This window comes from Odontesthes bonariensis, chromosome 10 (genome assembly GCF_027942865.1).
Source record: "Odontesthes bonariensis isolate fOdoBon6 chromosome 10, fOdoBon6.hap1, whole genome shotgun sequence".
Classification (NCBI taxonomy): Eukaryota; Metazoa; Chordata; class Actinopteri; order Atheriniformes; family Atherinopsidae; genus Odontesthes; species Odontesthes bonariensis.
Window position 1 is genome coordinate 4,306,948 of NC_134515.1, and position 122,877 is coordinate 4,429,824.

At 40.8% G+C, this 122,877-nt stretch overlaps 5 protein-coding genes across 7 annotated transcripts in view; 4 read left to right on the forward strand and 1 right to left on the reverse strand.

The window, feature by feature from the left end:
- Positions 1–2,256, forward strand: part of stk35 (serine/threonine kinase 35) — a 23,250-nt gene extending 20,994 nt beyond the window's left edge. Inside the window, exon 3 of the mRNA XM_075475986.1 lies at positions 1–2,256. This exon is cut by the window's left edge and continues 546 nt beyond it. The gene's annotated coding sequence lies outside the window, so the exon portion shown is untranslated.
- A 52,752-nt stretch (positions 2,257–55,008) lies between these two features.
- On the forward strand, positions 55,009–74,235 carry LOC142390515 (mitochondrial carrier homolog 1-like). 2 transcript variants are annotated; one of them, XM_075475990.1, is made up of 12 exons: positions 55,009–55,247; positions 57,809–57,893; positions 57,969–58,075; positions 61,304–61,366; positions 61,694–61,751; positions 63,426–63,477; positions 65,500–65,559; positions 65,640–65,733; positions 68,662–68,709; positions 68,788–68,855; positions 70,325–70,400; positions 71,544–74,235. In XM_075475990.1, the coding sequence occupies exons 1-12, from the start codon at positions 55,095–55,097 to the stop codon at positions 71,607–71,609; spliced, it is 930 nt and encodes a 309-aa protein (XP_075332105.1). In that variant the 5' UTR covers positions 55,009–55,094; the 3' UTR covers positions 71,610–74,235. The 2 variants fall into 2 exon arrangements, with proteins under 2 accessions (XP_075332105.1, XP_075332104.1); XM_075475989.1 differs by having other exon boundaries at positions 55,013–55,247; positions 61,301–61,366.
- Positions 71,620–90,451, forward strand: LOC142390514 (homeodomain-interacting protein kinase 3-like). Its single transcript, XM_075475988.1, has 9 exons — positions 71,620–71,813; positions 81,715–81,896; positions 82,946–83,137; positions 84,928–85,109; positions 85,195–85,318; positions 85,395–85,514; positions 86,038–86,130; positions 88,179–88,348; positions 88,421–90,451. Exons 3-9 carry the CDS (start codon positions 83,051–83,053, stop codon positions 88,680–88,682), a joined length of 1,038 nt encoding a protein of 345 aa, XP_075332103.1. The 5' UTR covers positions 71,620–71,813; positions 81,715–81,896; positions 82,946–83,050; the 3' UTR covers positions 88,683–90,451.
- Positions 90,452–91,377: 926 nt separating this feature from the next.
- Positions 91,378–94,775, reverse strand: LOC142390172 (transmembrane protein 272-like). Its single transcript, XM_075475547.1, has 4 exons — positions 94,614–94,775; positions 94,485–94,535; positions 93,003–93,197; positions 91,378–92,342 (listed from the first exon to the last, which is right to left on the reverse strand). Exons 1-4 carry the CDS (start codon positions 94,675–94,677, stop codon positions 92,050–92,052), a joined length of 603 nt encoding a protein of 200 aa, XP_075331662.1. The 5' UTR covers positions 94,678–94,775; the 3' UTR covers positions 91,378–92,049.
- Positions 94,776–97,814: 3,039 nt separating this feature from the next.
- renbp (renin binding protein) lies at positions 97,815–115,903 on the forward strand. Of its 2 annotated transcripts, none has more exons than XM_075475994.1 (11): positions 97,815–97,909; positions 98,703–98,807; positions 98,887–98,962; positions 99,042–99,117; positions 105,232–105,410; positions 106,858–107,085; positions 111,114–111,195; positions 113,080–113,255; positions 113,345–113,476; positions 114,376–114,463; positions 115,108–115,903. In XM_075475994.1, the coding sequence occupies exons 2-11, from the start codon at positions 98,707–98,709 to the stop codon at positions 115,179–115,181; spliced, it is 1,212 nt and encodes a 403-aa protein (XP_075332109.1). In that variant the 5' UTR covers positions 97,815–97,909; positions 98,703–98,706; the 3' UTR covers positions 115,182–115,903. The 2 variants fall into 2 exon arrangements, with proteins under 2 accessions (XP_075332109.1, XP_075332111.1); XM_075475996.1 differs by lacking the exon at positions 97,815–97,909 and adding an exon at positions 98,077–98,138.
- Positions 115,904–122,877: the final 6,974 nt, after the last annotated feature.

Below are 122,877 nucleotides of genomic sequence, written 5' to 3' on the forward strand. Positions count from 1 at the left end.
AACTCTTTGAATGATGTCAGATGGGAATGTTTTTCATTCGGTTCCGGCTCTGCGCCGCATTCTGACGGCAGAGGAAGACACGAATATGAACCCCGAAGCAGCGAAGCCTCCAGACTAAACCAAACCATGTCCAGCAGGGAATTCCCACCGGACAGACGGGCGTTAGTTCCTGTTGAATCCAAAGAGCGCCCGTTGGACCAGTGCGTCTGTCCTCCTCACAGAGGACATATTTGCTCAAACAACGCACGACCAAGAGACGAATTGTGATGATGTGATCAGCCGGCTTTCTGCTCTGCTGCATCGAATGTTTTACGTTGAGGTTTGAGCTTAAAAAGCATCTCTGAATACTTTCAATTAAATATCAAGTTGGTGGGGAAACTGCAATTATCTGTAATTAAGAGATGCTGAGGGTTGATCAGGGATTGTGAGGAGCGGTTAAAGCTCCGATTCGGGAGACTTTTTGACAGGAAATTTGAAGATTTAGCATCTGGAAATAATCCCCAAAGGCAAGACGGGGAGCCTCCTTCCTTCCCGTCTTCGAGGTGCTCCAGACGCTCCGCTGGGGCACGTTACGCTGCACTGGCTGCAGCTTATTGACTGTAAGGGCGCCCGGGGGGGGGGTAAGAAACTCCAGGAAGATGGAGGATGCAAAAGGCCTCGGCTCAGTGACTCAGCAGTAGTTTAGTGTGATCCTACCTCATGCTCGGCACTCTTAAACATCTTGCTCGACCGTCTCTTTAGCCTCTCGTAGTTTCTGATTCCAGGGCCACTTTTACCGAGTGGGATAGAATCTTACCTCAGACTCGACGTCTTATTTTAAAAACCAACTTTTCTGCTTCACCTTGTGGTGTTTTAGCTACAAGTAACGACTCCTTTTTACTTTCTGTAACGACATCGCAGCTTTTTTTTTTACCGCTTTATGGCCGCGTTGCAGAGCTCCAGTGAAGGTCAGGGAGGCGGCTTCACCCCCGCAGGTCTCCGTGCGTTCGAAATAAAGCAGATTGTAGTTTACGGTCAAGTTTTTACCTGATAAAACTCATAATCCTGCTAAAAGATGATCCTAAATGTCACAAACTGAAGCGTAAAGAGATAAAAGGACATATTTTGACTCTTTAAATCAACTCATTGTGACATCTAGAGGCACAAATTGCAAAAAACTTCCCCCAAAAACAGCTCTAAAGCCAGCATTTGGTTTGTCCCTTGTGAGCTACTGTAGTAGCGAACTACCGCGCCATTCTAACGTAATTTAAATGCAGCATTTCGACTGAAAACATAGTAATCCTGCTAAAAGATGATCTGAAATGTCACACACTGAAGCTTAAAGAGATAAAAGGACATATTTTGACTCTTTAAATCAACTCATTGTGACATCTAGAGGCACAAATTGCAAAAAACTTCCCCCAAAAACAGCTCTAAAGCCAGCATTTGGTTTGTCCCTTGTGAGCTACTGTAGTAGCGAACTACCGCGCCATTCTAATGTAAATTAAATGCAGCATTTCGACTGAAAACATAGTAATCCTGCTAAAAGATGATCCTACATGTCACACACTGAAGCTTAAAGAGATATAAATACTTATTTTGTCTCTTTAAATCAATAATTGAACTCTTTAAATCCACATTTGTGCTTCCAACACGCCTTCTCTCCCACACTTTTGGACCAGGAACTCTTTGACAGTCTTGTTTCGAACACACTGAGACCTGAGCGGCTGCAGTTGGACTAAACTTTATTCTTTTCTTTTCTTTTCAGTGTTGAAACTTTGAGTAAAAATACCAAATGTTAAAAATGTGAAGGTGTCTAATTCCTGGGATGAGACTTTTGGCTTCTTGCTAGCAGACTCGTGTGACTCGTCTTTACCTTTTTTAGGATGTTGAATCTCGTCTTCACTCGTGGTTCTTTTGAACCCGGTTTCCCCTCGTTGCCCCGCAGCCACTGTATTTTTATATTTGAGCCGGTTCTTGTAGCTCTCTTCAGACCGTTAATGATTCCACTTGAACACTCGACACTATGCAACAAAAGGTTCGCTGCCTCACTGTAAGCGCCGCACAGAGCCACGCCGTTCTCTATCTGTCACGTGTAATATGTCGAACTCTTCTTCTTTTAGTGCATATTTCCAATGTGTACAGCAGTGTGTTACGTACGATGAGACATGTTTTTGTTATTGAAGCTGACAGGAGCCATTAGATGTTTGGAAAAAAGCATCTTCTTCTTTTTGCTGTAAATATGTTTGACAACTTTTCTTGAAATAAATGATTGAAAAAAAAAAGAAAGATCTAACTGTGTGGTTTAATTATGCGTTTGTGATTCGAACCATCGAGGAATTCTTTGCTTTTACCACCTTTAAGTAAATTGAATATTTAAGGGGAAAAGCCTTCAGCCAGAGGCTTCCTCAGCACCATGAGCCGACGGTTTCACAAATGCTTCATAATGACTATTCACTGAATTACGTAAATACTGCAATTATATCATTTCTAGGGCTGGGCAACGATTAAAATGTTTAATCTAATTAATCGCATGATTTCCCTGATTAATCACGATTAATTGCATTTGTACGCAGAATCCAAAAATGAATCCAAAAGTAGTGTATAGCTTTTAGCATTTAGCTTTATTTTAAATGTGCTGCCATATGAATGAAAGTGCCATAACATTTGTTGTGCAAACACACTTTTAACATCAGCATCTTTCTGTAGTTTTTATGTAGAAGCCTCGCTCCACTGTCTGTTTCCTTGAATGACTTGCTGCTATCAGTTGTGTGTTTTGCCTTTAAGTGATATTTTAGACTGGAACTACTACGCTGAGAAGACAATTCAACTTGGCAGTGTTTACAGATGACTTTGGTTCTGTCGACTCCGCCGTCTGGAAGAACTTTAACATGAAAATGGCCGAGTAAAAGTTCCGTACCCTTCTCCATGTTTGGTGGATCCGCCGATTACTTTCTTTTCCTGTTCCACAGCAGACAGCAGCAGACTTTTACAAAATAAAAGCCTGTGAGCAACAGACTTTTACAAAATAAAAGCCTGTGAGCAACAGACTGTTACAAAATAAAAGCCTGTGAGCAACAGACTTTTACAAAATAAAAGCCTGTGAGCAACAGACTGTTACAAAATAAAAGCCTGTGAGCAACAGACTTTTACAAAATAAAAGCCTGTGAGCAACAGACTTTTACAAAATAAAAGCCTGTGAGCAACAGACTTTTACAATAATAAAAGCCTGTGAGCAACAGACTTTTACAAAATAAAAGCCTGTGAGCAACAGACTTTAACAAAATAAAAGCCTGTGAGCAGCAGACTTTTACAAAATAAAAGCCTGTGAGCACAATAAAATATTTATCGGCCTTAAATAATTAACGAGTTAACTCACCCAGCCCTAATAATTTGCCTTCAGGGATCAGTTAAATTAAGATTCTTTCTAACCCTTAAGAATCACTGAATAATAAGTTAATTTAAAGGTCTTTCCTTCCGTTGATGTTCTGTCTTCTTCAGTCAAACCTGCTTTATGTAACCTTTATGATCCGGGATCTGAGCCTCGATCTGCCAGAAGCTGCCAGAAGCTGCCAGAACCTGCCAGAAGCTGCCAGAAGCTGCCAGAAGCTTCCAGAACCTGCCAGAACCTTCCAGAAGCTGCCAGAAGCTGCCAGAAGCTGCCAGAAGCTGCCAGAAGCTTCCAGAACCTGCCAGAAGATGCCAGAAGATGCCAGAAGATGCCAGAAGATGCCAGAAGCTTCCAGAAGCTCTCATATTCCACCTGTTCTGATCAGGCACGTTAGCAGACACTTTTTAACCGGGGCACGTGCCCATCCCTATTAATTTATTAAATATTATCTTAAATACAAAAAGGTACAAAAAGATGCCACATGTAGCTTACAAAATGCCATGTCAATGTATATTATAAGTTATTTAAGTTATTTAATTTAGCATATAGCTCATAACAATAAAACAAATAATCCACAGTCAGGACTTCTTGTTGTGTTGCAAACACAAACCAGAGCAGGTTGCCTTTGGGTGAAATTAGCTGCATGACATGATGCCTCACTTCTAATTCTAGTTCAGCAAAACTAAAAAATCAAACACAGTCGTGGCTAATAGCAACATATTAGCAATAGGCTAACAGATAGCCTATAGTCTACGTCACTGATAGAAATCTGCATCCCTTTATCTTCTGCCCGTTTCTCCTCTTCTTCTCTTCTTCTCTTTCTAAACTGGGCACCTGATGGCTTCTTTGGTCTTTCACCATGATGATGATCCATGATGACTCCACATTATTACCTTTGCTTTTCCCATTAACGCCGTCCGTTCACCCGCCAATCAACCGGAGTCACGTGACGTAAACACATTCATGTGGATAACTGCTCAGATTTTTATTTTGTTTACTTTTTTCACATAACCCAGTTAATGACATGAAGGTTTATGGGTCTGTGTTCATTTTAGGAATGAAATACAGTTTATTTGGATTGGCAGCAGTTTGTGTTGTGTGGCCTGGGATCAGTCTAAGGTCATATTTATCAGCGGATAGTAGCCATAGACAGTAACATTGTAACAATGGAAGCGTAGCAGGCTGTATGAACCACTACACACTGATGGGTTGCTGTCATCGTGGTCATGGACATCAGGAAATGCTCACAGAGTCAGAAGAAACAAGGAGAACTGAGCATGAAGTGGAGGGAGGTGAGGGATTTGTTTTCTACCTATAGGTCACTGTTATTTCTTACACCATATAAACAGCGTCTGGTTCCATGGCAGATGAAAAACGTGAGACAATATCCTATTCTGCCTATTTACTAAACTATCTAAGGCATTATAAATGGGTAAAATGTGGGTAGGCTAGTTTAAACAGCAACCCAATCAGGGGGATAACTTATCAGACCATATCAGGTGCTCTTAATTTAAGGTTTTAACTTTATTTTGCAATTTTCCCTCTTGTAGAAGTATTTATTGACTGTGCTGCAGTAAGATTGAAACATGTTCAGTTCCTGGACTGAAATATTGTTCATTATTTTGTATCCGTTGATCTGTTGAAAGTTGTAACACTGAGCACATACTGTGTTTTTTAGTAATATTGCTTCTTGTAAGGCAATATCCTTTTTGCTGCACCTTTTTGTAATGTTGGTCAGTTTAGAAAGAAGGATAAAAAAAAACTGCAGAATATCTGTGAAGCAGGTGAGGCCGGTGGGAGTAAATGTGCATCTTTAATTATTTTTAATGCAAACTTCAGTTGCTCTGGAGTCGACATGTAAAAGCTCCCAAATGACAAGAGACAACTGTGTGTCCAAAACACACCGATTAAAGCACTTTGGTCTGAGATTTATGAGATTTTCTATCAATTTAAAATCTAAAGTTCTTGGCATATTTTTTCAAAACTAACATTTATGGCGTGTTTTTCTTTTAGAAATACGTGTACATATATATACACATGTAGATTTTTTAGTTTTAACGGGCAAAAAAGGCGACATTAGTCGGCTCAAAGGATTTGACGGTGAAGTTTACTCGAGCACTTTATGTTAAACTTCAGCTTTCGGCTGTTGGTTTGAGCATTTGAACCACCTGGTTAGGTTTAGGCATTACAAAATATTTGGTTAGGATGAGGAAAACGTCCCCACTCGCAGTAAAAAATACAAAATGTACAAACCAGATGCAGAAAAAGCCTTTTTTTTGTTTTGCTTCCAGCACCATTAAAAATGTGTGTTCCCTGGCTGCCTAATACCCCTTAACACAACCTGTCAACTGCAATTAGATAATCTGATATTCACCCACGAATGCTTCTGTTATCCTGTTATTCACTGGATACTTTAATGATATTTAATGATATTAAAGAAGCTGTTAATGTTGGAGCATCCTTTCCTTCCCGTCATCTTTAAATGCAACATAGACTTCTTTGTAGAATCCTAAAAAAAAAGATACTCCAACAGGAAAAGTCTCTCAGCCGAACCGGTTGTTATATACGTGGTGGTCAAAGCCGGGAGCCTGTCTGGTGTTTCTAGGCAGATAAAACAAAAACCCTGTGGATTAATCCAGAGAGGATTCAAGGGATTAGAGACAACTGTGGGAAACAACTTCCTCTACTTGTTGCCTGAATAAGCAGCGACGGGACTGACGCTGCAAAACAAACCGACTCATCGAATGACAGGACGGGTCCGTCAGTGGCTCAGGATCTGCCGTCCGAACCAGAAGTCAGTCAGCAAAGTCAAAGTCAAGTTTATTTGTAGCACATTTCATGTACAAAACAGTTCAAAGTGCTTCACATAAAATAAAAGCATTGCAGCAGGGAGTGGAAGAAGCAGTGATACGAAGGGAGAGAAAATAGGGCCAAGAGATTGTGAGGTCTGACTTTTTCCTGGAGAACGATTTTGTGCACTGGAAAAAATCAAGTCTTACCAAGTATATTTGTCTCATTTCTAGTCAAAATATCTCATTACACTTAATATAAAACACAACTGCCTAACAAGTACTATTTCAGCCAGATATAGGGACTTGTTTTAATACAATACATCTGGAATATCTTGTTAAATGAAAAAGTCTTGAAAACAAATTGTTTTGAGTCACATATCATATGAAACAAGCCAAAAAAAACAAGGTTTTTAAGCTAATTTCAAGATTACTTTTAACTTAAATGTCCTAAATATCACATCTTATTTCAAGAAATCTTGACAAGCCGATTTTCACTAGTTCCATTGGCAGATTGTTTTGCTTATTTCAAGCAAAAAACGTCTCGTTTATTTTTTAAACCCCAGCCAACTAGCCGGACTACCTTCATCAACACCAAAACGAGGCTGGAACTCTGCTCACAGGACGCAGCAGGGGGTAAGAAAATGTTCAGAAATGATGTTGCTGATATGGGATGTCATACAGCTTCATGTCAAAAGAGGCGAACTGTCCCTTTAAGGTCTGTCCTGTACATGTACTTTCTGCTCCTGTTTTTTTTTGCTTCTTCTTCTGTAGATTCCAGAAATAGTTGTGGCAGCAGCTCCAGAAAGGGAAAGTGGGATCCCCCCCGGCTGTAATAAGTGTGAAGAACTCCTCAGGGGGTCACAAAGCCCGGCCCCATCATGATTAGCCGGCCGGATTAATTGGAATGTGTAGATTAAAGATGGGCGGGGGCCCAGAGAAAGCCCAGCGGGGGGTCGCCGTGCACGCGCAGACGCAGCAGAGCACAATATGCCAGTGTTCTGAGGTCTTTCTGTTCAGCTGTTTGGGTACACGGTGTCCTGGAGCCGAGGAGCAGGGAGGGGGCAGTGAAATGGAGCTAAAAGGCGGAGGGAGGGTTTTATGAAACATGCTCAACTCGGGGAAGACGAAAACAGCTGTGACATGAGCACAAAGGAGCCAATTGGAGCGCGAGCATCCTCAAATCTCAGCCCAGACACCCGGTGTTGTTTTATTGATGTGACCGGAGATTCATTATTTAGATGTTGTGCAATTAGAGTTTTCTGTCACCTGCTTTCTACATTTTATCCACACACTGTACGAGCAAATAATCCTCCAGAAATAAGTAGAAAAAACAACAAATAAAAGACGTTTTTGCTTGAAATAAGCAAAAAATCTGCCAATGGAAACTAGTGAAAATCGGCTTGTCAAGATTTCTTGAAATAAGATGTGATATTTGGGACTTTTGATATAAAAGTGATCTTGAAATTAGCTTAAAAACCTTTTTTTTTTAAAAAAAAAAAAGCTTGTTTCATATGATATGTGACTCAAAACAATTTGTTTTCAAGACTTTTTCATTTAACAAGATATTCCAGATGTACTGTCTTAAAACAAGTCCCTATATCTGGCTGAAATAGCACTTGTTAGGTAGTTGTGTCTTATTCATGGTGGAATTATTCATCATTAAACTGTCTTAAATGGAACTAATTTGTGATATCTGTGCATATGTTTCATATGTATTACCTCTGATTCTGAGCTTGAAATGTGGGAGCTGCTGTGCTAAATATAGTTTTTTCTTTTCGATATTCAACTTATTTTATTTTTAGCTCTGTCTCACATGTTAGATTAGAAGTTTACATGATATAAAAATAGAGAAAAGAAAGAATAATCAACTTATCTGGTAAAAAAGGAGAAAGTCTTCCGTTTTCTGCATGTTAAGTAGCTAAAAAACAAAATATCACAGACATGTCATTAAATACTAGACTGGGCAACGATTAAAATTTTTAATCTGATTAATCACGATTAATCGCATTTGTACGCAAAACCCCAAAATGAATTCAAAAGTAACGTATAGCTTTTAGCAACAGACTTTTACAATAATAAAAATAGATAATAAAACAGGGGCGGTCCGTGAACGGCCCTGTGCTGCGTGTCGTTCCCCCTCTCTCTGCCCCCTGCTTCCTGTCTCTCTGAACTTTCCTATCCATTAAAGGCACAAAAGCCCCACAAAAATTGTTTTTTTAAATAAAAAAACAAACAAACAAACAAAAAAACACACGTTAATGCACAATAAAATATTAATTGGCGTTAAATAATCAACAAGTTAACGTCATAATAACGAGTTAACTCGCCCAGCACTGATTAAATACACATTTAAAAGATTTTCCCTGTTTTCTTCATGAGGGCTGCAGCATCTCAGGTAACTGAACATGGACCAACCCCACCAAACAGCCAGGAACCGGGTCGCTATCAACACGAAGCTCCACACAGCCTCTGAACTCTAACCTTCACGTAGCAGGTTGGGTTGCAGTGAGCGTGCATGTATGCGACCGGCCTGACGGGGGAACGTTTAGAGACGTGTGCAAACGGCATCCGCGTCTGTTGGTCTGAGTGAATGGAAACAGGTGTTATAAACTGTGGTGTTTGCTGCAGATCTGTGAGAGCAGCAGGATTAACTTCACATGTGCTGCAGTCTGAGGATCCGCCGGCTGTGTTCAGGCCTGCTGCCACAGAGCAGCTCCTTCCTGGTGATGACACGGGGCGACGGGGCGGGGCTTAACACATGCGCACACGCGGATTACATGCAGTTCACTGGTGTCAGCACACAAGGCTGCAAACACCCTGTCCTCAGGCCTCCGCTGGGTGTTGTTGGGCTGCAGGGACGCAGGTCAGTAACCCCTGAACACAAGCTCACCAGCTTCCGTATAATCTCAACGTGTGTTGAGCAGAACTGCTGCACGTGTGAAAAAGTCCTGCAGTTGTTTCCAGACATCTGTAGCTGCTGCAGAGAGTTTAATTTAATCTTTAAATTTGAATTTAACACTTATTCTTGTAAGGATTCCCTGTTTGATTCTGACCCGATAGACCAAATCCCACTTCTTCCACTCGGGTTCTACCCGTCCCTTTTCTTTCAGGGCTCCTTTACAACAAACTGACGTCAGAACGAGCAGAGAAAACAGGACAAAAAGATGACATCCAGCTGCTTATGATGTATAATCTGACCCTGGATGGATCTACGTGTTATTCTATATCGTAAAAACATAAACAAAATCCCGTTTGTGTGTGTTCAGGTCAGCGTTTACACCCAAAAACCTGCATTTCAGTCCAACGTAACTAGGGCTGGGCAATTTAACGCATTAATTATTTAACGTCAATAAATATTTTATCGTGCATTAACGCAGGTTTTATTTTTTTATTTAAAAAAAATTAGTAAAATTAAAAACAAAACATTTTTTGGGGTGGCTTTTGTGCTTTTAATGGATAGGAAAGTTCAGAGAGACAGGAAGCAGATGGCCGAGAGAGGGGGAACAACACGCAGCACAGGGCCGTCCGATGCGGGACTCGAACCGGGGCCAGCTGCAGCGAGGACCAATGTTCCCTCTAATGTTTCATGTGTCTGGGCTCCCTGAGCACACCGAGGACCACTGTGAGCAGCATCAGATGTGCACGCTGTGGCCACACACCTGTATCACACCTGTTCAAAACCTCGGATCATAGCAAGTTACATGGCTTATTAAAAGAATCAAATCACAGCAGCAATTTTCATTAGTTTACTTTTAATATAAGTGATTTGGCCCACTTAAAATGAAAAAGACAAAAAGTTTGTTGTTCATCAGATGTGTAGTATGTTATCTGTTATATGTGAGAGTCATGCTTGCAGCCTGCATGTTTTGCAGAGTAGACCTTTCTGACTCGGATAAAGAAAAAATCTCTCCCAGTTTCACCGCTTGTTCTTCTGTTTGCACTCAGACAGCCATTCCATCCTAAAAGAACCGCATTTCTTTTTTACTTTGGCTCGGTGAGTGGATGCCCGCTCGTTTCACCATAGCGTAAGTAAACCGTATCATTAGCTGAACACCTGTCACTCACTGCATTATATTGAAAAATGGTACAGAAAAACACATTATTGGTCTAATTAATTAGATTAGTTCTAGTATTAGATATTAATTAATACGTTCATGGTGAATTTTATTTTATGCGCTACATAGATTTTCTTGTGCGCTGAGAATGTGCGAGCAGCTCAGAGGGAACATTGGCGAGGACCATAGCCTCTTGAACATGGGGTGCCTGGTCTACCCACTACAACCACCCCTGTTTCATTATTTATTTTATTGTTGTAAAAGTCTGTTGCTCACAGGCTTTTATTTTGTAAAAGTCTGTTGCTGTCTGCTGTGGAACCGGAAAAGAAAGTAATCGGCGGATCCACCAAACATGGAGCAGGGTACGGAACTTTTACTCGGCCATTTTCATTTTAAAGTTCTTCCAGACGGCGGAGTCGACAGAACCAAAGTCATCTGCCCTGCCCTAAACGTAACACATCAGATGGAATGTTTGCTTGCTTTCATTAAACAGTAAGCTCCATGAACAGATAAAACAACACAAATAACATCATATTAAAGCATTAAAGGTTTCATTCGACCTGTTGAATCGACCCGAAAAAGAGTTGATGGGGTCTAAAAGTGTAAATCGAGCATTACACACCAAAAAAAAAGCTAGAGATACATACTCCAGATGTTCCAGATGGAGGATTGTGGGCTTGGTGTGTAAAGCTCCTTTAATGATAAAGGAGCAGAAGTCATCTAGTAATTCAACCGAGATGTTGGGGGGGGGGTTCCTTTGATTCTGCCTCTAATTCAGTTGCCGAAGCACCAGAAGCACCAAAGTCAGCGTTTCCTCGTTCACAGATATATTTCCCTTTATAACGAATGTGCGGCTCAGATATATTCTTAGGGAGTTGAGTCATTTTAAACCAGCATCAAGCATCCTGGAAGCATGTAAACGGTCTCAGGAATGGTTTAAACAGCTTATAGGAGCAGCTCTGTGGCCTCACAGTATGATGGTTCTGGGCTCAGTTCCTCTAATGATCTGAGCAGTCTGATGGGCACACGTCCCAACTCTGGAAAGGATCACCAATCAAAGCTTATTTCCAATTTTAACTCTGGGTTTTGAGGAAAATCAGGGTGCAAATGGAGGAGCTTTGATGGGATGATGATGAAATGATAGTTTTTAGGACCCTCTGGTGTCTTTGTGCATGTGCAGGTCTTTCTCTGGGGCTCTGAAAACATCCATTTCAGCTCCGGTTGTGCGACTGTTTTGCTGAACCATCCATCCAGCCCAGCATCCTCCCGTTGCTGCCTTCGCTCCTGCTATAATTAGCGTAGCCAAAATTAAGCTAAAGCCAGATTAGCTGGACTTTAAAAAGCCTGGTGCAACAGCAGCCAGTGGGGTGTGCTTTGTTATTTCTTACGTTGGGACACCCTCAGCCATGTTTGTCCAACTGTAACCAACTGCTGCCAGGAGCTAAAAACAAAAAGCTGAGCTCCCTGGAACCTGCTGCGACTTGCCTTTGAGCTCTGCGGGCTGAGGTGGGGACGCTGGCTGTTGGACTTGTTTCTAAAGCCGTTACTGATGCAGTGACAGAGAACATTATGTATTACCCGTCTGTCTGTCAGGGAGTGCTTTTGTCACGGGGGGGGGGGGGGGGGGTAATGTTAAATTTAGGGCTATTATCGCGTTAACACATCGATTATTTAACGCCGATAATTATTTTATCAAGCATTAACGCATGTTTTTTGTTTTGTTTTTTTATTTAAATTTTTTTGGGGGGGGGCTTTTGTGCCTTTAATGGATAGGAAAGTTCAGAGAGACAGGAAGCAGAGAGAGGGGGAACAACATGCAGCACAGGGCCGTCTGATGTGGGACTTGAGCCGGGGCCAGCTGCAGCGATGACTATAGCCTCTGTACATGGGGCGCCTGCTCAGCCCACTACGCCACAGACCGCCTGTTTTATTATTTATTTTATTTTGTAAAAGTCTGTTGCTCACAGGCTTTTATTTTGTAAAAGTCTGTTGCTCACAGGCTTTTATTTTGTAAAAGTCTGCTGCTGTCTGCTGTGGAACAGGAAAAGAAAGTAATAGGCGGATCCACCAAACATGGAGAAGGGTACGGAACTTTTACTCGGCCATTTTCATGTTAAAGTTCTTCCAGACGGCGGAGTCGACAGAACCAAAGTCATCTGTAAACACTGCCAAGTTGAATTGTCTTCTCAGCGTAGTAGTTCCAGTCTAAAATATCACTTAAAGGCAAAACACACAACTGATAGCAGCAAGTCATTCAAGGAAACAGACAGTGGAGCGAGGCTTCTACATAAAAACTACAGAAAGATGCTGATGTTAAAAGTGTGTTTGCACAACAAATGTTATGGCACTTTCATTCATATGGCAGCACATTTAACATAAAACTAAATGCTAAAAGCTATACGCTACTTTTGGATTCATTTTTGGATTTTGCGTACAAATGCGATTAATCGTGATTAATCAGGGAAATCATGTGATTAATTAGATTAAACATTTTAATCGTTACCCAGCCCTAGTTAAATTGTTTGACCCAAGCTGGGATTATCTGTTATTTTTTCATCGAGCACGGTGACATTTAGGGTCACACATTTTAAATAAAGGTGGCTTTGAAACTCTGGATTTTCAGTATCAGGAAGCTGTTTTACTTCTGACCAGGTTGTATCATCATGGCAATTTGTTCTGGAAACCCAACCGTCCCCCGGAGGAGGATAGGCCTCAAGATAAGAGATCAGAACAAAAATAAGAGTTTAACAGGCTGTTTGGCTTTGACTCAGAAGCATCTTTATTAGAAACATTTCAGCCAAAGGGAACGTTTCTACAGCCAAAAGCTTGTTCCTGCTGGCTTTTAAAGATTTGTTACTGACATTTATGACTTTATTAATAAAATTCATCACTAAAACATAACAGATCTCCTTCCCTTTTCCTCATATGTATGTAAGCAGGGGATTAAATTGGCCAAATTGCATCAATTTATATCTGTACATTCATGTTCTTATCCAGATGCATCTTATGTATGTATCTAAATTAATTAAAAACCATTACTAAGAACCGTTTTGTTCAGTATTTCAGAGCCTGGATAACAGAAAATGAACTCAGATGTTTACATTGAGCCCACAGACTGGTTTGAATCAAAGAGAAGTTTAGATGCAATCAGCTGGAGGCTCATTCTTTTAAATTGGCTGTGAATTGGATTATAATGGGCTTGCATTGGACTGTATCTGTATTTGCAGCTTTTCCTTGTTGCTCAGTTGTTATTTTGCTTTGTTTTTTGGCTCAGAATGTTTCCAACATCACAGGAGAATGAGAAGAGCAATAAGAAATGATCGTTCCTCGTCCATTTATAACATTTTATTGGAGCCGTTATATCCCGAATATCCACTGGAAAACTGTTTGGATGATCCCCCATAAATATTTAACTGTAAACAAGGTGAAGGAAGTGTCATTTAAAATTAAAGCACTATATGGTCAAATTTAAAAGAGACATAAATACTAATTGCAGTTTCTGTAATGGCCTTCCAGAAACTGTGACGCATCTATTTAGGCTTCGCCCCTTTCACACAGAGGTTTTGGATGGAGTTTAGCAGGTTTATTAATGACCATATTTGAAGGATTTTTTCCTTATGCTGGGAAAATGTTTTATTTTGTTTCTATAGATTCCCACGAAAGGATGCTAAATGTTTTTTTTTTTTAATAATAAACTTGCTTATTCTTTTTGCTAAATTTTATATTCATAAATGGAAATTTGCAAATAAAACACCATGTTTTCCCCATTTCATTAAAGATATAGAACTATATTTTAATTCAATAACAGACTCTACAAATGAAAAGGCTCTAAGGACAACATCTATATGTACATCTTTGCATGTTTTCATCTAACACCCCTGGTTGTTTTGTACATAACTGTCATGTTATATTGTATACTTCATTTGTTTGTGTGTTTGTTTTATACTTATTTCTGTTTAAATAAAGTATTTAAAAAAAAAAATGTATCCAACATGGCGTCGAGGCAGAAGCGCTCCAAAGTTTGGTTATATTTCACCAAAAAGGACAAAACTAGGGCTGCGTGTTGTTCCCCCTCTCTCTGCCGCCTGCTTCCTGTCTCTCTGAACTTTCTTATTAATCAAAGGCACAAAAGCCCCCCCCCCCCCCCCCAAAAAAAAGTTTTTTTTAAATAAAAGAAAAACAAAAAACTGCATTAATGCGCAATAAAATATTTATCGGTGTTAAATAATTAGCGAGTTAACGCGATAATAACGAGTTAACTCGCCCAGCCCTAGTAAAGACTGTCATCTGTCCTTTAACTGCAGATTTATTGTAACGAAAGCACCAATCTACATTGTTCTTGGCTTGTTCGGGAGAGAAAATGTTGCTGAAATTAGTCGTACCATCAAAGGACTGCTCGATCTTCACGAGCAAATCGTGGAAATCCATCAAAACTCTGCACAAAAACAAGAAGTAAACAATCAGAACAATGCAGGGAAAATGTGACATTTTGAGCAAAGGTTGATGAGTCATCTTTGGGAGCTGTTTGTTTCCATCCTCATTGATCCTCAAGTACTCCATTAGGTTCTGCCCTTTCAACCACGCTCTCTAATGTGGCAGAGCCGGCGATCTTTCTGCAGAAGCTGAAATAATGCGCTTACTGCTCTGTTTGGTGGAGTTAACGGATGGTTAATGAGCCTAATGGCTTCTCTCTTTCTGCTCGGGCCTCAGTTCCTCATAAAAGACGTATTGATCTGCGATGATGTCCTCAAAAAAGAGTGTGATTCACACCGACAGCATAAAGGTGTTTTAATGAGTCATTCTGTGAAGAGAGAGGCGAGCAACACTGCTTGTTTGTGTTTTTCTTCAGATTTTCATGTTCTGGAAGGTGCTTTTGTCACCTTTTGTATATATTTTTGTATATTTGCTTCATTTCATCTACAGGCAGGAACTAGATTTAGGTGGAATGAATGGGTTTTATGACCATTGAACCAACCAGACATAAAAGTTACCAGGGCTGTGTTCGAAACTGCATACTACATACTACATACTGCATACTACACACTGCATACTACATACTGCATACTACATACTACATACTGCATACTACATACTACATACTGCATACTACATACTACATACTGCATACTACATACTGCACACTGCATACTACATACTGCATACTACATACTGCATACTACATACTACATACTGCATACTACATACTGCATACTACATACTACATACTACATACTACATACTACATACTACATACTGCATACTACATACTACATACTACATACTACATACTACATACTGCATACTACATACTGCATACTACATACTGCATACTACATACTGCATACTACATACTACATACTGCATACTACATACTACATACTGCATACTACATACTACATACTGCATACTACACACTGCACACTGCATACTACATACTGCATACTACATACTGCATACTACATACTGCATACTACATACTACATACTGCATACTACATACTGCATACTACATACTACATACTACATACTACATACTACATACTACATACTGCATACTACATACTACATACTACATACTACATACTACATACTGCATACTACATACTACATACTGCATACTACATACTGCATACTACATACTGCATACTGCATACTACATACTGCATACTACATACTGCATACTGCATACTACATACTGCATACTACATACTGCATACTACATACTACATACTACATACTGCATACTACATACTGCATACTACATACTACATACTGCATACTACATACTACATACTGCATACTACATACTGCATACTGCATACTACATACTGCATACTACATACTGCATACTACATACATACATACTGCATACTACATACTGCATACTACATACTACATACTACATACTACATACTACATACTGCATACTACATACTACATACTGCATACTACATACTACATACTGCATACTACATACTGCATACTACATACTGCATACTGCATACTACATACTACATACTACATACTGCATACTACATACTACATACTGCATACTACATACTGCATACTACATACTACATACTGCATACTACATACTGCATACTACATACTACATACTACATACTACATACTACATACTGCATACTACATACTGCATACTGCATACTACATACTGCATACTACATACTGCATACTACATACTCATCGATTAGACAGTATGCAGAGCGTTTACCCACAATGCATTTCGCTCCTGCCCGAGCCGAAATCAGCCGGCCTGAAGCTGATTTCTCTTAAGCTCTAAACTCTGTAAACTTTAGCAACATTTGAAACATTTTCAGGAGAGAAAGTAGTCGTTTAGATCCCCAACGTGTTGAAAACCTGACAAAATGCCGGCTGTTTACAATTTTGTTCCCACGAATTCGGCGCTACTAAAGCTAGCCACAGTGAGCAACGCACTTCCGGTTATTTTCACAAAAATAAAATACCCGTTGCCTTTTATCATAGGGAAAGCCATTACCATACAATTGGTGCTTTTGTTTTGAAAACAGGAAGTGAACCTACCCTCGTTGTAGCTAGCTTGAAACTGCCGTTTTGACAGGAAATGACAATCTGCGACGTCACGTTACGTTGCATCTTGGGTAGTTTGAGTATGAGTAGTAACCTCATGATGCATACCCAACATTTCGGAGAACCTAGTATGCATCCGGGAACTTCTCGCTTACTCAAACTGGCATACTAACTCAAAAAGTTAGTATGAGTAGTAGGAGTAGTATGTGGTTTGGAACACATTGCAGCCACAGAACCTGCCTTTAGGAACAGGATGATGGAGGCAGCGGCGCTCAAAAATACCTTCTCCTGGGTCCCACATCGGAAGGCCCTTTGCTGCATGTTGTTCCCCCTCTCTCTGTCCCCTGCTTCCTGTCTCTCTACACTGTCCTATCTAATAAAGGCATAAAAATCCAAAAACCAAAAAAAACAAAACCTTCCCCTCACCCTCCAGGAAAGGAAGGCAGTAACGCCTCAAAGAAAAGATTACCATCCTACTGATACACAAGGGGAATCACACCAAAATAACTCCACCACTCGATAAGGACTATAACAACAAGGACTCCACAAGATGGAGGCCATAGACTGTCTGTGCAAACAGGAAAACTTATGGCTGCCTTTACTCTGGAGGAGCCCCAAAGAGAAGAATCACCAACTCAGACCTGTTTTTAAACAGCTTTAAGAAGGCTGTCAACAACTTTGTGAAGTATCTCAGCACCATTGAATGGAAACACTTTCCCAGAGTTTTGATCACAAAGTCCAAAAACAGAAACTGATCTCTTATAAAAGCCGTCGTAACAGCAGCGTTTCACATGTTACGCCCACATCTGTGGGAGGAATCTGTTTTCACTCAGTGGGGTTACATGGCACTGAAAGGATCGGATTATTGGCTAAATTACAACCAGACTGAGTTATTAAGTGCATGTAGACACCTTAATCTGACTAAGAACTGGATCGGATCGGATTCAGACCCCGAGATAACTGGGTTGAAAGTCACTCTAAACCTGCTTGTAGACGCTGAAGCTCGTGGTGAAGCAGACTTTGCGTTCTGCGCATGCTCCAGATGTTTTCCCGGGGTCGTGACCCGGAAGTCAAAGGAGACGATATTCCTGTTGTTGTCGCCGTCAGAAAGAAACAAACAACGCGATGGAGAATGCTCCGTCGGGCATCGAGTTTGTGCAACAAGCAGCTCATCACAGACCAAATGTAGAGGGACGTAGCTTCATCTGGCTCTGCGTTCTCCATCTTTCTCCAATGCCTGAGTTTGTTGTTGTTGTTGGTGGTGAAGAGGTCAACAGGAAGTGGCTCTATTAGCAACAGCTGGAATGGGTACAGCGCCACCTATCATACCGGGGTATGACATGCTTTGTGCCTCTGATCCCATTCATTCACCGCCATATATCCAAGGAGAATTACCCTCGCTCAAATAAGGAGCATAACCCAACTATAGCTGTAATCCAATTAATCTCATCATGTAGACCCACTGAGTCCGACTTCGGCTTTGTGACGTGGACGTTACCAACGTGCTGCTGATTTCGTCAGATGAGTCGAGCATAAACAACATAAAAAATTCAGCATTCAGATGGCATTTTAAAACAGGAACTTCCAAACAAAGCAGATTTGAGGATCACAGCAGTTATTTTTGTGACCAGGTAACACGGTTTTTCCTCCTGAACGAGCACACATAAGCAGGAAAACCCTCTCTTATCTCCCACTGTGTGCTGTCAGTGTGCACGAGCTCGTGCATGTGCTCGTGGCTCAGATACCTAAAGAAGGAACAGACCTCATTATTAATTTAGAATACAGCCATATCCCAAAGTGGCTTTTTTTTTATGGAGCAACGTTTCTCATCATGTTGGAGCGAATATCTTTTTTAGTTTTTTTCCAGATTATTGTTTTGTCCTTTGGTTAACATGTATTTCCACTTGTATTTCTGTGAAAAGGGATCAAATGAGCTGCAGATGGGGACTAAATGTAGTAAAATATTAACAAAGAGTTATATCAGATGATACTATTTCATTCAAAACAAGCTCAAATTAAATTGGTGTGAATCTGATACGTAGCGTTAGTTTGTTGACGAATCAATGGTAGATGATGACCAGAGGTGCGTAGTAATGAGTTACATTTACTTGAGTAAGTGTTTGAAATAATTATACTTCTAGGAGTAGTTTTAAATCTCTATACTTTTTACTTTTACTTGAGTAGATTTGTGCAGCAGAAACTGTCCTCTTACTCCGCTACATTAGGCTACAATGAGCTGGTTACTTTTCTTCTTACCTCTTTGGTATTCTACGCCTCATTATTTTTATCCCCCCGCGTACGCCTCATTTTAATGTTTTATTCTGACAGAGAGAGAGACTTCCGCCAAAGGCTCTACCACCTGACTGTGTTCCACCAATCAGACGCAGCCGTGCGGTCTGGTCACGTGACCGTACTCAATCTCAGCGGCGGGACGGGTTAGCTTTAGCATTAGCAGTCGTAGCAAACAAACAAAGAAACAGATGAAAAATGTCAGAACCAACGGTGGGAAATGAAGACGCAGACGAGGCCTCATACTGAAAGCATGTTTACCTTACAAAGAGTGAGAAACAGCAGCTACATTATGTGTCTTCTGTGGCAACCAAAACAAACGCACATTTCAGCAGAAACTCAACATCTAACTTGAGGAAACATGTAGCCGTAAGTTTCCTAAACTCGTTTTTTCCCCCCATGGATACGTGAATGTTTGTTTTTTAGGTTACATATGGGTTACATATGTTTTAAACATTTCCTAAGTCTCTTTTAGTTTTTATTGAAGTTCTTGAATTTAATGGATTATTCTAATTTAAGCTATTTTGTAATTAATTCATTCATTTTAATTTATTTTATCAACTGGATGAACTCTAATTTGCCTAAAGATGATTATTTAGTATTTTTGTCTGTCTGATTGAATGCTTGTGTTAACAAATAAATCAGACGTTACTCAACAGTTACTCAGTACTCGAGTAGTTTTTTCACCGAGCACTTTTTTACTCTTACTCAAGTAATTATTTGGATGACTACTTTTTACTTTTACTTTAGTCGTATTATTCTGAAGTAATGGTACTTTTACTTGAGTACAATTTTTGGCTACTCTACCCACCTCTGATGATGATGCAAAATCAGTTTAGAAACTCCCTATAAAGGCACCTCTACGTAGCAGATTTATTTCTGCCTTTTGAAGCTTTGATTTCGGCCTTTTTGATCTTCACAATCTTGTTTTTTCTGGAGCCAGAAGTGACCATATTTGGACAAACTTATCAGAAGGAATGAAACTAGCTTATTTACTGAGTTTGGTGTTTTTAAAAAAAGAATTCTATTGGAGGCAGAGACTCCACCTAGTGGTAGTCAGCGGTACTGCACATTGAGGCATTTCTGCATTGGCTTCAGTTTAGATATTAAAAGTCATCATGTCCCCACAGTCTCGATTTTTTTACAGTTTTTTCATGCTACAGGACACTTAAAATAACTTCAGAGATTAACAAAGTGTGACTGGCTGACAATTAGTAGTCAGAAATGGGCAGTTACATCTCATTAAAGGCCACAAAGTCCGCATTGTGTGTAAAAGCATTCTGACTTTGATTCAACCAGACTATAAAATCTCGAAAAGAAAAGTCAGTCCATTCATTTTCTGGCTGGAGCCTGTCCCGGCTGTCATTAAGCTGGAAAATAGCTATTTCACAGGAGTAAACTTCACACTTTAAGTGTAACAAAGATTAATCTGACTGAAAGAACAGGAAAGTAAATTAAAATCTAATATACTTAGCTCATTTATTATTCACAGGGACCATTATCCAGTGTTGTATAAAGTACTGAAATCTCACACTCAAGTAAAAGCATAGGTACCCCTCCAAAATATGACTTTGGTAAAAGTCCAAGTCACTGACTGGAATGTTACTTGAGTTAAAGTCTTAAAGTATCCGAAACGTCTTGTACTTAAGTATGAGAATTACTGTAAAAATAGATGTACTTAAAGGCCTACAGAAAGGTGATTTTTTGCACAAAACTGAAATAGCAGATCGATTCCTTATATACCATGGAATTTTTTTATGATTTTAAAATAATTTTAGGCCCCTGGATAGTCCTGATTAGGCCCAATAAACTATCACCACATTTGACTCGAATTTGGCAAACTGGAACGACAGGTGCGTGACGTCACGAGTGCCAGCTGCTGGAACAACCCCCAGTAGTTCTAGTAGCGAAGCCAGCAGTTTGCCAGACCTGGACAGCTTCTTCACGTCAAATTTTGATGTGTGCCGCGGGACGTCGCTTGGAAATATAAAACGTTGGGTTCAGTGCAGTTTTTATTGCGAGTAGATGTACGAAGTGCGTGTGTTGCCCTCAGCAGCAGCAGCTCACACCACCGGGGACAGAGGAAGCAGAGAGACCCGCGGTCGGACAGGAATCCACCTGGCGGAGAGTGGAAATCAGCCGGCAGAGCGATCATGTCCACGTCGGGGCTCTTGATGATCGCTCTGCCGGCTGATTTCAGGGCAACCATCCCGCGGTGTGTCCGCTCTCCGCCAGGTGGATTCCCCCTGAGTGTCCGCACCGCAGGGAGCTGAACACGGCGGGATGGCTCCGGCTGATTTCACCAGAGAGGAGGCAGGCGGACAGGGAGACACAGACACAAGTTCCGACCGCAGGTCTCTCTGCTTCCTTTGAAACTTTTCAGGTGAGAAAGTAGTCGTTTAGATCCCCAACATGGTGAAAACCTGACAAAATACCGGCTGTTTACAATTTTGTTCCGACGAATTCGGCGCTGCTAAAGCTAGCCGCAGTGAGCAACGCACTTCCGGTTATTTTGACAAAATAAAATACCCGTTGCCTTTTATCATAGGGAAAGCCATTACGTGCTGTTGTTTTGAAAACAGGAAGTGAACCTACCCTCGTTGTAGCTAGCTTGAAACTGCCGTTTTGACAGGAAATGACGGTATGCCGGGTTGCCGCCGTCCTGCAGGCTTCTGTCTCGGCTTGTATGGTGTCGCGGAGCAACTGATTTGTCACTCACAAAACAAGTTAAATTGTCGCTAGATTCAGCCAGATTGAGCCCGAAAGTCGCTAAGTCGCTAGATTATTTTTTTTGTCGCCAGAGATGGCCAAAAGTCGCTAAATCGAGCGACAAAGTCGCTAAATTGGCAACACGGCAGCCAGGAAAAACCATGGCACTTGTGACGTCGCACGGAAGCCCCGCCCCCAGTCTGGAATTCCAGGAAGGGTTTCCTAGCGGCAAATTCAAAATCGCAAATTTCATGCGTTTATGAAATGTTTTGGTGTAGAGTCCAATGATCATTATTGTTCCTCTGTGTATGTATTATCATTATGTATTGGGTGTAGTGTCAGCTTTCTGTAGACCTTTAAGTAATGTAATGAAAAGTATGAGTAAAAAGTAAACAAGGCAAATGCAGTTTGAATGACATTTTTTATATTTTGGTAAACTTTGAAGGTCAAATACACTTAAAATCTACACACAACCAAGTGCAGGCAACATTTAGACCAGGTTTAGACAGAAAATACAAACTTTGTGAACCTTTAAGTTTTTCTTTTCAAGTAAGGTCAGTGCTGAAAATGAGGCGTACATTACACCATTAAGAAAAAAATGAAACAAAAGAGGCTGCTGCTGTTATTGCCATCATTATAAACAAAATTTAAAGAAAAAATAGGAGAAAACTGAAGCTTATCTCCTATTTTTGAGTTGCCTGTGGTATGAAATGCGCTATATAAATAAAGATTGATTGATTGATTGATTGATTGATTGATTGATTGATCTGAAGAGGGAGTCCAGTTTGAAACCCCTTTTGTAAACCTTTCTAAAAAATAAGTAAAATAACTCAGTACAGAAAATGCGGCCAACATCACCAAGAAAAAAAGCTGTTACGATTACTGTACTTCACAAGCTATAGGAGGTGCACACACAACCGGCCATTATACAAAAGAAAAACAGAATTGGGAGGGAACTGCAGCTTATCTGGCATCTGAAGAGGAAGACCTTTTTTGCAAAACTACCTTAAAACCTAAAAAAGGGGAGTTTCTGTAAGATAGAATTTCCACGTCTTTGGGCAGGCATAACATGCATGGGGTCAAAACACTGTTGCGTTTTTTTCTCTCTCTCTCTCTCTTTTTTTGTAACGAGTAACTAAACCGAACAATGAAAATGTATCGGAGTAAAAGTATGCAATTAAGTTCGGAAATATAGTGAAGTAAAAGTGAAAGTTTTCAAAAAAATTTTAACTCGAGGAAAGTACAAAGTATTCCAAAAAATACTTAAGTACAGTAGTGAAGTATTTTTACTTTGTTACCATACAACACTGCCATTATCAGCGTCTTCCGTACCAGTTTGACTCACATTCAGCAGCTATCATGACCAAAAGATGTCAAATATTCTGCTAACGTAATTATATATTGAGGGTTTTTTTTTTTTGGGGGGGGGGGCAGCCTGGTCTTTTAGTGTCATATTTGATCTTTTTGTGGTTATTTAGCCACATTAGAAACACTTCTGGAGATCCACAAAGAGGACGTTTAAATGTAAAACAAGTGCAATATCTTCTCCATCTGGGAGTCAGAGTGGACGGCAGCTTAAAACTCCTTTAAATGTTCATATGTGAGTATTTATCTGAGACATATTTAAATATGTGAACCCTTTAATCAAAGCAAATAAACACAATAAGATGATATATTTGTCTAGTAAAGAACTGGTAGATAGAGGAGCAACATTGTTAGATAATATTTTGTTCTCTTGCCTGATTTTATTTTAATTAAATTAGTTTGATTTAAAGAAACGTGCTAAAAAGTAAAATAAACCAACAACTTGCTTCTTGGTCGAGGAGCTTAACCCGAAGTTTAAAGAGTTTAAACCCAAACAGACTCGCTGAGCTCCTGTCGCTCAGACCGGGCTGACCCACTTCTTCTATGGTGCTGCCGTGTTCCTGAGCGCACGTGGCAGCGACAGTTGCAGCGTGCACACACACATGCACGCACACGCAGAAAATCAAGCCAGAGATCAGAGTTTTAAAGGGGTAGTTTGGTGTTTTCAGAAGAGCAGCTGGTGTCTTAGAAAGTAGAAATTCAAGAATAAAGTTGAAATAATTTAAGAATAAAGTAAAAATTCAAGAATAAAGTTAAACAACACATGTTTACAGGGGCACAACGCATGTTTACAGGGGCACAACGCATGTTTACAGGGGCACAACGCATGTTTACAGGGGCACAACGCATGTTTACAGGGGCACAATGCATGTTTACAGGGGCACAACGCATGTTTACAGGGGCACAACGCATGTTTACAGGGGCACAAGGCATGTTTACAGGGGCACAATTCATGTTTACAGGGGCACAAGGCATGTTTACAGGGGCACAATGCATGTTTACAGGGGCACAATGCATGTTTACAGGGGCACAATGCATGTTTAAAGGGGCACAATGCATGTTTACAGGGGCACAACGCATGTTTACAGGGGCACAACGCATGTTTACAGGGGCACAACGCATGTTTACAGGGGCACAATGCATGTTTACAGGGGCACAACGCATGTTTACAGGGGCACAACGCATGTTTACAGGGGCACAAGGCATGTTTACAGAGGCACAAGGCATGTATACGGGGGCACAAGGCATGTTTACAGGGGCACAACAAATGTTTACAGGGGCACAATGCATGTTTACAGGGGCACAACGCATGTTTACAGGGGCACAACGCATGTTTACAGGGGCACAATGCATGTTTACAGGGGCACAATGCATGTTTACAGGGGCACAACGCATGTTTACAGGGGCACAATGCATGTTTACAGGGGCACAACGCATGTTTACAGGGGCACAATGCATGTTTACAGAGGCACAAGGCATGTATACAGGGGCACAAGGCATGTTTACAGGGGCACAATGCATGTTTACAGGGGCACAATGCATGTTTACAGGGGAACAACGCATGTTTACAGGGGCACAAGGCATGTTTACAGAGGCACAATGCATGTTTACAGGGGCACAAGGCATGTTTACAGGGGCACAATGCATGTTTACAGGGGCACAACGCATGTTCACAGGGGAACAACGCATGTTTACAGGGGCACAAGGCATGTTTACAGAGGCACAATGCATGTTTACAGGGGCACAAGGCATGTTTACAGGGGCACAATGCATGTTTACAGGGGCACAAGGCATGTTTACAGGGGCACAACGCATGTTTACAGGGGAACAACGCATGTTTACAGGGGCACAAGGCATGTTTACAGAGGCACAATGCATGTTTACAGGGGCACAACGCATGTTTACAGGGGCACAACGCATGTTTACAGGGGCACAATGCATGTTTACAGGGGAACAACGCATGTTTACAGGGGCACAAGGCATGTTTACAGAGGCACAATGCATGTTTACAGGGGCACAACGCATGTTTACAGGGGCACAACGCATGTTTACAGGGGCACAACGCATGTTTACAGGGGAACAACGCATGTTTACAGGGGCACAAGGCATGTTTACAGAGGCACAATGCATGTTTACAGGGGCACAACGCATGTTTACAGGGGCACAACGCATGTTTACAGGGGCACAATGCATGTTTACAGGGGAACAACGCATGTTTACAGGGGCACAAGGCATGTTTACAGAGGCACAATGCATGTTTACAGGGGCACAACGCATGTTTACAGGGGCACAACGCATGTTTACAGGGGCACAATGCATGTTTACAGGGGCACAACGCATGTTTACAGGGGCACAATGCATGTTTACAGGGGCACAACGTATGTTTACAGGGGCACAATGCATGTTTACAGGGGCACAATGCATGTTTACAGGGGCACAACGCGTGTTTACAGGGGCACAATGCATGTTTACAGGGGCACAACGCATGTTTACAGGGGCACAATGCATGTTTACAGGGGCACAACGCATGTTTACAGGGGAACAACGCATGTTTACAGGGGCACAAGGCATGTTTACAGAGGCACAATGCATGTTTACAGGGGCACAAGGCATGTTTACAGGGGCACAATGCATGTTTACAGGGGCACAACGCATGTTTACAGGGGCACAATGCATGTTTACAGGGGAACAACGCATGTTTACAGGGGCACAAGGCATGTATACAGGGGCACAAGGCATGTTTACAGGGGCACAAGGCATGTTTACAGGGGCACAATGCATGTTTACAGGGGCACAATGCGTGTTTACAGGGGCACAACGCGTGTTTACAGGGGAACAACGCGTGTTTACAGGGGCACAACGCGTGTTTACAGGGGCACAACGCGTGTTTACAGGGGCACAACGCATGTTTACAGGGGCACAACGCATGTTTACAGGGGCACAACGCGTGTTTACAGGGGCACAAGGCATGTTTACAGGGGCACAATGCATGTTTACAGGGGCACAAGGCATGTTTACAGGGGCACAACGCGTGTTTACAGGGGCACAAGGCATGTTTACAGGGGCACAACGCGTGTTTACAGGGGCACAATGCATGTTTACAGGGGCACAATGCATGTTTACAGGGGCACAATGCATGTTTACAGGGGCACAAGGCGTGTTTACAGGGGCACAAGGCGTGTTTACAGGGGCACAACGCAAGTTTACAGGGGCACAATGCATGTTTACAGGGGCACAAGGCATGTTTACAGGGGCACAATGCATGTTTACAGGGGCACAACGCATGTTTACAGGGGCACAATGCATGTTTACAGGGGCACAACGCATGTTTACAGGGGCACGAGGCATGTTTACAGGGGCACAATGCATGTTTACAGGGGCACAACGCATGTTTACAGGGGCACAACGCATGTTTACAGGGGCACAATGCATGTTTACAGGGGCACAACGCATGTTTACAGGGGCACAATGCATGTTTACAGGGGCACAACGCATGTTTACAGGGGCACGAGGCATGTTTACAGGGGCACAATGCATGTTTACAGGGGCACAACGCATGTTTACAGGGGCACGAGGCATGTTTACAGGGGCACGAGGCATGTTTACAGGGGCACAAGGCATGTTTACAGGGGCACAAGGCATGTTTACAGGGACATAACACATGTTTACAGGGGCACAACACATGTTTACAGGGGCACAAGGCATGTTTACAGGGGCCCCGGTAAAAAGTGTCGGGTGAAGTGCCTGGTTTATTCTAATTTAGGGTCCCCAGCCCATCCCAGGACTGAAAGGTGGTGCTATTTTTAATGGATTTAATGGACTTGTATTGTTTTAAAAGTGCTGTGTGTGCGATCGGGAGACTTTATCATCTCTGAATACGTCCAATTTTGCTGAGTAAGCTCTAAAACTCCTGACTGTTGGTGATGTTCCTGCGCGTTGGAGTCCCTCCGTTATAAAGTCGGTAAATCCATCCGCACCTGTGTGTGGGCCTCCCCTCCTCTGACCCGGGTCACGGCTTTATATCCGCCTCTCCTCACTTCCTGACCTCTCTGCTTCCCTCAGGCTGGAAGTGTGCTCAGGTATAGATAGCTCTGACTAATCCTAATCCGTTGGTCTTTAATCTGCAGTGAGAACAAACTCTGGATGAGGCTGCTTAATTCATTCTTTCCACAGAGGATGACTCAGCAGGAGGATGGAGTCAGCAAAAAGAGACGAGGCAGATCACTCAGCATTCCCTCAGTGTTTATCGACGGCTGCTTCTTTCAAGATAAAACGTTCACTTTGATTATTGAAACATTTAAAACAACAGGACATGGTGTATTATTCGCTGATCTCTTCCTGCCCTGAAGGCGTTTAACCGTTGAAATCGTTTTATGGGAAACGGATCAGGAATCCCTGAAAGAAGAGATCTCGTGTCTCATCGGGAACTTCCTGACTAAAGAAAGAAAGAAATTAGCTTTTTTACGCCTCCTGGAAAGCAGCAAAGAGGCTATTTGTGGATAATTTGAATATCAACACATCCCAGATGATCAAATGAGACATAAAGTCGTCCCGTTAATGTCATTTTTAGACCTAAAGATGTGACTTTGATGGAGAAAAAGAGTTTAAAATGTTTTAATCAAAACCTTTTTTTTTATCTCCTCTCAGACACATCTGTATTTTCATTAAATTCAGTTTGAATTTGCTCAGTAAAATAAAAGCAAAGCCATTGTTTTCACATTGTATGTAAATAAGAGAAAACTTTTTTTGAGGGGCAAGTATTTACTGTTCATTTAGAGTATTTTAAGATCTTTTAATATAAAGAAAATCAGGATTTTTTGGGGAGAAACTGCAATTTGTTTTATACAAAAAGAGAGATTTGTTTAAAATATGAGCAGCAAATAAATATATTTACACCTAAAGTAAAAAGATGCAGCAACAAAACAAAGGAAGTGCAGAAATCTGCTTGTATTTAAAGCGTTATATTAAAGATGAGGAACACTCAGGGTGGAGCCGCTGATGTCAAAGCTGGATCTGACGAGGACAACGGCTCAGATTTTTTGTTATTGTGTGTTCATTCTGGACAGTAGCACACAGTGTTCAGTACATGATGTCCCAGCACATTTACAGCTGTGCGTCCTCAGCCTGAGAACTGATGGCTCATGGGTATCTGAAGGCTCATGAAGCAGTTTGTGGGGAGCAGTGCTGCCCCCTGTGGGTCAGAACAGGAACTGCAGCTCAGACTGAAGCTCCTTTCTCCTCAAACACAGCCAGATGCATCTCTCAGCTCCTGTGTCAGGTCTTTGCTGGATGTTTTCCTCTTTCTTAAGGACATCACTTTCAGATCCTGTTCATCTGCTGTAGATAGTTCTTTAGGCCTGACACTTCTTCTTCTGTCCTCCACTTGTCCAGTTTCCTCAAATGTTTTAAGGACATACTGCACACCATGCTGAGATATGCCCAGTTTTCAGCTAACAGCTCTTTGGGAATCACCTTGTTGCTGCAGAAATCCTGTTTTCTGTCTGTCACACTGTGTTATCTTTGCTGTTTTTCACACATGCAGCTAAAGAAATGGGAACAAATCTTAATTCCAGTCTAAAACCCACAAAGAGCTTCTAGATTATTCATTTCTGGTGGCATAAAACAGTTTAATCATTTCATTTATATTAATTGTTCCATAATTAGTCATTATATTATATCTTATATTCCTTTTTTAAGCTTTAAAATTAATCTTATGTACTTTTCTTGATGTTGAATAACATATAATTCTTATTATTGTCTGTTTTTTTCCTACTTTTCTACTTTTAGACGTGATAACGTTCATTATTTTGGGATTAGGATTTTTTTAAACTGAATTTCTTATATTAATTTGACTCTTTTGGTAACTGAAAGCAGTTTTAAACGTAAATGTACAAAAAAGTTGAAACTATGAAGCTGTTTTTCACAGATGCAGCTAAAGAAATGGGAACAGATGATGTGTCTCTGTGACAGGCTGCTGGGAACAAAGTGCCTAAAGATCCAGTTTAAAACGGCTTCTTTGCTAAGTTGGACACAACACTGGTTCATCCCTTGAGTTAGGAGCCTTTTTCCTGCCTGAATGGTTCATAGCTCAGAGTTAAGTGGCTTAACAGAGAAAAAACATGTTCCTGTGGTCTGAAGATGAGGGGAAAAAGCAGAAAATGTCCAAAGAAAAAACCTTCAGAAAGTCTGGATCAGGACTTTTAAACAGAACTGTAATAAATTACTTAAAATAAATTGTAAAACATTAAACTGTTAAAAGTTAACCATGACTGAACTTGTAACTCGTCCATGCACCGCCTCGGGTTCTGTGTTTTATATGCTTGAGTTTTTATGTGAAACAGAAGTTTATTGTCTTCCTTTACTGCCTGCTGGGTCTGCGTTAGGGACACAGACCTGTGACAGAACTACTGATTTCACCTTTAAATCTTTTAAACAAAACAAAAGATGCAAAAACCCAATTACAGAACTTCATTTTCACTGATATTCTTTTCTTATTCCAGTTTTCTTTCTTTTTCTTACACTGGTGCACAGACACACTCATATCTATTCTGCTCTAAATCCAATTTAATAAATATTCCAAACTCGTGCAGTAAGTTTGGTTAACTTCTGTAGTTCAGCAGCATCATAGCAGTCTGCAGCTGTATAAAAATGAGGAAAACAGCAGCTTGTCGGGGTTTTAATCTGCACTGCTGAGACTCTAAACATCAAACTGACCCTTTATGCGTAGGCAGCACATTTCAAATAAAGCTAAATGCTAAAAGCTATACACTACTTTTGGATTCATTTTTGGATTCTGCGTACAAATGCGATTAATCGTGATTAATCAGGGAAATCATGTGATTAATTAGATTAAACATTTTAATCGTTGCCCAGCCCTATATTTAACAGATTATAATACAGTTGCAGTGTCCTTAATTTTCTGTGAAACTGCTGTTTGAACTGCGATAAAACCCCTCAGTGCTGTTTCATGTTCATGATGAAGTCTGAACGAGTCTATTAAGTCTTTAAAAAGCAGTGATGAAGCCATCTGTCAAAGCTGGTAAACAAGAGAGGAAGAAGTGTGCAGCTACGGCTGAACACTGCCCCCTGCTGGTGGAGGACAGACACCATCTGCTGGTTCAAGGTGTTCTTATTATTTATCTTCTTTGACTTCTTAAACTGAGCTTCAGGCCTTTAAATGGCTGATCTGAATTATAACAGGATCAACCTGTGTTCAGGTTTTCCCTCAGTCCTATTTATTTATTCATTTAATCAACATTTTTATGCATTGATTCTGAAAGAATTGAGTGAAATTATTCCTCTGTTTCTCCTCCTTTAGAAGTTTGAAATTAACTTTTTTTTTTACAGGAAAGTTGGTTTGAATCTTAAATATATAAAAATCCTTTTTGTATTAAGTTTCAGATGTTCAAATATAATAGAACTTCCAGATCAGATATTTGAATCCTGAATAAATTCACGTCAAAGCTCACATAGAACAGATAATATTGACACATTTGTCTAAAGGAATAAAATGTTATATGAATCTTGTTTGAACAAATCCATCTGGGGAAATCCCTGAAATATAGACGGGCTCAAACTGGATAAATCAGTGTATAACAGCCACTGACTGAGGTGGATGTTTTTGCCTCAGACTTTGAGAACAAACCTTTAAGTCTTGTTTAATTGAACACGTTTTTATTTTAATAATAACTATTTGACTTTGTGGCTCGACAGGATGAATATCCTCTTCATTGCAGATTTAAATGGGTCAGATGCAGCTGTGTCGCAGTGGAATAAAGAAACAAAACAGACAAACGTGCAGTCGATATCGACTGTTAAACCACGAATAAATACTAAATACTCATCCTGGTTCAACGCTGCTCAGAGCAAATCCAAACTGAACTGTTAAAAAGCTACAGGTGCTTCTGTTGGATAAAGTAGAGAAGAAGAAGAAGTTCTAACAGGGAAAAACAACAAGTGTGGATATTATATCACATCTGGGAAGATATGAAGTGAAGTCTGCTGTCAGACCAGAAACATCTGGCAGGTCACATGATTTTAATCTTTACCAGATCGGATGTGATTGGAAGAAAAAGTTGTTTACGTTCACTTTTTCTTGTTCTCATCTTCTAGCTTCAAATAGAAAACAGCAATGGAAATCATTCTGGTGATAAACATTCCTCTGAAAATGGTCGGGTACAAAACTACGGAAGCCCAGAGCGGACGTGGTACGTATTAACTTTTTTTTGGATCTTTTTCTGGAGGTTTACCGATGGTTTTCGAGGCCACTTTTATTCATTTTTCAATGAAAGGGGGTAAAAATGGGTAAAAACCTTTGCCAGAAACACATAAAACACATATAAACAGGGGCGGACTGGAGAGAAAAAGTGGCCTCGAAAACCATCGGTAAATTAACTGGTTATGTGGAGAAAACCAGCAGAATAAAGTTTATACGTACCATGTCCGCTCTGGGCTTCCGTACAATACTGGACTGAAAATGAGTGAAAAAGCAGCCAAAGAAAAGCTTTGAAAGACCCTAAAAAAAAACACTTTAAAAGAAAGTCAAATTACAAGAAAGCTCGAGACGTTTCTGAGCGTTTTTCTAAACGTCCTGACGCAACAGTCCGGTTTATTCCCTCCAAACCCGGGAATGGAAACATGCACTTTTTCTATTTAATATAGGCCTGGGCGAGTTAACTCGTTAATTATTTAATTAATAATTCATTAATTTTTCATTAACGCAGGTGTTATTATTTACTTTACTATTGTAAAAGTTGCTCACTTATTTGTCCAGTTGGCTGGAAGTTGCACACAGGCTTTTATTTTGTAAAAGTCTGTTGCTCACAGGCTTTTATTTTGTAAAAGTCTGTTGCTCACAGGCTTTTATTTTGTAAAAGTCTGTTGCTCACAGGCTTTTATTTTGTAAAAGTCTGCTGCTGTCTGCTGTGGAACCGGAAAAGAAAGTAATCGGCGGATCCACCAAACATGGAGAAGGGTACGGAACTTTTACTCGGCCATTTTCATTTTAAAGTTCTTCCAGACGGCGGAGTCGACAGAACCAAAGTCATCTGTAAACACTGCCAAGTTGAATTGTCTTCTCAGCGTAGTAGTTCCAGTCTAAAATATCACTTAAAGGCAAAACACACAACTGATAGCAGCAAGTCATTCAAGGAAACAGACAGTGGAGCGAGGCTTCTACATAAAAACTACAGAAAGATGCTGATGTTAAAAGTGTGTTTGCACAACAAATGTTATGGCACTTTCATTCATATGGCAGCACATTTAAAATAAAGCTAAATGCTAAAAGCTATACACTACTTTTGGATTCATTTTTGGATTTTGCGTACAAATGTGATTAATCGTGATTAATCAGGGAAATCATGTGATTAATTAGATTAAATTATTTTAATCGTCGCCCAGCCCTAATTTAATGACATTTCTAAAGTTTACCCTTTTTTTTGTGTTTGTTTCTACAAACCAGCTGATGATTCATAGGCGATAACAGCCAGGAGCCTGTTTACTGACGGTTTGAGGTGATGTCTTCACTCTGTCAGACGGGAATAGAACCTTATATCAGAACAGTTTTGCATCCAGATCTTTGTGGACATTATTTATTGAGTGCAGACCGCAGAGCAGAACAGGAAACCACATTTTATAGGCGTGCATAAATTGAACAGAGCCGTATCTTCCGGCTGTAATCCTTCATGTATTGGCCTTTATCTCCAAAGCACATAAAAATGATGCTTTAGGTTCGTCTGGAGAGAAAGTGAGCCCGTTTGATTTAGGACGTGGCTAATGTCTGCGGCTCCCTCGGACGGATCGGCCTCATCTTTGGGCCGGGGGACGGCAGGAAATGAATCTTACAGAAATTTGTGAGGTCCAACCGACGCTGTAAGCTCTGTTTGTGGTGATAATTCAAATTCTTTGTTTTAAATTGTGCTGTGGGTCATTTTTGTGAGGATATAATCACGTGTTTGTGTGATATGATTGTACAGTTTAGTTATCCTGCTGTGACTCGAGCTTAGGAACAGCAGCACAGGCCAACAGTTTAACCTTCCTCATGGGGATATTACACCGCCGGCTTTAACACGTCTGACATGCTGTGAAGACGCTTCTGTGCTCAGCAGGATTAAGGTTAAAGGGACAGTTTGCCTCTTTTGACATGAAGCTGTATGACATCCCATATCAGCAACATCATTTATGAACATCTTCTTACCCCCTGCTGCGTCCTGTGAGCAGAGTTCCAGCCTCGTTTTGGTGTTGATGAAAGTAGTTCCGGCTAGTTGGCTGGGGTTTAAAAAATAAAGCGTTTTGCTTCTCAAAACAATATGCGTTCAAAAGAGTAATACATTTGCATCACAAAATCGTTCTCCAGGAAAAAGTCAGACCTCACAATCTCTTGGCCCTATTTTCTCTCCCTTCGTATCACTGCCTGCTGTGCAGACCGAAGTGCAGACCGAGCAGCAAATTTTCATAGATTTTATGAAAACTAATCCTTGGTAATCCTTTTAATACCATAAAAGCTGTATTTTAAACAGGACCTTGATAAAAAATGGCATAACTTTCTTCAGCAGACCTGTCTTCTCCATTTTGGGACTCGCAGAGACCCAAAATTCAATGGGAAAAATCGATTGAAAAGCACTTAACGAGCCAAAAATGCCAAAAACTGGCCTATTTTGGAGGCCTCATAACTCAGCCTTACGACATCACAGAGACCTCATTCAAAGTTTATATGTGACAGGAGACTCTCAACTTCAACTGAACTAAACTTTTATTTTTTTTATAGGGCGGGCAGTAGATTGGCACCCATCAAAATTTCTTCTCGAAATGAATTCCTAGAAAATTTTCATGAAATTTTCATACGAGCAGCAAACACAGTAACAGGCGCGGCTGTCGGCAGGCGGCAGCAGGCAGTGATACGAAGGGAGAGAAAATAGGGCCAAGCGATTGTGAGGTCTGACTTTTTCCTGGAGAATGATTTTGTGATGCAAATGTATTACTCTGTTGAACGCATATTGTTTTGAGAAGCAAAACACTTTATTTTTTAAACCCCAGCCAACTAGCCGGACTACCTTCATCAACACCAAAACGAGGCTGGAACTCTGCTCACAGGACGCAGCAGGGGGTAAGAAGATGTTCATAAATGATGTTGCTGATATGGGATGTTATACAGCTTCATGTCAAAAGAGGCGAACTATCCCTTTAAACTGATCGATGCAGCACCACAAACCAAAACGTCCGATGAAACCTCACAACTCGACTGCAGGTCAGAGACGGGTTGCAAAAAGCTGCCGAATATATTCATCATCTGAAAAGTCCATTCCTCTCTCAGCTGGAAACGCAGCCGCGGGGTCGAGCTTCTCTATATCTGCGCCCCGTTGGACACCTGCACACAACCCAGCAATCACTGAGGAAATGAGGCTGGATGTGAAGCTCTGTCTGAGAATCCATTATGGTCTGTGTCTCTGTCAGCAGGTTCTCAGCTCCGTTCATGCAGAGACGGTTTGAACTGATCTGGACTCTGTCCTGATGTAGTTTTTGATTAAAAGAATGTCAAATTTTCCCAGTTGGAGTTTCAACTCGTGTCATGGTCTTTGTTTTTGGTTGCAGTTGATTTTTGTTTTTAATTTCGGTTGTTTTTTTCCCCCTTAAATGGGGAAAAAATACATCTGTGTTCAGAGAATATAAAGCCAGCAGAGCTCTTAGATCCAAGGACTCAGGTCAGCTGGTCCAGTCCAGAGTCCAGACTAAACATGGAGAAGCAGCATTTAGCTGTTATGCTGCAAACAAGTGGAACAAACTGCCAGTGGAGATTAAACTTTCACCAAATGGAGACATTTTTAAATCCAGGTTAAAGACATTTCTGTTCCCATGTGTCTATGCATGAAATCTGCACGATATCTTTGAACTTATCTGGAGTGTTGCTTGTTTTTAAATTCATTTTAATCATTTTATTTGTTTCTCTTTATGTTCTTTTATGTATATTTTGCCATGTTCAGGCACTAAATTGGACCCACAATGCAGATAAACAAACTCAGGAGAAGGGTAAAGGAGAAAAGGTTTAGTTTATTTTTGTCCAAATGAAAACAGGGGGAAGCAGGAACACCGGGGCTGTCCGCAGGAGCAGAAAAGGGGATTCCAAGTTCCAGGATTGATGATGCTGAATCCTCAAATAACTGAGCTGAGCAGGGCTGAACAGCGCTAGCGTCTTCAGGTGAGGCGTAGATATTTCCAGAGGTAGGAGAGCTGAACCGAGCTGAACCGAGCTGAACCGAGCTGAGCAGAGCAAAAACAGAGTTAGTGATTTTACCGGCATAGGGGCAAGACGTTTCACTCACAAGGACCTAAACGATCTGGCAACGAGTGGAGAAGTGAGCCAGTCCTTTATCCTGAGTCCTGATGGTTGATGGACTACAGGTGTGAGTGGCTCCAACTCCTCCCAGCTCCCCTAGAGACAGACAAGATAGCTACACAAGAGGGAGACACACTGGAATCCTGACATATTTAATGCTTCTTCCACTCCCTGCTGCAATGCTTTTATTTGATGTAAAGCACTTTGAACACATGAAATGTGCTACAAATAAATTTGATTTGATTTGATTTGATAAATCCATCCATTTTCATTCGCTTATCCGAGGCCGGGTCGCGGGGGCGAAAGGTCCAGGAGAGGAACTCTGGCATCCCTCCCCCCAGAGACACTCTCCAGCTCCTCCTGGGGGATCCCGAGGCGTTCCCAGGCTGGAAGGGATCAATAATACCTCTCAGAGCAGTGATACTCACTATGTTTTTCACAGGAGCCACATTGGCAGCAAAATCAAGGGAAGAGCCACTTTTACCACAACATACTAAAGTCCCCTTTTTGCAAATATGCATTTCTACATATAAAAAAGAAACAACACAGCCAATACATGTTCAATTAAGACCACATTTACCTTAATACTGGGATGAGCTGAAGCTGGCGTGCATGTCCTTGACTTTCTTCATGTTGTATTTGTAGTTTGTTGTTGTAATCATAGTGAGACATTCAGCATGAGCATGGTTTTTGTGCTGGTTTTTGCCCTTTTTTAATTAAAAACCGATCCATTGTGCCTGCATCTGGCGCTGGCTAAAGGAGCTAGCGTGCTCTGCGGTCAGGTGTGAGGTGGTTTAAGCGGGCTGCGTTGCCAGGTTTAACAGTTCCCCCTTTAGGAAACACCATTAAGCCTTAATTAATACTTAATAAATGTACTTAAAGCTGCCGTCGGCAGGTTTTCAAAATTCCGAGTCTAAAGTCGGAAAATTCGAACGGATACAACTTTCAGGTCCCTCCCCCTCTGTGGACGAGGTTGTGCACGTGAGTTCACACCAGTGTGCGCGCACACAAGCTGGGGGCAGACTCACGCTCAGCATGGAAGACGTGGTTGGTGACTGTTCTGCTCAGATAATAGATCAATAATAAACCTAACGTGATTGGTTAAAAACAGCCGGGAGCGCTCGATTTTTGCAGGCACGATTACAGGCTTCAGAGGGAGCTACAGAATTCGGGATTTTTTCTAAACAGCCTATTTAATATTCTCCTTTCAGAATCCCGTGACAGTTCAAGCTAATATGCCGACGGCAGCTTGAATACTACAAAAATGCAAAATTAATAAAAAATACTCCTCTCAGTCGGACTTTTTATTCCCTAATCTTAACCAGATGTTTAATTTTCTTTGTGCCAGAGGTATACTGTTAACAATTAATAAGAACCCTTAAATCAGGGGTGTCAAACTGATCCGGGAAAGGGCCGGTGTGGCTGCAGGTTAAGGCCTTCAGTGCAGACAGTTCAGTTGATTGAATGAAACAAGTCAGCTGTGCTGCTGCAGGGTTGGAACAAAAACCTGCAGCCACACCGGCCCTTTCCTGGATCAGTTTGACACCCCTGCCTGAAATGATGTGAGGGTGATACAATGAAAGAAGGTTTGCTCGGGTTTAGGCACTTTGTTCGGTACAATCCCTGATTGGTTCAGATTAACGTTCTCGTTCATGTTAAAGACCTTTTCCATCACGGTTAGAATAATAAACACACAATTTGTCACGCCCACGGGACTTTCCCCATGTTTTTGGTTTTATGTTTTAGGTTATTTTTGTTTTCAGTTCATGTCCTGCATTTAGTTTTGTGTTCTAGGTTGTTTCATGTCTTGGTTTTTGAGTTCACGTTTACTTAGGTTTTTCCATTGTTTTTTTGTCACTCACTCAGTTCGTTAGCTTCACTCACTTCACCTGTGTTTTCCCCATCAGCTGCACTCATTCACTAATCACTCCAAGTTCCCTATTTAGTTTCCAGTCTCCCCTTTCAGTTTGTGATATCCTTACCTACACACCTACCATGATTCATGATTCCCCCCTCATACCATGGCGCGACACCACGTATCAAGTTAAGTATTTATCCATGCCCTGTCAAGTCTTGTTTTGTGTTAACAACGTATTGTTTTTTGCTTAATAAATCCAGTTTGCTTTTTTACATCTGAGTCCGCGTCCGTGTCCTACCTCACCCACCCATTGTGACACAATTAAGGTTATCGAACATTTGAGCTGAAGTGTTGCTCGGACTTTAAATCAACCAAATCCAGAAATCTTTGGGTTTTTTTCACATGAAAAGAGACAAATATTTCAATTAATTTCAAAGTAAAATGCAGATAAGATCCTGCCAGGTAGTGTGAAGTGGATCTGCTGCTTAAATGACACAAAGACGAACCAAAACATAGCCTGGTTGCATATTTTTTTTAATAGAAAATATCAGACTATATTCCAGAGCTTTAATTCATTATTAGAATGGCAGATGAGGTTACACCTCTTAAATATTCTAAAAATGTCTTTGGTGAAGCAAAACATTGTTTAAAACGTTCAAGACCACTCATCCATCCACCGAAACCTCCTCGTTTGTATTTACCAGCAACCTTAAGACTAAAGCTCCTCTCAGACCGGCTCTGCTTCTCCTTTACGCAGCTGAACGAGGCCGATGGGTCATATGATCTGTTAAATCATGAATCAAATCAAACTTTTAAGATGATTAGCTGCTAAATGAGAGCCTCCTTGAGGCCTATTTTAGAACACGATGCAGATATCCTGCTTTTCAGCAGAAGAAGAAAGAACGTCCTGACACACTGGACTCGAACAGAAATGACGACCGACACGTCCGTCCAAGTGTTAATGAGTTTGTCACATCTCAAAGATGAGGCCATCTCAATTAGCTGACTTAAAACAGTTGTGGTTCTCCTCTCTTTCAGCGAGCCGGTTCTCATCAGCGGGATGTGAAAGGTTCATTTTAAGTAAACGTAGATGAAAGGTGGGCCGACAGTGACACGATGGAGCTTAGAGGACAGAGAGAAACGTTTAAGGCTGAAGGATAACTCTGTGACTGAGATCAAACTGAATATATTTATGTGGATGACGCCAGTCATTAAGATCGCAATCCTTTCACTGATGTTTCTTTTTTATTGAAGTGGTTCGACAGAGTTTTAATAACTGAGTCCAAGGTGAAACGAGTCACAGTTGGCTGGAAGGGTCTGCTATGTAGCGATGGAAGCTAAGCTAGCTGTTTGTAACAAGATATAAGACATAAATTAGGATTAAATAGTTGAGACGTTACAGATATTAAAAAGTATTTTGTCAAAGCACAAAATAGTTTACTGAATTTCTGAAAAATGAATCGCTATCAGACCCCCTAATACTAATGCAAACATTAAGTCAGGTACGACCTTGGAGCAACACTGTCATATTTCTTACTTTATTGACAATTTTCTGCAACAACATACACAATATATAATATTAACATGAAAATGTTCTGGTCACGTACATTCCTTAGTTACATACTTTTACATTATATTCTTGCTTGTTGATGCAGCAGGTTAAGCCTAGCCATATAGCTAACGTTTAGCTTAGCCTAGCTAGATTTAGCCTAGCCTTATGGTTAGCCTAGCCACCTACCCAAACTACTTAATCAATAACAGGTAGAAAGTTTAAGGCTTTCAAACCAAGTTGTGATTAAGTATTTGATTCACCTATATAAGACCAGAATTATCATTTTTAATTGTATAATTTTTCAAGAATATCTTGAATGACACAATATGTGCAAACTGTTCAGATCTCAAGCTTATCTTGTTGAAAATGACCGTTTATGTAACTCTCTTCACTTCCAGCCAAATAGATAAAATGATAAATTATACTAACTCTCTGCTTTATTATCAAAAGAGAGGAAAACTGTATGTAAACGTGTGTAAATGGAGACACTGTTCGGTGTTGTAACCTTTATTTATAGGCTTCTATACTTCTTTATTTCCATGTGTTCCATCATCTTTTTTTATTGCAAACAAGGCTCATGAAGTCGCAGTCAGTGGCACACCAAGAAAGTGTCCACTGACAGCTCAAATATGTATTTAGATGTGCGTTCAAGATTTGTTTTACAAATTTAAAAGCCCAGTTCTGCTTTCAGACGCCTCGATATGCTATCGTGGAGGGGTCCAGTAGAAAACAGGATATTTGGGCATGTAAACACCAGGTTTCTGAACCTTCCACACTAATTGTAGCTGAGATGATTAGTTATTAGATGATCATAAACCTGAGTACTTAACTGACATTATATGCTTTTATTAAACTCTTGCAGAATATTTCGGTTGGTAAGAGGAAATGCGAGACTTCTTGTGAAAAAAAAGAAATTCAAGACTAAACGCAGTAAGATTGAGATACAGTTTCACAGCTCCCCACAGTCTTTTGAGAATAATTTGGCTCCAGTTTCCGCCCCATGTGGTGGTGTCCAGCATGACTGCACTATAAACAGGGTTCATTATAGCTGCGTGTGCCTTTTATGTATGAGCAAAGTGAAGAAAATCAAAAGCAAAACAAAAACTTGAACCATCTTTTCCCACCTGTGTGTACTGTAAGAAGGCCCAGATAATTGTATTCCAGCTTCATTCATCGAAATACCTGCAAACAAAACAGAATACCTGTGGTGCAGCAGAACAAATCTTTAACGGGACTCTGAGGTCTGTGTTTACATGGCACCAGAAGAAGAAGTTACTGTGTTTGTCCGACCAAAAACAGACTTTTAACCCTTTTACCTGCTGGAGAAAACCAGAAGGCTGCAGCCTGAAAGTGTTCAGAGATGCAGGGAAACTGAAAATGAGAAAAATACTGAGTGTGACCCAAAGTTAATGAAGGTAGTAAAGTTAATCACCTAATTTGCATGTGATTATATCACAGATGACATCACTGCATGGCAGCATCTTGGATTTCCACCTCGCGTGAACACTGGATTTTCCCCTTTTTCTGAATTAGGTTCACAACTAAGAACAACAATATTTCATGTTATGATCTTGGTGTCGTCTGTAATAATTATAATATTGATTATTTTGGGTCTCAAACTCACATGCTCTGTTCATGTCTGATATATCGGCCTGTTTGGTTGCCAGGCAGAACCGTGATGAGACCATGTAAAAATATCTTAACATAACCAACCAGCGTGTCCAGCGGTGAAAAGTACGGCTGGGCGAGTCAACTCGTTATTATCACGTTAACTCGTTATTATTGCGTTAACTTGATATTATTGTGTTAACTCGTTATTATTGCTTTAACTCGTCATTATCACGTTAACTCGTTATTATCGCGTTAACTTGATATTATCACGTTAACTCGTTATTGTCGGGTTAACTCGTTATTATCGCGTTAATTTGTTATTATCACGTTAACTCGTTATTATTGTGTTAACTCGTTATTGTCGCGTTAACTCGTTATTATTAAGTTAACTCGTTATTATTAAGTTAAAGGCATGGTTGGTAATCCTGTTCAGAAACACATTTTGTAATACTGGGTGAAATGGTCCGTCTGTCCTGAGAGAAATCTATACAAGATGTATTTAGAAAAAGGGACGAAAATAATCAGACCTCTGTGGCAGCTGCAGGACTGAGAAAAAGCTGACCAATCCGAGATCAGCGTCCCGCTGATCTCGGATTGGAGCGCCTACAAAAACCAATCAGATGCCTCTGCTTTCTGCCTACGCCCCCCTCTGCCGGCTCCCTGCTCCATGTGCGCATGCGGTTGCACCGGCTTTGGATGACGCACTGACGGAATGGGGAGGGGGGGGTGGAGCTTAGAGGAGGGGACACTTTCGAATCTTGCTAGCTCTCTTGCTAGCTCTCTAGGATTACCTACCATAGCTTTAACTCGTTATTATTAAGTTAACTCGTTATTGTCGCGTTAACTCGTTATTGTCGCATTAACTCGTCATTATCACGTTAACTCGTTATTGTCGCGTTAACTCGTTATTATTAAGTTAACTCGTTATTATTAAGTTAACTCGTTATTATCGCGTTAACTCGTCATTATCGCGTTAACTCGTCATTATCGCGTTAATTTGTTATTATCACGTTAACTCGTTATTATTGTGTTAACTCGTCATTATCGCGTTAACTCGTCATTATTGTGTTAACTCGTCATTGTCGCGTTAACTCGTCATTGTCGCGTTAACTCGTCATTGTCGCGTTAACTCGTCATTGTCGCGTTAACTCGTTATTGTTGCGTTAACTCGTCATTATTGCGTTCTCGTTATTATCGCGTTAATTTGTTATTATCACGTTATTATCGTCTAAACTCGTTATTATGAAGTTAACTTGTTATAATCACGTTAACCTCATGAATTATTTAACGCTGATGAAAAAAAAATTTTATCGCGCGTTAGCGCAGGTTTTATTATTTCTTTTATTTTGTAAAAGTCTGCTGCTCACAGGCTTTTATTCTGTAAAAGTCTGCTGCTCACAGGCTTTTATTTTGTAAAAGTCTGTTGCTCACAGGCTTTTATTTTGTAAAAGTCTGTTGCTTTCTGCTGTGGAACAGGAAAAGAAAGTAATCGGCGGATCCACCAAACATGGAGAAGGGTACGGAACTTTTACTCGGCCATTTTCATGTTAAAGTTCTTCCAGACGGCGGAGTCGACAGAACCAAAGTCATCTGTAAACACTGCCAAGTTGAATTTGTCAGGTCCGTGGGGGTTTTCCCCATGTTTTTAGTTTTATGTTTTATCATGTTTTAGGTTGTGTCATGTCTTGGTTTTTGAGTTCATGTTTAGTTTTAGTTTTGCCATTGTTTTTCTCCTCACTTCTCATGCCAGGTCATTAGTTTCACCCACGTCACCTGTTTTCATTGTCCCCAGCTGCACTCATTTGCCAATCACTCCCAGTTTAGTATTTAGTTCCCAGTTTCCCCTTTCATTTTGTGAAATCCTTTTTCTGTTTTTCACCCCTCATGCCACTAAGATAAGTGCTTTTTTCATGCCATGTCAAGTCTTTGTTTTTTCTTGTCATAGTTGCGTTCATGTTTTTGTCCCCACAGTTTAGTGTTGTCACTGTTTATCTCGTTTGTGAATAAACCAAGTTTGCTTTTTATACCTCGGGAGTCCGTATCCATGTCCTGCCAACCCACCAATGACAGAATTGTCTTCTCAGCGTAGTAGTTCCAGTCTAAAATATCACCTAAAGGCAAAACACACAACTGATAGCAGCAAGTCATTCAAGGAAACAGACAGTGGAGCGAGGCTTCTACATAAAAACTACAGAAAGATGCTGATGTTAAAAGTGTGTTTGCACAACAAATGTTATGGCACTTTCATTCATATGGCAGCACATTTAAAATAAAGCTAAATGCTAAAAGCTATACACTACTTTTGGATTCATTTTTGGATTTTGCGTAAAAATGCGATTAATCGTGATTAATCAGGGAAATCAAGAGATTAATTAGATTAAACATTTTAATCGTTGCCCAGCCCTAGTGAAAAGTCATGGATTTGTTCCTTTTTTCCACCTTTAACGTCTTTGCTTTGGCATTTTTATTTGATTTATATTACATATATATTTATATTACATACATTATATTATTACATTGTGTTTGGGTGTCAGCTAAACTTACCGTCTTTATCTCTATGTCAAACGAAAGGCGACGTTCTGATGCCACAGCGCACGCGTTTCTGCCCTGTTTTTCAACGTTTGTGCGTCCAAGTGAAGCTTTTTCACCTCCTGCGACTCATCTCCTGAAACACTCGGACAGTAGGTGGCAGTTCCAGCTGCTTTATATCAATTTGTACTCCAGACTTTTTCATTTCACGCCCCGCAGGACAGATACCGCTGATGATTTATGCTTCAGATTTACCACAAATCCCACCAGAGAATCCAGAGGCTCTTTGTGTAAGACTGAATTTTCTTTTAGAATCATTTAATCTTAAAGAATTACCGACTTTAAAACTGGAGTCGGAGCCAGACAACAGGTGACAAATCATGCGAGTTTGTGGTAATTATCTTGTAAAATGATGCGCTTTTATCTGTTATCTGGCTTAATAATGATTAAATGAAGACATATATACCTGATGCAGGACAGGTTTACCGAACAGGAAAAGACATTCGAGTATTGATAACCCAACTCTGGCCAACGCCGTTTTGTGAAATCCAATCAGTGGCTTTTTAATGAACATTTTGCAAGACAAACGGCCAATAAAACCCAGGCTGTGGCAGAAAAAGACAACAGAAGAAGATGCTTTTGATTAAAGTGAGTGAAGGAAGTGAGAAACCATCATTTAAACTTTTCATTTGGGTTTTTACATTACTTGAATGAGGCGTAATGTGAATTTAACATCTTCTTTTCTCTAGTCATCCTGCTAAGATTTACTAAGCCGATTAAAATGTGACTTAAAGGGACACTATGTAATTTCTTCCCCCATCTAGTGGTGCAATTTTATTTTGCAAAGTTGAATGAATTTGCTCTGTAGCGCCTCACGTTTTTTTTTTTTTTTTTTTTTTTTTTTTTTTTTTTTATTTATTCAAATGTCACATAGACAAAACAATGACATACTCAGAAGTAAACAATTATAATTTTTAACTTTACATATTTACACCTCCACATATAGAAAAACAACTTGAAGGATCTTAAATGCCCAAGATAAAAAATAAATAAATAAAATAAAAAGGGGGATAATAAAAAATAAATGAATAAAATAAATAACTTCTAAACAGTTACAAGAGGTCAGGACAGGTTAAGATCTTCTATGAGTGTGTATAATTTATTTGCATGGTGATTATTTATATGTTTCAAACATTTTTGTAATGAGGATATATTATTTTTTAATGCAAGCCATGAAGGTGGGGATTTGGCATATCGACACTTGTGAATATAAAATTTTGTGATGATGATGAGGTTATTTATTAAGAACTCTGTTTTCTTATCTTTGAGGATTACGCCTACTTGGATATCTTGAAAAGACCAAAAATCTGTGCTCATGGAACTGGATGATAATAAGTCATGTAGAGATTTCCACAAATTTTGGACAGTCTCACATTCATAAAATAGGTGTTCTGTTGTTTCCAAATTTATTTTGCAGTTATAACAGTTTTCTACAACAAATTTAAATCTTCTTTTTAAAAATTCATTTGAGGGATAGATGTTGTTTATACTTTTGAAATGAACTTCTTTACATTTTGGAGGAACTGGGAATTTTAAGTATTTTGTCCGAATATTTGATTTTTCACATTTGTTATAATTTCTAAGAATGAATGAGCTTCTTGCTATACCTGGGTATAAGGTGTTTACTGAATACTGTCTTAAAAAATTATTATTACATTTATCACTTACTAGGTCCAAATCATCTAATTTTATTTTATGTAAATTTGGAGTTGGAATGATCAAGATATTGTTCTTTACGGATTGGATAAGGGCTTGTGGGATATTATGTATAACTTTCCTATAAGTCGCACTGGAACAACACAAGCTATATTTAGCATTAAAATAATTCAATTCAAGAATGTTTCCATTATCATCCATTATGTGTCTAACAGACCAAATTTGTTTAGTCATCCAGTCTTCCATAAACACAGACTTCCTTCCACTCAATATTACCCGATTATTCCACAATGGTACATTATGAGGGCTGAAATTATGCTTGAACATCAGTTTCCAATTTAACAAAAGCTGTTGATGAAATTTGGATAATTTTATGGGCAGTTTTGAAATTTCAAAATCACAGACTAAGAGAAAATCAATGCCTCCAACTTTCTTAAAAACAAGAGAAGGTAGCGAGAACCATATCTCATCATGATTTCTTAAAAAAGAACGAAGCCATTTGATCTTCAATATACCATTCATAATTTCAAAATCAATTGCTTTTAAGCCACCATCCTCATAATCCTTTATCAAATCTCCATTTTTGATGTAGTGATGCTTATTTTTCCATATGAAATTAAAGTTCATTCTATTGATTTCTTTTATAATTCTAGGTGGGATGGCGAGGGAGTATGCTGGATAAATCAATCTGGATAATGATTCAACCTTGGTTAACATGGTTCTACCGAATAGCGTTAAGTCTCTTTGTAGCCAATTATTTAAAGTTTTTTTGCACTTGTCAATAGTATTTTGAATATTCTTTTTTTCACTAACTTCTTCACATTTAGTTATCCAAATCCCTAGATATCTGGTCTCCTTTTTGACAGGCATATCATACAACGAAGAATCAGAACAGTCATGGATACTCATGAGTTCACATTTGTCCAGATTCAGGTGCAAACCTGAGGCCTGAGAAAAAAACTTTATTGTTTCTAAGGCTAATGGGATTTGATCCTTATTTCTTAAAAATATAGTTGTATCATCAGCAAGCTGACTTATAATCAATTTGTGGTTGTTTATGTCTAACCCTTCAATATTTGAATTTAAAACAGTAATAGCTAGTAGTTCAGTGGCTATAATGAATAAAAGAGGTGAAATGCTGCAACCCTGCCTGATGCCTCTTTCTACCCTGAATCTGGAACATGTACCTTCTGAGAGAGAAACACAGCTGTTAACATCAGTGTGTAACATTGTAATCATATCAAGAAATACTTTACCAAACCCAAAATGTTTAAGTGTGTTAATAATGAAAGCATGTTCAATTGAGTCAAATGCTTTGCGGAAGTCCAGGAACATCATAAAACCATCATCCTTAATTAGATGATTGTAATCAATAAGATCCAGAACCAGACGGATATTATTATGGATCGACCTTCCTTTGAGGAATCCTGATTGTGTTGGGCTAATTATTTTAGAGATACCGGTTTTTAATCTTGTAGCCAAAACTTTTGTAAATATCTTGTAGTCCGTATTTAATAGTGTTATAGGTCTAAGGTTGTTTAAATTTTTTTTATCTTTTCCAGGTTTTGGAATCAATTTTATTACCCCTTGTTTCATTGTTTCCATAAGCTCTTTTTGATTAATGCATTCAACTAAAGCTTGAGACAGTAAGAATTTGATATCTTCCCAAAAGTGTTTATAGAAGTTTGTTGTTATTCCATCCGGCCCTGGTGATCGATCAGAAGCCATGTTTTTAATAGCAAGATCAAATTCATTGATAGTCAAATTTTCGTCACAAATATCTTTAAAGTTATCATCAACTACCGGAATTAAATTCTTGATTTTGTCAAAAAAGGATGTGACATTTTGCTCTGAGTACGAGGATTTGTAAAGGTTACTATAAAACTTAAAAACTTCATTTGAAATGCGTTTAGGATCTGTGCATTCTTCTCCATTGATCAATAAACTACAGATTGAATTATGTTCTTGTCTGCGTTTTTCAAGGTTGCAAAAATAGGCTGTGTTTTTTTCCCCTTCTTCTATCCATCTGGCTCTGGACCTCACATAGGCACCCTTGGCTTTATTCAAGTACATCACATCCAATTGGCATTGCAGGTTATTAATTCTTTCTTTTTCTTCCTCAGTCCAATCTAACTTGCTATAAAGAGTCATAAGTTCTTTAACCACATTTGTTTCTTCTTCTCTCTTTTGTTGGTTTAGTTTTTTACTAAATGAGATTGAGAATTTTCTAATACTAAATTTGAGAAATTCCCATTTAGATATTGATGTGCTAATGTTGTCATCATTTTTAATATCCAAAATTAGTTTTTTAATAGAGTTACAGTATTCCAAATTCCTTAGCAATTGGGAATTAAATTTCCAATAATCTTTAAATTTATTACTTGGATCTTTGTTTTTTAGTCTCAGATTAATAGTACAATGGTCACTCAAAGGACAATTAGAGATCATCGTCTCTGTAACATGCTGTGAAATTGAATAAGATATCAACCAATAATCGATGCGTGATCTAATTTGACCATTGGGTTTGTACCAAGTAAATTGTTTGATATCTTTATTCAAGGTTCTCCAGATATCTATCAAATTGTTGCTGTTAGTAAAGTTTTCTATGATAGGGTTTTTACACTCTCTTAAAAGTCTTGAAGGCCATCTATCCATCCATTCATCAGGGGTTAGATTAAAATCACCTCCAACCACTATATGATCAGTAGGAAAATTTGTATTAAGTTCTCTTATGACTGTTGATATCTCATGTAACAAACATTTATTATTTTGATCACTATTGTACCCATAGATATTAACTAGAATAATGAGGATGTTATCAATATTCAAAACACAAGCAACCCAATGTCCATCCTTATCCACCTTGTTACACAGGATCTTACCAGGGCATCTGTTGAAACAAATGGCAACTCCAGCTGAACGGTTTGTGCCATGACTGAAAAGGATTTTGTCACCCCATTGTTGTGACCAAAACTTGACATCAGATTCATTAGAATGAGTTTCCTGGAGAAAGATGCAGTTTGCTTGTTGCCCCTTGCAGAACAAAAAAACAGCTTTACGCTTAATTGAGTCTTTAAGTCCCCTTGTATTGAAAGAAAAAAAAGAAATGTCAGTTTTCAACTGGAACACAGAACACATTAACAAAGTTTAAGAAAAGTTTAGGGAGGTGGAGTTGTAGCGCCTCACGTTTTCAAATGTGCGCTGCAACTTCTTGAACTACGGCAAGCGGAATGTGTCAAGATTCAAGAAGCTATAGCTTCAGACTCAAGGTCCATATAAACAAAAAGTAATCAAGACACACAGTACAAAGGATTACATAACACACATACAACAACACTATGAATACAGATGACAGATAACATGTCAGATAACATAACATCTCCTTTGGTGTGCAAGCAATGCAATTAGTCATATTCCGGGAGTTACCGGAAGTGACGTCGACGCAGCTTTAGCATTAGCCTGCGTTAGCAATAGGAGCATTAGCGGCGGTAAATAAACTCCCGGTAAACTTACAAACTTTCTAATGCCTCGTTTTGTGAGTTAAGAGCCTATGTGTACTACGGCAGAAGTTTGGTAACAATCAATGCATTATTAGTGGGATCATTTACGAGATAAAATCTATTTAGCATTTTTTTTTTTTTTTTAAACTTTATTAGTAAATCAACAAAATAACAGTTTACAAATGTGAGCATAACGCCAAAAAGAAGATATCCAGGGGGAGCATAGGAATAATAATAAAAAGAAGAAGATGATGCACTTACAAAAAGAAAGCTAATGAACACAAAGACATATGTGCCAAGGAATAAAATCTATTTAGCATTAGCGGCTGTAATAAGCCATTTGGCGGAAATGACGTCACAATGACGTCATTTCTGCTTGTAGGCCTGGTGGGGAAATCGCGATTCGAAGTGCTTTATGTCCCTCTCGGCACTTCGTCATTTTTCATAGACCGGAAGGACATGGCAGCCTCCATAGAGCTTACCTGCTCTATGTAGATACAGACAAGTTATTCTTCACTCAGGAGGATAAGTGAGATTTTTGACAGAGATCATTTTACACCAATGAGGACTAACTTATGAATGAATATGTTGATTTGAGCTAATAAATGTCTTAATTTATTACATAGTGTCCCTTTAAGAGAGTCGACTGCACATGAAATTAAAATGATATTCATGTCTGAAGATGTTTTTTTATTAATTACTGTGGAACTGGTGGGAAAATGAATGGGAAGAGTCCAGTTGTGCAGCATTTCGGGGCCTCATATCGTCTTCCAGAGGGCAGCAGAGTAAATAAGTGGTGGAAAGGAAGGTTAATATCTTTAATAAGCCTGCTGTGACAGTGAGGGCTGCAGATGTGTTGTTATTACCGTCCTCTGGAGAGCTGCTCTGAAAACTTTCCGCTATGATAGCAAAGAGTCTTGCAGTCTGACTGCAATACTGTTCGTTCTCAGCAACCTGAGGCAGCAAAGCTTTTTTCAGCATCTTAAAGGGACAGTTCGCCTCTTTTGACATGAAGCTGTATGACATCCCATATCAGCAAGATCATTTATGAACATCTTCTTACCCCCTGCTGCGTCCTGTGAGCAGAGTTCCAGCCTCGTTTTGGTGTTGATGAAGGTAGTCCGGCTAGTTGGCTGGGGTTTAAAAAATAAAGCGCTTTGCTTCTCAGAACAATATGCGTTCAACAGAGCTGTCATGAAGTGTTTTATCATGTTTTAGTTTCTCATGTTTTGGTGTTTAGTCTTTAGTTTTCTAGTCCATGTTTAGTTAAGTTTTGCCATTTGCTTTTCCCTCACTTCCCATGCCAGGTTTCATTCACTCATCATCAGTACTTAGGTTCCCTGTTTGTTCTCAGTCATTGTGAGATCCTTGCGCCTTGACCATTGATTCACGCCACGCCGAGTTAAGTTATATTAAGTGTTTTTTTGTTCCATGATCATGTTTTGTTTTCATAATTTCGTTCTTGTCACCCGGCTCAGCCACGCCTCATGCTAACCTTGTTCTGTTTTGTGATTAATAAATCAAGCCTTGTTTTTCTAAGTCCGCATTCGTGTCCTTACGCCTCGCAAACCAACGCAACACAACAAGAGTAATACATTTGCATCACAAAATGGTTCTCCAGGAAAAAGTCAGACCTCACAATCTCTTGGCCCTATTTTCTCTCCCTTCGTATCACTGCCTGCTGCCGCCTGCCGACAGCCGCGCCTGTTACGGTGTTTGCTGCTCGGTCTGCACTTCGGTCTGCACAGCAGGCAGTGATACGTGATATAAAATAAATGATAAAACAGGGGTGGTCTGTGGCGTAGTGGGCTGAGCAGGCTCCCCATGTACAGAGGCTACAGTCCTCGCTGCAGCTGGTTCGAGTCCCGCATCGGACGGCCCTTTGCTGCGTGTTGTTCCCCCTCTCTCTGCCCCCTGCTTCCTGTCTCTCTGAAATTCCCTATCCATTAAAGGCACAAAAGCCCCCAAAAAAGTTTTTTTGTAATCTTAATAAAAAAAATAAAACCTGCGTTAATGCGCGATAAAATATTTATCGGCGTTAAATAATTAACAAGATAATAACGAGTTAACTTGCCCCGCTCTAAAACTTATCATTTTAAAAAAGAAAGCATAATTTTTCTCTAATTATTCATCTTTTTCATTTACATTACAAAACGATTAATAAAGATCGGAAAAAGCAGGGATGTGAGCCAGATGAATATGTGAAATGTGAGTGTTTATTCGTCCTGGAAACTGGAAGCTGAGACTCGGAGGACGTTTTTTGGATTATTATAATGGATTTTGGGTGCGGCGCTACACTTTTGTACCTCTCAGTATCATCATTTATGGAGGACTTTAGTGTCAGACGGCAGAAAGATGCTCGAGCACCGGCTGCTGGTCTGTGAGCAGAGCAGATTGCATCTTAAAGCCTTGTTTCACCAGCTCTCAGACAGCAGCAGGATGAAGTAACTCTGCAGTCTGAGAGCTGGTGTGTGTCTGTGTGAATGGAAACAGTCAGCGGCAGCCGCCATGATGACGGTAAATCGGCTGACTCACACTGCACGCACATTAAATGAAGCTGTTGAGACAACAGGACTGTGATTGTGTGGCTTCTCCTTCTAACGCTCACATTGTTCATTCCAGACAAATCCACTGATAAACCTTTCTTTCTTCCAGTCAGGAAACCCCAGATCTGTGCTGCTCCATGTTCCAGTGTTGGTTTCTCAGTCTCTGCTCCGGTTTAGTTATTTCTTAGTGTCTTGGTTTGGTATTTAGTTTGAACTTTATTCCTGGTATTCTGCTAGTTTTCAGAGTTAGATTCTGTCGGATTCTTGTTCCCTGTTATAACTCCAAGATGTCCTCAGTCATCTTGGTCTCATTCAATTCAGTTTATTTATAAAGCGCCAAATCACAACAAATGTTATCTCAAGGCACTTCGAAAATACAGTCCCATTCAAGCCAATTAGAGTCCAACTCATTGTAATCCAATAATCAGGGTCACCTGAGCCATCCCTAACTATAAGCTTTATCAGAAAGGAAAGTGTTAAGCCTGGTCTTAAAGGTAGAGAGGGGCCTGATAACTGAAGGCTCTGCCTCCCATTCTGCTTTCAGAAACTCTGGGAACATCGAGTAAACCTGCAGTCTGAGAGCAAAGTGCTCTGTTTCCTGTTTCAGCCTAACGTTACTTTGTTCTGTTTGAGTTTCGGTCCTCTTTCTTTTCTCACTTACCGTCCTCGTCTCCCTTTTTCTCTTCTTCCAGCTGCGAGCACAGCTGAGCCAGATGTTACAGGACAGATGTGCGGACGGCCACTGCCGGGCTGACAGCTCCACCTGCTGGAATTAAAGAGCAAACATGCTGATGTTCCTCAGCACCTTTTCCCAGAGCCACAGCATGAAGTTTGGTTTTATCTGTAGCTTGTTGTTACCTTAGAGATCATCGTGCTTCAGTTAACCTGAAACATGATGGAGTTCAGTAGAGTTTGGATATTTACTCTTTCTCTGCTGGTTCATTAAACAAAAAACACTAGTGAGTCGGAGTCCAGCCCGGTTCTTCTGCCTGGTATTGATTAAGATTAATTATTAAATTTAGATTTTATTGCTGCCTTCAGCCTCAGTCTCAGCTTTCAGTCTTGTGACAGTTAATGAGTATCTTTATATTTTCTCATCACGGGGCTTTTTGACTCCAGAACTTGTCACGGGTCTGTTTTATTGTATTGCCGCCTCAGGAACGCATCACCTGTTTTAACCACGGCCCTCGGGCAGAAGATAATGAAGATAATTTAAAGATAATCATTTAAAGTTACAGGACAATAAAAACCAGGACAAACGGGTAAAAAAAAAAAAACAGCTTTTATATAAAAGCCATAAAGGACCTGAAGTACACGAGTGCAAGATTGGGGAGTTTGCAATTAATTTAAATCTTGTATGTTTGTTTCTGTGTTTTCTTTATTATTTATGTTTACCTACTTTTTAATGCATCTTTTTGCACTGATAAAGTTGCATTTACAATAACATTTAAGATCAGTTCTGTTCTACTCTTCTGGGTTTTTTTCTGGCAGCTCGACTGTGCAGCCTGTTTCTGTTTGGGTGCCTCCTTATCTCCAGTCTTCAGTCCGACAACTTTCCTTTATTTTATCTGCATCAAGAGTCATTTTACCAGCAGCTGAGGCTGAAATCTTTTCAAAGGAACCTCTAATTCTCCACAACTCTTACAGACTTTAAACACAACCGAATGCCATTTATTTTTAGAAAATCTTTGCACGGCCAGTTTCTGTCATCCTGGCTTTATGCAGTTCAGCCAACTATTCTTTAGCTCAGAAGCCAGCAAAATGCTCACTGATACACAGGAAACAAGTACAATCAAACACGTCACAAGTGTGCAAACTTACCATCAATAGCCAATCGACCTGGTTGTCTCAACTTTTATTCACATCATCAGGCCATCTGGCATTTAAACCATTTGGATGATTTTAGTACAAAGTTCTGTGATGAAAAATGGTTCATATTGAGTCCTATATTCACAAATCAGTGCCTTACAAAACAACTTTTATGAGCACATCTGTACATCACGAGTAAAACAAAAATAATCACTTATTTTTACACCATTTTGTAACTGCTTTGAAAGGTTGATAAAGGGAATATTTAAAGGTTTAATATGATTTTTGATAAATATGTAAATTGATTTAAATTCAATATCAAATATTTATTAAATATTTGATAAATATTCAAATTAAAATAACTTCTCTATCCTGTGTCACATATATTTCCAGGCAGTTTTCCGCTTTAACGCAGGCTGCTGTTAACATCTGGCTATCTTGACGACTACGTCTGTCCGTGTGAGATTAGCAGAAAAGCGCCCACGTGCGTTCTTGTGACCGCACGAAACAGACTCCGCCCCCATGTTTTTGGTTCCTGGCAGATAGCGAGTAGAGAGTCTCTGGCTGTGTTCGAAACCGCCTACTACATACTACATACTTGAAAATGGCATACTGATCGATTAGACAGTATGCAGAGCGTTTACACACAGTGCACTTCACTCCTGCCCGAGCCGAAATCAGCCAGCCTGAAAAGCTGATTTCGCTTAAGCTATTAACTCTGTAAATATATAACTTTAGCAACATTTGAAACATTTTCAGGCGAGAAAGTAGTCGTTTAGACCCCCAAGATGTAGAAAATCTGACAAAATACCGGCTGTTTACAATTTTGTTCCGCCAAATTCGGCGCTACTAAAGCTAGCCGCAGTGAGCAACGCACTTCCGGTTTCGCCGTTTTGACTGCTCTTGTCCCGTTAACGGAATTTGACCGTTCAAATGGCGATGGACGACGTCACGTTACGTTGAATCTTGGGTAGTTTGAGTGTGACAAGTAACCTCATGATGAATACTCAACATTTCGGCGAATCTAGTATGCATCTAGTGTACATCCGGGAACTTAAAAAAGTAGGACTAGTAGGAATAGTAGGAGAAGTAGGCGGTTTCGAACACAGCCTCTGTTATGAGGAGAGGGAAAACTGGCGGCTTTTTCCGGGTGGTACTGCACTCTAGGGGGCGCCAACGAAGCAGTGCAGAGCAGGCAGAACTCTGTGGTGGTACCAGAGAGTCTCTATTATGAGGAGAGGGAAAACTGGCGGCTATTTCCGGGTGGTACTGCACTCTAGGGGCGCCAACGAAGCAGTGCAGAGCACGCCGAACTCAATGGTGGTACTATGAAATCCACATTAGATCCAGCCATTGCTTTCGATAGAATTTTTTATATTTTTTTATTTTCATTTTCCTAAAGGAAGGATAAATTATCCTTTCAAAAAGCACTTGGTTTGATTTTTTAGACTCGCTAGATCTTTTTAAAATACACATTTATTGTCAGTATTGCCTCACGAGTGACGTCAGGCATGTGGCATCACTTTACGGCATGGTCAGTCCTAGCGCTGAGCTAGCAGAGAGGTGTTAGCTCAAATAGTTACAGATTTCAGCACATCCCTTTTACATACTCTCTGACTAGCCTCTGGTTTAGCTTTGGTTGTTGTTAGCAGCACCAGGTTAGCACTCTGGCACAGTGGACAATTCAATTCAATTCAAAATTCAAAAATACTTTATTTATCCCAGAGGGAAAAATTTATCCCAGAGGGAAAAAAGCAGCCGGTCGTAATCAGCCGTGCGCTCTTCAGATTCCGTTAGCTAGATGCTAGCGGAGACTGACTCGCAAATGCCAGACCTGTAAGAAAACAGAAAGCTATAACTCGAAGGTTATTGTACTTTCGATATAAATCCAGATCCCTCTGTCAGAAACCACAGTAATATTTTCAGGTTTCAGCCACTAGCGGGGACATTTTTTGAGTTATTAGCGCCAGCCCTATGGAAAATGGTCATTCTGCACTCGCTCGCCAGCGCCCCCAGAGAAAATCAACTGAACTGCAGCTAAATTTTTTATAATGGGGCGAATAGGAAGTGGAACAGCTGTCAGTAAAAGGGCTGTGTAGCGACTCTCTATTTATAGCCTAAATGTACGGAAGAGTATTAGGGCCAGGCATAAGAAAAGATAATAATATTTTGCCTGTCGAGATTAAAGTCCACATGTCGAGATTAAAGTCAACTCCTCTGGTCCATCATCTAATTACTTTATTTTCGACATTTCGACTTTATTCTCGACAGGCAAAATATAAATATTTTTTCTTATGCCTGGCCCTAATACTCTGTATAAATGTGTTCGGAAACCAGATTAAAAACGCCGCTCCGCTCCTGCTCGGCAACATAAACAGGTAGCAACGAGCAGTCGCCGGGTATTTTATTCTGAAGGGTCAAACCGGAAGTTGTGCTCGTAGCCGTTGGGCTTGACGCTGAGTGATGAGCCGCTTCTCCTCTTCACGGTAATTGAAGATGGAGTCGCCTGAAAACCCGTCCGTTCAGGCGGTGAACATGGAGCAGGATGTTTCCTCGCCCCCCGTGGAGGTGGACACCGCCGTGGTGCTGCTGGGAGCGGGTGTTACAGCCGTCACGCACCCGCTGCTGTATGTGAAACTGCTAATACAGGTTAGCTGCCGGCTAACAGCTAGCTGCCGGCTAACAGCTAGCTAACATCACTGATGAACACATCTGCTGGGGATGTTTTTAAGGCTCTGCTTTTATCTGTTAAAAAACCAGAGCTGCTCTTCAGGAGAATCATTTTATTTTCTGAATTAAGAAGATAGCAAGGCACCTATATCCTAGACAAGGTCTCATATGAGAACCTGAATAGTTACACTGCTCAAATGTGGACTGAATTTTTTTCTACAGAGGGTATAAACCAGGGGTGTCAAACTCATTTTGGTCTAGGGGCCGTATACAGCTTAATCTGATCTCAAGGCGCCAGATCAGTAAACTCATTCCAAAATTACATAGAACTTACAATAAGCCCCTTTTCTTTGTATTAGTGCAAAAAAATTGTAAATAATAAAAATCTTTACATTAAATGAATTGTCATTTTACTAAATATATTATGAACAACCTCAGAGTTTTTAAGAAAAGTATGTGCAATTTCAACAACACTTTTACCCAGTTTAACATTTATTTAAGTGCATTATGCAGAAAAACTGATTACAGTGATTTCACAATGTGGCAAAACATTTAGTCACAGTTTTGTGGAACTTAAAAACACTGTCCTGCCTGTTAAAATACATCAAACATTAGAAATTAATTCATTTAAAATACATTTTCCACATCTGGGAAGCAATTCTGAACACATAAATTGATTCCACACACTTGAAGTGGCAGCTGTTTTAAACAGACATTTGATAAAGTAAATTTGTCCCCTTCCTTGTTAGTGCATAAAATGTATACATATAAAAAAAACCTCACTTAGATAACATATGTGGCATGCATAAGAAATAATATTTTACTCGATAAAACTCTTCTGTTGTAAATCTGTTACTGACGAGCACTGACTTTCACAGCAATTACTACAGCAAATATTCACTTCAACTATTTTCAATTGTTTTTATAGTGCAACGTTGAAAGCAGCATTCCATAGGACTTAGTCTTGCTCAGTATTTGCCCCTGAAACTTGGCATCTTTTAGCCTGCACAAGTGCATCAATATCAGGCATCATGTCTTGAGTAGCAGCCAGTTTCAGAATCTCATTCAAGCGCTTATGTGTGAGCTTTGAGCGCAGCTTCGTTTTATTAATGTTCATTACTGAGAAAACTTGCTCACAAAGATAGGTAGTCCCAAACATGGACAACATTTTTGCAGCCAGTGCTGTCAAAGATTGCTGTTTCCTCAGACCCACCAACATTTCATTGGCCTTCTGTTTTCTCAGTTCTCCGTGCAAGTTGTTATATTTTTCACTATGCTGAGTTTCATAGTGGCACCGAATATTATATTCCTTAAAGGAGAACTGCGGTATTTTCAAAATTAAGCCTCTTTTCTTAGTCGTCTGCAATGTTTTAGAACCCCCCTCACCGCTTTTTTGATGTTTACTGCTGTCTCCGGTATTTGCCTAATTTTGATTCTTCTCAACCTGCTTCAGAACGGCAAGTCATGGGCATGTCTAGAAAGGTCCGTAAAAGCACCATAAACGTCCGTTTTCAAAATCATCAACTCACCGGAGTGGTTACTGGTGTGCACTGGTAATCCATATCAAATTTCGTGGCGAAAAGTTGCTTCTGTCGTGTTTTATTTGGCAGCTCGTTCATGCTCGCACTATTTTCTTAGCGGTGGCGGAGTAATATCAACGAACATCCAGTACAAAATGTCAAATAAAACACGACAGAAGCAACTTTTCGCCACGAAATTTGATATGGATTACCAGTGCACACCAGTAACCGCTCCGGTGAGTTGATTATTTTGAAAACGGACGTTTATGGTGCTTTTACGGACCTTTCTGGACATGCATATGACTTGCCATTCTGAAGCAGGTTGAGAAGAATCAAAATTAGGCAAATACCGGAGACAGCAGTAAACATCAAAAAAGCGGTGAGGGGGGTTCTAAAACATTGCAGACGACTCAGAAAAGAGGCTTAATGTTGAAAATACTGGAGTTCTCCTTTAAGCACGGAAACTTGCTGCTTGCACACCAGGCACACGGGTTTCCCATTCACTTCCGTGAACATATAGGAAGAAGTCTATTTTTCTTGAAAAATCCGACACTCTGTATCCACTTTTCTCTTTTTTGACAAAGACATTTCGGTGATGAGGGTGTCAGGGCCAACATAAAATACGGGTAAAGCGATTGAACTGACTAAAACACAGCGCCCCTAGCGGACAATATAGGAACTGTAGATTTGAAAGAAAATTAAGTTTATTCTTATTTTTTTAATAATGCAGATTTATCCCCCGGGCCAGATAGAACCCCCTGGTGGGCCTAGGTTCTGTATGAAAAGCACAATAATTAGACTGGTCAAATGTGGACTGAATTATTTCTACAGAGGTTATAAACACTAAAAACTTTTTTTTTATTTGTGGAAAAATGCGGAAAAAGGCAATTTTGCTGCCTTTTTCACACGTAGATCACAGTAGACATCTGCAATGCTGTTGTAGTTTTTGACAGTTTAGTTTCATTATAAAGTAAAGAGGACGAAGCTGAGCAGTTTAATCTCCGTCCCTCTTGTTTCCAGGTGGGACACGAACCTCTCCCTCCCACCGTGGGCACCACTATGTTCGGCAGAAGAGTCTTATACCTGCCTGGCTTCTTCTCCTACGGTGAGTGAAGTGGCATCAGTGAACGTCTCGCACTCGCCGGGTCACAGCAGCTGACAGGAAGTGAATGTTTTTCAGCGCAACATATCGTGGAGGTGGATGGAAAGAGGGGACTTTTCCGTGGCCTCTCGTCTCGTCTCGTATCCAGCGCCATCTCCACCGTGGTCAGGGGCAAAGTTAAACAGGTAGGACTGAGACGAATGCCAGGGCTGTCACGGTTAAACGTATTTTAAATGATTTAAATGCTGTTCCTTGGACAGTTTGTGGTTTAACATCGTCTTGCTGAAATAAGCAAGAACAAGAAGACGTCGTCTGGATGGGAGCAGATGTCTCTCTGGCTGTGTTCGAAACCGCATACTACATACTACATACTACATACTTACATACTACATACTTCATACTGCATACTACATACTACATACTTACATACTACATACTACATACTACATACTTACATACTACATACTTCATACTGCATACTACATACTACGTACTGCATACTACATACTGCATACTACATACTTACATACTACATACTTCATACTGCATACTACATACTACATACTTACATACTACATACTGCCTACTACATACTACATACTTCATACTACATACTTCTATACTGCATACTACATACTTCATACTGCATACTTCTATACTGCATACTACATACTTCATACTGCATACTACATACTACATACTACATACTTCATACTATATACTATATACTATATACTACATACTACATACTGCATACTTCATACTATATACTACATACTGCATACTACATACTACATACTTCATACTACATACTTCTATACTGCATACTTCATACTGCATACTACATACTACATACTATATACTATATACTATATACTACATACTTCATACTACATACTACATACTTCATACTATATACTACATACTGCATACTACATACTACATACTTCCATACTGCATACTACATACTACATACTGCATACTACATACTTCATACTATATACTATATACTACATACTGCATACTACATACTTCATACTACATACTTCTATACTGCATACTACATGCTTCATACTGCATACTACATACTGCATACTATATACTATATACTATATACTACATACTTCATACTACATACTACATACTACATACTTCATACTATATACTATATACTACATACTGCATACTACATACTTCATACTACATACTTCTATACTGCATACTTCATACTATATACTGCATACTACATACTACATACTGCATACTTCATACTATATACTATATACTACATACTACATACTTCATACTACATACTTCTATACTGCATACTTCATACTGCATACTACATACTACATACTTCCATACTGCATACTACATACTACATACTTCATACTATATACTATATACTATATACTACATACGTCATACTACATACTACATACTGCATACTACATACTACATACTGCATACTGCATACTACATACTACATACTGCATACTATATACTATATACTATATACTATATACTATATACTACATACTTCATACTACATACTACATACTACATACTGCATACTACATACTACATACTGCATACTATATACTATATACTATATACTTCATACTATATACTATATACTATATACTACATACTTCCATACTGCATACTACATACTACATACTGCATACTACATACTACATACTGCATACTATATACTATATACTACATACTTCATACTACATACTACATACTACATACTTCATACTATATACTATATACTACATACTGCATACTACATACTTCATACTACATACTTCTATACTGCATACTACATGCTTCATACTGCATACTACATACTGCATACTATATACTATATACTATATACTATATACTACATACTTCATACTACATACTACATACTTCATACTATATACTATATACTACATACTGCATACTACATACTTCATACTACATACTTCTATACTGCATACTTCATACTATATACTGCATACTTCATACTATATACTGCATACTACATACTACATACTGCATACTTCATACTATATACTATATACTACATACTACATACTTCATACTACATACTTCTATACTGCATACTTCATACTGCATACTACATACTACATACTTCCATACTGCATACTACATACTACATACTTCATACTATATACTATATACTATATACTACATACTACATACTACATACTTCATACTACATACTTCTATACTGCATACTTCATACTGCATACTACATACTACATACTTCATACTATATACTATATACTATATACTACATACTACATACTTCATACTACATACTTCTATACTGCATACTTCATACTGCATACTACATACTACATACTTCCATACTGCATACTATATACTATATACTACATACTACTTACTTCATACTACATACTTCCATACTACATACTTCATACTACATACTTCTATACTACATACTTCATACTACATACTTCTATACTACATACTGCATACTACATACTTCCATACTGCATACTGATCGATCAGATAGTATGCAGAGCGTTTACCCACAATGCATTTCGCTCCTGCCTGAGCCGAAATCAACCGGCCTGAAGCTGATTTCTCTTAAGCTCTAAACTCTGTAAACTTTAGCAACATTTGAAACATTTTCAGGTGAGAAAGTAGTCGTTTAGATCCCCAACGTGTTGAAAACCTGACAAAATACCGGCTATTAACAATTTTGTTCCCACGAATTCGGCGCTACTAAAGCTAGCCGCAGTGAGCAACGCACTTCCTGTTATTTTCACAATAAAATACCCGTTGCCTTTTATCATAGGGAAAGCCATTACCATACAATTGGTGCTTTTGTTTTGAAAACAGGAAGTGAACCTACCCTCGTTGTAGCTAGCTTGAAACTGCCGTTTTGACAGGAAATGACGATCGGTGACGTCACGTTACGTTGCATCTTGGGTAGTTTGAGTATGAGTAGTAACTCATGATGCATACCCAACATTTCAGAGAATCTAGTATGCATCCGGAAACTTCTTGCTTACTCAAACTCGCTTACTAACTCAAAAAGTTAGTATGAGTAGTAGGAGAAGTAGGAGTAGTATGCGGTTTCGAACACAGCCATACTTTTCCAGCCTTTTGTTGCTCCGGTTCCAAACTTTTTTGAGATGTGCTGCTGCCGTCAGATTCAAGATGAGCTCAGAATTTTAATGAAAAACAAAAAAAAGTCTCACTTTCAGCATCTGAGATGTTTCCTTTGATCTAGTGTGAATAAAATGTTGTTTTTGTGAGATTTGCAAACCATTACAGAGAAGAGAAAAAGCAGGAATGCTGTAAAAAGCTGTGACGATCTGTTAAAGTGTTTTTAACCATTTATCTGCAGTTTTTTTTTCATTCAGCAGGCGCAGCTTCGATCAAAGAAAGATGAACAGCAGACGACTTCACTCAGGAAAGTGTTCAGAGAGGTGAGAAGAAGAAGCAAAATCTGCCCCAGACTTCTTTCATTTAGCTCTGAACTGACATAAAAACATCTGGTTATACTAGAAGTTGGAAACAAATGTCTGAATGTGAGAATTAGACGCCCCTCTTGATATTTTTTTTTTTTTTTTTGACCATTTAAGATGAAGATGTTTTGCTGATCTGTTCAGGGTAATTTCCGGTGCACTTGTGCTGATGTGTGGCGCGTTGTTTTGGTTTATGTTCTGCCCTACATCAGACTCAGAGGTCATTTATCGTGTGGCTTTGTTTTCAAACTGCAATAACAGGCTGTTTCTTCAAACTTTTCCTCTCAGACCTCACATGAGATGATCATCCAGTGCCTGTCCAGAGTGGCCACACATCCTTTTCATGGTATGTCCTCACTTTTGAGCTTCTTCTGTAGCTTCTTACAAACCCAGCGCTGCTTACGGGCCATTATCTGATGTTACGTTACTATTAGGGCTGGGCAACGATTAAAATGTTTAATCTAATTAATCACATGATTTCCCTGATTAATCACGATTAATCGCATTTGTACGCAAAATCCAAAAATGAATCCAAAAGTAGCGTATAGCTGTTAGCATTTAGTTTTATTTTAAATGTGCTGCCATATGAATGAAAGTGCCATAACATTTGTTGTGCAAACACACTTTTAACATCAGCATCTTTCTGTAGTTTTTATGTAGAAGCCTCGCTCCACTGTCTGTTTCCTTGAATGACTTGCTGCTATCAGTTGTGTGTTTTGCCTTTAAGTGATATTTTAGACTGGAACTACTACGCTGAGAAGACAATTCAACTTGGCAGTGTTTACAGATGACTTTGGTTCTGTCGACTCCGCCGTCTGGAAGAACTTTAACATGAAAATGGCCGAGTAAAAGTTCCGTACCCTTCTCCATGTTTGGTGGATCCGCCGATTACTTTCTTTTCCGGTTCCACAGCAGACAGCAGCAGAGTTTTACAAAATAAAAGCCTGAGAGCAGCAGACTTTTACAAAATAAAAGCCTGTGAGCAACAGACTTTTACAAAATAAAAGCCTGTGAGCAACAGACTTTTACAAAATAAAAGCCTGTGAGCAACAGACTTTTACAAAATAAAAGCCTGTGAGCAACAGACTTTTACAATTATACAAAAAATAAATAAAACCTGCGTTAATGCTTGATAAAATATTTATCGGCGTTAAATAACCAACGAGTTAACGCGATAATAACGAGTTAACTCGCCCAGCCCTAGTTACTATGCAAAGCGTCCGACTTATTACTTCACACAATTCTACACTAGATGAATAAAATTGAATTGTATTGATTATCATAAAAGTATCAGAGTCCAGCTCAGCTGGGGATGGTTGAAAGTGTCATAAAATTTTGAATAATTTGGATTTTAATGGCTTGAACTGGACTTTATCTTTGACGTTCGTGGTGCTTTATAAATAAAACTGAATTAAATTTAAATGTAATTCAATTGAACGTGCAGCCGTATGTCAGGATAAGAGTCGTGTAGTTAGCCTTTAAGTTTATTTCTAGTCATTTTAGTCAGTTGTGTCTGCATGCAAACGTCTTTGTAGAAGGGGTTTTTAAATCTGAGCGTCTTGGTCTGACCACACTTTATGGCACCAAGGGCTGAAAAACCACCAAAATCCAACACCAAGTGTCCCAGAGGGACAGTTTGTTTTTAAAGCAGCTGGAAGGAATCGGCAGACCGTTCAGACTGGTCCAATCAGCCGAGACACGTGTTTGTTTACACAAAAAGACGATTAAACTCTGTAACGAGGCGCCTCAGCGCCGCAACAACAGATGCATCGCTGCCAAAAACCTGGTGGCAAACTCCATGCTTCGCATAATCGCAGCATTGTTTTCAATACATGTCTTATTCTGTAAAACTTCAAGTCGATGTAAGAAAAGCTTTATGAACATTGGTGGTGATAATCTTTCTTTTCTATATTAAGTGACCCTTTGTTGGCCGTGTTAAAGCTAATAATACAGAAGATCTGCAGGGTTACGACATCATGTGATTGCTCTTCTGATCAGCTGTTCTTTTCTTCTTCTGCAGTCATGTCAGTGCGATGTATGGCACAGTTTGTTGGCAAAGAAGTCAAATACGGGTAAGAGTTTATAGATGCTGGAGACGCTGCACAATTGTCCCTTTTACAGTGTTTTTCAAATCTTAGTTTTATTTATAAAGTCGTAAACTCAAAGTTCCTGTTTGCCTTAGAATACTTATGGGTTTCCTGCACTAACATGAGCATTAAGAGAACGTTTCACCGGTTAAAACATTGGTTTAGTCGCTTTATTGCCGTGTAGGAAATGTTTCTGGTCCTGCAGCCTTTGGGCACAAGGTGTGTAAACACCAGCCAGTAACCGCTCAGTAAATGAAACAACAGCAGCCTCAGAGGACATCAGAGCCCAGTGGATAAACTCTATCTGAGGCTAATGTTCCAGCAGAGTTAGCTAAAGACTTTTCATCCCACTGTTTTAACAACTCGGTCCAGTTCAACGCTGGACTGAAGAAGCTGAGAGGGATCAGTTCCAACTCTCAGAGCCTGAACTTCAGAGCAGGGAAATGGAAGCATCTGAGAAATAACTCCTCCTGGTTTATTTACTGATTTATTTTCTCCTTTAGCAGCAGCTAACGCTAACAGCTTAGCTAATGAAGATGACGTACACCAACTTCTAAGGAGTTATTGAATTTTTACAGCATCAAAATCAGATTTCGAATTTTAAAAACCATACAATTTCGAGCACCAATTTATTTTTTTATTTATTTTTTTGCCTCTGATTTTTTTTCAATGCTAAAATAATTTCAGTGTAAAAAAAATCAATGCGAATTTTGAAAAACTGAATATTTTGAGATTTTTTTGTTTGTTTGTTTTACACTGAATTTATTTTAACATTGAAACAAAATCAGAGTCAAAAAAAAAGAAATCGGTGCTCGAAATTTGATGGTTTTTAAAATTCAAAGTCTGATTTTGATGCTGTAAAAATTCAATATTAGAAATTCATATTCAAACTGATGGCACAGAAAAACTTCCATAGTTATTGCTGTTCCTTTCTGAAAAATTAACATCATTGTTCCCACATTGCTTTCTTAGCTGAACGGTTCCGTTCTGTAACTCAACCTGCAGCTGTGTGGATAAGGTGTGTTTCCAACACAACACCGGTCCTCTCCTCACTCTCGGTGTGCTAACGCTACGTTATCGGCATGTTTCTGATAAAGATGTAGGTGTTTAATGAGGTTAATATATCCAAAATGTTTAAACGCAGTAATTAACGGTGCACATGCATTACTACGAGCTGTGTGCATCTCCGGCTTGGTCCGTTACTAGCAATGCTAGCATGGTTTGCTAGCATCTGCTGCTAGCTTACAGCTGCAGCGGATGCTAGCAAACATCTGCCGTAACTAAGCTGTGAAGACTGGGCTGAGACAGGAGCCACTGTGCTTTTTTTTAACCAAAACTTCTCAAAAAGACCTCAGAAGGTTGTGTGAAATGGTTCAAAAGGGCAGAATAATGTAATTTTATGAAATATTCCTGATTCAGAAGCAAACAGGAAAAGATTGATTGGGATATAAAATGTTATCAAGATCACCTTACCACAGATTTATTGTCACAAAAGTAGTTTGATTTAAAATTTTAAAGCTTGCACTGGAAAAAATGCCCCTCCAAAAATAAGTTAAAAAACAACAAATAAAAGACGTTTTTGCTTGAAATAAGCAAAAATCTGCCAATGGAACTAGAGAAAATGGGCTCGTCAAGATTTCTTGAAATAAGATGTGATATTTAGGACTTTTGAGTTAAAAGTGATCTTGAAATTAGCTTAAAAACCTCTTCAAATGAAAAAAAACGCTTGTTTCATGTGAAATATGACTCAAAACAAGATGTTTTCAAGTCGTTTTCACTTAACAAGATATTCCAGATGTATTAAAACCAGTCCCTATATCTGGCTGAAATGGTACTTGTTAGGCAGTTGTGTCTGATATTAAGTGTAATGAGATACTCAATGAGACAAATATACTTGGTAAGATTTAGATTTTTTCCAGTGTGTAAGCTGGTGTTAACCCCCCTCCGGCTGTTCTGGTGTCTTCTGGGTTTGACTTTGCATGTTAACAGAGTTTGTCACCTTTTCAGGGGGATGTTCAGTTGTCTGGTCAAGATTTTTAAGGAGGAAGGAGTGGCCGGATTCTATGTGTAAGTCCGACTCCATCAGACTGCACAGGTACCTCCACCCGTGACCCCCACCCGTCTGACCAGTGTTGGTGTGTTTGCAGTGGTCTGGTTCCACATGTTCTGGGAGAGGTCCTCTTCCTGTGGTGTTGTAACCTACTGGCTCACTTCATTAACACCTACGCAGTAGACGAAAGTGTAAGTCCAACACCTTTTTGTGACGGATACTGAGTGATTAAAAAGGTCGAGTGCTCCTCACTGCTTTCATTCATTAATTGTGAGAATGCTGGTACAGCACGAAGTCATCTCCCTCTTTCCAACCTAACTACTTCTGCATGCTTTCAGCTAGAGACACCATTCAAACTTTAAATGGGTCACGAGACATTCAGCCATTACCAAATTGTTTCATCTTTTTCAAATCTTAAGCCAATTTTGAAATATGACGGTTTCAAAAACATGAACATTTTTGCTCCTTCTTGATTTTTATGAATGAGCAGCCAGCTGAGTGCTTTTTCATTTTTTCAAACAAATTTCTCTAACTTTCATACAGTTTATCGTACAGAAACAAATCATACCTTAAAATGTAGGAAAAAGTGTCCTCTTTCAGCCAATGTAACTACTAAAGAACTCACATTTACAGAATTTCAGCTATAAGCCTTTAAGCTAGAACAATCTCTCAAATTCTGACGAATTCTCTCACTAACTCCAATGTTAAGTTTGGTATGACACAACAGACGGCTTCAAGTGTGTTCAACTCGCTGCCATTTAAAAATCTTTCACTCAATTGAAATAAAAACTACATTGCCACGTTCCTCTAAGCCTTCTGCTTCTGACGGCCTTCAGATTATTTTCCTCGCTCTTAAACTCTTCTCACAGGAGGTCATAGTATAGAGTATTGTGCTTTAGCCATTTCTGCTCTTTCTTGATTTTTATGAATGAACAGCCAGCTGAGTGCGTGCTGATAAGTTTCAACTTTTTAATTTTTTCATACAAATTCCTCTAACTTTCAGACAGTTTAACTTACAGAAACAAATTATACCTTAAAATGTAGGAAAAATTGTCCTCTTTCAGACAATGTAACTACTAAAGAGCTCACATTTACAGAATTTCAGCTATGAGCCTTGAAGCGAGAGCGACCTTTCAAATTCTCTCACTAACTCCAATGTGTAAAGTTTGGTATGCAGCCATTTTAACTTTTACTCACTTGACTTGTGCTAAATCTTCACTATTTTCAGCTATGTCAGGATAAGAGTCGAGTAGTGTGCCTTTAAGTTTATCTCTAGTCCTTTGAGTCACTTTGAGCAGTGTTCAGGCCACCAAACTGAACCGATAATGTCCATATCCGCAGGATTTTTCTTCATTTAGTCAAAGTCAAAGTCAACTTTATTGTCGAATCTGTATACGTACAGGACATACACAGGATTGAAATTACGTTTCTCTCAAACTTAATAGTGCAGCGGTAACATTTAACTTAACACTTTAATACACAGCAGAAATAAACTAAACTATAGCAACCGGTAAACAGAGTGACAGCACAATGTGGATATATATATATATATATATATATATATATATATATATATATATATATACAAAGTCTCTGATATTGACATCAGAAGTAAAGTGGCATGTGCAGAAGTAAGTAAAATAAATATGTTTATGTGCAAATACATATGTGCAAAGTAAATGTAAAGGTCCTTGATGTATTCTTTAGGTCATCTTTATCAAGTTAAGTGTGTTGATATTTAATCAGCTGAATGATGCAAAGGAAAGATTGAGAAAAAAGCTATTTATTATCCAACAAAAATGATTAAATGCAAATTTTTTTAAATTATGGAATAGTGAGAAGGGATTTGAGCATTTCTGCCTAAAGTATGCATTACACTTTGGGGAAAAATAGTGAAATGATAAACGTCTTCGTAGAAAACTCTGCAATCGGACTTCTGTGTTGGTTCCCAAACGGCCTTTGGGATGATTTCTCACGTCCTCAGCAGCAGGCGGACGTCTCTCGCTGTGTTCAGCAGCATCTTAGATTTAGTCTTAGTCTTTTGGACTAAAATACTTATTAGTTTTAGTCACATTTTAGTCACTTCTATATGTGACAGTTTTAGTCGACGAAAACTCAAAAGGGTTTTAGTCTAGTTTTAGTCAAAAAAAAAAGAAAAAATAAGTATAGTCTACCGTGTTAATAAAATAGTATGGTCTTAACTATCAAACAAGCAGAACAAAAATACATAGCTTATTAACTGACCCTGTACTAAAGCTTTCTGATTTTTCATTCTGTACTGTGCGTGTGTCCCAACTTTACTGTAAGCGCACTAAACGCACAGGTCCTGGTTAGGGCTGCACAACGTCGCTTGTGGCTTTTAGGCTAAAGCTAGCAGACTCTACGCATAACAGTAACTCGACCTGTTTAACATATCAAGTTACGTGCTGACAGAACGTACACACAAAGAGATAACCACACCGTCACTGAATGTAAACATGGCTAAACATGCTGCTAAAGTAACACACACATAATGAATTGACGTTAGCGTAAGAAAAGCTAACTTTAGCCTGAAGTTAGCAGCCCATTTGCGCCAGGAGTATGTGGAAAACGTACTAATGTATTAGCCTACTATGAAATTTATTGATTATGTTAACAGCATTTGTAACTTACCTTCGAAAAAATATCCCTGTGGCGAGCCTTACGGTGCCGCAGCAGATACTTTTTAGGTTTAATTGACACACACAATAAGCAGAAATGTCATGCATTTTAAACGTCTGACAGATCACCCACTAACATTTTCATCCATTCTCGTCTCGTCAACGAAAACTCACACACGTCTCGTCATGTTTTCGTCATCAGAGAGCTATGTTTATCTCGTCACCGTCTCGTTATCGTCATGAAAAAAAGTGGCGTCAACGAAATGATTTCGTCATCGTTGACGAAAACAACACTGGTGTTCAGTCACTCTCGCTGCAGGTTTCGCTCCAGTCTCCACACGTTATTGAGGCTTATGTAGCAGAAAACAAACCGTTTCAACAGCAACCCTCTGACTGCTGCAGCTTCGGCTCCCTGGAGGTGGAAGCCTCCTCGGCTGCTTCAGATCTGGTGTCTGACTTCACCCTCTGTGTTTGTTTCAGTTCGGTCAGGCCTCAGCAGTGAGAAGCTACACTAAGTTTGTGATGGGCGTAAGTTCTTCTTCTTCTTCTTCTTCTTCTTCCTCCTCCTTGCATCACCAGGCATTAATTCAGAGTGTGTTCTTGCAGATCGCAGTGAGTGTTCTCACATACCCGTTCATGCTGGTCGCAGACGTGATGGCAGTCAACAACTGTGGGTGAGTTTTTCAGCCAAATGCGATCACGTTTGCTCACTTTGTCGCCGTTTAGCTCCGTCTGGCTGCATGTTTCACCTCTACATTTATGCTTAAAGCTTTTAGGCTAACTTTCCTCAGCAGAATTAAAGGTTTCCTCTCCCAAAAAGACCAGGAGAAACTCATCCATGCATTCATCTCCAGTAGACTGTAACTGGACTTTACCAAAATTTTGCCGGAGTTATTTTGTTACAAATTGGCAGATATGAATCTGAGCGAGTGGCCATGACTTTTGGAGTCCCCCAGGGGTCGATTCTTGGACCTCTTCTGTTTAGCTTGTATATGCTCCCTTTGGGTCAGATATTGCAGAACTTTAACATCAATTATCACAGTTTATGCAGACGATACACAACTTTATGTGTCTCTGTCACCGGACGACTGCAGCCTGGCAGACGTACTGTGTCAGTGTCTGGAGGAAGTAAACACCTGGATGAGAGAGAATTTTCTACAATTAAATGAAGACCAAACTGAGATCATTCTGTTTGGTAGCAAAGAGAAGAGGGTCAGCGTTGGTAAATATCTTGAGACTCGGGCCCTTACAATCACTGACCAAGTTGGTAACCTCGGAGTGTTGATAGACTCAGATCTGACTTTCAGCAGCCACATCAAAGCTGTCACCAAGGCAGCTTTTTATCACCTCAGAAACATCAACAGAATTAAAGGTTTCCTCTCCCAAACAGACCAGGAGAAACTCATCCATGCATTCATCTCCAGCAGACTCCATCACTGTAACGCTCTTTTAACTGGACTTCCCAAAAAGAGCATTAAACATCTGCAGCTCATCCAGAACGCTGCTGCTGGAGTTTTAACCCGGACTAAGAGATCTGAACACATCACAGCAGCTTTAAAATCTTTACTCTGGCTTCCAGTCAGTCACAGAATAGATTTTAAAAGCCTGCTGATGGTTTACATCTGTGATCTGTTCAGAGAATATAAACTCAGCAGAGCTCTTAGATCCAAGGACTCAGGTCAGCTGGTCCAGTCCAGAGTCCAGACTAAACATGGAGAAGCAGCATTTAGCTGTTATGCTGCAAACAAGTGGAACAAACTGCCAGTGGAGATTAAACTTTCACCAAATGGAGACATTTTTAAATCCAGGTTAAAAACATTTCTGTTCTCATGTGTCTATGCAGGAAATCTGCACGAGATCTTTGAACTTATCTGGACTGTTGCTTGTTTTTAATCATTTAAATTATTTTGTTTCTCTTTATATTCTTTTATGTATTTTTAATGCTTCTTACACTCCCTGCTGTAATGCTTTTATTTTATGTGAAGCACTTTGAATTGTTTTGTACATGAAATGTGCTACAAATAAATTTGATTTGATTTGATAACTTACATGCATGTATTTACAATCGGCTCGTGTTCTGTTTCTAAGATCTGAGCCACAGCCCTGATGCTTGACTCTGATTGGCTGTGCTTTGTGTCGTCAGTCTGGCTGCAGGTCTTCCTCCTCGATATCCCATCTTTAAATCCTGGTTTCACTGCTGGAATCATTTGAGCAACAAGGTACGCCGCCTGTCATGTCAGGACGTTCCCTTTGACAAGTCAGAGGCTGTGTTCGAAACCGCATACTACATACTTCCATACTACAAACTTCCATACTACATACTCATCGATCAGACAGTATGCAGAGCGTTTACCCACAATGCATCTCGCTCCTGCCCGAGCCGAAATCAGCCGGCCTGAAGCTGATTTCCATTCAAGCTGCCGTTGGCAACTTTTTTTTAGTCATATTAGCTTGAACTGTCATGGGATTCTGGAAGTAGAATATTAAATAGGCTGTTTAGGAAAAATCCCAAATTCTGTAGCTCCCTCTGAAGCCTGTAATCATGCTTGCAAAAATCGAGCGCTCCCGGCTGTTTTTAACCAATCACGTTAGGTTTATTATTGATCTATTATCTGAGCAGAACAGTCACCAACCACGTCTTCCATGCTGAGCGTGAGTCTGCCCCCAGCTTGTGTGCGCGCACACTGGTGTGAACTCACGTGCACAACCTCGTCCACAGAGGGGGAGGGACCTGAAAGTTGTATCAGTTCGAATTTTCCGACTTTAGACTCGGAATTTTGAAAACCTTCCGACGGTACCTTTAAGCTCTAAACTCTGTAAACTTTAGCAACATTTGAAACATTTTCAGGCGAGAAAGTAGTCGTTTAGATCCCCAACGTGTTAAAAACCTGACAAAATACCGGCTATTTACAATTTTATTCCCATGAATTCGGTGCTACTAAAGCTAGCCGCAGTGAGCAACGCACTTCCGGTTATTTTCACAAAATAAAATACCCGTTGCCTTTTATCAAAGGGAAAGCCATTACCATACAATTGGTGCTTTTGTTTTGAAAACAGGAAGTGAACCTACCCTCGTTGTAGCTAGCTTGAAACTGCCGTTTTGACAGGAAATGACGATCGGCGACGTCACGTTACGTTGCATCTTGGGTAGTTTGAGTATGAGTAGTAACCTCATGATGCATACCCAACATTTCGGAGAATCTAGTATGCATCCGGGAACTTCTGCTTACTCAAACTGGCATACTAACTCAAAACGTTAGTATGAGTAGCAGGAGTAGTTAGGAGAAGTATGCGGTTTCAAATACAGCCAGAGGTCTTTTGATTGGATGTTCATGTTGGGGTTCGCCCCACCTTCCCCTCAGGGTCACCTCTTCAGAGGATCCAGCTTCTTTTTCCGCCGGGTGCCCATGCCGCCCATGGAGAACTGACTTCCTCCTGCTGGGATGTTTCTCCTCCTCCTGCTCAGAAACCTTCTCAGAAGACGCCTCCTCCCTCCCCTCCTCAGACATCCAGATGTAGCAGCACCGCTTCAGTGCCAAAGAGGCTTCGGTCCGGTTCAGAGGACCGAGGATGGATCAGGTTCTTTCCACAAATCAGGGATCGATTCAGCCGAATCAGTTCACAAACTGTGGGTTAGTGTTTCACTCTAAACTGAGATCAGACACATGCTTCCTCTGTAACTGAAGCCGCACAGAGACACGTTTACGTGGCCTTCGCGTTCATCGGGTTTGCTCCATTTCCTGTTCCGTCTCCTGAGCCCTTGTTTCCTTCACAGCCTGCAGCAAATACAAGTTACATCGGTGTCCTCAGTCCAAACCGCTCCGTTCTTATTCCAAACGTTAACTCGTTAAACGGCTAAACTAAGTCAAATGTTGTTCTCACCATGAAGGAATAATTACAAACCATCTGCAACATTACAACCTCCTGCAGCCAGTCAGAGCCTGAGGATGGAGCTCAGTGTGCATCCTGTAGTGGGTTTGCCATGAATAAAGGTGGTGGGCGTCGGGTTTACTCCCAGTTTGCATCAATAGGAGCATTCGGGGGACGCCTTCAGCTGCCTTCAGCTGTATATTAAAAAGCTGCTTTGTACAGTTCTGTTTAACAGTCCTGATCCTGTTTCCTTCCAAACAGCCAGACGTAATCTTCAAAGTGCTCCTGAGCAACAGTTCTCCAGCTTTCTTTGGACATTTTCTGCTTTTCCCCTCATCTTCAGTCCACAGGAATGTTTTTTCTCTGTTAAGCCACTTAACTCTGACCTGTGAACCATTCAGGCAGGAAAAAGGCTCCTAACTCAAGGCATGAACCAGTGTTGTGTCCACACAGAACAGACAACTTAGCAAAGAAGCCATTTTAAACTGGATCTTTAGGCACTTTGTTCCCAGCAGCCTGTCACAGAGACACATCATTTGTTCCCATTTCTTTAGCTGCATCTGTGAAAAACAGCTTCATAGTTTCAACTTTGTTGTACATTTACGTTTAAAACTGCTTTCAGTTACCAAAAGAGTCAAATTAATATAAGACATTCAGTTTAAAAAAAAATCCTAATCCCAAAATAATGAACGTTATCACGTCTAAAAGTAGGAAAAAAACAGACAATAATAAGAATTATGTTAATCAACATCAAGAAAAAGTAAATAAGATTCAATTTAAAGCTTAAAAAAGGAATATAAGATATAATCTAATGACTAATTATGGAACAATTCATATAAATGAGATGATTAAACTGTTGTATGCCAGCAGAAATGAATAATCTAGAAGCTCTTTGTGGGTTTTAGACTGGAATTAAGATTTGTTCCCATTTCTTTAGCTGCATGTGTGAAAAACAGCAAAGATAACACAGTGTGACAGACAGAAAACAGGATTTCTGCAGCAACAAGGTGATTCCCAAAGAGCTGTTAGCTGAAAACTTGGCATATCTCAGCATGGTGTGCAGTGTGTCCTTAAAACATTTGAGGAAACTGGACAAGTGGAGGACAGAAGAAGAAGTGTCAGGCCTAAAGAACTATCTCCAGCAGATGAACAGGATCTGAAAGTGATGTCCTTAAGAAAGAGGAAAACATCCAGCAAAGACCTGACACAGGAGCTGAGAGATGCATCTGGAAAAGTCATTTAAAAGAAAAGAAGCCGCCATGTGACACGGTGACCTTAACCAGCATGCATTGCTTCGGCTTTGTGTCCCACTGTCACAGGATCGGTTCTCTGAGGCTGTCAGTGGTTTTAATGTTGCTCTTCGCTTTTTATTTAATTGGTGGTTTGTTCTGGAATGATCTTGGTCAATCGGCTGGTTTTGGATGAAGAACCAAATGTTTTTTATGATGTTGTGAGACTTTTTTTTCTTCAAAATGTTCTGTGTTTTCCCTTTAAAGTCTTATTTAAAGAAATCTTGTGAGCTAATGACCACACAACACCTCCCCCCTCCCCCTGAGGCCTGATTCCACCTCCCGATCTCAGCCTTATTCTCCTTAAATCCAGCTGTCGTCACATCTGCAGAACAGGTGCCGTCTGATCAGCTGCTCTCCCTCCTGTCACGTCGGTTTGTGATACTAACAAAGAGTAGTGCTATTTTTTTAAGTTTAAAGATCTACCAGTGTCACATACGGTATGTAGAAAATGTGCATCCATTATAATCCTTTGGGGTACAGTGTGATGGGGACGGTGTGACACGATGTCCTTGTACAGCCAAATGTGTGTAAAATGTAAATAAAAACAGAATAAAGTGATCAGGAAATCATTTAAATCACATTTAATGTTGAAACTGACGTTTTATTGATTTATTTTGACCAGAAACAGGCGCACATCACAACTAATTAGCAACACAAAGAGCCTCTCTGAGTGTTTCACATGTGAAGATAAGCTAAATGTTCCTTTAATCTGTATAAAATCACTCTGAGGAGAGATGGAAGCTGAATATAAAGAGATAAAGTGCTTAAAGATGCTCCCAGAATGAAACCAGGAGGCTGTGGATGGTTCTCAACGACTTTACTGATCAGAGAAGGAAGCCTGGTGGAATATCTTGTTCAGCAATCCTCAACTCTTCCAAGAGCTCGAAATGAAATGGGTTTAACATCTGCTCTCTCTCATATTTATTCCAGTCAGAGAAGACGGATGAAGCAGAAATAAGGTCAAGTTGATCAGAAGTCAAAACTCCAGAATCCATTAACGGTACCATCCTCTCTGAACCCACCCAAAGTAGAAAGCTGCTCTGTGGTCTGAGGAAGCATCTCCCATGTTGTCGGTGCAGTTCTGTTTTATTTAAATGGCCACAAATGCCAACAAATGCCACCTCGAGGACCTTCAAAGGTGCAGTCCAATTCGAGCTGTGCAGAGAAGAAAGAGGCAGAAGGATGAAAGCAGTTGAAAGAAGGTAAAGAAAATGGTTAATGTTCACAAAAGACAAACAGATCATGAGTATATTTCTAAAGAACAGGCTTTTTCAACAAGCTACGTTTTAAACTTCAACTAAAAAGTCGAGAGGATGTCAGTATCCTGCATCCAAACAGCGTCATCCGGGTGTCATCGGCGTAGTTATGAACATGTGTATCATGTTTCCTGATAAATAGAGCCGGGTGTCATCGGCGTAGTTATGAACATGTGTGTCATGTTTCCTGATAAATAGAGCTAGGTGTCATCGGCGTAGTTATGAACATGTGTATCATGTTTCCTGATAAATAGAGCCGGGTGTCATCGGCGTAGTTATGAACATGTGTGTCATGTTTTCTGATAACTAGAGCCGGGTGTCATCGGCGTAGTTATGAACATGTGTATCATGTTTCCTGATAAATAGAGCCAGGTGTCATCGGCGTAGTTATGAACATGTGTATCATGTTTTCTGATAACTAGAGCCGGGTGTCATCGGCGTAGTTATGAACATGTGTGTCATGTTTCCTGATAACTAGAGCCGGGTGTCATCGGCGTAGTTATGAACATGTGTATCATGTTTCCTGATAAATAGAGCCAGGTGTCATCGGCGTAGTTATGAACATGTGTGTCATGTTTCCTGATAAATAGAGCTAGGTGTCATCGGCGTACTTATGAACATGTGTATCATGTTTTCTGATAACTAGAGCCGGGTGTCATCGGCGTAGTTATGAACATGTGTATCATGTTTCCTGATAAATAGAGCCAGGTGTCATCGGCGTAGTTATGAACATGTGTATCATGTTTCCTGATAAATAGAGCCGGGTGTCATCGGCGTAGTTATGAACATGTGTGTCATGTTTCCTGATAAATAGAGCTAGGTGTCATCGGCGTACTTATGAACATGTGTGTCATGTTTCGTGATAAATAGAGCCGGGTGTCATCGGCGTAGTTATGAACATGTGTATCATGTTTTCTGATAACTAGAGCCGGGTGTCATCTGCGTAGTTATGAACATGTCATGTTTTCTGATAACTAGAGCCGGGTGTCATCGGCGTAGTTATGAACGTGTGTCATGTTTCCTGATAAATAGAGCTAGGTGTCATCGGCGTAGTTATGAACATGTGTATCATGTTTCCTGATAAATAGAGCCGGGTGTCATCGGCGTACTTATGAACATGTGTGTCATGTTTCGTGATAAATAGAGCCGGGTGTCATCGGCGTACTTATGAACATGTGTGTCATGTTTCGTGATAAATAGAGCCGGGTGTCATCTGCGTACTTATGAACATGTGTGTCATGTTTCGTGATAAATAGAGCCGGGTGTCATCTGCGTACTTATGAACATGTGTGTCATGTTTCGTGATAAATAGAGCCGGGTGTCATCTGCGTAGTTATGAACATGTGTGTCATGTTTTCTGATAACTAGAGCCGGGTGTCATCGGTGTAGTTATGAACATGTGTATCATGTTTCCTGATAAATAGAGCCGGGTGTCATCGGTGTAGTTATGAACATGTGTATCATGTTTCGTGATAAATAGAGCCGGGTGTCATCGGCGTAGTTATGAACATGTGTATCATGTTTTCTGATAACTAGAGCCGGGTGTCATCGGCGTAGTTATGAACATGTGTATCATGTTTCCTGATAAATAGAGCCAGGTGTCATCGGCGTAGTTATGAACATGTGTATCATGTTTCCTGATAAATAGAGCCGGGTGTCATCGGCGTAGTTATGAACATGTGTATCATGTTTCCTGATAAATAGAGCCGGGTGTCATCGGCGTAGTTATGAACATGTGTGTCATGTTTCGTGATAAATAGAGCCGGGTGTCATCGGCGTAGTTATGAACATGTGTGTCATGTTTCGTGATAAATAGAGCCGGGTGTCATCGGCGTACTTATGAACATGTGTGTCATGTTTCGTGATAAATAGAGCCGGGTGTCATCGGCGTACTTATGAACATGTGTGTCATGTTTCGTGATAAATAGAGCCGGGTGTCATCGGCGTAGTTATGAACATGTGTATCATGTTTCCTGATAAATAGAGCCGGGTGTCATCTGCGTAGTTATGAACATGTGTATCATGTTTTCTGATAACTAGAGCCGGGTGTCATCGGTGTAGTTATGAACATGTGTATCATGTTTCCTGATAAATAGAGCCGGGTGTCATCGGTGTAGTTATGAACATGTGTATCATGTTTCGTGATAAATAGAGCCGGGTGTCATCGGCGTAGTTATGAACATGTGTATCATGTTTTCTGATAACTAGAGCCGGGTGTCATCGGCGTAGTTATGAACATGTGTATCATGTTTCCTGATAAATAGAGCCAGGTGTCATCGGCGTAGTTATGAACATGTGTATCATGTTTCCTGATAAATAGAGCCGGGTGTCATCGGCGTAGTTATGAACATGTGTATCATGTTTCCTGATAAATAGAGCCGGGTGTCATCGGCGTAGTTATGAACATGTGTGTCATGTTTCGTGATAAATAGAGCCGGGTGTCATCGGCGTAGTTATGAACATGTGTATCATGTTTTCTGATAACTAGAGCCGGGTGTCATCTGCGTAGTTATGAACATGTCATGTTTTCTGATAAATAGAGCCGGGTGTTATCGGCGTAGTTATGAACATGTGTATCATGTTTCCTGATAAATAGAGCCGGGTGCTATCGGCGTAGTTATGAACATGTGTATCATGTTTCCTGATAAATAGAGCTAGGTGTCATCGGCGTAGTTATGAACATGTGTGTCATGTTTCCTGATAAATAGAGCTAGGTGTCATCGGCGTAGTTATGAACATGTGTGTCATGTTTCCTGATAAATAGAGCTAGGTGTCATCGGCGTACTTATGAACATGTGTGTCATGTTTCGTGATAAATAGAGCCGGGTGTCATCGGCGTAGTTATGAACATGTGTATCATGTTTTCTGATAACTAGAGCCGGGTGTCATCTGCGTAGTTATGAACATGTCATGTTTTCTGATAAATAGAGCCGGGTGTTATCGGCGTAGTTATGAACATGTGTATCATGTTTCCTGATAAATAGAGCCGGGTGCTATCGGCGTAGTTATGAACATGTGTATCATGTTTCCTGATAAATAGAGCTAGGTGTCATCGGCGTAGTTATGAACATGTGTGTCATGTTTCCTGATAAATAGAGCTAGGTGTCATCGGCGTAGTTATGAACATGTGTGTCATGTTTCCTGATAAATAGAGCCGGGTGTCATCGGCGTAGTTATGAACATGTGTATCATGTTTTCTGATAACTAGAGCCGGGTGTCATCTGCGTAGTTATGAACATGTCATGTTTTCTGATAAATAGAGCCGGGTGTTATCGGCGTAGTTATGAACATGTGTATCATGTTTCCTGATAAATAGAGCCGGGTGCTATCGGCGTAGTTATGAACATGTGTATCATGTTTCCTGATAAATAGAGCTAGGTGTCATCGGCGTAGTTATGAACATGTGTGTCATGTTTCCTGATAAATAGAGCCGGGTGTCATCGGCGTACTTATGAACATGTGTATCATGTTTCCTGATAAATAGAGCTAGGTGTCATCGGCGTAGTTATGAACATGTGTATCATGTTTCCTGATAAATAGAGCCGGGTGCTATCGGCGTAGTTATGAACATGTGTATCATGTTTCCTGATAAATAGAGCTAGGTGTCATCGGCGTAGTTATGAACATGTGTGTCATGTTTCCTGATAAATAGAGCTAGGTGTCATCGGCGTACTTATGAACATGTGTGTCATGTTTCGTGATAAATAGAGCCGGGTGTCATCGGCGTAGTTATGAACATGTGTATCATGTTTTCTGATAACTAGAGCCGGGTGTCATCTGCGTAGTTATGAACATGTCATGTTTTCTGATAAATAGAGCCGGGTGTTATCGGCGTAGTTATGAACATGTGTATCATGTTTCCTGATAAATAGAGCCGGGTGCTATCGGCGTAGTTATGAACATGTGTATCATGTTTCCTGATAAATAGAGCTAGGTGTCATCGGCGTAGTTATGAACATGTGTGTCATGTTTCCTGATAAATAGAGCTAGGTGTCATCGGCGTAGTTATGAACATGTGTGTCATGTTTCCTGATAAATAGAGCCGGGTGTCATCGGCGTAGTTATGAACATGTGTATCATGTTTTCTGATAACTAGAGCCGGGTGTCATCTGCGTAGTTATGAACATGTCATGTTTTCTGATAAATAGAGCCGGGTGTTATCGGCGTAGTTATGAACATGTGTATCATGTTTCCTGATAAATAGAGCCGGGTGCTATCGGCGTAGTTATGAACATGTGTATCATGTTTCCTGATAAATAGAGCTAGGTGTCATCGGCGTAGTTATGAACATGTGTGTCATGTTTCCTGATAAATAGAGCTAGGTGTCATCGGCGTAGTTATGAACATGTGTGTCATGTTTCCTGATAAATAGAGCTAGGTGTCATCGGCGTACTTATGAACATGTGTGTCATGTTTCGTGATAAATAGAGCCGGGTGTCATCGGCGTAGTTATGAACATGTGTGTCATGTTTTCTGATAACTAGAGCCGGGTGTCATCTGCGTAGTTATGAACATGTCATGTTTTCTGATAAATAGAGCTAGGTGTCATCGGCGTAGTTATGAACATGTGTATCATGTTTCCTGATAAATAGAGCTAGGTGTCATCGGCGTAGTTATGAACATGTGTGTCATGTTTCCTGATAAATAGAGCTAGGTGTCATCGGCGTAGTTATGAACATGTGTATCATGTTTCCTGATAAATAGAGCTAGGTGTCATCGGCGTAGTTATGAACATGTATGTCATGTTTCGTGATAAATAGAGCCGGGTGTCATCGGCGTAGTTATGAACATGTGTATCATGTTTTCTGATAACTAGAGCCGGGTGTCATCTGCGTAGTTATGAACATGTCATGTTTTCTGATAAATAGAGCCGGGTGTTATCGGCGTAGTTATGAACATGTGTATCATGTTTCCTGATAAATAGAGCCGGGTGCTATCGGCGTAGTTATGAACATGTGTATCATGTTTCCTGATAAATAGAGCCGGGTGTCATCGGCGTAGTTATGAACATGTGTATCATGTTTCCTGATAAATAGAGCCGGGTGTCATCGGTGTAGTTATGAACATGTGTATCATGTTTCCTGATAAATAGAGCCGGGTGTCATCGACGTAGTTATGAACATGTGTATCATGTTTCCTGATAAATAGAACCGGGTGCTATCGGCGTAGTTATGAACATGTGTATCATGTTTCCTGATAAATAGAGCCGGGTGTCATCGGCGTAGTTATGAACATGTGTGTCATGTTTCCTGATAAATAGAGCCGGGTGTCATCGGTGTAGTTATGAACATGTGTATCATGTTTCCTGATAAATAGAGCCGGGTGTCATCGGCGTAGTTATGAACATGTGTATCATGTTTCCTGATAAATAGAGCCGGGCGTCATCGGCGTACTTATGAACATGTGTGTCATGTTTCCTGATGAGGAGCCCAGAGATCGCATGTGTGGGGAGAACAGAACTGGTCCAAATCCAGAACCTTGTGGAACACCATAACAGACTTACAGCAATGATGCGACTACTGAAATCCAGAGAAATGTTTCTCTTCCCACTCAAGTCAGAAATGTATAAAATAACTTGAATTAAAACATGTTTTTTGAGCTTGTGGCTGATTTAAATCATTGAGTTCTAAAAAGAATTTCAAAATAAGAACAGAACACGCTGAGTTCTGAACGACATTATGATGTCATAATGAGGCGGCAGAAGTGTTTAGGCAGATGTTTGATGGACTGTTTTCATCCCACATCCAACTCTGAGAGACGAACACACTTTTGAGACGAGAGCGACAGAAAGAAAACAAACACGTTCTGGATTTAGGACGATTCGTGTCTGAAACTTCATTTCGCAGCTCGGAAACACCGACCTGAGATCAGACTGAAAATGTCTTCGCCGCGGAGCTCAGATTCCTTCGATGCATCAGGTGAGAGAGACTGAACTTAGCTGAAGGTTTCTGCTGTGAAAGCTCAGGAAAGGATGATTACTGAGGATGAACAGCAGCAGTAACAGCCTGTTCCCCTGCAGAAACTCAGCTCCTAAAACAGGAAAATGAAGCGAGAAAAGTCTATTTGAGATATATTTTACAAGAAAGAAGCAAAATGATCTGCCAACAGACTAAAAACAAAATGCTTTTCAGCCTCACAAACCCCACAGACGTCTTAAAACTAGACTTTAAAGAGCAAAAACAAACACGTTTGCCTTGTTACCAGCAATATAATCAAGATTTGATCAAATATGTTCAGAATCTGAAAATAATTAAAGTAAGAAACTCTGACTTTGGCACTTTAGTCCTGGATGTTTATCAGAAAGTTGAAGAATTGAAGTATTTCTGCTTTGAAGCATCAACTTACTGTGAATCAGGAGGAAAATACCGGCAACAAGTCCGAGTATCTTCTTTAAAAGCTCTCCATCCAAGTGAAACGCTCTGATGTAAATGCGTCCCGGGGAGAAGAAATCTCTGAAACGTGTTTCCATGATTGAAGATGTTTATCTCAGGCTTCGGGTTTTGCCGTGCACGTGAGGCCAGCGCTGCTTTAACAGCTGCACTGGAAAAAATCTAAATCTTACCAAGTATATTTGTCTCATTGAGTATCTCATTACACTTAATATCAGACATAACTGCCTAACAAGCACCATTTCAGCCAGATATAGGGACTTGTTTGAAGACAATACATCTGGAATATCTTGTTAATTAAAAAAGTCTTGAAAACAAATTGTTTTGAGTCATATTTCAAATGAAACAAGCTTTTTTTTTTAATTTGAAGAGGTTTTTAAGCTAATTTCAAGATCACTTTTATCTCAAAAGTCCTAAATATCACATCTTATTTCAAGAAATCTTGACAAGCCGATTTTAACTAGTTCCATTGGCAGATTTTTGCTTATTTCAAGCAAAAACGTCTTGTATTTGTTGTTTTTTAACTTATTTTTGGAGGGGCATTTTTTCCAGTGTGCGTCCTCTTTCCCACGTCTCTGCCACATAAAGAAATCCGGTGAAAGGCTCAGAGAATCAGGAGAATCTGACGGATTTCTGGTCGGCAGAGACATGATTGGCGGCTCAGCTGTGGGTGTGTTTGTGCTGCGTTCACTAAACACGACTTTCTGTCCACCTTCCCCCCGACAGAAGCTGAGATCCAGGCCGGTCAGACTCTGCTGGGCGGCCGCTCTCCTTACTGCGTCCTGGAGTTTATCGGTGAAGGCTGCTTTGGCAAAGTGGCCAAGTGCCAGAATCTGGAGAGCAAAGAGACGGTGGCCGTCAAGTTCCTGAAGACGGACGCCGCCTCGGTGCGGCTCATTGAGAGAGAGGTGGATCTTTGGGCTCCTGCTCACTCTGTTTCTTTTTTTATTGATTATATATATCAATATTCCATCAACAATTTCCATATACATTTCTCCACCCGTATAGAACATAAGCCATACTCCTCCACCATGGAGCAGAGACACAGATAGACATATATTCTCAAGTAGAGTTACAGTCGAGTAAAACGGAACTCTTCCACTCCTGTCCTTGTTTTCTCTCTTGCTGAGTAACTTTTCTTCTGTTATATATGAACAAGTTTGTAGCCTGAACCAAAGAGATACATAATCTACACTTCAGAATGTCTTTACTGCACAAAATCTGCTCTCAATGAAGACCCAACCCAGGTTTCCCAGTGATTCTTAACCCCTTAATGCCTGAATTTATATAGTTGTATATAAAAAAAACTGTTTTGTGTGTGTTTTAGCCTTTAAGTAGATAGTAAATAATGCTGAGATTATTAATTTCACTTTTGCACAAAAAATAAATAGAATTTTTGGTATGTTGCAAATTTGCGACAACAGGCATCCTGGTCAATTTGGAGTTAACGGTTACTCCGGCTACGGTTTGTAGCATATATGCGACAATAGGCGTTTAGTGGTTAGAGGTATCTGTTTGTAGTCTAGCTGTAAAAATCAGCTTCTCCATCCTATAAATATTGAGCATTATCTCAACCCAATCCTCCATTGTATCTGCATCTGTTTTCAGCCATTTCCTGGTGATGGCTTTTTTTTAGCTGCCACCAACATTATGTGAAACATGTATTTCTGTCCTGACCTTGTAATCTCCTGGTTCTCTTTTCCCAAAATATGAAACTTCAAACGTAAATGGAAGTTTCACTTTCAGAATTTTTTCCATACTCTTCTTAAGCTCGTGCCAATAAGATATAATACGAGGGCGTCCCCGACAGATGTGGAAGTGATTGGCCTTGTTTTCCCCACAAAGTCTGCAGCATCTTGTTGCGGCCGCTCGCTCTGTTCCATCACTCAGCAGAAGATGCCCCCGGAGCTGCTGATGGGCGGCTGTATCACCTGCTGCTGTCCCTTTCTCCCTGCAGGTGTCCGCGTTGAACGCCATCGGCGGCCTGGACCCGAACCTCTGTAACGTGGTGAAGTTCTGGGAGCGGTTCCAGCACGCGGGGCGGACCTGTCTGGTGTTTGAGATGCTGGACCGGAACCTGTTCCAGCTGCTCCAGGAGCGAGACTTTGAGCCGCTGTTTACCAATGTGATCCGGCCCGTCGCAGCGCAGGTTTGAGTCATCCAGCACCGATCAAACATCTGTTGTTCTGCACATCTGCCTGTGACCAGTGAAGGAAACTCACACATTAAAGGGATAGTTCGCCTCTTTTGACATGAAGCTGTATGACATCCCATATTAGCAACATCATTTATGAACATCTTCTTACCAAAACTCTGATTTTTATGCTTCATTCAGACTTAGATCACTACACCTACAACAGTGAAAAAGAAAGCCATTATTCTGTTAAAGTAAGACAGAAAATCAGGTGAAACAAAAGATTTTAACTCGATAGGCGTGCTGTGTAAAACATGCAGCTAGAAGATGGAAACAGTTGGAAATATCCCATTACTACTGATCTTAAAGGGATAGTTCGCCTCTTTTGACATGAAGCTGTATGACATCCCATATCAGCAGCATCATTTCTGAACATCTTCTTACCCCCTGCTGCGTCCTGTGAGCAGAGTTCCAGCCTCGTTTTGGTGTTGATGAAGGTAGTCCGGCTAGTTGGCTGGGGTTTAAAAAATAAAGCGTTTTGCTTCTCAGAACAATATGCGTTCAACAGAGTAATACATTTGCATCACAAAATGGTTCTCCAGGAAAAAGTCAGACCTCACAGTCGCTTGGCACTATTTTCTCTCCCTTCGTATCACTGCCTGCTGCCGACAGCCGCGCCTGTTACGCTGTTTGCTGCTCGTATGAAAATTTCATGAAAATTTTCTAGGAATTCATTTCGAGAAGAATTCATGCTCCTAGAAAATTTCTGAAGAAATTTTGATGGGTGCCAATCTACTGCCCGCCCTTTAAAACAAAAAGTTTAGTTTAGTTGAGAGTCTCCTGTCACATATAAACTTTGAATGAGGTCTCTGTGATGTGTATGGCTGAGTTACGAGGCCTCCAAAATCATTGGCTGCCAACCATTTTCAGTGCAGAGAGAGCCATACTGCCAAGTGTTTTACAGTATTTTGACTGATTTTCCAAGACCCACAGAAAAGTGTGTCTTATGACTATGTACACACCGTAATTACCAAAAGAAAGAGTAGACTCTCTTCTTTGATCAGGCAAAAAAAAGTTTGTTTCTACCATTTTCAGTCCTTTAGACAGTAGAACATAGGTTGGTTTCACCAAAAACAACTGTTTGACCAAAAAAATGGAGAAAACAAGCTTCTTTTTTTGTGTGCAAAGTGGCACTGCTGCCACCTAGCGGGATATTTTGCCAGTATATTCTCTGTTTAGTGTTTACAAGCCTAAGATTTAGTGACAAACTCCGCTAGATTGTCCCCCAGCCCGCTCCGTTAAAAAACGCAATTGACGTCTATAGACGTCTTTGGCACCGAAAGAGTTAAACTGCTTTTCAATCGATCTTCCCAGTGAATGGAGAAGACAGGTCTGCTGAAGAAAGTTATGTCATTTTTGTCAAGCTCCTGTTTAAAATACAGCTTTTAGGGAATTAAAAGGATTACCAAGGATTAGTTTTCATAAAATCTATGAGAATTTGCTGCTCGGTCTACACAGCAGAGAGAGAAAATAGGGCCAAGCGATTGTGAGGTCTGACTTTTTCCTGGAGAACCATTTTGTGATGCAAATGTATTACTCTGTTGAACGCATATTGTTCTGAGAAGCAAAACGAGGCTGGAACTCTGCTCACAGGACGCAGCAGGGGGTAAGAAGATGTTCATAAATGATGTTGCTGATATGGGATGCCATACAGCTTCATGTCAAAAGAGGCGAACTATCCCTTTAAGCCCGCTCAGCTGCGCCTGCAGAAGCTGAATGTTTCCCGTCTGCTTCTGTGGCTGCAGCTGCTGGCGGCCTTGGACGCCCTGAAGGCTCTCGGTATCCTGCACGCCGACATCAAACCCGACAACGTGATGCTGGTGGACGCTCGGGACCAGGCGCCTAGGGTCAGACTGATAGACTTCGGCAGAGCCGTTCCAGTCTCCAGCCTCCGGCCCGGTCAGAGCCTGCAGCCGGTGGGCTACAGGTGGGTCCATGCAGGGCGGCTCGGCTCCGTGCTGGTGCTGAAAACATGGCAGCAGGCTGCTCACGTTCAGCTCTTCCCCCCTCAGAGCTCCAGAAGTGGTCCTCGGCCTCCCCTTCTCCGAGGCTGCAGATGTGTGGGGACTCGGCTGCGTCCTGGCCTTCCTCTACCTGGCCGATAACCTCTTCCCCGTCAGCTGCTACTATCAGATGGTGAGTCGGCTCGCTCGGACACGAGTCCAGAACCGGGCGGAGCGCCGGCTGATGTGACTGTGTGTGCCGTCTGCAGGTGAGGCGCATGGTGGAGGTTCTGGGTCAGCCGGAGGACCGCATGCTGCGCGCTGGACGATACGCTCGCTACTTTTTCAGGGAGGAGGAAGCAGCCGATGGTGGAAGATGGAGGCTGATGGTAGAGTGGCGTCTTCCTGGTTAAAGGAGGTTAAATCTGGTTGTAGCGGCCATTTGTCCATAAAAAACAAATTAACCTTAAACCAAACAGAATCAAAAGGCCACTGATGCATCATGGGGGATGTGGTTTAACGCAGGCAAAAGGAGATGAATGTCCAAGATGAATTCTTTGTGTTTTCTGATGATTTATTTAAAAACAATAAAAGAAACAAAAGAACAAAGAAAACCTGCTGCTCTCTCCTTTTCCCTGGTGAAAAAACATCGGCCCACCCAGGTGCATGCTGGGACTCCAGGTGCCCAGTGTGACCCAATTACCAAAATATTCTAAACAAATAACTAACAAAGAATATTAGCAAAAAAATCTGATCTAAGTGAAGCTCTGAAATTAATCTAAATAAAGTTACTCATAATTAGCAAATTAAATTTACAACTAGAACCAAAAAACAAAAACTAACTTCACAAATAGCTCCAACGCTTGTTGTTTCTCTTCTGAAACACTTCTCGTGTTCATTTCTCTCCTTTAGACACCAGAAGAATTTTCAGCTGCTGCCCACATGGAGGCCAAGCAGCCCCGCAGCCCCTCTGAGCCCCCCGGCTCCCTGGAGGACCTGGTGGATGTAGGTACCCCCTGCTGTGCTGTGTGAGCTCAGACTGGATCAGAGCCGCTCTGTGATCCGCCTCTGAGAGCCGACCGGCTGACCCGACTCTGGCTGATCGAAACCGCATACTACATACTGCATACTGCATACTACATACTGCATACTACATACTACATACTGCATACTACATACTGCATGCTGCATACTACATACTACATACTGCATACTACATACTGCATACTGCATACTGCATACTACATACTGCATACTGCATACTACATACTGCATACTGCATACTACATACTGCATACTGCATACTGCATACTACATACTGCATACTGCATACTACATACTACATACTGCATACTGCATACTGCATACTACATACTGCATACTGCATACTACATACTACATAGTGCATACTACATACTGCATACTGCATACTGCATACTACATACTGCATACTGCATACTGCATACTACATACTGCATACTGCATACTACATACTACATAGTGCATACTACATACTGCACACTGCATACTGCATACTACATACTACATACTGCATACTGCATACTGCATACTGCATACTACATACTGCATACTGCATACTACATACTACATAGTGCATACTACATACTGCATACTGCATACTACATACTACATACTGCATACTACATACTGCATACTACATACTGCATACTGCATACTACATACTGCATACTACATACTACATACTGCATACTACATACTGCATACTGCATACTGCCTACTGCCTACTGCATACTAGATACTAGATACTAGATACTGCAAACTGCATACTAGATACTAGATACTAGATACTGCATACTGCATACCGCATACCGCATACTGTATACTGCATACTGCATACTAGATACTAGATACTGCATACTGCATACTGCATACTGCATACTAGATACTAGATACTAGATACTGCATACTGCATACTTGATTCTAGATACTACATACTGCATACTACATACTACATACTACATACTACATACTGCATACTACATACTATACTGCATACTACTTACTGCATACTACATACTGCATACTACATACTGCATACAGCATAGTACATACTTTACTGCATACTACATACTCCATACTACATACTACATACTGCATACTACTTACTGCATACTACATACTGCATACAGCATAGTACATACTTTATACTGCATACTACATACTACATACTGCATACTGCATACTACATACTGCATACTACTTACTGCATACTACATACTGCATACTGCATACTACATACTGCATACTACATACTACATACTGCATACTACATACTGTATACTACATACTGCATACTGCATACTACATACTGCATACTACATACTACATACTGCATACTACTTACTGCATACTACATACTGTATAGTACATACTACATACTGCATACTACATACTGCATACTGCATACTCATCGATCAGACAGTATGCAGAGCGTTTACCCACAATGCATTTCGTTCCTGCGAGCCGAAATCAGCCGGCCTGAAGCTGATTTCTCTTAAGCTCTAAACTCTGTAAACTTTAGCAACATTTGAAACATTTTCAGGTGAGAAAGTAGTCGTTTAGATCCCCAACGTGCCGAAAAGCTAACAAAATACCGGCTGTTTACCATTTTGTTCCCACGAATTCGGCGCTACTAAAGCTAGCCGCAGTGAGCAACGCACTTCCTGTTATTTTCACAAAATAAAATACCCGTTTCCTTTTATCATAGGGAAAGCCATTACCATACAATTGGTGCTTTTGTTTTGAAAACAGGAAGTGAACCTACCCTCGTTGTAGCTAGCTTGAAACTGCCGTTTTGACAGGAAATGACGATCGGCGACGTCACGTTACGTTGCATCTTGGGTAGTTTGAATATGAGTAGTAACCTCATGATGCATACCCAACATTTCGGAGAATCTAGTATGCATCCGGGAACTTCTCGCTTACTCAAACTCTCATACTAACTCAAAAAGTTAGTAGGAGTAGTAGGAGAAGTATGCGGTTTTGAACACAGCCTCTGTTTCCACACTCAGATGTATCCAAAGGAGGACGCGGCCGAGTACGCGGACAGGAAGGCTTTGGTGGAGCTCCTGAAGCGGCTGCTGCACCTGGACGGGGATCAGAGAATCTGTCCCCGCGACGCCCTGCAGCACCCGTTCATCACCATGTCCCACCTGACCGAGCAGCCCGGCGGCAGAGAGTAGTAAGTGACCGAGCGTCCGCTCGATGATAAATTAACCAACTGTCCCTTTAACGATGGTCCTGTTTCATCCAGTCTGAACGCATCCCACCTTCTGATGAGCGGCGGTCCGGCGGCGGTCTCGGCTGACGGGCTGAACGGCTCTGCAGCCCCTGGGCTTGATGTCAGAGGTCTGCCCTGCGTTGCCGGTGACGACCCCCCGGCCGGCGGGGATGAGCGTCCTGCTGACGGCGTTAAAGCAGCAGACGTCTCAGCCAAACTGCCAAAGAGGATTCACAGACTCTTCCTCAGAGTCGGGGCGTCCTGCGGCTGCTGCTGGCGTTCTGCTGAGGACTGATTCCCTCTGAGATCTGAGACGGCCCGTCGGCCTCATTCTGTAAATAAACTGATTCAATAGTTTCTGCTGAGTCAGAAGAAAAACACACAGTTTGATCTGTTGTTTAAAGTTTCTGTTTCGTAGGCAGAAAATGTTTTTAAAATCAGTCGGAACCGTCTCTGGGTTTGGAGGTGAGAAGTTTTTAGTTAAAAGTCTTTGAAGAACAGTCAAAGAGAGCAGAGGTGCATCATGGGAGCTCCCCCTGCAGGCTGGGCCTATAGCAGCAGAACTATGGGATGTTTCAGGATCACCTGAGCCATCATTAACTATAAGCTTTATCAGAAAGGAAAGTTTTAAGCCTGGTCTTAAAGGTAGAGAGGGTGTCTGCTTCCTGAAGCCAAACTGGCAGCTGGTTCCACAGAGAGGGGCCTGATAACTGAAGGCTCTATAAGACAGGTTTAAGAAAACAGTCCTGGAAACCTGTTTTATATGTGAGTCAAAGGGCAAATTCTGGTCAAAAATAACTCCAAGGTTCCTCACTGTAGGACCAGAAGCTGAGAAAATACCATCTAGAGTAACTATGTAGCTGGACAGTTTCTCCCTGAAACGCTCAGGTCCAAAGATAACGACCAGCTCTTTATGTCTTTAAGACATAGTCTGACCAGCTGATTGGTTCCATCTGGTTCCAGTACAGCTGAGTATCATCTGCATTATAGTGGAAATTTATGCCATGCTGTCTGATAATGTCACCTGATGGAAGCATGTATAGAGTGAAAAGAATGGGTCCAAGCACAGAACCCTGAGGAACTTTTCACTTTAACAAGCTTAAATCTATCACATAAATATGACAAACCAGCCAAATGTGGTTTTCATTTTTGGATTAATTTAATCTGAACGTGTTTAGGAATGAGTCGTTCTAACAGGAAAAGCACAGACAACTGGTTTAACCCATTGAGGCCGGGAAAGCGTTGCCGCATTTCTACCTTTAAAGCCGGGGGCGCTGTTGCGTTATTCTACCTGTAAGGCCGGGAAAGCGTACACGTCTTTTTTCCTGTATAAGGTTGTTTTGCACCAATTATTGACCTCTGCGCCAATTAAATGCATTATAATAGACACGTTAGAGTGTCGTCATGTTCCTCGTGTCATTGTTTTGAAGTTAAGTTACATCGACCAAGCATGGAGGACTTTCAGTAGGAAGACATTTCAGACGGTAGCGATTGTGAGGAGTTTCTTGGCTTTGATGATGCTGATGAACGTGCTGACCCAGTTGATCGTGATTTATGGCGAGCACATATGTTTGAGGATGATTTTGAAGGGTTTGAATGTGAGTGGAAGACTGACAATTACCACCGTAATCGACGGAGAGATTTCAACCGCACACCAGGGGTGAAAGTCGGTTTACCTGCAGATGCCACACCGTTGCAGGCATGTAATCATATTTTTACTGAGGAGCTTTGGGCGCATCTCGTTTCCGAGACGAATAGATACAGTGAGCAGGTACTTCAGACTCCAGCTCGAGCAAAGATGGCAAGGTGGTCACACGTAACTGTGCCAGAGATGAAAACGTTTATTGGAATGTGTATGGGCTCCTTGTGCTGCCAGTACGAAGAGATTACTGGCCATAAAATAAATAGATAAATAAATCATTTAAATACAAAATTAAATTTTATTTTATTTTATTACTGTTTTCTAATTGAAAATAGCGCTGTTCCTGCACTTGACTTTTTATTTTATTTTATTACTGTTTATTTTATTGAAAATAGCGCTGTTCCTGCACTTTACTTTTTATTTTATTTTATTACTGTTTATTTTATTGAAAATAGCGCTGTTCCTGCACTTTACTTTTTATTTTATTTTATTACTGTTTATTTTATTGAAAATAGTGCTGTTCCTGCACTTTACTTTTTACATTTTCTATTTTCGTGAAGGTGTATGTAAATAAACTCAATTTCCAAAGAAAGCCACGGGTGTAAGCTCTCAAATACTTTTTGAATTTTGTTTCTATCTGCTACAGAGGCTGAGAAATCAATCATTTAGTAGGCGTTGACACAATTTCTGAATTTCCAGAAAAACTTCAGGTTTTAGGGGGTCTTTCTGAAATCTCCCACAGGTTTTACAGGCATTCTTTTCCAGGCGTTTTAGGCCTAAATGGGTTAACAGGAAAATATCCCCTTAAATGCCTGGAAATGGTCTGGAAGAGCTAAAAAGCCAGAAGAGTTTATAAATGGTGCTCTTCTCAGTTCTCTGTTGGTGTAAGGAAATGCAAAAATTTCCCTTTACGGTGTGTCGAAATCAGTGAAAGTGAAGCAAGTCAAGACTTCTGCTTCCAGTCGTGAGTCAGAGCTCTGAGAGTAAACCGTTTGAGTCGTATTTTTATACGTAAGACGGGTGAATCATTCATGTTGTGATCGAGTCTCATCTTGTTCAGCCTCACGAAGCTCCAAGAATTAAAAACTTTACTCATCCCCAAACAGACTTTTTATTGTTACCGTGTAAATTACTGAGGAAAGATAACAAAGTTAAACTAAAAAAAATCATGAAAATCATGAAGTGGAGCAGAAAGACGTGATGTGATGATGACATCACAGGCGGCGTCAGCAGGTCGACAACATGGAGGCAGTTTTACCGCCAAATAAAGTTCGTTTTCATGATGTCTTTGTACGTAAAGTCCAAAAAGGTTGAGACACTATGAAAAAAAAACAATGTTTACTCACAGAAAACAGAGATGACAAAATGTTTAAACTAAGTAGATTTATGGATTATTTAGTTGGGAGTTTTTGATTTTAAATGATTTGAAAAAGAATTTCAGGCTCTGATCCATCTGACCAGAGAAGAGTTTCCCACTCTGCCTCAGTCCATCCTAAACAAGCTTTGGTCCAGAGAAGACGGCAGAGTTCCTGGATCATGTTCACATGTGGCCTCTTCTCTGCCTGATGGAGCTTTTACCTGCATTCCTGGAAGTGTTCCTGGGCCCATGCAGGGATTTCCAGGACAGAATCAGGTCTGTTTTTAATGCAGAGCTGCCTGAGGGCCTGAAGGTCACGGACACAAAATAGATTTGTCAATGAGAGACTCTGCCTCTCTGAGGTGCTCTTTTTATACCAATTAACCTGCAGCATGTTCCTCCAGCAGTTTCTTTGTCGTTCCGCCTACTTTTACAGTGTTTTCTAGGTTCTACTGTGAATAAAATAGATTTGTCAATAAGAGACTCTGCCTCTCTGAGGTGCTCTTTTTTTAATACCAATTAACCTGCAGCATGTTCCTCCAGCTGTTTCTTTGTCGTTCCGCCTACTTTTACAGTGTTTTCTAGGTTCTAATGTGAATAAAATAGATTTGCAGAACATTGTTTTTATTGGATCTTTACACGTTGACTCGACTTTTTTAGAACTCAGGTCGTGAGATATTTGACAAACTTTTCTGTAAATTTCATGCAACCATATAAACAAATGACTGTCATCAGGGTGATTCCGGCAGCCACGAACGCCAGCGCGGTGGTCCAGAAAGCGAACAGGTACACGGTTCTGTTGCAGTATGGTGCAACAGAACCGGTGCTGGTTTGAATATTCCCCAAAGTCAGGTTCTCGCTGATCCTCCAGGTCTGGCTCTGGTTCACCGATGTGTTGATGCTGGTGGTGTTTCTGTCGTAATGAGGTGGATAAATGGAGTAAATCTGGTAACTGCCTGAGAGGGGAGAAACAAAGTGAACAAACGTCATGAGACTTGGAACGTTTCTGCTTTTACGTTCTTACTTTGAGAGAAAAAATTCTATTACAGCTGGGGCTGGGCGAGTTAACTCGTTATTATCACTTTAACTCGCTAATTATTTTATTAATGCAGTTTTTAATTTTTATTTATTTTTTTTTTTCATTTTATTTTTTTGTGGGGGGGGGCTTTTGTGCCTTTAATAGATAGGAAAGTTCATAGAGACAGGAAGCAGAGGACAGAGAGAGGGGGAACGACATGCAGCACCCCTGTTTTATTATTTATTTTATTATTGTAAAAGTCTGTTGCTCACAGGCTTTTATTTTGTAAAAGTCTGTTGCTCACAGGCTTTTATTTTGTAAAAATCTGTTGCTCACAGGCTTTTATTTTGTAAAAATCTGTTGCTGTCTGCTGTGGAACAGGAAAAGAAAGTAATGGCACTTTCATTCATATGGCAGCACATTTAAAATAAAGCTAAATGCTAAAAGCTATACGCTACTTTTGGATTCATTTTTGGATTTTGCGTACAAATGCGATTAATCGTGATTAATCAGGGAAATCATGTGATTAATTAGATTAAACATTTTAATCGTTGCCCAGCCCTAATTACAGCGTTAAATTGGTAATAAAGCGACGAACCGAAGAGGAGCCAGACGAAGAAGAGCAGGGAGAGCGCGATGAGCCACACGATCCAGATGTTGTGGCTCTGAGCTGTCGGACTGAGGAGCTTCGGCAAAGCAAAGGAAGCCATCATCATCAGGGCTCCAATCCCAGACACCATCACATACACTGGGAGAACTGGTGCTGCTGGGCACTCATGCAGGTACACCGTACCTGTTCACAGAGAAGCATTTAGAACACCTGTTTCATCACATGTCGTGTCACGTGAAATACAGTTTGGTGCAAAAGTCTTTAGCCAGCTCTTATTTCTTTGAATATTCCCAGAAATAGATGCAGAAATTTAGTGAAACATGGATAAACACAGAATATAAACCCAGAGTAAAAGGTAAAATACAGTCAGTTCAGTTCTGAGCAGCTTTAAAGTGAATATCCGCTCTGAGCTCCTTTCTCCTCCAGCACAGCCTGAACCCTCTCAGACAGCTTTCTGTCCTTTCTTTAAGGAGTCTTCAGGAACAGTTCTCCAGGCTTCTTGAAGGACATCCCAAAGCTCTTCTTTGGATGTGGGCTGCCTTTTGTTCCCTTCTCTGCCAACATGATCCCACACTGCTTCAGTAATGTTGAGCTCCGGGCTCTGGGGAGGATTCATCCCTCCATCAGACCTGCTGCCACTGATTTTCAGCCCACTTCTTGTGTCCTTTGGCACAGCTCAGCCTTTGCTCCCTGTTTCCCTTCCTTAAGAACGGCTTCCTGACAGCCACCCTTCCATGGAAACTCTAACTATGTAACCCGTCTGTGACCATAACTTGGTTTCTCTCCGAATATAGGTTCAATCTTTAACCTCATTCTCTGAAAATGGAGATTTTTGCCAAATTTCAGTCCAAAGGTCCATTTTCTGACACCATTTTAAAATCAAAACTGAAGAAGAGATGGAAGAAAATGGAAAATGAAAAGGGGCAACTGTCAAACAAACCATGAATGGATAAGCTAACATGATGCTAACCTGGATTTAGGACATATTGAACAACTAACTTTACAACTGGGTCACTACATCAATATTTATGCTTTTTATTTGGTTTTTGGGCTTGAAAGAGATGGAAAAACTCTACTGATGACCCAGTTTCCCTTCCTTAAGAACGGCTTCCTGACAGCCACCCTTCCATGGAGCCCATTTCTGATGAGGCTTGGGCCAACAGCAGATGGATCAGCTGAAGGTCCAGATGCATCTCTCAGCTCCTGTGTCAGGGCTTTGCTGGATGTTTTCCTCTTTCTTAAGGACATCACTTTCAGATCCTGTTCATCTGCTGTAGATAGTTCTTTAGGCCTGACACTTCTTCTTCTGTCCTCCACTTGTCCAGTTTCCTCAAATGTTTTAAGGACACACTGCACACCATGCTGAGATATGCCAAGTTTTCAGCTAACAGAAACAAAGTTGTGCCTAAAGATCCAGTTTAAAATTTGTATGAACAATTCACCTTTAAAACTCCCAGAACATGAACTTACCCAAAGTGATCTGGACAATTGGGAGGGTTACTCCCAGCAGAAGGAGGAATCCTATATGGAGAAGGTTGAAATTCCATGTCAGTAAATCAAGTTGCTGTTCTTCTTTGGTTGATTTTAAACAGGACTCACCTGTGAGGCATGTTCCTGTAAGCAGAGCGCTGCACAGACAGATCAGCCGGAAATCAGCCGCCATCGTGCCTCAGCTCACCAAACTTTGGGGGAAATAAAGCAGACAGAAAAACTCCATAAACTCCAGGTAAAAGTGGGAAGGCAGGATCACACCACCTGCTCTGTTAACTGAGCACCAACACGTCTCAACTCTTCAGGGTGTCGCTGAACAGATGTGTTAACAGGAGTCATTGCAACACCTCCGGAGAGAGCGTGTAAGTCTGGGTTTTCCTCTGCTGAGTCAATGCTGCTGCCGCACACATTAAAACCTGTGAAACAGTCTGTTTTGGGTCTTGCATTGGCGTCCTTCTTCCGTTATCACCCTCTCAGCCTTTGACGTTTGGCCGTAAAGTGGTCCAGAATGCTGAAAATACACCCGGAAATGTCTCACGAACCAATTTAAAGTCTTCGTTCTTTGGACATTGTGACTCTTACCATTGGACTGAAAATACTGTGGATGCTTTTCACCCATCAGAATACATCGGCTGCGTTCGAAACCGCATACTTCTCCTACTACTCATACTAACTTTCTGAGTTAGTATGCGAGTTTGAGTAAGCGAGAAGTTCCCGGATGCATACTAGATTCTCCTAAATGTTGGGTATGCATCATGAGGTTACTACTCATACTCAAACTACCCAAGATGCAACGTAACGTGACGTCGCCGATCGTCATTTCCTGTCAAAACGGCAGTTTCAAGCTAGCTACAACGAGGGTAGGTTCACTTCCTGATTTCAAAACAAAAGCACCAATTGTATCGTAATGGCTTTCCCTATGATAAAAGGCAACGGGTATTTTATTTTGTGAAAATAACCGGAAGTGCGTTGCTCACTACGGCTAGCTTTAGTAGCCTCATGATGCATACCCAACATTTAGGAGAATCTAGTATGCATCCGGGAACTTCTCGCTTACTCAAACTCGCATACTAACTCAAAAAGTTAGTATGAGTAGTAGGAGAAGTATGCGGTTTCGAACACAGCCTGTGACACGCTGAAGAGTTTAACCGCCTGATGCAGCTTCTTGTTCGGGAGGCGCTGACTGTCTCTGACGTCACCGATGTCACCGACAGCCCAAACAACCAATCAGAGAAGGGTTTTGTTGTTGGTTCACATTTCTTTGTTTAAAGATGAATAAATTATAATCTAAGTTAATGACTTCACTGCAGAAAATTAAGCATTTAATTAAGAAAAAAGAACGTTCTGCCGTCTCACGTTAAAGGTGAAATTTGCTTTTCGTGATGCGGAGGTGGTGAATTACTGTGTAGTGGACCTTTAATCAGGGATGGAAGGAACGCTGATGTTAGTTGTTAACAAGTCTGAGCTGCATTTACAAAGATAAGACTTTAAACTAACTGCAACGGGTTTACCTCGTCACTTCTGCCCTCCGCCTTCCTGTCTGCGTCCTGGAAATCGATCTTTTTAAAACATCTTAAAGGACGTCTCAGTCCCTAAAATGCACCCGAAGGAGAGAAGCTGCAGCAGGTGGCGCGTTGAGTGAGGATGCAGGGGTCATATCACTGAATCTGGCTATTACCTGTTCATTTGTTTTCTTCCTTTCTTGTTTATTTCGATGGGGAACAGCTGATCTGACCGGGCCGTGACTGAGTTTTTAATCTGCAGGTGTCGGTCGGGGTATGGTTCCACTTTAAAACGAAAAGCCCTTAAAGTATAAATGTGTTTCCCTTCACAACCCAAGATTTTGTACGGTGGCTCAGACACAACAAAACTGCTGCAAGATGAGAAAACTGTAAGATCGTCGCGACAACAAACTAACGAGAGAGAGTTTTTAAATCAGCCTGAGGGTTCGGCTGAAAACTGAAATTCTACTAAATGTTCTAAAGAGAGTGTTTCACTGTGTTCAGGGAGGATAGAGGCTGCATTTAGTGGTGAGATTCTGCTCCAGTTATGTCCTTTCTGAGTGTATGTATGTGATAAGTGAGAGGATCTTTAAAAAAAAGTTCCAGAAAGACTTAAAATCTAAGTTTACCTTAAAATAAATCTGCAACCTCTGAAAGTCTGTATGTGAAGTGAAGGGCATACATGAAAAATGCCATTCAGTAACTAAAGTAAAGGTATTGTACCTTTAACCCCGAGTACTTTTGAATGCTAACCAAACTAGTTTTAGTGCCTAAACCTAACCAGGAATCTGCGTTCCCTGACCCAGTGCTAGTATTAGCGGTTAGTAGACAGGTTTTATCCTAAACTTAACCAGATATCTTTAATAAATAATGAGGTAACACAGTAGTAGAGCAAAGGACATCAAAAGACATATTTAATAAAGGTTTGATCTCCAGATGTCGAATTTTTGTGTAATATTTAGAGTTTTTTTGGAGAAATTTACACAGACGAGCGTAGATATTTTCAAGGTTTGTCCAAATTTTCTGGAATTTAAAATTTATCCTAAGATTCTATAAGTCTGTTAGGATCTTGAATAAAAAAGAAATGCCCTAAATCTATCAGAAATATTGGCAATATTTGTATATATATATATAGGAACTAAGCCCCAGTTATTTAATGAGTTGAAACACTTCCAGTTTGTTCTTTTTTTTGTTCAAAAGCGATATTTAATAAAGGTTGTACCAGGTTAAACTGTTTATTGGGTCTCATTTATCCTCTTTGGTTGTTTTTTTTTTCAATCTTTTATCTTGCTTTATTTGTGTGTTTGTATCACTTCTTATTAATTGTTATTACTCAGTAACATATGAATAAGATTTACTTCCCTCACAGACTAAATACTATAATATTTAGATTTTTTGGAGAAATTTACACAGACGAGTTTAGATATTTTCAAGGTTTGTTCAATTTTTCTGGAATTTAAAATTTATCCTAAGATTCTTTAAGTCTGTTAAGACCTTGGATAAAAAGAAATGCCCTAAATCTATCAGAAATATTGGCAATATTTGTGTATATATATATATATATATATATATATATATATATATGTATATTTATTTAGTAAGTTTAAACACTTCCAGTTTGTTCTATTTTTTTTTGTTACATACTTTGGTGGGAATATTTTCTTTTTAACTTTGAAACTAAATTATTAATATTCTGAAGTGGTTTATCATTGAATTGATCCATAAAGAGGGTGAAAAGCTAAAAAAGAACCCCATTGGTGGAAGATTGGATCAGGGGGACGGATGCTCTGCTGTGATTGGCTGTCAGGTGTCACTTCCTGCTTTTTGTCACGTGACGAACACAAACAGCATCTGCTGACACACGGGCTGTTTTTCCGCTCTGAGCCTCTCCGGGAGCAGCAGGTAAAAGGGACTCTTTTAATGATTTAATTCCACTGTTTCTAAGTTTAAACACTCCGACATTTAATATATTTAATATATTTAAGAAGGCTTCGTTACGCTCTGTCACGTGACTTAAAGCGCAGGCGTCGTTTCCTCCTTTTATTTGGAGAAAAACTGAAGAAGAGTCGCAAATCTTTGATAGGATTACAGTTTTAAAGCCGAAAGGTTTCTGTCTCCGTTCGGTTTTATGGTGAGAAGTGTGACATGTATTCGAAATAAGACGGCATTGCTCCTCAACAATTATATTTTAATCATAATTAAATAAATAAAACAGAAAAAACTAACAGAAACTGTGTTTAATAACACTTTATATCATTTTACTTGGTAATAAACCCATTCAAAGTGTTTCTGCTGTCAACGAATCTCGTGTTTATGACCAAAACAATTAGAACTAATGTATAGAAACATGTCACGAGACAGCTGTGAAACAACTTAGAGGTACATTTGGGATTTTTCCACTTTGGAAATGACAAATCTATGGAGCCCCTTAAGGGACATGGAGGGATTTTATTATTTTTTTTGCGAGATCTCGCAAAAGTTTTTTTCCCACGTCAGTGAACCGGAAGTAAAACAGACACAGCGATGGAGGAGCCTACCCATCATCCGTGGGAGAAGTTTATTGATTTCTATTTTAGTAGTGGCCTAACATATAAAGACATCAAATCCGTTCTTGCACGTAGACATGGCTACGTTCTTTGCCCTGAGTATTCTTTTCAGATGTCTCTCACTTATGTCATATGTCGCTTTTTTAAAGGAAAATGTCTGCGGTGAAGCTGGAGGAGTGTCGGCAGCACATCAGGGCACAGCTGGACGGCGTGGTGGACTTCTGGCTCAAACACTCCCACGACGCCGTGCACGGGTACTGCAGCTGCACATCTGCACAGCTGTCAGGGCGCAGCCTGCATCCCCCTGACGGAGCGCTCTGGTTCTCGTTTCAGGGGTTTCTTCACCTGCATCGGGCGGGACGGGAAGGTGTACGATGAGCTGAAGTACGTGTGGCTGCAGGGCAGACAGGTTCGTCTCTGCTGCTGTCGTCTGAAAGCGTGTGAATCTCTCCGGGATACGCGCTCATCACTCATTGTGTTTCTCTCAGGTGTGGATGTATTGTCGCCTCTACCGGACCATGGATCGGTTCCGCAGGCCTGAAATCCTGGCAGCAGCTGAAGCTGGTGAGCGTGAACACAGCTCTTATTTTATTTATCTTGGAGGCTTCTTTCTGTCCCAGCAAAAGAAATGTGGCTAAAGAGCCTTCGTCTTTAGGAAAAGCCGGAACATCCACGGTCATTTCTTCTTCCGTTTCCACCCGTTTTCTGCTTCTGTCAAACACCGTAACAGGCGCGGCTGTCAGCAGGCAGTGATAATAATAATAATAATACATTTAATTTTAAAAAAGCGCCTTTTTCAACACTCAAGGACACTTTACAACACATTAAAAAAAAAAAAAAAAAAAAAAAAAAGAGGCTAGAGGGAGAATGCAGCTTGAAACAGATGGGTTTTGAGTTTTGATTTGAAGAGGGGTAAAGAGTCAATGTTGCGGATATCTGGTGGGAGTGAGTTCCAGAGTTGGGGAGCAGAGCGACTGAAAGCTCTGCTCCCCATGGTGCGGAGACGGGCAGAGGGCACTGAGAGGTGGAGGGAGGAGGATGACCTGAGGGAGCGAGATGGGATGACAATGGCGAGGAGATCAGACAGATACGGGGGGGCGAGGTTGTGGATGGCCTTGAATGTGTACAGTAGGGTTTTGAAAGTAATTCTGAATTTGACCGGGAGCCAGTGAAGCTGCTGGAGGACGGGGGTGATATGGTGAAAGGAGGGGGTACTGGTGATGATGCGGGCTGCAGAGTTTTGAACCAGTTGAAGCTTATGAAGGGATTTGTGAGGGACACCGAAAAGGAGTGAGTTGCAATAATCTATGCGGGAGGTGACGAGGCTGTGGACTAGGATAGCAGTGGTGTGAGGAGTGAGAGAGGGGCGGAGACGATTAATGTTACGTAGATGAAAATATGCAGACCGGGTAATGTTATTGATGTGGGAGTGGAAAGAAAGTGTGCTGTCGAGGATGACACCCAGACTCTTAACCTGAGGGGAGGGGGACACGGCGGAGCTGTCTATGGTGAGGGAAAAACTGTCAACTTTGGAAAGGGTGGATTTGGTGCCAACAAGGAGGAGTTCCGTTTTATCACTGTTGAGTTTAAGGAAGTTTGCAGTGAACCAGGATTTAATCTCAGAGAGGCAGTGGGTGAGGGAGGAGGGAGGGAGACTGGCGTCAGGTTTACTGGACAGATAGAGCTGGGTGTCATCCGCGAAGCAGTGGAAATGTATACCAAATTTTCGAAAAATATTGCCAAGTGGGAGGAGGTAGATGATGAAGAGGAGGGGCCCCAGGACGGAGCCCTGGGGAACACCTGAAGTGACAGGGGAGGGCTGAGAGGAGAAGGACTTGAGCTGTATGAACTGAGTGCGGCCTGTGAGGTAGGAGTGAAACCAGTGCAGGGGGGTGCTGGTGATGCCTAAGGAGGAGAGTCTATTGAGGAGGATGGGGTGAGAAATGGTGTCAAAAGCTGCACTTAGATCAAGGAGGATGAGAATGGAGATGAGACCGGAGTCAGCTGCCATGAGGAGGTCGTTGGTGATCTTGATAAGGGCTGTTTCTGTGCTGTGGCATGGACGGAAACCAGACTGGAATTGTTCATAAAGACTGTACTTGGTGAGATGGGAGTGAAGTTGAGAAGCAACAATTTTTTCCAGGATTTTAGAGATGAAAGGAAGGTGAGAAATGGGGCGGAGGTTATTAAAATCGTTGGGGTCTGTACCAGGTTTTTTCAAGAAGGGACTGACAGCTGCAGACTTGAAGAGAGCGGGAACAATTCCAGTGGACAGTGAGGAATGGATGATGGCTGATATGAGGGGAAGCAGAGAGGGAAGGCAGGATTTGACCAGGACTGTAGGGAGGGGGTCAAGAAGACAAGAAGAGGGTTTGGACTTAATGATGAGGTCTGATATTACCGAAGGATGTGGGAGATCAAAGCTGTAAAATGGTTGACAGGGTGGTAGAAGATCAGAGGAGGGGAGGGGAGAGGTAGAGGAGCCTAGGTGCTGGTGGATTTTTTTAACCTTCTCATTGAAAAACAGGAGGAGAGAATTGCAGGTTTCGGAGGAGTAGAGGTGGGGGGGTAGGGAGTCAGGGGGATTAAAGATGCTGTTGAATACGGAAAAAAGAGTCTTGGTGTTGCTTGCATTAGAGCAGATAAGTCCGGAGTAATATTGTGTTTTAGCATGAGAGATGGAGTCCTTGTAAAGAGTGAGCTGAGCTGAGTAAATGTCTTTATGGATGGAGAGACCAGATTTCCTGTATAGTCGTTCAAGCTGTCGATTTTTAGATTTCATGGAGCGAAGATCAGGAGTGAACCAGGGAGCAGACCGAGTAAAGAAAACAGAACGGGATTTGACGGGAGCAAGTGAGTTGAGAATGTTAGTAAGACCATTGTTGTACTGGGTGACAAGAGCATCAGGGGTGGAAGAAGAATCCAGAGTCAGGGTAGCAATATGGGAAGAGAGGGAGTCCAGGTTAATGTCCTTGATGTTGCGGAAAGAGATGACACGGCGTGGTTTGGAAATGGTGAGGCGAAGAGTGACATTAAATGAGAGGAGGAAGTGGTCCGTAATATGGAGTTCATCAGCAGTACAGTTGGAGGGGGTGAGACCAGAGCAGCAAATTAAGTCCAGGGTGTGACCTTTTATGTGTGTGGGGAAGTCAGAGAACTGTTTGAGGCCAAAACTATCAAGTGATGAAGAAAAGTCTATAGTGAGGGGAAGAGCAGTATTGTCCATATGTATGTTGAAATCCCCCAGCAGAATTATATAAGGTGAGAGAGTGGAGAGGTAAGTGAGGAGGGCAGAGAATTCATTTAAAAAGTCTTTGTGAGGCTTAGGGGGACGATAGACTGTGGCAACGATAATGGGGGTGGGTCCAGAAATTTGACAGACAAGGCATTCCAATGAGGAAAGAGGTGGCACAGCCACCGGGAGGACCTTCCACTTCTCGCGGTAAAGAATCGCGAGACCGCCTCCGCGACCCGATCCACGAGGTTTACAGGAGTAAACAAACCCTGGAGGAATAGAGTCATTGAGCTGGGAAAAGTCACCAGGAACTTGCCAAGTCTCATTTAAGCAGAGAAAATCAAACTTATGGTCCGTTAGGATATCCTGGATGAGACGTCCTTTGCCCGTGAGGGAGCGAATGTTCAAGAGACCGAAGTTAACATCGGAGTTGTCATGGCTGAGAGGAGCGTTTACCGACCTAGCCAGGCTGGCTAACACGTTGTGATTAACAGTCCGGTTGGTGTTTCTCGGTGCCTGGCGAGTGGAGGACCAAAAGGAGGTAATCCCTTTGGAGCTGTCAAAGTGGAAGCCCCGCCGAGATCCACGGTGGATGTACCTCCGGCGAGGCAGACGGGCGATGACCGGGTGGAGGTGCAGTGATGCCGGTGGAAATCCGGACCATTGTGAGCGGAGCCTGAGAAGCTCAGCGACCGAATACTGGAGGAGTCCTCCCACGGGTAGATGGAAGAACGATAGGACAGTCCAGACCAGCAAAGACCACACAAAGACATTGATGGCCCACATTATAGAGCGCAGAGGCAACGGTGAGTAGCCGGGTGGTGTGCTGAGGAGATAGGCAGCGTTTGCCAGCTAAAGCAGAAGCACGGAGTGATGACAGCACAAATGAGGATCATCAAACAAAAGAGAGGATTAAAATACCATTTTGAGTTGAAAAAACAAAAAACCCAAAAACGGTCAATTAGTGGCTGGAGTGCCGTAAAAACACGATTTTTAAGAGAAGAGTTGCGGGTGAGCAGCGGCAACAAAACACGCCAGCGTTCACTCAGCCCGGAGCACTTGTGAATAATCAGATACGAAGGGAGAGAAAATAGGGCATAAATACTTGGGTTTTAGGGACCACTTGGGTGGTCACATTGTTTTTTTACCAGTTCTCAGTCGTCAGTCAATCGGTGATGAACTATATTTTTGACGTTTTGGACCTTTTTGTACTGCATAAACCAGAAACCCCCACAGTGCGTCAAGTGACTATTTGAGTTATGTTTAATTTTAGTTTGGTCACCTTTAAGTCAAAAGTTTTTTCTATTGTTTTCATAGACAAACAGTCACTCCAATGACTTTCAACCCAGTTATCTCGGCATCTTAATTTGATCGCGAGTAATCCGATCCGGTCCATTGTGTCTACATGCACTTAATAACTCAGTCTGATTGTAATTTAGCCAATAATTCGATCCTTTCAGTGCCATGTGACCCCACTGACTGATTCCTGGAAGTGTTCCTGGGCCCAGGCAGGGATTTCCAGGACAGAATCAGGTCTGTTTTTAATGCAGAGCTGCCCGAGGGCCTGAAGGTCACAGACAGCCAGGACTGTTTTCCCCCAGATCTCTGAATCTTTAGATATGTTCTGTAGACACAGATTTTTGTAGCTTGCTGAACCTTTACTTCTGAGATATTATGCCTCTTAAGGTGCTCTTTTTTTTTCTTAGCTGTTGCTAATTAACCTGATAAGTTGCATCGTGTTCCTCCGGCTGCTTACTTTTCCACTCTTTCGTTGCCCTTGTTCCAACTTTTTCGAGGCGTGTTGCTGCCGTCAGACTCAAACTGAGCTCGTATTTTCCTTGAAATTGTAAAAATGTCAAACTTTTAACCTTTTTATATGTTTTCTATGTTCTGTTATTAATGAAATGTTGGTTTATGATGGTTTTATTCCTCATGTGGTCATCACTGCCGGCCTCAGCTTTGACGGCCTGGATGTTTAGCTGAATTTTCACACATCCACAGATCTGAAACAGATGGTGCAACACACTGTTCTTTGTTGACTTTAGTGATTAATCACAGTTGTGATAATGTTTGCTCTGTTCTCACCTGACCGGAGCTAAGAGCAGCCATGCTTTTAGCCCGATAACCTTAAACAGGTGATGTTAGCTTAAAAAGCTTTAAAAAGAAAAAGAGTTGTCAGCACTGGACAAAGAGCAGCACATTAGGGAAGCACACAAGGAAACATCAGCATAAAAGTGAGCGAAGCAGAATCATTCTGGAAAAAGGAATCCGTCATAGTCATAGTCTTCTGACCCCATCCGGCTGTATTTACTAGTTTAAAAAGTTCTGCATGGTGTGTTTAATGCACATAAAAGTTTAATATAATCATTTGGAAATGATTGAAACCCATTGTTTGCTTGAAAATAAAAGATTTTGAAACAAAACTGCATGCTACCAGCCGGAAAACTTGCTTATCTTAGCAAGACGATGCACGAATTTATGTTTTTGTGTTGTGTTTTCTCTAGGGCTGGGCAACGATTAAAGTGTTTAATCTAATTAATCACATGATTTCCGTGATTAATCACGATTAATCGCATTTGTACGCAGAATCCAAAAATGAATCCAAAAGTAGCGTATAGCTTTTAGCATTTAGCTTTATTTTAAATGTGCTGCCATATGAATGAAAGTGCCATAACATTTGTTGTGCAAACACACTTTTAACATCAGCATCTTTCTGTAGTTTTTATGTAGAAGCCTCGCTCCACTGTCTGTTTCCTTGAATGACTTGCTGCTATCAGTTGTGTGTTTTGCCTTTAAGTGATATTTTAGACTGGAACTACTACGCTGAGAAGACAATTCAACTTGGCAGTGTTTACAGATGACTTTGGTTCTGTCGACTCCGCCGTCTGGAAGAACTTTAAAATGAAAATGGCCGAGTAAAAGTTCCGTACCCTTCTCCATGTTTGGTGGATCCGCCGATTACTTTCTTTTCCGGTTCCTTTACAAAATAAAAGCCTGTGAGCAACAGACTTTTACAATAATAAAATAAATTAAAAAAATAATTATAATAATTTTTTTTTAAACTGCGTTAATGTGCGATAAAATATTTATCGGCGTTAAATAATTAACGAGTTAACGCAGTAATAACAAGTTAACTCACCCAGCCCTAGTTTAATGCAAATAAAAGTTTAATCTAATAATTTGGAAATGATTGAAACCCATTGTTTGCTTGAAAATAGAAGATTTTAAAACAAAACTGCATGCTACCAACTGGAAAACTTGCTTATCTTAGCAAGACGATGCACAAATTCATGTTTTTCTGTTGTGTTTTCTCAACGAAGTGAGGGATCTATTTTAAGAGGTGGATTAAAGCATTGCTGTTTCTCTAAAAAAAAAGAGCTTCGTACTGATTGCCCACACTGATGCGTTTGATGGTAAATTATCGTGATATGTTTGCATTTCAGGAGGAGCGTTCCTGAGGAAGTTTGCTCGTGTGTCCAGCAGCAGTGGTCAGTGGAAATGTGCCTTCTGCTTAACAAGAGATGGTAAAGCAGTCAAAGTTCAGAGGACCATATTCAGTGAGTGTTTCTACATCCTGGCCATGGATGAACTGAGCAGGGTCACCGGTGACAAGGACATGCAGGTATGAAGAAATATACTCAAATACGGAATAATGATAAACTTTAAATATACTTAACATATTTACAAGCTGCCTTACTTAGTAGGCCTCCAAAATTCAGCATAAATCAGTGAAAAAAAGCGGATATCAGTGTTACATACGTCCACAAAGAGCTATAATGGGCCCAGTGTTGAGCTCTGGGGGACACCACAGGAAACAGAAGGTCCTGAGCTTGAAAATTCAAGCTTGAAAGTGCAAGTGGAACACATCAAATCGATACCACAGTTCTGTTTAAAAGTCTCATTTCTTTATATTTTCCCTCCAAGCAGCCAGAAGTGTCCTGATCAACAGTTCTCCAGCTTTCTGAAGCTCTTTCAGAGTTTTTCTTTGGACACTTTCTGTTGCTTCCCTCATCTTCAGTCCTTGTACCTGAGCATCTTCACAGGAATGTGTTTTCTCTTTGTTAAGCCACTTAACTCTGAGCTATGAACCATTCAGGCAGGAAAAAGGCTCCTAAGTCAAGGGATGAACCAGTGTTGTGTCCACACAGAACAGACAACTTAGCAAAGAAGCCGTTTTAAACTGGATTTTTAGGCACTTTGTTCCCAGCAGCCTGTCACAGAGACACATCATTTGTTCCCATTTCTTTACCTGCATCTGTGAAAAACAGCTTCATAGTTTCAACTTTTTTGTACATTTACGTTTAAAACTACTTTCAGTTACCAAAAGAGTCAAATTAATACATGAAATTCAGTTTAAAAAAAATCCTAATCCCAAAATAATGAACGTTATCGCATCTAAAAGTAGAAAAGTAGGAAAAAAACAGACAATAATAAGAATAATATGTTATTCAACATCAAGAAAAGTAAATAAGATTCAATTTAAAGCTTAAAAAAGGAATATAAGATATAATCTAATGACTAATTATGGAACAATTAATATAAATGAAATGATTAAACTGTTTTATGCCACCAGAAATGAATAGTCTAGAAGCTCTTTGTGGGTTTTAGGCTGGAATTAAGATTTGTTCCCATTTCTTTAGCTGCATGTGTGAAAAACAGCAAAGATGACACAGTGTGACAGACAGAAAACAGGATTTCTGCAGCAACAAGGTGATTCCCAAAGAGCTGTTAGCTGAAAACTTGGCATATTTCAGCATGGTGTGCAGTGTGTCCTTAAAACATTTGAGGAAACTGGACAAGTGGAGGACAGAAGAAGAAGTGTCAGGCCTAAAGAACTATCTCCAGCAGATGAACAGGATCTGAAAGTGATGTCCTTAAGAAAGAGGAAAACATCCAGCAAAGACCTGACACAGGAGCTGAGAGATGCATCTGGACCTTCAGCTGATCCATCTGCTGTTGGCCCAAGCCTCATCAGAAATGGGCTCCATGGAAGGGTGGCTGTCAGGAAGCCGTTCTTAAGGAAGGGAAACAGGGAGAACACCATCTCTGACAGCTCTGCTGTGTTCCAGGTGGAGGCCGAGCAGATGATGGAGCAGCTGATCCACTGGGTCCGGGTGGACCCGTCCGGCCTGGGTCGGCCGCAGCTTCCGGGAGAAGCTCCCACCAACAGCATGGCGACTCCCATGATGCTGCTGTGTCTGGTGCAGCAGCTGACTGAAGGCCGAGGGCCGGAGGTGGTGCAGAAGTACAGAGAGCTGGGAAGCTGGTGCGTGCAGCAGATTCTGCGTCACATCCAGGTTTGTGGATGCAGAAAACTCCACGGATTCAGATCATTCAGGATGTGGAGAGAGTTAAAACTTTAAGGTTTGAGTATCTGGTGAAAGACTTTGGCTGTGTTCGAAACCGCATACTACATACTGCATACTGCATACTACATACTGCATACTACATACTACATACTGCATACTGCATACTACAATACTGCATACTACATACTACATACTACATACTGCATACTACATACTGCATACTGCATACTACATACTGCATACTACATACTGCATACTGCATACTACATACTACATACTGCATACTACATACTGCATACTACATACTACATACTGCATACTACATACTACATACTGCATACTACAATACTGCATACTACATACTACATACTGCATACTGCATACTACATACTGCATACTACGTACTACATACTACATACTACATACTGCATACTGCATACTGCATACTACAATACTGCATACTACATACTACATACTACATACTACATACTGCATACTACATACTACATACTGCATACTACATACTACATACTGCATACTACATACTCATCGATCAGACAGAATGCAGAGCGTTTACCCACAATGCTTTTCGCTCCTACCCGAGCTGAAATCAGCCGGCCTGAAGCTGATTTCGCTTAAGCTCTAAACTCTGTAAACTTTAGCAACATTTGAAACATTTTCAGGTGAGAAAGTAGTCGTTTAGATCCCCAACGTGTTGAAAACCTGACAAAATACCGGCTATTTACAATTTTGTTCCCACGAATTCGGCGCTACTAAAGCTAGCCGCAGTGAGCAACGCACTTCCGGTTATTTTCACAAAATAAAATACCCGTTGCCTTTTATCACAGGGAAAGCCATTACGATACAATTGGTGCTTTTGTTTTGAAAACAGGAAGTGAACCTACCCTCGTTGTAGCTAGCTTGAAACTGCCGTTTTGACAGGAAATGACGATCGGCGACGTCACGTTGCGTTGCATCTTGGGTAGTTTGAGTATGAGTAGTAACCTCATGATGCATACCCAACATTTCGGAGAATCTAGTATGCATCCGGGAACTTCTCGCTTACCTAAACTCACATACTAACTCAAAAAGTTAGTAGGAGTAGTAGGAGAAGTAGTATGTATGCGGTTTCGAACACAGCCACTGATTTTCAGCCGGTTGTTTCTGAAAATGTGTTTGTATTGTCTCACATCTCATGAGGGCAGTTTCAGAGGTTTGTTGAAGCGCTTCTTTTAACTTTATAATGAGGTTATTTCCTCCATCTGGTTCAGAGGCTGATGGTTTTACGTCTGCTCTGTGTCAGAATGTTTCTCTGTCAGCTGTTTAACTCTTTAGCTGTTTAACTCTTTAGCTGTTTAACTCTTTAGCTGTTTAACTCTTTAGCTGTTTCACTCTTTAGCTGTTTAACTCTTCAGCTGTTTAACTCTTTAGTTGTTTAACTCTTTAGCTGTTTAACTCTTTAACTGTTTAACTCTTTAGTTGTTTCACTCTTTAGTTGTTTAACTCTTTAGCTGTTTCACTCTTTAGTTGTTTAACTCTTTAGCTGTTTAACTCTTTAGCTGTTTAACTCTTTAGCTGTTTCACTCTTTAGCTGTTTCACTCTTTAGTTGTTTAACTCTTCAGCTGTTTCACTCTTTAGTTGTTTAACTCTTTAGCTGTTTAACTCTTTAGCTGTTTCACTCTTTAGCTGTTTAACTCTTTAGCTGTTTAACTCTTTAGCTGTTTCACTCTTTAGTTGTTTAACTCTTCAGCTGTTTCACTCTTTAGTTGTTTAACTCTTTAGCTGTTTCACTCTTTAGTTGTTTAACTCTTTAGCTGTTTCACTCTTTAGTTGTTTCACTCTTTAGCTGTTTCACTCTTTAGTTGTTTAACTCTTTAGCTGTTTCACTCTTTAGTTGTTTAACTCTTTAGCTGTTTCACTCTTTAGCTGTTTCACTCTTTAGTTGTTTAACTCTTTAGCTGTTTCACTCTTTAGTTGTTTAACTCTTTAGCTGTTTAACTCTTTAGTTGTTTAACTCTTTAGCTGTTTAACTCTTTAGCTGTTTCACTCTTTAGCTGTTTAACTCTTTAGTTGTTTCACTCTTTAGCTGTTTCACTCTTTAGCTGTTTCACTCTTTAGTTGTTTAACTCTTTAGCTGTTTCACTCTTTAGTTGTTTAACTCTTTAGCTGTTTAACTCTTTAGTTGTTTAACTCTTTAGCTGTTTAACTCTTTAGCTGTTTCACTCTTTAGTTGTTTAACTCTTTAGCTGTTTCACTCTTTAGTTGTTTCACTCTTTAGCTGTTTCACTCTTTAGTTGTTTAACTCTTTAGCTGTTTCACTCTTTAGCTGTTTCACTCTTTAGTTGTTTAACTCTTTAGCTGTTTCACTCTTTAGTTGTTTAACTCTTTAGCTGTTTAACTCTTTAGTTGTTTAACTCTTTAGCTGTTTAACTCTTTAGCTGTTTCACTCTTTAGTTGTTTAACTCTTTAGCTGTTTCACTCTTTAGTTGTTTAACTCTTTAGCTGTTTAACTCTTTAGTTGTTTAACTCTTTAGTTGTTTAACTGTTTAGCTGTTTCACTCTTTAGCTGTTTAACTGTTTAGTTGTTTAACTCTTTAGTTGTTTAACTCTTTAGCTGTTTAACTCTTTAGCTGTTTCACTCTTTAGTTGTTTAACTCTTTAGCTGTTTAACTCTTTAGCTGTTTAACTCTTTAGTTGTTTAACTCTTTAGCTGTTTCACTCTTTAGCTGTTTAACTCTTTAGCTGTTTCACTCTTTAGCTTTTTCACTCTTTAGCTGTTTAACTCTTTAGCTGTTTAACTCTTTAGTTGTTTAACTCTTTAGCTGTTTCACTCTTTAGTTGTTTAACTCTTTAGCTGTTTAACTCTAGCTGTTTAACTCTTTAGTTGTTTAACTCTTTAGTTGTTTAACTCTTTAGCTGTTTAACTCTTTAGTTGTTTCACTCTTTAGTTGTTTCACTCTTTAGTTGTTTAACTCTTTAGTTGTTTAACTCTTTAGTTGTTTCACTCTTTAGTTGTTTAACTCTTTAGTTGTTTAACTCTTTAGCTGTTTCACTCTTTAGCTGTTTAACTCTTTAGCTGTTTAACTCTTTAGCTGTTTAACTCTTTAGTTGTTTAACTCTTTAGCTGTTTAACTCTTTACTTGTTTCACTCTTTAGCTGTTTAACTCTTTAGCTGTTTAACTCTTTAGCTGTTTAACTCTTTAGTTGTTTAACTCTTTAGCTGTTTAACTCTTTAGTTGTTTAACTCTTTAGCTGTTTCACTCTTTAGTTGTTTAACTCTTTAGCTGTTTAACTCTTTAGTTGTTTCACTCTTTAGTTGTTTCACTCTTTAGTTGTTTAACTCTTTAGTTGTTTAACTCTTTAGTTGTTTAACTCTTTAGCTGTTTAACTCTTTAGCTGTTTCACTCTTTAGCTGTTTAACTCTTTAGCTGTTTCACTCTTTAGCTTTTTCACTCTTTAGCTGTTTAACTCTTTAGCTGTTTAACTCTTTAGTTGTTTAACTCTTTAGCTGTTTAACTCTTTAGCTGTTTAACTCTTTACTTGTTTCACTCTTTAGCTGTTTCACTCTTTAGCTGTTTAACTCTTTAGCTGTTTAACTCTTTAGTTGTTTAACTCTTTAGCTGTTTCACTCTTTACTTGTTTCACTCTTTAGTTGTTTAACTCTTTAGCTGTTTCACTCTTTAGCTGTTTAACTCTTTAGCTGTTTAACTCTTTAGCTGTTTAACTCTTTACTTGTTTCACTCTTTAGCTGTTTAACTCTTTAGCTGTTTCACTCTTTAGCTGTTTAACTCTTTACTTGTTTCACTCTTTAGCTGTTTCACTCTTTAGCTGTTTCACTCTTTAGCTGTTTAACTCTTTAGTTGTTTAACTCTTTAGCTGTTTAACTCTTTCGCTGTTTAACTCTTTAGCTGTTTAACTCTTTAGTTGTTTAACTCTTTAGCTGTTTAACTCTTTAGTTGTTTAACTCTTTAGTTGTTTAACTCTTTAGCTGTTTAACTCTCTGAACCTATTACAGAGAGCTGGCACAGCTATTTTAGAGAACGTGTCGGTGGACGGAGCCGAGCTGCCAGGGTGTCTGGGCCGGCTGCAGAACCCAGGTAACACCCCGCTGACCGCTGACCGGTCGGATCCTGTTTTTAGCTGCTTACCTCAGCATATGTCCCTCTTGCCTGGCCTTCCTCACATGCTTCCTCACATGCTTCCTCACATGCTTCCTCACATGCTTCCTCACATGCTTCCTCACACGCTTCCTCACACCCTTCCTCACACGCTTCCTCACACGCTTCCTCACACGCTTCCTCACACGCTTCCTCACACGCTTCCTCACACGCTTCCTCACATGCTTCCTTACATGCTTCCTGACATGCTTCCTCACATGCTTCCTCACATGCTTCCTCACATGCTGCCTCACATGCTTCCTCACATGCTTCCTCACACGCTTCCTCACATGCTTCCTCACATGCTTCCTCACACGCTTCCTCACACTCTTCCTCACATGCTGCCTCACACGCTTCCTCACATGCTGCCTCACATGCTTCCTCACATGCTTCCTCACACGCTTCCTCACATGCTTCCTCACACGCTTCCTCACATGCTTCCTCACATGCTTCCTCACACTCTTCCTCACACTCTTCCTCACACGCTTCCTCACACGCTTCCTCACACTCTTTCTCACATGCTTCCTTACATGCTTCCTGACATGCTTCCTCACACGCTTCCTCACACTCTTCCTCACACGCTTCCTCACACTCTTCCTCACACGCTTCCTCACATGCTTCCTCACACGCTTCCTCACATGCTTCCTTACATGCTGCCTCACATGCTGCCTCACATGCTTCCTCACATGCTTCCTCACACGCTTCCTCACACTCTTCCTCACACTCTTCCTCACACGCTTCCTCACACTCTTCCTCACACGCTTCCTCACACTCTTCCTCACACTCTTCCTCACACGCTTCCTCACACTCTTCCTCACACTCTTCCTCACACGCTTCCTCACACTCTTCCTCACACGCTTCCTCACATGCTTCCTCACACGCTTCCTCACATGCTGCCTCACATGCTGCCTCACATGCTTCCTCACACGCTTCCTCACACTCTTCCTCACACGCTTCCTCACACGCTTCCTCACACGCTTCCTCACACTCTTCCTCACACGCTTCCTCACACTCTTCCTCACATGCTTCCTCACACTCTTCCTCACACGCTTCCTCACACTCTTCCTCACACTCTTCCTCACACTCTTCCTCACATGCTTCCTCACATGCTTCCTCACATGCTTCCTCACACGCTTCCTCACACGCTTCCTCACACGCTTCCTCACACTCTTCCTCACACGCTTCCTCACACGCTTCCTCACACTCTTCCTCACACTCTTCCTCACACTCTTCCTCACATGCTTCCTCACATGCTTCCTCACACGCTTCCTCACACGCTTCCTCACACGCTTCCTCACACGCTTCCTCACACGCTTCCTCACACTCTTCCTCACACGCTTCCTCACACGCTTCCTCACACTCTTCCTCACACTCTTCCTCACACGCTTCCTCACACTCTTCCTCACACGCTTCCTCACACTCTTCCTCACACGCTTCCTCACATGCTTCCTCACATGCTTCCTCACATGCTTCCTTACATGCTGCCTCACATGCTTACGCACATGCTTCCTCACATGCTGCCTCACATGCTTCCTCACATGCTTCCTCACACGCTTCCTCACACTCTTCCTCACACTCTTCCTCACACGCTTCCTCACACTCTTCCTCACATGCTTCCTCACATGCTTCCTCACACTCTTCCTCACACGCTTCCTCACACTCTTCCTCACACGCTTCCTCACACTCTTCCTCACACTCTTCCTCACACTCTTCCTCACACTCTTCCTCACACTCTTCCTCACATGCTTCCTCACATGCTTCCTCACACGCTTCCTCACACGCTTCCTCACACGCTTCCTCACACGCTTCCTTTCGCTGACTCAGGCCACGCCCTGGAGGCCGGCTGGTTCCTGCTCCAGCACAGCGCGGAGGGGCCCGACGGGGAGCTCCAGAGGACCGCCATCGACAAGTTCGTGGAACTTCCTCATCGGCGCGGCTGGGACAAAGAGCACGGCGGCCTGTTCTACTTCCTGGATGTGGACGGTCACTGTCCAACGCAGGTCCAGCACACATCTGCACACGTGTGGATACAGTTTTCCCTATAATGCTCTAAATGAGACGGACTGAAGTGGTTTGTGTGTCCTGGCAGCTGGAGTGGAGCATGAAGCTGTGGTGGCCTCACTGCGAGGCGCTCATCGCTTTCCTCATGGCCTACAGCCAGACCAAGAAGCCCGAGCTGCTGGAGACATTCTTCCAGGTGTACGAATACACCTTCAGCCACGTGAGTGGACACAGCTGTGCTTTCTCACCCCTTATTAGAACCCGTTAAGATGCTGAGAGTGTAAAACCTGAAGGTTTTTCTGACAAACGAGACAAAAATAAGAGAACAAACCTTTCTTTTTATCTAAACTCTGACCAGATATCTTTTTAATTATGACAGTTCTGACTCGACTCTCAGATATTGCTTCTGTTTTAATGTGTTACAGATTATTTTTCCAGAGATTTTTTAGATTAACCACATTTTCTGAGCTGTTTATCCAGATAGAAACATCAAGCCTGGCTCGTAACAGTCAAACTGTTAAAGCCGGATTAAAGTAAATGATATGAAACACGTCCTTTATAACTGGAAGACAAAGTCCCAAATTAAACTCCTCAGGATGTAGTATTTACATCGACAAACTGCAGCATTTTGGGAGTTTTCCTTCAGCTCAGCTTCTGATTTTTATGAAAATGGCTGTTTTAGGAGAGAGAGTCCATCCCTAAAAATCAATGTTGTTGCTAATCATTGACATATCCCAGACCATAATTATCCTTATTCAATAATTCCACTTTGCATTCCATATTTTGAAAATACTGGCACCTAAAGGGTTCAAATTTGGGCTAAAAAGTTCGAATGGGCATTTAAAGGGTTAATTTTTCAAAAATAATTGAAAACTTGGTAGTTATGAACAGAACTGAAGTGGAATAAAAGATTATGAAAAAAAAGTGGAAAGGAATACTAATATATGATGTTTTTAGGTCGTTTTAAAAGGGAACAAAAGTGTCCCTTTTCAGAAATTAAGGAGTTTTTTTTCTACACAATGAAAAATTGTATACGATGTGTGTTTGTTTCCTGGTTGAATTAAAGTTGAATGATGTAACAGCAGCCCAGATGTAATCAGCGTTTCTGATTCCGTGCAGTTTCCCGACGCTGAGAGCGGCGAATGGTTTGGGTATCTGACACAAGAAGGGAAAGTGGCGTTGGATTTTAAAGGAGGCCCCTTTAAAGGTAAGAAGCTTACAACTGTTGCTAAAACCATTTTTCATTTAAAAAAAAACTGCTCACAGAATTGTTTGTTTTATACTTGAAGTAGACGAAAGGTTCCAAAAACAGTTGGTAAGGTGCTTGTTTATTGTTGTTACATCACTTCCTGTTTTTAAAAACCCTTTAACAACTAAAACCCATTACAGCCACTGGATATATATATAAAAAAAATTGAAAAAATATAGAAAAAATTAAAGAAAAGTTTTTGTTTTTTTAATCAGGCATAACAAAAAAAATTTAAATGCCTAAAAATCAATGTTGTTGCTAATCATTAACATATCCTAGACCATAATTATCCCCACCCAATAATTCCACTTTGCATTCCATATTTTGAAAATACTGGCACGTAAAGGCTTAAAATTTGAGCTAAAAAGTTTAAATTGGCATCTATATACACATATACATATGATATATATATATATATATATATATATATATACATGTATGTGCATACATATATATATGCATCCTCCTCGACTGAATTATCTAACAAATGTGATTTATCGTGACAAAATACAGAAGAAAGGCTCCAAACTGTCGACACAATTCATTTCATAATTCTTTTTTACTCATTTGTGAAATATTGGTGTGTTTCCTGTCTTCTTCAGGGTTCTTCCACGTGCCTCGCTGCCTGTACATGTGCGAACGTATTCTGGACGACCTGCTGCCGAAAAAGGACTGAAAGCTCTGATTTCCACGTTCTCTTAAAGAGTCGAGTCTGATTTTAGCGTCCGTGCACTAAATCAATCCACCGAAAAAAAAAAAAAAAATCACATTTCAAGCAAAATTGCACAAATTTGATCTGATTTTTGGTTGCAGAGTTTCATTTTTCATCTCTTAACAAACATCCAGTCACTGAGTAGCTCATGAAGATTGGAAGTCAGATTACAGCAGTGCTGCTGAATAAGATCCTGGTGCTTTTATCACTTTGCACCCGCCTAAAGTTCTGTTTCTTCCTCTCTGAAAGCCTTTCTGAGCTGCTCAGTGACTCAGATCGCCAAAGAACTCCAGGATCGGTATCAGAGCTGCCGTCTACACACCTGTTAGATTCAAATCTTTGCTTGGCTGCATGTCTGTGAGCGACGGAAACGACTCCATTCAGGCACAAGAAGGACCCAAAAGGACCCAACAGGACCCAAAAGAACCTTTATGCTGCAAGCCGACACTTTAATGCCATCAACACACACTCGAAATGTTAAAATGTGCCTTCTCTCAGATGTTTATCCTCTCTTTATATTCATTCCAGTTTATAATGACTTCAGTTACTTTCTAAAGTACTTTCTGATTTTAAAAAGGGAACCATAATCCATTTATCCCAAGTTATCCAATCTGAGCATCTGTAGAAGTCAGCAAATGAATTGTTCTTTGAAATGTTACAACTGATGATTAAATACGTCATATTCATATCGTGTGTTCCTGCTCGTTTGCATTGAAGTGTTGGTTATTCAGTTTATTTATCGCACCATAAATCATCTCAAGGCAACAGGCTGTAAACGAGTTGACAAAAAGTCCAATTCTAATCTAATTCAAGCCGGTTGAGTACAGTTAAATTTAGGGCTGAGCAACAATTAAAATGTTTAATCTAATTAATCACATGATTTCCCTGATTAATCACGATTAATCGCATTTGTACGCAGAATCCAAAAATGAATCCAAAAGTAGTGTATAGCTTTTAGCATTTAGCTTTATTTTAAATGTGCTGCCACATGAATGAAAGTGCCATAACATTTGTTGTGCAAACACACTTTTAACATCAGCATCTTTCTGTAGTTTTTATGTAGAAGCCTCGCTCCACTGTCTGTTTCCTTGAATGACTTGCTGCTATCAGTTGTGTGTTTTGCCTTTAAGTGATATTTTAGACTGGAACTACTACTGTAGACAACAAAGCAAGGATGCTCAATTTCTCCATTGAAAAAATAAATTCACAACTCTACAACATAAAAATTCATAAAAAATCATGTAGAATATAGCATATACTTTGTTGTCTACAGTAGTAGATCAACCCTCATCTTACTTTGAAGCTCCCAGATCAAGGAAGTGACGTCGACGCAGCTTTAGCTGCAGAGAAGCTATCAGGCTTGTGTTGATAATAATAAACTCCTGGACTATGTACAAACTTCCATATGCATCGTTTGGTGAGTACAGACCATATTTGTACTACTGTAGAAGTTTGGTATCATGGCATGTGATTTTAGTGTGGTAATTTTGGAGATACTGCCAGGGTCCGTTAACCCTTGTGTACGAAGCTATTCGGGATAACTCAGTAACTCAGCTGATGTTCAGCCAAGATCGAAAAAACTTTGGGTGGGCTACTTGGCTGGATGTCACGGTTCAAATGACCCCAGGGTGAATCTACTCCGGAGTATCACTTTAACTCGCCCAGCCCTAATTTTAAGGCATCAAAACAGACTTGATTGAAGAAAGTAATACGACACCAATGGAATAACAGTTTATAAGAATATGATTTCTTTCTGTAATTGTTACAGACTATAATAGAATTTTTTTCTCTCAAAGTAAGAATGTAAAAGCAGAAACGTTCCAAGTCTCATGACCAGTGTTGGGAGTAACGGCGTTTAAGTATAACGGCGTTATTTTTCCAGTAACGGAGTAATCTAATTAATTACTTTCCCCATCGTTACAACGCCGTTATCGTTACTGAGAATATAAAGTGACGCGTTACTACAATTTGGTTGTTCGGCTTTCGGCTACACATCAGCTGCCTGCTGCCTGGAGAGAGCAGGGGTGGGGGTGATGACACCGTTGCAAATGCGATGTTGATTGGCTGTGTGGGCGAATGCCCTGCTCACGCTGTCTCACTGCACGCGCTGACGACTAAACACACACGAGACAGCGACAATGGCGACGAGCCAGAGAAGTTCAAAGGTAGCGTTCTCTAACTGGAAGTACCAGAGCCGTACGGCTCCGGTAATTACTGGCACTACTTCTCACCCGTGGAGATAAAAGGCAAGAATGTAACATGGACGCTATGCCCAGGGAAAAAAACTTTATCCACATCTGCCTCAAGTAACTCAAATCTAATGAAGCACCTTACATCAACCCATGCGAATATGAAGCACTTGCTGCTTCTGCAGCTGCTAACCCAACCCCAAGCCCAAATGCAGCTAGCTAACCCAACCCCAGGCCCAAATGCAGCTAGCTAACCCAACCCCAGGCCCAAATGCTCCTGCTAACCCAAGCCCAGGCCCAAATGCAGCTAGCTAACCCAAGCCCAAATGCAGGTAGCTAACCCAAGCCCAGGCCCAAATGCAGCTGGCTAACCCAAGCCCAGGCCCAAATGCTGCTGCTAACCCAAGCCCAGGCACAAATGCAGCTAGCTAACCCAATCCCAAAGGCAGCTAGCTAATCCAGGCCCAAATGCAGCTAGCTAACCCAAGCCCAGGCCCAAATGCTGCTGCTAACCCAAGCCCAGGCACAAAGGCAGCTAGCTAACCCAACCCCAGGCCCAAATGCAGCTAGCTAACCCAAGCCCAGGCCCAAATGCAGCTAGCTAACCCAACCCCAGGCCCAAATGCAGCTAGCTAACCCAAGCCCAGGCACAAATGCAGCTAGCTAACCCAATCCCAAAGGCAGCTAGCTAACCCAATCCCAGGCCCAAATGCAGCTAGCTAACCCAAGCCCAGGCCCAAATGCAGCTAGCTAACCCAACCCCAGGCCCAAATGCAGCTAGCTAACCCAATCCCAGGCCCAAATGCAGCTAGCTAACCCAACCCCAGGCCCAAATGCAGCTAGCTAACCCAAGCCCAGGCCCAAATGCAGCTAGCTAACCCAACCCCAGGCCCAAATGCTGCTGCTAACCCAAGCCCAGGCACAAATGCAGCTAGCTAACCCAATCCCAAAGGCAGCTAGCTAATCCAGGCCCAAATGCAGCTAGCTAACCCAAGCCCAGGCCCAAATGCTGCTGCTAACCCAAGCCCAGGCACAAATGCAGCTAGCTAACCCAATCCCAAAGGCAGCTAGCTAACCCAACCCCAGGCCCAAATGCAGCTAGCTAACCCAAGCCCAGGCCCAAATGCAGCTAGCTAACCCAACCCCAGGCCCAAATGCAGCTAGCTAACCCAAGCCCAGGCACAAATGCAGCTAGCTAACCCAATCCCAAAGGCAGCTAGCTAACCCAATCCCAGGCCCAAATGCAGCTAGCTAACCCAAGCCCAGGCCCAAATGCAGCTAGCTAACCCAACCCCAGGCCCAAATGCAGCTAGCTAACCCAATCCCAGGCCCAAATGCAGCTAGCTAACCCAACCCCAGGCCCAAATGCAGCTAGCTAACCCAAGCCCAGGCCCAAATGCAGCTAGCTAACCCAACCCCAGGCCCAAATGCAGCTAGCTAACCCAAGCCCAGGCACAAATGCAGCTAGCTAACCCAATCCCAAAGGCAGCTAGCTAACCCAACCCCAGGCCCAAATGCAGCTAGCTTGAGCCCCAGCGAAGGAGACGGAGCCACTCGAAAACAAACAACACTCCATTTTTTCGGGTCAGAATTTATTTATTAATTTATGTCTATGCATCATATGGCAGGCTGCAATCTATTGAGTTCAAATAAATACAGAATGTTCTAAATTACTGTATGTAGTGTTTTTATATCTTCTATATAGGGCGTATAGGGAAATATTCACTGAGTCTGGTCCATTATTTTTATTTTTTCCTTTAGCACAAGTTTCTTGTGTTTACCTTGAATGAATTCAATCAGTTAATATAAACACATTTGATGTTAAAGATGTTATAGAACATATTCAAACTTTGGCCCTCACCAGCACCGGTTCTGTTGCACCATACTGCAACAGAACCGTGTACCTGTTCGCTTTCTGGACCACCGCGCTGGCGTTCGTGGCTGCCGGAATCACCCTGATAACCGTCATTTGTTTATATGGTTGCATGAAATTTACAGAAAAGTTTGTCGAATATCTCACGATCTGAGTTCTAAAAAAGTCGAGTCAACGTGTAAAGATCCAATAAAAACAATGTTCTGCAAAGCTATTTTATTCACAGTAGAACCTAGAAAACACTGTAAAAGTAGGTGGAACGAACAAGATGAGACTCGATCACAACATGAATGATTCACACGTCTTACGAAATAAAGAAAAATACGACTCAAACGGTTTACTCTCAGAGCTCTGACTCACGACTGGAAGCAGAAGTCTTGACTTGCTTCACTTTCACTGATTTCGACACACCGTAAAGGGAAATTTTAGCATTTCCTTACACCAACAGAGAACTGAGAAGAGCACCATTTATAAACTCTTCTGGCTTTTTAGCTCTTCCAGACCATTTCCAGGTATTTAAGGGGATATTTTCCTGTCAAACTAGTTGTCTGTGCTTTTCCTGTTAGAACAACGTATTCCTAAACACGTTGGGATTAAAGGAACAAAATTTGGCTGATTTATCATATTTATCTGACAGATGTAAGCTTGTTTAAGTGAAACTTTAAAAGTTCCTCAGGGTTCTGTGCTTGGACCCATTCTTTTCGCTCTATACATGCTTCCATCAGGTGACATTATCAGACAGCATGGCATAAATTTACCACTATTATGCAGATGATACTCAGCTGTACTTATCTGTGGAACCAGATGGAACCAATCAGCTGGTCAGACTATGTCTTAAAGACATAAAGAACTGGTCGTTATCTTTGGACCTGAGCGCTTCATGGGTTTGTGCTCGTTTGCATTGAAGTGTTGGGTATTCAGTTCAGTTTATTTATCACACCATAAATCATCTCAAGGTACTTCAAAACAGACTGTAAACGAGTTGACAAAAAGTCCAATTCTAATCTAATTCAAGCCGGTTGAGTACAGTTAAATTTAGGGCTGGGCAACGTAAAAACAATAATAAACAATAACAATATTACAACAATAACAGAAACAGAGTCTCATGCTGGGTTAAAAGCAAGGGAATAAAAATGGGTTTTAAGACGAGTTTCATTTACTGAGGATGCTTCTGGAGTGACTTGTGTGGATTTGGGCAGCCTAGTATCCCAGAAGGCATTGCACTCCAGATGAAGAAAAGACGGCAGAGGGGACGACGCACAACTGATTCTCAAAATATTAAAATGTCTTATGTATGGGAGTCAGTACCTGAACGATTTCAGGCAGTAATGTGTTTGTTTAGATGTCAAATATAGGATTGGTCCATACTTACAGTTGTTTAAAATTTTGCTGTGATGTTTTAGGAGCGGTGACTCAGTTGTGCTGCTTCATGGTAAAGCAGACCAACAACAGCAGCTACCACTCAGCTCATTTTAAAGGTTTATTTCTTGTTTTTGTCATCCACTCACTAAAAACAAGCTACGAACACAACCACAGCTTCCTCCTGCGTTATTTTTTCTGCCAGCGGTTGGTTTATAAGCACTCAGACTACCACAGAGAACATGGATACTGTTAATATGAATTATTAATGGTAATGTGTCTAAAATAAATCCAGGTAGAGCAGGTTTTATTGACAGTATCGATGTGGAGATAAAGGTGAAGCTATATGATAGTTTAGCTTCAACATATGCTGCTGTCCCAAATGCAGGATAACCGTACGGCGTCCTCTGTAGTTCATACTTCTGACCCAAACTTGCCAAGTAGCCTACGTACTACCAAGTGCGTAAGTCTTGGTGTACTTGGCATTGAGAAATAATGACAGTATGTCTGGACCTACGACAGCAGGCTGCCACTATTATGGCGGCATTCTGGAAATAAGCTTTCCAAAGCCCAACTAATGCCTGGAATAAGACACCAAAACAAGATGAGCTTAAGAGGAGATATTGTGGAAGGTGCAGTCGTAACACACGAGGACTATTCTTTTATGAAAGTACAATTCAGGGCCGCTGACAGGTTTGGCTGGGCACGGGACAAAATTCTCTGAATGCCCCCCCCTGGCAACCCACCCACACCCACCTCTACTTTCCCAGTCTCTCCTACCCTTAAATTCCCTGAGCTCCCAAACACAACACGTCTCCTGATCGGGGGTGACACGCCCATTTATTGCGGATAAACTAAAAGGATTATTTACCACTTTGCCTGGATATGGACTGAGTGGAGTTATGGCTTTCAGAATCCTAGCATAATAAAACTCACGCTATTTTATTCATTTAGAGCTCATAAACTGCACATTTCATCAACCATTTTTCACTTGACCAAGGGAATCATGTTAAGGGTACTTTTATTTATCGCCAGACCCGCGTGTATGTCCGCTGAACTTTCTGAGAATGTTCGGGGAACAAGGCGGAGCCCATTCATCTGGCGAGTGTCAAGTTAAATCAGTCTAAACGAAAGTTACAGGCAACCCCAAAACGTCACGTTTATAACCCATTCGTTACATTCAACTCTATCTAAATGGCAATTTCACACGTTGCCATGTCTATACTGGCTTATTTTAAACAAAATAAGGTTAAACCAGAGCTGCGTTACACTGGCTGCCATCAGCTGACCGGGGATGATTCTCAAATCAATTCAGCCTGATTGGCGTGCGTGCCTGAAACATTTGGACATATTTGCGGACTAATGCGCATATTCCTAGATTCAATTAAATATAGGCCTATGAAACACAGTGTAATTAAGCCATTGTGGTTATGAAATGATTCAATGCTCTCTCTGTCTGATATTGAGTTCCGTGTGACTTGCTATCCCCTCATGTGGTGCTAATATGATTGGCACGCCGCCTGTGCCTGGTGTTACTTCACGGGGCTGGGAAAAGTTGGCCGTGTCTTACCTGGCTCTGCTGCACAGCTGCCTGTACTGGTACCTGCTGCATCATCTGAGTCTTTTGTGAAATATTTGTGTAGAGAACCCCTCTTGGCTTCTTCGTTTTTTTTTTCCGCCTTTCTTTTCTTTTCTGCGCTCCTGATCTGTGCATTTCGACTAACGCGCAATGACCGCTTATGGTCAAATGATGTCGTTTTTTTTTCTTCTCCGTAATCAAAGACCAAACCATTTTTGGAATAGGGGTGGTAGGGGGTTATTGGCCCTTTTTTTTAAGGGCAATGAAGGCAAACGATCCAGAAGTCATTTATTAAATGCAAATAAAGCACTTTTCTTCCCAAATCAACACATTTTGAAGGAAACATACAATAATTAATCGCAACTTCATAGGGGCCCAGTTATGCCCCCCCATTCCTGGGCCCGGGACAAAATACCCGTTTGTACCCCCCTATCGGCAGACCTGCTACAATTTACCGATTCTCATCACCTTGTACACTCTTATTTGTTATCAGGGATGAGTCAGTGGATCTCAAATCCTTCCAGTAAAAGGACAAACATTCAGTGCCTTCATGCACTGGTCACCAAGCTTTCTTGAACATTCAGAATAAGAACAAGAAGCTAATATAGATGCCATTAAATGTAGCATTAAATATGCATCAATACTATTAAATATGAGGTC

What these genes read in the sequence shown, in the direction of transcription:
- LOC142390515 (XM_075475989.1), top strand. Translation starts at nt 55,095, where the DNA reads ATGGAGTCGCCTGAAAACCCGTCCGTTCAGGCGGTGAACATGGAGCAG. An exon ending in TCAGGAAAGTGTTCAGAGAG is followed by an intron (nt 61,367 to 61,693) that starts GTGAGAAGAAGA and finishes TTTTCCTCTCAG; the next exon opens with ACCTCACATGAGATGATCAT. An exon ending in ATGGCAGTCAACAACTGTGG is followed by an intron (nt 68,856 to 70,324) that starts GTGAGTTTTTCA and finishes TTGTGTCGTCAG; the next exon opens with TCTGGCTGCAGGTCTTCCTC.
- LOC142390514 (XM_075475988.1), top strand. Translation starts at nt 83,051, where the DNA reads ATGCTGGACCGGAACCTGTTCCAGCTGCTCCAGGAGCGAGACTTTGAG. An exon ending in GTGGAAGATGGAGGCTGATG is followed by an intron (nt 85,515 to 86,037) that starts GTAGAGTGGCGT and finishes TCTCTCCTTTAG; the next exon opens with ACACCAGAAGAATTTTCAGC. An exon ending in CCCTGGAGGACCTGGTGGAT is followed by an intron (nt 86,131 to 88,178) that starts GTAGGTACCCCC and finishes TTCCACACTCAG; the next exon opens with ATGTATCCAAAGGAGGACGC.
- LOC142390172 (XM_075475547.1), bottom strand. Translation starts at nt 94,677, where the DNA reads ATGGCGGCTGATTTCCGGCTGATCTGTCTGTGCAGCGCTCTGCTTACA. An exon ending in TACAGGAACATGCCTCACAG is followed by an intron (nt 94,536 to 94,613) that starts GTGAGTCCTGTT and finishes TTCTCCATATAG; the next exon opens with GATTCCTCCTTCTGCTGGGA. An exon ending in CTTCGTCTGGCTCCTCTTCG is followed by an intron (nt 92,343 to 93,002) that starts GTTCGTCGCTTT and finishes CTCCCCTCTCAG; the next exon opens with GCAGTTACCAGATTTACTCC.
- renbp (XM_075475994.1), top strand. Translation starts at nt 98,707, where the DNA reads ATGTCTGCGGTGAAGCTGGAGGAGTGTCGGCAGCACATCAGGGCACAG. An exon ending in TCCCACGACGCCGTGCACGG is followed by an intron (nt 98,808 to 98,886) that starts GTACTGCAGCTG and finishes TTCTCGTTTCAG; the next exon opens with GGGTTTCTTCACCTGCATCG. An exon ending in TAAAGGAGGCCCCTTTAAAG is followed by an intron (nt 114,464 to 115,107) that starts GTAAGAAGCTTA and finishes TGTCTTCTTCAG; the next exon opens with GGTTCTTCCACGTGCCTCGC.